At 42.1% G+C, this 127915-nt stretch overlaps 4 protein-coding genes across 19 annotated transcripts; 2 read left to right on the top strand and 2 right to left on the bottom strand.

Annotated features, from left to right (window-relative positions):
• The first annotated feature begins 20860 nt into the window (after nt 1-20860).
• LOC120957082 (D-beta-hydroxybutyrate dehydrogenase, mitochondrial) lies at nt 20861-64328 on the top strand. Of its 8 annotated transcripts, none has more exons than XM_040379065.2 (7): nt 20861-20979; nt 22073-22152; nt 23751-23978; nt 59779-59982; nt 63324-63477; nt 63569-63927; nt 63995-64328. In XM_040379065.2, exons 2-7 carry the CDS (start codon nt 22129-22131, stop codon nt 64151-64153), a joined length of 1128 nt encoding a protein of 375 aa, XP_040234999.1. In that variant the 5' UTR covers nt 20861-20979; nt 22073-22128; the 3' UTR covers nt 64154-64328. The 8 variants fall into 8 exon arrangements, with proteins under 8 accessions (XP_040234999.1, XP_040234995.1, XP_040234992.1 ...); XM_040379061.2 differs by having other exon boundaries at nt 20869-21036; XM_040379058.2 differs by having other exon boundaries at nt 20869-21036; nt 22055-22152.
• Nucleotides 26282-49250, bottom strand: LOC120957083 (elongation of very long chain fatty acids protein). Of its 4 annotated transcripts, none has more exons than XM_040379067.2 (8): nt 49009-49250; nt 31532-31760; nt 31224-31414; nt 29927-30007; nt 29680-29842; nt 27727-27815; nt 27605-27652; nt 26282-27400 (listed from the first exon to the last, which is right to left on the bottom strand). In XM_040379067.2, the coding sequence occupies exons 2-8, from the start codon at nt 31605-31607 to the stop codon at nt 27116-27118; spliced, it is 933 nt and encodes a 310-aa protein (XP_040235001.1). In that variant the 5' UTR covers nt 31608-31760; nt 49009-49250; the 3' UTR covers nt 26282-27115. The 4 variants fall into 4 exon arrangements, with proteins under 4 accessions (XP_040235001.1, XP_040235002.1, XP_040235000.1 ...); XM_040379068.2 differs by lacking the exon at nt 49009-49250 and adding an exon at nt 32145-32238; XM_040379066.2 differs by lacking the exon at nt 49009-49250 and adding an exon at nt 31974-32083.
• A 1433-nt stretch (nt 64329-65761) lies between the features above and the next one.
• On the top strand, nt 65762-84881 carry LOC120957186 (dehydrogenase/reductase SDR family member on chromosome X). Of its 6 annotated transcripts, none has more exons than XM_040379247.2 (6): nt 65762-65886; nt 69248-69544; nt 82836-82943; nt 83033-83215; nt 83288-83495; nt 84300-84881. In XM_040379247.2, exons 2-6 carry the CDS (start codon nt 69364-69366, stop codon nt 84694-84696), a joined length of 1077 nt encoding a protein of 358 aa, XP_040235181.2. In that variant the 5' UTR covers nt 65762-65886; nt 69248-69363; the 3' UTR covers nt 84697-84881. The 6 variants fall into 6 exon arrangements, with proteins under 6 accessions (XP_040235181.2, XP_040235185.2, XP_049464476.1 ...); XM_040379251.2 differs by having other exon boundaries at nt 65762-65946; XM_049608519.1 differs by having other exon boundaries at nt 65762-65962.
• Nucleotides 84882-84986: 105 nt separating this feature from the next.
• On the bottom strand, nt 84987-122411 carry LOC120957185 (uncharacterized). The gene is made up of 6 exons (XM_040379245.2): nt 122306-122411; nt 109552-110771; nt 90360-90836; nt 89965-90255; nt 89433-89855; nt 84987-87163 (listed from the first exon to the last, which is right to left on the bottom strand). The coding sequence occupies exons 2-6, from the start codon at nt 109640-109642 to the stop codon at nt 87054-87056; spliced, it is 1392 nt and encodes a 463-aa protein (XP_040235179.2). The 5' UTR covers nt 109643-110771; nt 122306-122411; the 3' UTR covers nt 84987-87053.
• Between the last annotated feature and the right edge of the window lie 5504 nt (nt 122412-127915).

Below are 127915 nucleotides of genomic sequence, written 5' to 3'. Positions count from 1 at the left end.
CGATCCAGCGCAACATGCAAACGGGGTAGGACCAACGGAGGTTACCGGAGGACCTGTCCTTCCATTTCCCCTTTTTGAAGACCGTTTTTTATTAGGAGGGTTTAGGAGGGTGAGAGGGCCTTTTAGTTCGCTCCGGTAGACTGTTTGGAACTAGCTAAAAAGAAATTGCTGAGCGCTTTCCCCTTACCGTTCTAAAGCTCACGAAGTTTCCCGGCACGATGTGGGGAAAATTGTACGTGCTCACACGCTCTCTCACGGGGACGAAAAGCCTGGGTAGGATGATGGCAACCAACAAACACGTCTTGCATGGTGGGTTTGTTCTTTCGTTCTCTCTCTCGCTCCAGTTTTTCGTGCTCACGGTGTAGGCTGTTTGAGAATTTCCATCGCACACAGAGAGGGGGAAGAGCTTTCGCCACAGGACGCCTACGCAACGTTCTGAGGTGATCGCTGCTGCCGAACCATTCCCCAAGCTGACGTACGTTCTGACATCCGCAATCCCTCCTTCCTAATGTAACACACACAGAGATGCACACAGCTACAACAAGCACTGTACGTACGTAGAATCCTAAAACTTTCCACTCTCTTCCATGCATTCCCGAGCCGAGTAGAGAGCAAGATAGCAATAGCACGAGAAAGAGAATCCCGTCCCGAAACGAAGATGAACGAAGTTCGCGAGAATTGGACGCGGTCGGGTGGAATGGTTAGAATACATTTCGTAACACGACTGGTACTGTGGGAAGCTTTTTTGCTCGGGACGGGGAATGGCGAAACGTATCCCAGCACAAACGCATGAGTTTGCCGGTTTTTGCCCGTTTGACGTAAGCAAAAGCTCGCACACTTATGTTGTTTGTGTTTGCACGTTCGCACACGCTTCCGAGCACGCCAGGCCATTCGCGCGAGCAAACGGGTCCCCCTCCTAATATTTACAGCAATTGCGCTTTTCCCCGCCCCGACCTTCACTCGCACCTGCCCCACTTCAGTCACGCTCACTCGCCCACCCGGGCTGCTGATGTTTGTTGTTTTTTTTTTGTTCTTCTTCTCTTTTAGGCGCCATTGGAGTGAGAAAAGCAGCAAAAAGGAAGCTTCCACACTGGTTGCTTGCGCTCTGCCGACTTTTGATGGCGATCCTACCGAGGGCTCGAGTGAGTGTGCTTGCTTGTGTTGGCTGTGTATGGGCAGGGGTTTGGAGCTGTTGTTGTGTTATTCTTTTTTTCCTTCTTTCGTTTTCTTTCATTCCTTTTACCGTCAATGTAACGAATCATTAACTTGTTTCTGTAGTTGGTTTGCTTCGTTTTATACTCTCTCTTTTTTTTTAATTTATTGTTGGAGGAAATCGCGAAAAGCCTTCATCAGACTGTCAAAATTAGGTTGTCCCTGTGTTTCTTTTTGATTGTGTTGTGTTATGCATCCTCCTACTTCTTTTGAAAATATGAGAAAAAACTGTGTGCTCACGTGTGTGTGTGTCTGCGTGTGTGTGCTTGTGATGGTGATTTCATTCATGCGAAAGAACCAACCACCACCGACCCTCGATATGTAGGGCCGCAGGCAGTTTTTGGTTGACGGGAAATTGGTTACGTTTGCTTTCCCCTCTCCTTGCCATTGTGTGCGCTCGGCATTGTGAGTGTGTGTGTGTGAGTGGTAGGGTGTAGTTCCTTAGTTTAAAGACAACTCAACTGAGAATTTCATTTGATGACGAAATCTTGACGAAATGTTTCCTATTGTTTGCTTGTTTGCGTCGTTCGAGAGCGCCGAGGAGTTGAAGCATCGAGGAGGGGAGAGTGTCTGTTTGTGGTTTAATTATGTTTACTGCTCGTAAAATGAGTGTAGAACACCAAAGACTTTTAAACTTTTATTTTATTAATCACACAGGCCGATGACCTTCCTCTCAGATTTTGGTATAAATCAATGACATTCGTTGAGATGAAGCACAATACTCACGATAACTATTAAACCTTTTTTTTTCGTTTTGATTTCCAACGTTTATGGCAAGAAGGCATTATTCAATGATTGAGAGATGCTTTTCAACAACTCAGCTGTCACGAATGTATGACAATTGCTGAAAATCATCTCGCGATCGTTGAATAATGTTGTTGTTAAAATGCTCCTAAAATACCATAATGCTTTGGAAACTCACCGAATAAACAGTATATAAGACATTTTGCCTAAATTGTAAAGATGTTTTTAGCAAAATTGTACATACATGTTTATGTATGCCACATAACATGTATTATTTTTTGTTGTAAAAAAATATTGAAATTTAATAAATTTTTAAAACCTTTTTTCAATCCATTCTAATAAAAATAAATAAATAAATATTTAAATAAATATATGAATAAACAAATAAATAAAGAAATAAATAAAAAATAAATACATAAATAAATAAATAAATGAATAAAAAATAAACAAATTAATCAATCAATCAATCATTCTTCTTCTTCTTTTTTGGCACAACAACCGCTGTCGGTCAAGGCCTGCCAAGTACCCACTAGTGAAGTGAGGAGCTTGGCTTTCAGTGACTTATTGTTACCATTGCAGGATAGTCAGTCCTACGTATGGGGGCATGGTCTATTTATGACAGCAAAGCAAAATCCACGCATACACCGAAATCCATTACGTACAAAGGAGCAACAAGTGCCAACACTAATGAAATGTGCAATCTCTTCGCGGATCGCTTCGCAGATTGCTTTTCACCGGCCATGAATGATACCGATACCATTGATGCTGCTCTCGTCAACACTCCGGCTGGCGCAATTAACATGAGCACTCCTTTCATCGACAGTGAGATCGTTTTATCTGCCCTAGCGCAACTAAAGCCTTCCTTCGCTCCTGGACCCGACGGAATTCCTTCTACCGTGCTGAAACGCTGTCAAACGACAGTAGCACCTATCCTTGCAAAATTGTTCAATGCATCGCTAGCCAATGGCTACTTTCCCAAAACATGGAGGAAATCTTGGATGGTTCCTATTTACAAAAAGGGCGACAGGACAGATGCCATCAACTACCGGGGTATTACATCTTTGTGTGCCATTGCCAAGGTGTTCGAAGTAGTGATATACAAAAATCTGCCACATGCATGCCGCAGCTACCTAAGCCCGTATCAACATGGATTCGTGCCAAAAAAGTCGACTACCACGAACCTGGTTGAATTTGTAACCTATTGCACTAGTCAAATTGATGCCGGAGCTCAAGTCGATGCAATTTATACAGATCTGAAAGCAGCATTCGACTCTCTTCCGCACGCAATTCTTCTCGCTAAACTCGATAAGCTAGGACTTCCCAGCTCGCTCGTACAGTGGCTTAAGTCTTACCTAATTAATCGCACATGCATCGTGAAAATTGATAAGCACATGTCCAAAGAAATAGTCAGCAGCTCGGGTGTGCCACAAGGAAGCAATATTGGCCCGCTTCTCTTCATACTGTTCATCAACGATGTTACCCTCGCTCTACCTCCCGACAGTATCAGTCTGTTTGCCGACGATGCAAAAATGTTTGCGCCTATTCACAACACAGGTGATTGTACATTGCTGCAAGACTGCATCGAAATTTTCCGTTCGTGGTGCAAGCGTAATGGACTGACTATCTGCATCGAGAAATGCTACTGTGTGTCTTTTAGTCGATGCAGGAGCCCAGTCACTGGTACCTACTTCATAGACGGCACTGCAATTAATCGACAAAATCATGCCAAAGACCTGGGCGTTCTGCTTGACTCTAGTTTGAACTTTAAACAGCATATTGATGACGTTGTAGCTAGAGGAAATCAATTACTTGGCGTGGTTATCCGGACAACTAATGAATTCCGCAACCCCATGTGCATCAAAGCTGTCTACAACTGTATCGTTCGTTCGGTTCTGGAATATTCGTGCGTAGTCTGGAGCCCAACTACCGCTTCTTCAATTGCCCGACTTGAGGCGATTCAACGTAAACTCACGCGATATGCCCTACGCCTACTTCCCTGGCAGGATCGCAATAATCTTCCTCCGTATGCTGCGCGGTGCCGTCTTCTAGGCCTTGAACCTCTTTCGGTTAGAAGACGCAATGCACAGTGTTCTTTCATCGCTGGATTTCTAAATGGCTCTATCGACTCATCGCCTTTGTTGCATCAAGTCGATATCTAGAGAAACTCTACGGCTCGCTCAACCCCGTTCCAGTGCTGGTCGGTCTGACCCTATGTTCCGCATGTCGGCTGTCTTCAACACTGTCTCGGATTGCTTCGACTTCGACATCTCAACTCAGTGCTTCAAGGAACGTCTTCGGCTTTTGCCATGGCCGCAATGAATTGCGCTGCAAATCATGTTTTGTTATGTTTTTTTTTAATGAACTGTTACATCTTAATTAGGCCATAGGGCCCGTTGAAGATTAATAAATAAATAATAATAATAATAATAATAATGACTTGAACCCATGACGGGCATGTTGTTACGTCGTACGACTTGACGACTGCACCACCAGACCGGCCCAATCAATCATTAAACAACAAGAAATAAAGCAATTAATCAATAAGTAAATAAATAAATAAAGAAATAAATAAACTGTAAATTCAAGCATTCTGCAAATTCAATTCTATGATTAAATTTTGATTTTTGATTTTGATTTTGAAATTTTGATTTTTCTGATTGACATTGAAAGGAAACATTCCGCTGTAAATCAAACATTGTTACTTAGCTATCTATAAATTCAAAACAATCCCTAGAAACGCTGCTCACTTCACATAGCTGCATAACTCAAAGATGTTCCTACAAAACCCTTTGACAAACAACAAAACCCATCGCATTCATACACTCCAATGCTTGCCGGGAAGCGACACAAATCATGGCTAGACTTTGTGAAAGTATGCAACCTAGCATTATTCCGGAGAACATTTGCTTACAAAGCTCTTCACCGTTACAATGTCATTCCATTGCCCTTCGGTTTCCGATTCGATTAAAGGACAAAGTAAAAAAAAGACAAAGAAAAACACGGCTCTGCTGCAACATCGAAAACACATGTGTTTGGTAGCATGGTGTAGCAGGAAAATGTATCCACTTTCTCGGACATTTGATACGGTGCAGACGAATGCATCAAGCGGAACGGAATGGAACTTTGCATCTCCCGAAGGAACACAGTAGAGAGAGTTTCCCGGGACTTGTGGTTTTTCTTGGAACCGCTCGAAGAAAGCACTCAGTGAGCGTGCAGCAGCATTCCATTCGATCGCATTCCGTTCTCCATGCACAAGGTTTTCCATTCCGCGAGGTTGGTGGTACAGTTGCAGTTGCTGAGGTGCTTGGAAGAGGAGAAAATGGGGAAAAAAATGTAGAGCTATATTATTGTTCCCACTACAGGCATCAATTTGCGTGTAGGTTGAGAGTAAGCAAAAACCATCAAAACGGGATGATAGGTCAGGGGAGGGGCAAAGTGAAGGAAAATTAAATCAAATATTGCAAATCCATTTTCGATTGAAGAGTGCACTCCTTGTTTTTGGGGAATACTGGCAGACCGATTCGTGGAATAGTTGCTGTTGATCAGTAGAAAGTGCTTTATGGTGTTTGCTTTGTGCAGCAATGGGGAACAAACAGTTCTGGGTTTATAAGCTTTCGGGATGTTCTTTATCTTTGGGTCAAATTTTACCATTCAATGAAATAATTTGAACAATTTGCTGTGATGTTTGAATAAAGGAAAGAAAATCGAATAAAAACTCACACACTTACATTACTTAAGGGTTGGTTTTTAACAGTTACATGACATTGAGACGCACGTAAACTTCCTTTTAAGCCAATAGGAACACCAAGATACTATTTTAAATCATTACTTGGAATTGATACTGATCTCATACAAGTCTTGGAACGGATACAGAGTACATACCGGTTCTGAAACTGATGCTAAACCCACACTGAACTGATTATGTATCGTGTATCGTAGCACGAATCGTGAACCTGTCGCGGTTCTGTAATTGATACTGTGCAGTCACATGCATAGTAATAACGCGCTACAAAGTCTGATTTAGAATTAATCTGATCTGGATTTGATATCATGATACTCATGAATCATATCGCAGTCATACTAAGTCATAGCTCATACTAAGCCTACGCCGGAAACTGCATATTGACAGGTGTTTGCATATTGACAAGTTCAAACAGCTGATCTGGAGTAGATTTAGAACCAGACTACAATCCGACTCCGACAATTTCGGTACCAACTCCGGAAGGTACGTCCAGCTATCATTATCCGGAGTCGCTCAGAATCGTCAGGAGCCCTCCGGAATCGCCCGAAGTCGCGCGGAGTCCTTCTGAGACCCTGAATGACTCCGGACGACTCCGAACTACTCCAACTCTGCACGACTCTCGACAACTCCGGACGTCTCCCGACGACTGCAAATGACGCTGATTCCCGACAACTCCGACCGACTCAGACCCGGACGACTTCGGATGACTACGGACGACTCCCATGCTAGGTCGTCTTCCATTTTGCCGGAGTCGGAGTCAGGCTACCAATAATCGGAGTCAGATGGACGTCATGGATGTGCTTCATAGAGCCTTTTCCAATTGACATTTTCAACCTCGGAAATTGGGGTTTCGAGCTGTTTCCCTTAAACTGTCACCTTAAACTTCACTTAAACTGCACCAGTTTAAGGGACTTTTATCATCCGATGAAAGAAGATTATACACACGTACAAACGTAATTTTAGCGCTTTCAACACGGTTTATCACACACAAATCTACAATTTTTGGTATCTTGAGCACCATTCGAGCAGATCATGGTTAAACATTAAGAATAAATGTCACTTGGGCAATATCACTTGGGTTGTTTGGGTAAGGTTTCCGACTTATCTCGGCTTAGGAGCTGCATATTTACGAATCCAAACCCCGGAATTAACCTCACTCTTAAACCATTTTTCTTTGATCAAGCTTTCCATTCACCCTGTAAAATCTTTAGGATCTATTTTTTTTATTTTTGAAATTAATTATCAAAATATGGAACAAAATTACTTTTAAAACTAATAAGAAGTTATTTCTCATCCACTCACCAGTGTGCTAATAATATCTCACAATCACAAAATTCTATGCTTCACTACGATCGTTCAATCGCAGCACAGCACACTGAAGCATCATCCACTTCCAATTCCGTTGCACGAGCCTCTACAAAGTGACCTTTAACCTTTCCAAAAACCAACCGCACCACCCAAAACACTGCACGCTTAAGTGTGAAATACGGTGAGCGAACCACATGCGCCTCCGGCACTCGAATAAACTAGCCCACTGCCCACCACCGATGACGAAAGCGATAGATGGGCAATGGTTTCGCTGCTTCCGAGAACTCGGCGCGCGTTCATTAACGAAAATCACTCTACAGTTACGAGCTGCTGAGGCTCGCTTTCGCCGCAGCCAAAGTGTCCTCGTTAATATCTGCCGGCCGTCGAAATATGATTCCTGCTCACTGACACTGGCATTACAAAAAAAAAAAAGAACTCCCACACAATGTCACGCAGTCACACACAAACACACACACACACAAAGTCTGTCGCGTGTCCTGGCGACCGCCCTCCACCGAATAAAGTAAACCAAACGGACCATTTTCGGTCGCTCGGTAAATTTGCCTCTGCGTCACCTTTTGTCCACAACGGGGAAGGGAGGGACCTTTCAGCGTCGTGGGCAAACACACGGGGCTCTTAATGAAATTACACATTTTCCTGTAATATACCCTGCCCTGCACCCTGCCGCAACACAGGCACATGCACACACTCACGCAAATCCTTCCCTGGGAGAGGGGTCAGCCGTGCCTTTCGCCGGGTCGCACAAGGAAGAGTACAGAGTACAGAAAGAATAGATGGTTTGCGGTGCGTGTTAATAACGTTAAAACGCTCTCGTTGGTAATTATACACCGTGTCGAGATTTTAATGAACGTTCGCTTGCTAAATCAGCACCAGCCAGGGGATGTTCGCGGCGGTGGGCCGGTGATGAAAGGGCACACCAGTGTGCAGATAAGTGTTGGTGTGTCTGACTGTTTTATTTTTGGACCTCTGTCGCTCGGTCGCGGCAAAGCATGGTGCTGGGTGTATGCATTTGCTGCAGCGGATGAATATTAATTTTGACTGTATTTAACTCTACAAATTGCATCAAATCTATGGACAAAGCAACACTACAACTATTTCCACTCTTGCGCAATCTGTTGATGGAAAACCCCCTGCGATGGAAGCATTTTGGTTTCCACTTTTAGCTGTCAACGTCAACTTTGACATTTACCCAAGATATTTGGTTGGGAAATACCTAAGAATATGTTTCCTTTTTTGTTCGCTCTTCATAATGAAATACTTTTTTTCGGCAATTAAAGAAGGTAGGTGTGAAGGTGACGAAAGCGATTGGAAAATCCAATTACCAGGTACATTTGGTATCTTGGCCGTAATAAAAGCATACACATTAATGTGCCGGTTTTCCGCTCTTCCGTGACACGCAAAGCGAGAAGGGAAAAACTCATTTCCAGTAACTTCAGTTCCAGGTGTGGCACAGTAAATGCCGGAAAAACCGGCCCGTTGAGGTCAACCGTTCCATCAGCTGCGTGTAGGTTGGCTCGATATTAAACCGCTATAAAACCAGGTGAATTATGCTTTATGCTCTCGTTCTCGCTAACCCGAGCTACCCATTTTTGTACGGACAAGCGCACGTGGAATGCAAAGTCCCGTAAAGGCCGGGCTACATTGATCGTACTCGCAAGCGTAATTTCCATTTTCACTAGCGCATCTGGCGGCGGCTGACCGAAGCATTTTGATAAACAATGTGGAGCCGCTCCAGACAATATGTTATTTTTCCATGTTTTTACTTTAACTGGACTGGAAACGCTTTGTAATTGACAGATAAATATGTTGTGCAAGTATTTCAGCAGTTTTCACATCAAAAAACGGTGATAAAACTAATTAATTTTGAGATCCAACACGACCATTCCCCCGACGACCAAAAAAAGCTTCCACCAGCCGCCGCCAGATGCGCTAGTGAAAATCGAAATTACGCTTGCGAGTACGATCAATGTAGCCCGGGCTTAAGACTTTGCATTTTATTCAGCGTGAGTGTTGGTTTTTTTTCCACGCAGGACCAAATAACGATTCCTCAAGCTTTACTAGCCATCACGGCCGTAGCTCCCTCACATGGATCGTGCACCTGTACACAGTGCACGGGGCGAAAGGGTTAGTGTGTCTTGTCTGGGGTTTTATCTTGGATGGAAAACTTCCACGCGCGCTGGTCTTGGGCGGCTTGGGAAGCGTAAGATATATTGCGTGGCCACAATATAAACGGCAACCGTTACGGCTCCGACATGTGACCTTTGCCGGTACCTGCATACACACATGCTGCGAAGGCTGTTAATGTTGTGGGATGCCGGCTTTGCATCCTGAGGTGCATTAGTATGGGCACCGGCTGTGATGCTGCCACCGTGGCTGCTGTGTTCCATTAGCGCTCGAATGTTTGACTTTGGTGGGAGCAAGATGCATCCGCTGTACCGAATTTTATGCATCCACCAACGCACGGTACCTTGTTTTTTTTACTGGTGCAGCACGAGTTGGCGTTCGACCGTCCATACAGATCGTGCGTAGGATAAAGGTAGAAGGTTGTAGAGAAAGCACTGGACGGCGGATCGGTTTCGTGCAGGACTCGTAGGGCTTATGCAGCAGCAACAAGAATAAACTTTCAATGTCAAGATCAATTTACAGTCACTTCATGCTGTTGAGCGTGGGCCGCTTTCCCAAGAATGTAAATGGTTTCCGTAGACAAAGAGCTTCACGTATTTCAAAAACCATGCTAGCTCAAACAGCTACCGTTTCGAGAATATGTGTGTGTGTTTTTTTTTTTTTGTAAGTCTATGACTAAAGTTTATCCGTTTAGCTCCTTATAACGTCATTTCTTGGTCAACAAACAAACAATAGTACAGTCATACCTTCAAATTGCTGTATGGCAAGAATAAAAGAAATTCAATGAACATCGTTTGGTCTTCACAAACATGTTTTAAAAAATTGGCATTATTTATTTACACTGCAATGCAAGTGTAGGAGTTTTTAGCAAATCAGATACACTTTGGCACACTGTTTTGAATTCCTTTGACTTCGTTGCATCGTCTAAATCCCTTGCAAAACAATCATTTTTGTAAGTCATCTCTAAGTCTCTCTTAGAAATGTTATTTAAATATTTTATATATGTTGAACTCTTTAACAACGGCTATGCCTAAGTTTTAAGAAAGGTAGCAAAAGCAGAAAATCAACATTAATTATAAGAGCGTAATGGATAAATTATTACGGCCGAGGGTCATTGTCCGTCCTCGCTAGTGTAAATTTGATTGTCACTAGCGCATCTAACGGCGGCTGACTGAAGCATTTTGCCAAACATTTTGGAGTCGGTTCAGAAAATACGTTATTTTTTCATGTTTTTGGCTTTAACTGGACTTTAAAAGCTTTGTAAATGATAGATAAATATGTTGTGCAAGTATTTCAGCCGTTTTCGCATAAAAAAAACAGTGAAAAAACTACTTAAATTGGAGATCCGGCACGATCATTCTCTCGATGACCAAAAAAGCTTCCACTAGCCGCCGCAAGATGCGCTGATGAAAATCGAAATGACACTAAAGGCCGGGCTACATTGATCGTACTCTCTGGTGTAATTTTGATTGTCACTAGCGCATCTAACGGCGGCTGACTGAACCATTTTGCCAAACATTTTGGAGCCGGTTCAGAAAATTCGTTATTTTTTCATGTTTTTTGCTTTAACTGTACTTTAAAAGCTTTGTAAATGATAGATAAATATGTTGTGCAGGTATTTCAGCCGTTTTCGCATCAAAAAACAGTGAAAAAACTACTTAAATTGGAGATCCGGCACGATCATTCTCTCGATGACCAAAAAAGCTTCCACTAGCCGCCGCCAGATGCGCTGATGAAAATCGAAATGACACTAACGAGTACGGACAATGTCCCTCGGCCTTAATACAATTTAAAGCGGAGACAAAAGCTTCTCAGGGTAATGTTCATCATGTTTCTCCATTTATACAAATAGAACTGCAGATTGAAAAACAAACTCTTCTTAAGATTTAAACCCTTAATTCATATCTGTTTCCATTGCAATATCTGTATTCTTTACGCATTTGATCAATCTGGCATACAGAAACAAAGATTTTTTTTATATTATTTTAATGCAGTTCCACCATCCTTCTTTTATTTCGTCATATCAAATTTAAATATGCTTAATTACAGCTTGAAAAAGAAAAACCCCACCCCAATACACACAGATTTTTGTTACGGCAAAACAAAGATAGGCAGTGTGCCGTTAATCGCTTCCCAGCGGTCCCGTTTTTAATTCCAGTTTCGTTAAAAAATAATCGTTTAATTTAATGTTAAATTACCGCTTTTAATTTCAACCCTCCGTCACCCACATGGTTCGCATGATCCGTTCCCGTCCATCAGCTGTGCAGCTAACACGTGAAGATAACGGGTGTAATAGGTGCCAACAACGAACAAAAAAAATGCTCAGCTCCAGTCGAGAAATTGGACGCATGCAACCGATCGTCCGTCCGTCCGTCCGTGCATCCCAGTCACGGCAATCATGTTGTCACGTAGGTTCGGCTCGGTAGCTTATGCAACCTTGAAGCGTGTGTGTGCGCTTTGCAGCTGCATGTCACACCGAGCAGCTCTGATGGTCACCATCACCACCATCACCATCGTCATCAGCATCATCAGCACCATCATCATCGTCAGCGTGCAGGAATCGGGAAAGCGAACACAAAGTATAGGCGTCAGCGTGGGCTCCAACCCTGGAGGCCGTTGGTTCTGGGAAAAGAGAAGCGAGCACACACACAGACACATACACACACAAAAAAGCAGCAGCAGTCTTGTTTCCATCTATTTTATGCAACCTTGCAACTTGGTCGCAAACACTTCGACCGCCGCACGAAAGCCGAGAAGCAGCATTAGCCTAGTGGGCAGTGGGTGAAAGATTGTGAACATAAATCTCACCTCCTCATCCGCACCTTACCTTACCGCTCAGCTCGAACAGGTTGGTGTGTGGTTCCAGTTTGGTTTTTATTTTGGGTGATTCGCGTTTCTTTTTGCTGCCACGGTTATGGCCCATATCCATGTCCAGGTAAACATTCCTCCATGCCTAGCCCTGTCGTATGCTGCAGTAATGCCCGGACCGAAAGGATACTGGCCGGGCGTTAATGTGCACCACCCACCTAGTGCACGACAATAGGCGCCTAGATGCATGCTCTTGCGCTGGGCCTCGGTGCACAGGGCAGGTAACGTGCAGAGCGAAGTGAACGTGGGTTTTGGTATTGTGTATTGGTACCAGGACGCCATTAGCTACATGGCGTAGAATTTTATTTACCTATGACACATAACCATTCAGACATGCTTAATTATATTTGTTTATAAAATTTACCATTGTCAATCATATTCCATACATGTTATGTTTCTTCAAGATGAATATCTCCCTAAGGCGAATATTCTCTAAGTGGCATATGCAATTAGGCAGCCTAAATTCTCTAAGATGTATTTCGAAAGACAGTTGGACAAACATATTCTTCGAAGGATGCAAGGTTTTTCGTCGTGGTTTCTTGAATACTTCATAGCAACACCTCAAATAGGTGAATGAGGCCAATTGGCTCAAAGTCTATATAAAAAAAGCTACACTTCATAAGTTTTCCTCAACATGAATATCTCTCTAAGCTGACCTTGGGGAGATTTCACTGTAATTTTAAACACATCGGATTTTGACCAAAAGTAATGTATTATTCACTCTTTGGACAATAATAGGATGTTAGATAGTGTAAGACACATGAGCCTAAGATAAAAGCTTTTAAATTGGGCAATCCTTTATAAGCCATTAACAAAGTTTCGATAGTGAATTGTTGCAAACGATTAGGGGTATTTTACAAGCATACTGTGAATCATCAGACTATATAATTCATATGCCATTATGTGATTCAATATATTCTATTACATGATTCATAGCCCTGTGTTTATTTTAACTTATTAATTGCGAAAATCCATGCTACAGAGGTTACAGAGGAGGTTTTATTTGGAGTAAGAGCTAGATAAGAGTTAATTCGACAACCAAACAAACATTCCACCTGCAACCCAGTTCACAGAATGTTTCTTGATCCTCCCCAAAATGTTCTTTGTGCGAAACCCGTTCTATTTTTCATTCGAAAACGAATGAAGCCGAAAGCCGCGCAGTATCATCAAAAGCCCATCATCATCTACCGCTGTTCTACGAAACTCACCCTACGCCCGTGGCTGCTTGATCTGTTTCGAATGAGGTGCAATATGAGCTCGTACGCTCACGCCACCGTGTGGCCAGCAGTAGCTCCGGGGTAAGACGGGGTGATAGGAGCCTATCCCGCGAGAAAAACTAGTCCACATTTTCTCCACCCCTTTGCACCAGTGCGGCGAAGGTGGCTAGGCACAGAGTTTGCTAGGCACAGTAAATGCGCCAAAGCTTAAAACCCACCTTTGCAGCTGGCGTAATCAGTTCTGCTAATGAAGAGTAATGTGATCGCCGGATGAAGTTTTGAGTAAAACGTTACTGTTTTATGGCTTGTTGCTTTTATGGTGCAGAAAAGTAGAGAAAAGCGAATGTACCACAGCCTCGCACCACACTGCTGCGCTGTGGTAAAGTGATTCCAGCTCATAGAGAACTTATTCGAACGAGATATGCCTTTTTTCGTTGGTTCACTCGTTGCAACTAGCGGCTTGCAATGGGCCAACGAGTTTGAATCATTGTTTGTTTTGCCTTGCACAAGCGGTGGACATAGCTATACACAGTTATACACAGTCCGTAAACCGACAAAAAAAATGGGAAAACGGAAACCTAAAACCCATTACTTGGTATGGCTTTAAACGACCCGCTTTTGTTCGCTCGGTGGCTTCATTCCCTCCCCTAGAGCGGTCAGCTGTGGTTCTAATATTTTGTGCCTGCCCCGCCATGCAGTGCTTGTGCGGTAGTGTGTGTACTTTTTGTCCCATTTTTGCAAACGATTGCTATCTTCTCCGACCCCCGGGTTTCGCTTTAAGGGCTAGTTCGGCGGAAACGGAAGTCGTTTGCATAAAAATGCATTAGAAATGACCATTCACAGTGTGCAAGGTTCGGGGCGAGCGCCATTAGCTTGGAGGACAAATTAACGCAGCATAAGGGCAGAGAAAGAAGGAAGAGATCGTGCTGGCTTCTGGTGCGGAAAAACGTACCTTATGCCGCGGAGCCTTGTTTGCAACAATTAAGTACGCCTCGCTTCCGTGACTCTTGGCCTCCGTTCCCTTTGCCGCATTGAGTAAGCATTATTGCTTTCGAGTCCGCGGGCTTTTATGTGTGTGTGTGTGTGTGCGCTTTGTGTGCCTGTGTGTCTGTCCGTTCATTCTCATTTTCCATTATTGCTTTGCTTTCCCGGTTTTATACGCCGCATCGGTGGTGCTGCACTTGAAAAATCAGCTGGTTTGCACAGCCCGGCACAGCACCGTGTTGCCGGGGCCATCGCATGCACCGAGCATCGAGCTCATAAATATGCTCAATTTCAAGGTTGCAGCCCCGGTTTTTTCGCCCCAAACGCACACCGACCTACCAACCGAGCTCGACTCGGCTTCTGCATTCTGGTCTGGTGGCGATCGGGGATGGCAACCCGGGAGCCGTAGCGACGACGCGGGGCTCTGAGTGACTGTGGCCGCTGGGGAATGGTATCCATTTGCTGGTTCATCCGTCCTGCTGTTGCATCCAAGGACCATGCTTGCCCGTCGATGACGTCATTATGCTGCTGCTGCTGGGTGGTGCGTTCGTCGCTTCGGTGACGCGTCTCCCTGTGTTGCGGGATGTATTGGTTTCGCACTGCTACAGATGCAGATTTGCTGCCCTGCGCGGATGCTGGGGACAGCTTGAAAAAGAAAAAAAGGCACAAGAAAAAGCAAGCACAAAACTCGATGACACTATCGTGCGAGATTTCGGTTCGGTTGCTGCTGGGCGGAGAGTGCGGTTGTTTTGCACCGTTCCGGTACACTTTGCACTTTTGTGTCACATTGTAAAAAGGGCACACGAACGCGGGGAAGATGCTCGCTGAAGAGCGCCCTATCAACGGTTGCTGACCATTTTCGCCCAAGCACTTAAGCCAGAGGATGCAACAGCACTAATGGAAACAATGCTGTGGAGTTCAATAATTGCTTAAGGGTTAGAGCGGCAGGAATTGACACTTTACGAAAACGTACATGCATGATGCAGGGAGAGCTTTCAGAGTTTGTTTATTAAATATGTGATTCTGTAGGAATGGAATGCATTACTTAAACACATCCTTTGGTTAGTTGGGTAGAATGTATAAGAATACGTGTTTTTATGAATTAAACTTTTATTTAAATCTGCTAATCGTCCGTCTTGTGTTGTGTAAGACCGTAAGCGTTGTTCAATTCAATATTGTATATATAATAATAATAATAATAATAATAATAATAATAATAATTATAATAATAATAATAATAATAATAATAATAATAATAATAATAATAATAATAATAATAATAATAATAATAATAATAATAATAATAATAATAATAATAATAATAATAATAATAATAATAATAATAATAATAATAATAATAATAATAATAATAATAATAATAATAATGATAATAATAATAATAATAATAATAATAATAATAATAATAATAATAATAATAATAATAATAATAAAAATACTCTTTGCCGAATCAGTAACCGATACCTCTCTCTATTAGAGGCTTATTAAGTAAGTAAGTAACTTCCCTGGCGCTACAACCACTTTGCGGTCTTGGCATGCCTCAGGATTTTATGAAATCGCTTACGCCTCCACGCCATCTTACCACCTCAATTTGGGCCTACCACGCCTCCTCTGTGCTTGTAGCACACGGACTACGATTGTTGCGCCAATTTTATAGATGATATTGTAGGGACATAGTTGTTTTGTTTTGAATTATTTTAATTATACAATGAAGGAGGAGAGATACAGATGAGATAGCACCTTAAATAACGCTGCAAATGTTTTAGATGGCACAGATGAATGTTTTATTACAATGAATCTCTAGAATGATTGCGGAATACACATAACTAATGTGAAGAATGTACCGTGCTGTCATTTAGCTACATATTTAGGGTCGATTAGCAATGAAATTACTACGAACAAATAACAAAATAGAATAGAATTACTTTAAGAGCAATACAAACAATTTAGACAAATGCGAACCTCTCCTCGCTTATTGATATAGCTTGCAAAACTGTAACGCCCAACAACTTACTTAAATCCTGCATTACTTGCAGTAACAGCCACGGGCCAGTTGTTTCAAACAACAATCACAACACCACTAGCTACCCTTTGTTGCCTGCTGCTGTCCTATCCCACTATACATCGATCCCATTTTGCTCTTCTAGCAGCACACCATACCAAGAAAGCTCTCCAAAAAGGAAAGCAACGGTGGAAAGCGCATCACAGCCTTGTAACCGTTACACGAGCAGGCGCCCAAAAACCGAAATCAACCAAACAAACCCTAGAAGACTGCACATCTACAAGGCGACCTTCAACCTTTCGGTGCTGCCAAACCGACCAAACAGCGATGCCAAACTGCTTGCTTGTTGCAGCCAGCCCGCGGTGCGTACGGAGCAATGGAGCCAGGCTGCCCCGGTACGGCGCAAAAATCGGGGTCGCAATGGGAAGCTGTTTGAGGCGCAGTTACTGCCCGCCGGAGGTAGAGCGACTATGACGTTTGGGTTTGTAATTTACAACCTTCGAAAAAGCGCAAAGGAGAGGACTGGTTACTGCTAGCAGCGCAAGAAGTGTAGTCAAGGTTTGGTTTGTTTTCTCGCTCGTGCAAAACCGCCAACGGATGATCGGACGGATGATTTATTGAGATGCAAAGGAATGGCGATTTTTTTGTCGTTTTTCGTTTTTGCTCTTTTAGTACGCACACAGTGGATAACGCCAGCCAAAAGGGGTTCTAATGGCAGTCACAGTTGAAAAAAAAAGGCAGAGACAAACATTGCCTTTCTCTTTCGCTACCCAACAAATACAAATCATTCGCAAATGTCAGTCGTAGGCGAAACGACTCCCCATTCGCTCGAGAAAAAAGGTTCTCGAACATTTTCGCTCGCTAAGTAATTGTCGGAATCTAGCGTCGTCTGACGCGTTCTCGGCGCTTGCAACACTGATTTTAAAGGCATCCGCGTGATCGCTGAAGAATCGCTTCCAGCAAAGGAGAGGCGCAAGAAGGGAACTAATTTCATTATATACATTTCGCGGGCACCGATTCGGGAAGGGGGGAGGAGCAAGGGGTTTTCCCTCCGGGGTGCAGATCAATTCCACTCTACAGTAATGGCACGTCCGCTCCTGGCGGATCATCCTTAAGCTCCGTCAACAACTTTCGTCATTATTCGGCTCGCGGAAACCTCGACGTATCATGTATCCTAATCACGAGCGCGCGCGCTCACAAAACCCACCGCTCTGCGGTTGTGCGATAGGCGAATTTGACAGAAAACTTCGCTACTGCCTTCCTCCGTAGAAGAAATCCCCCCCGGGGGCGCTCCACGGACGGAAAGTTTTTGTGCGCTCGCGGCAGCGCGTGGCCGATTATAAAAAAGGCGCTTCAAGCAACGCCAGACTCCTGCATGGAAAACCGAATACAACACAAAAGAGTTTGTGTGTGTGTGTGTGTGAGAGAGAGAGAGAGAGAGAGAAAGAGAGAGAGGAGAGAAAGAGTTTATGCTTTTTCGTGGGATTAGCCTGCCACCGATATGCGTTGTCCTCAATTAGGTGAAATCTGTTTACGCCTTTGCCTACCGCACCTGATTCCGAGAAGTGGCAGCCATTCATTTTCCAGCTGACGTCGCCCTTGCTGCCTCTTGGGGGAAAGCTAACCGTGTGTGTATGTGTGTGTGTGGTTGGAAGAGTCGTTTGAAGCAGTCCGTGGGAGTGGAATTGACAGTGAAATGGCAATCTCAGCCTCAGTCTAGTGCGTCATCGTGATGCGTGATTGCCTTTTCGAGACAATGGTTAATGGTCACTCGAGAGGCGGTACAGTGATTCCATACTACCAACGGGACCAACCCCGGGGAGGCCAGCTGATAATCAACAAAGAAAACAAAAACAACGGTACTTCTAATTGCAGACCAGCAGCCAAGGTCCTTCTACCTCGCTCCATTACGTCGGCTAAAGAGAAATGGCTGCAGTCGGGTGCTTTTTTCGGTGGCATTGCGACGGTGGCACCACTTGTGGCAGCTAAACAATCGCTGCGCTTAACGACACAAATAGCTGCCGGCGGAATGACGTCAGGTGCTCGAAAGTTTGACTGTTTGTTGGTGGTTCGGTGGGCTGGTTGGGGACGCAAATCTCGCTCATCATCGATAATGAAGGGTGAAAATAAAGACCGTCCCGAACGGTCTTGGCAAGTCTAATGAGTTTTAATTGGTAAGTTATTGGAGTGCTCTCGACGCTGATAATCATCCATCAATTAGGCGAGTTTGGGGCTGGGTGTACTGTTACCTGGGAGCCGGCTAGCTAAACACTTCTATTTTAACCAATTTGATTAGGTGTGGCCAAGAAAAAGAGAGAGTGTGAGTTTCGGACGCAATGGTGGCCAAAATGCGGTTTGCAAAGTAATGGATCGTGGTTAGTGATTGGACAGCAAAGCGATGGTTTGCTTATTCCTTAATGGAACGTCTTCGTAAATTTTTTTTTAAATACGCTTTCATCAAATTTAAAAATAACAAGCATCTTTTCCTTGTATCAATTATTACTGATAGTCCGCGAGATACGCACTACTTCTTACACGCGGATTTGACAGTTGCTTCTTTCAAGAATGGTTAAACTTGTAATCTTCAATCAGAATTATATCGCAAAACTTATTGACAGACTTAAACCCAGCACTTCAAGCGATAGTGTTGGGTACAATCAGGAGTATTTTAACTGGAAAGTGTGCAAATCAACTTACGCGGACAACTGAGATACACGGTTTCTTCTCGGTCCGCATTTAACGCATATCTCGGGATCAACCTGTATTAATATTGCAGACGATTGTTACCTTTAGTTTCGCGTAACAATTTTTTGTGAGAATTGAAGGATAACAAGGAGCATTGAAGGATACGTATGATTGAAGGATAACAAAAGAGAAAATTTACCATGAAACATATTTCGCAACCAAAGCGCTTTAGCGATCATTCGTGTGCATTTATGTCTGCTTATCGTATATTTTAAAATTATTTGTAGGACTCGTAACTAAAGTACTTTCTAAGCAGATAAACTGTAGAAAGGTTTTTACAGATTTTCTTCGGAATCGTGTAACAATAAGAACATCCTATCCGTTTGTGTTTCTTCATAGAGGTAGTCCTCGAGATGCACGGTACCTTTTGCACACGGATTCGAAGATTCGCAGTTTTCTAAGTTTTGAAAATTTGGAAAAATTGTACTAATTTGATGCATCAATTGTTAAATGAAAAATAACTTTCCTTTTATCCAACGTTGAAAACCATTTCAAAAGGTTTAAACTGTTATAATTAGTCAGAATCACGTCAAATAAATAATTAAGTGGCTAAAACCACCCTTCACTTGCAAAATTCTACGAAAATTAGTGATTTTTTGGCTGGAAGACACGAGATTTGACTTAGGCAGTAATTCCAGATACGCAGTATTTTGCGACTGTTACATCTCGGAGACCGTCTGTATTTAATTATTATTCGTTGTGTAACCTTTTGAGTTAAAGTCTCACGACAAGCATGGCCCTTATTGGAATCTACTACGTAATGATGACTATTTTTTAATTTAATTAATTATTACTTCAGTGCTGCAAAATAATGTAAGAGCTGGTAAGACCATGACAAAAACGATTCTAGAAGCATTAATCAGGCACTGTTGCATAGAATCCCATGCCATTTAATTTAGATAAATAGCTACGCACTCCATATAACGGACGATGCACTGATGTGGCAACTGAAAGCTGAGCCGCATTACCAAAAAGTGGAGTGTATTGTATGCTAAGCTTGTGCAGCAGTTAATCTAGTCCGTCAGTCCGCAGTCCGTGAGTTAATCATCTAGCTGTTAATCTAGTGCTCTGTGGATCGTAATATATGAAGTACAAGAGATGCTGTCTAAACCACCCTTGTTTGCTTCAATGGTACAATAATCAAACAATAACAAATACGAAATACTCTATGTAGTAGTAATTATCTAAAATCTTCTGAAGCATTTGAAGCATCAACAAAATAGCAGTAAAGAAAAAACCAATAACAGTAAACTGAAAATCTAATAGTAGCAACAAACACAGAACAAGTACTATGGTAAATATGTCTTTATTTGGTTGCTTTTTCCACTGCTTTATTTTGCATCTATTATCCTCAAAATGGAGACAAATTTCATACGCGTTAAACCATTTCAAACACCAACCCAGAGCCACTTCTTGGCAGAGAAAACGGGAACGCACCTTCCCTGTCCGTACACCGACTTATGACCGCCGCTGTCAGAAGTCCGATACAACAATTTACGCACACTTGACTCTATATTTGGATAACTCACACGACCGAGCGTCAGCTGTTTCGAGATGGATGTTTATGGAAAAGCAAAACAAAACAGTAAAACATCACTGCAGCCGCCGCCGCCGCTGCTACGGCCGGCCACTGCCACTGTCAGTCAGTCAAGTCGGACTCGGATGCGCAACTGCGTATCCGCGCAACCGTGTCCGCGCAGAAGGGCACTTCTACGGCGAGGGCAAAATGCAACGGACGTCATCGCGATCGGAACGGATCGCCTCTGTACTGACCCGCCGCTTGATCTCCGTTGGAGGGGTAGAGGGAGCGAGGTGTACGCATCATATACTGGTGGCCGGTAGTATTTTTGGGTACACACGACGGGTATGAAATGCGAAATGCGAGAAATTCTTCTCGCGCTCGTGCAACACAGTCCGGCGGCGCAATCGTCCGGTTAAGCAGTGCGTGTCTAGCGCGCAGGCAAACGTTTGCTGTGGAGTTTTGCTTCGCAAGAGTGAGCGGAAAGATTCAGCTGTGGTGTAGTGGAGCCAATTTTCCAGCCATTTAAACAGTGCGATAGAAGTAAATAAACGTAATTTTGATCAGTTTAAACAAACTGTAGTGTGACGCAAATAAGCAGGGAGCGAGAGAGATTGTGCGTACTATTATGCAATTGTTATCTAACGACAAACACGGAAACACAGTGCGTATGAAAGTGAATGCATCGTTTTGCATTGTGCCGGACGTTTCAGTGTATTTTCATATCAAAGATTGGTTTGATTTTTTAAATGGAAAACATCCTCTCGAAGTGCAAAAATCGACCAATTTGAACGCTTCAAAAATGAAAACTCGTTCCTCTTGGTGATCGTTAAAATATATTCATCGCTTCCAAAATGCATATTGCTGGTTCAAATTTAATAGCACAGCACTCGCCCGTCTTGGATCTATTTTTGTTCGCCTTACTTTCACGCTGGCTAAAAGCTTTAAGTGATATCTCATCCCGTTCCCAGTCGCATTGGAAACGGCAGTAATTTTCAATCTGCGCACTTGCGTTTCTGTAACCAGCATCCACAAACCCTCCCTGATTCCTTTTTCCTCCTATCTATTCCCCCTTTTACGGTCTGCTCGCAAAACGCTTTGATTCTATTTCCATCATCATCATCATCATCATCCGCATCAACCGCAACATTCCACTCCACTCTGACAGACGGGTGAAACGGAAAGCCGCGCGAAAGGCATCTTTCCACATCCGTTTTGTGGTTGACACTTCCGCTGTTTGTGTGTGTATTGGTGTAGACAAGACAGTAGCAAGAACAAGTGTTGGAACAGCAGTAGCACATCCTTTGAAAAGGAAAAGAAAGAAACATTTTTCATGGCCACCAACAAGTTTTAATTGAGTGCAAGTTTGGGGCTGCTTTTTTTGTCTAAATTGCTCGATTGTTCACGTGCTTTCGGTAGTTGCTCAGAAGGTCAAATTGCTAACCTGTTAAATCGGCTGGCGACACAGTGGAAGCAAAAGATTGACTGCGGAAAGCACAACACTAGCGAGGGGAACACATTTTTGGAACATAAAAGTGTATACATTACAGCTAGCATTATTTCAGCAGTTTAGTTGGTTTCGGTGCATTTAAACTATCGATACAGTTCCCGACCTGACATTGCCATGCAGCCCAACCTAGGGAACAGGGTAAGTACCGGGAGGGGAAACATTAACACATATGAACGGGGAGTTGGTTGATGGGCTTATTAATAATTTAGCCACTTATGGCTATCTTTCAAACGAATGTTACTAACAATCTTGGTTCTGATTGTGAAATTAAAGTTTTCTGTTTTTTTTTATATTAGCAATGTCCAAATCCAAATAATGTTTGAGGCTATAACGAAATATAACCAAACAGATTTCTGTAAAAATTAAACGCAAAATATATGGGTAAAAGTCTTAAATTGTAGAACATTCTTCAATAAAACTGAAATGGTGTTTCTCAATTGAAGAATGTCATTCTTTTAAAAGTTTTAAATTACATGTTACATGCTTTAAATTAAATTAAAAAAAGTGGTTTGGAATACTGACATCGAAATCATTTAAAAAATCAATCAATTAGGGTAAAAGTACCTATACTGTTGGTAGTATCAATATTGGTGGGTTTGTACTAAAGTGCGCTCCATACTATAGTTTAAGTAATTAAATTATTTATTTCAGTATGAAATGTTCTCTGGTCTTTTACAAAGGTATTAAATGTCAAATGAGGTCATTTCGAAAAATCCATGATTATGTGAAAAATGTCAAAATTTTCTAAAATCTTTAGGATTTCATGACAAAAATCATATTTTTGATAACGCTGTAAATTACCGCCTAACGACGCAATTGTTATTTTTAAACATAACTTTTATGTTAATAATGCTGTTATGTTGTTATTCATTCGACTATAGTTTTGTATTTTAAAATGTTTTTTTTTAAGCAAAGAGCCATTATAGGTACATAAAACATGCACGGTCCGATAGGGGTTATAGTTATAGGTAATTTCCAGTAAAAATTGACTTTAAATCTAGCACACCCTTCAAGGTGTAGGTTTACTATAGTCGTAATACAGTAGATTAGTCAATATTTTCACCATTAAAATTTTTACATTTTTTCATTCAAATTATGTAAAAATTCAATATTATGGCAGTAATCCTCGCAAATCGTATGAAAACAGCTTCAAAACTAAGTTTCATTTATATTGCACAAAGTATCTTTGACTACCACCTCTAAAGGAACACAATGCGACGACTATAGGAACCTTTCAACCATTATAGATAAAACAAATCAGTCACCAAAATATTCATTTGTTCTTTTTTTATGGTTAAAAGGGTTGTGATTCCAAAGATAAAATATATTCCAATTGCCATGTATTAATATATTTTTATGTTTACTTTCCTGACACTTCAAACTCATCAAAACACATTTGTACCACTTTAATCACTATTGGTGCATTTACCCAATGTTTAGAAAATTAAATGGTTTTAAATTTATAACATTTTGAGTACTTCTACTGACTCAGTTTTGTCAATGCATTGAAATGATCATATTCAAATTTCAATTATTTCACCCAAAAAATCAAAACAGTGTTACAAATACAAGCATTCCAACCAAGCGATGGTAGTTCTGGAAAATTTATTTTCCTATTTATTTAACATTAATGACAACGCACTTCCATGTTCTGTTTGATTTTAATTTCACTGTGTTTTCCCTTCCCCATACCAACACTATATTACACTCTTTTCGTGTACTGTTTTTTTCCCCAGCGTCTGTCCATCTGTGGATGGAAAAAGAGTGGCAGCGACAAATCAAAGCTGATGCCATGGGATCTGATCGATCGGATGGTCGGACCGATTATTTGCTGCCACGCTGCGGCAATCCTCCTTTCCGGTGCGCTGAACCTGCTGCGAATTTCCCAAGTGTCCGCGCTCGTCCTGTTCATTCTGTTCACCATCCTGACGGTCAGCGGTGTGCTGTTCTACCACAGCCTCACGGTAAGTGTGCGCACGACCTGCAGCAACAAATACAATTTCTCGCCACCGGCCCGTGGGGGGTGCACACGAGTTTCTGCTTGCCCGAGCATGCGTTTGGGAGTTTAACCGCGCGGTGCAACCGGACTCAGAGTGGCCTTGCTGCATAGCGCAATCAGTAGCAACCTCGTACAGGGCAGGGTACCCAAATGGGACGGGGAAGAAACCGAGAGAATTGTAGCAGAAAACAAAGTCATGCATAAATCGCAAACTTACAAACTTGCTGCTCGGTGCAGCAGCGGCACCTCCGCGAAGTTGCGCAGGGCTCCATCTTCTCGATGTCTGTCAGTGTGAGCCGACAAACACCAGAAGAAAGCAAGAACACGCAACCGGTGCAGCAACAGTGCTTCGTTACATCAAAGCGGGCAATCGTGTTTGCTTTCCTTTCCAGAGAAATTTAACCCAGTTCGGTGAAACCTTCCCAACACTCCCAACAGGGGTACGGACGCCCCACGGGGCCGCACCGTACGCTTTCCCGCTGCTTTGTGGTATTAAAACAAAACTGTTTGTGCTGGGTTGAATGGGCACGCCGGTGCCCATTAAAAGAATGTATGCTTTCTTAAACTTTATTCACCCGAGTTTCTTCGGCAAAAACAAAAGGATGCATCAAGTTGTGGGCGCTGAATCGTGGCTGAGAGGGCGTTGCAGTTGTTCGCTGTTTTCTTTAGCTACTGCCACACTTGTTCCTTTGTCTTGTTTGACACTTGTTTGCAAAGATTCTTAAAAAGAGCCTTGAGGAGTGGGGCTTTTTTTTTGTTCTATTGACGTCAGATTTTCTTTGTTTTTGTTACATGCACATGGTAGAAGTTTAGAAAAAGGCTACGGGCGTGTAGAGCATGGTTTGCATTGTACTAGTTAATGGGTGTAATAGTTTACATTTCAAATTTACATAATTGTATGTTAAATGTAAAGTATGAACAAATAGTTTAGATATTTTTTAAATATTATAAAATAATCAGGCTCAATTTGGCGGTAGATGAATGATGGATGTATGAGGGCTTATTTGAAGCTGTCATCTACATCGAAAAAAAGCGTATCACAGCTTGTAACTTCTACTTCACAATAAGCCTCAATTGTGACGTTTGATGTATTAAACCAAGGGCCTCAAAGCATTTCAATTTGCGGACCGCATTGCCTAACAAATAACGTTGTTGAGGGCCATTTGGACGTCACCTTTAACTAGTGAACGAACGTTAAAATCTCCTTTGAATGAGAAAATACCGACTGAATGTTTCGAAATTGTGCAGCTAATTATTATTGAAGCTTTATGTTACACTTAAAAAGTAAACATTGATATTTTGATTAAAATAATCAAAATAACTAACTGTTTATTTTAGTGTTTACAAAGCTACCGCGGTCCGTAGTACAGGCCTCTCAAGAGCCATTATTAGACAGTAGACATAAATGTTTCCAAATTGATACTCAGGAGTTATAGTCAAATTATTCTCTTTTAACACATTTGATCATTCTTGCGATTTTGCTTCGATCATAAAGGGAATTGAAAAAAAGAATCTGAAGAAATTTGATTTGATAATAAATGAGCTGAGAGTGATAGTCTTAATCATTGTTTAAAAACATGGTCTCAATCATTGTTTAAAGTGATGCGTCCGATAAATTCCACCATAGCAAACAATACTAGATTCGTACGTGTTTTATCCAGATATCCATTTAAGTCGATCGTCAGGTGGTAAGGTGATTCCAGACCTAATACATCATGAGCGCAAAAAGGTATGAATGTTTTCAAATCCTTCACTTAAATAACACCCATACGAATCGCTTCAGTGTCGAGGCGCTACGAATCATTCCCGTTGGATGTCAAACCCTGCAATCCAGCGGTTGGCGTTCAGCGTGTTGCATACTTTTAGGCTGATTTTATCCATCTTACGCAGAGTATGGCAGCTGACACGCTTAGTGATCGACGAAAAACGTCGAATGAGTATGCAAGCAGAAAAGCGCAATGAAATTTTAATGTCATTAAAAAAAGTTTTGATAAAAATGCTACAAATTTTCTCATCTTGTTTCCTTCTATTTGGCACAACAATCTTTTTGGTCTACGGTTGGCTGTCAATGATTCTGTTGATTTTACCCAAAGTAGGATAATCACTCCATTTGCAGATGCAGTCTCTACAGTCATGTTGCTAAGACGTGTTATGATAACACTACGTTCACCTGCAACCATTTTGGGAGGATTGTATTTTGCATATTTATTTGTATTTGCCCATTACACTTCGGATGCTACCAAATTGAAAAGCCAAAACCAACACATGTAATCGGTACCGTTTCTCATTTCCGTGTTTAAATTAAATAATCTAGGCAAAAAAATGTACATCTCGCACGCGTCGGCTTCAGCTAAACATAGTATACGACAAAAAAAAAAAACAATACACTGCTCCCGGAAGGACTAAACTTCGGTTTGGAATGGAGGCTTCGAGGCAAGCAAAAACACAACCAGTTACCCAAGGACACACGCACACACACGCACGCACACACGCATACACACTGTATCGGAGGTATCAGAAGCTGCCCATATGTGTTGCAGATGCTCGCGAAAGCTCGAGATCACTTTCTCCCAGCTCTCTCCAAACGTCTGCCCCAAAACGTCGTCGAGGGATGTTACATCAAGCATCTTGAGATCACGAAAGGCACGGACTGCGGGGATTTGTGGAGTGGAATGTGTTTTGTATGAGCACGATGTTGTTGTTCACTTTGCGATGTAGTTTCGCGCAACAGATATTCTGCCGATGATCATCCAAGGCATTCATTTTGTCTTTCTTCTTCCTCTTCTTCTTCTTTTTTTATCCTACACTCTAACAAACTCCGGCGAGCTTTACGGAGCTTGCCGAATTAGGAGCTGTTGCGGGTTGAACGTGCATCTTGTTAAGCATTCACAACTCCCACACCTCCTTTCTCCCATTCATTTCTTTGGATCCCTTCCGTGTACCGCCGACTGTTGTTCCGGGTTGTTCCGCCAGCTCTGCTCCACCGTGCGCCCTGCCCTGGTGTATGCTTGCACCCTTGCCTCCGAACAGTACAAGCAGGTTACTCTCGCGCGCGCACGCACACGCAAGACGAAGAGAGATTATTATACGTATTGTGCTAGCCTACAGCGCCTTCTTAGCCTCGACGGCTGGCCGCGTGTTCGCCTCGACGGCGTCCTTTGGTTTGCATTCCAACTGGTTGTTGTTTTCCTCGCCCGCCTTGCCGGCGGTGCGCTGCGGTGCCGCACCGTTCGACTTGCGGATGTACGAGTGCACGTAGAACGAGCTGAACATGTAGATGAACAGGCCGGCGTTCAGCGTCAGCAGGGCGGCGATCGATTTCGGGTAGCCGCAGGTCGGCTGGAACTGCACCTGCACCGTGTGGAAGAACACAATGATGAACTGCACCTGGAGGAGGGAAAATGGTGAAATGCAGAACATTAGCGTTAGAAAGTTATACGCAATGTACCGGTTTTACAAAGAACTTGTTCCGTAGAAAGTACAAGACCTTCAAACAACTTGTAAAGTCGTTTGAAAGTTTGTCTCTAATTGCTAACCCAACCATGGAACAGGTTCTTGCGAATCCCGCCCAAAACACCGTCGGCTACTTACGATCTGCATCACGGTCAGGTAACGCTTCCACCACAGGTACTTTTGAACCTACATAAGTGTAACAGGAAAAGACAGTTTGTGAGCAAGTTGTATATATTTTGTTGGTGAATTATCAAAATTACCTTCGGTCCCATCGCGGCCAGCATGTAGTACGCGTACATGCACACGTGGATGAACGAGTTGATGACGCCCAACAGCGTACCGTGACCTCCTGTGGATAGCAACAAAAAAAAAAAAAAAAACACAAAACCAAACATCAGAATGATTTAAAGTGTCCGTCAATGGGTAGAACTTTCGAGTTGATTAACGTTTCGGACAGCGCGCGTGTCTCTGCGCTACATCCGGGAAACGGGGTTGTTACTTTTGTTGTGTATGGATTCCTTTCGACTCTAAATGACGCTTAACATAGCATCAAGATTGTTTGTGTGTATGTGTGAGTTTGGTGCAAATTAAGAAGGGTTTGCGGAAGCATTAACAACCTTATTTTCATCATGGACTTCCCGAAACAGAACACAAAAACGTGCTCAAAAGAAAACGAATAACATATCATAAACAGTTACTAGAATGTTTCCGTCCCCAAACACTGCGGTTGTTTGTTTGTCAAGTTCCACGCTTCCGTCAGTGCCTAAAAGGTGATGCGTCAAATCATTGAATCATAAACAAGCGAGCGCTGGTGGGAGAGACACACTCACAGATCGATGTCGTAAGAGCAACGGCTAAAGCAAGTCTTAGTTTGTTGTTTTATTTTCCCCTCAAAAATCATCGCTTCAACGACGACGGTGATGGTGGTGGTGGTGATGGTGCGTCTGGTTTCACTGATCATTCATCCGCACACCTTAAGCATCGAGCGCGCACAACGCAAGGTTCCACCGATCGTTTGGGAGGACTTTTATTAGTGATTAGATCGCGAACGAGCCAATGTGTAAGCAGCGGTGTCAGATTTGCGATCGCGACTGCTGGTTTAGTTGTGCTTTGGCGATGTTTTAAACGTTAAGCAACGGATCGCTGATCCTGTCTGCTTGTGTGAAGCTATCGGACTCTTGTGCAAGAGACAAATGAGAAACTTTGTTGCTGTTGGAAGGTACAAAAACGCTTCACCGTTATCAGCTTTTATGTAAGATGATTGTTTTCTCATCGATTACTTTCACTGGCAGTTCGTTTCTTGGACATATTTGAGATAAGTAGCTGTTTGTCTCAAAGAAGCATTGCTCTTGAATCAAAAACAAAACGAAACTGGTGAACTAAAGCACCAAAGCAAAGTGATGCATACAAATGTCTCTGTTGGTATAACACAATGATGAGATCAATCGAGACACTTCGCTGTGAATCACGCTGAGTGACGCAAATCGACACAAATAAAACTGTAGCCACTTGTTAATGACAACTGACTGGGTCAGAGGTTGTGCCAACACCGTACCAGCGAATTATTGATTTTTGGACCCAAATCTTTTATTCATTTCCCAGCATTGTGGAGTGACCATTAGATAAGCAAGCGTTTCAATGTGACTTGCCACGATTCCAGACAAAAACGATTGTATATTTTTAGTTTTCAAGAATAGCAGTGCATTTTTGACGTCAACAGAGGTCATCCGAGAACCCAACAAACCGTACGTCGCAATGGCATTGAAAACACATAGTGTCAATATTTTCATGCATGAAGCTGTCCCGAATATTGTAACGTTTGGCATTTTCCTGATTAACAGCAAAAGAAGTCATTGCCATCAAGCGTGCGTTCCACTGGTCGTCCGGTCGAGGAGACAATAATTAGCACCACAACACACTGCCAACGCCTATCCAACTGCCCGAGCAACAGAAGGACACGACCTATCGGTGGTCCCAGCTGGGTTGGTGTTTGTGGGATCTCTAACCCAGACACTAAACACCGAGAGTTTGCGGAGTTTGTTACCGTTTCGCTACCGTTCTTTGCTTTTCACACCTTGGCGTGAAAAATGCAACCCAAAAAGGGGAAGGATGTAGCTGACACTGACCATCTACACTGACCTTGTGCCAGTGTCACCTCTTTGCGCATCTAGAGCGGTCTGCTGTGGACCGACGAAAAGCGGCCTCCCACTTACCGGCAAAGTACTTGACGCCAATGAAGCCACAGACCGGCATCAGGGTGTGGTGGTAGACGTGCAGGAACGAAACCTGGTTCTGTTTCTTCCGCAGTACAAAGAACACCGTGTCGAGCAGCTCCACGACCTTGCACATGTAGTACATCCAAACGGCACGAGCCATCTAGTAGAGGGGCGAGAAGGAAGACGAAACGATTTCAGAAGAGTGTCACGGGAAGATGGAGCAAGATGCTGCGGTGCTACTTACCCTCATTGCTACCGGGTTTCGGCTGTAGTCCACGGGTTGGCAGGAGTAGTTGTAGTGTTTCCTCCATCCGCCCTCAATTCCCTGATGAAAGTGAAATACATTTAGTAAAGGTGTTTTTATTGGGGGAAAAATGTAATTATTATTGTAGTTTCAATCACTATCGGAACCACTTATAGTGCCATCTTTATACTGTAAGCCCAGTTCTGCAAAAAGCAAGCAATGGCTCACTCCAAGTATGCGCAATAAATGTGGCCTCCAAGCCACTTTTCTCGCTTAAATTGTAAAGCAAACCAATCGACAAAGAAGCGGCGCCTGGCAATATATTTGCAGACGTTTAATTTGTGAAAGAGGAAAGGCTTTCCTGCAGTAAATCCACAAAAAAGTCAGCTTTTCATGGATGGTCGCTTATTGTTGACTTGTTGTGCCCTTGTTTCGTGCCATGGTCGGGTAATTTTACGAACATGGCATTACTTTATCGTACAGCAATGAAAATAAACCTTATAAAACGTCTGTTAGTTTTAACAGCTAAATAAATAAAATAAAACTTATAACCTGCAAATCGCTTGCAATAAAAAAGAGTTTCTGGCCACAAAATGGTCTCCATCGTGGAACATCACATTCCCATGCTTTCGTTTGCTAATTGAACGAAAACAGAATGCAAAATGCGCTGCTATCTGTATAAATCTGTTTAAATTTGCATAAAACGCTTAGTTGACCATTTGGCATTTGCTTTCGAGCGCGAAAGATTCTTCCCCGAAAGATGCTCCACAAGAATGAAATACACTTTGCGGAGAGGAAAATAATAATAAAACAAAACCACTGCAAAACCACACTTCCTGGTTGAGATGGTAGCGCCCGTGCCGTTTTGGCAGCCCGTTTAAAATTTAAGCTACATTTTAATCCACTCCGCTGTGTAGCACGCACATTTGGGCTGGTTGGACTGTTTGATTTGGTTAGATTAGGCTCGGATAGGAAAGGTAAGGCGGGCTCACAAAAAAACGAAGGCCACACTTTGAAGTAAAAAAAAACGGACTGACTAGGAATCGATGACGCCACGCACGGTGTGGTGAAACACGGTATCCAAGAGATTGGCCGCCGTTTCGACACAAGCACGCGGATTACATAAACCCGAAACTACTAAATCACTGTTTCTACAGAGTGAAAAGAGCACAGGCAAACCAGCAGCCAATCGTGTTGAGCTTGTTTTGGGATTGACGATCTAACGGCTATTGATTTTTCCCTTCATTTGTTAACGGTGGGCGACTAAAACTGCTTCACTTGTTTGGGTCACACTCACTTCATACACTAGCACGATGCTGAGCAGCACCTGTACCGCGTTGTACGCGATCAGCACACCCTCCAGCTTGAAGGGCTTCCGCTTGGCCATGTACCGGGGTCCAGCGTACAGGCAGAAGTACAGGTACGTGACGAGGATCATGATCAGCGGCGTGATGGAACCGGACAGGAACCACTCCTTCGTGCGCTCATCTACAAAATGGAGGGGACGAAAATACAGCGGATATAGATCGGTATAAAAACGGCAAAGGACAACCACACACACACACACACGAGCACACACATGCACAGCACACACACAACACGCACCTTGATTTTCTACGAAAAACTTCACCACCCTGTCCAGGATGCCGTTGCTCGGTTCACTTATGACGTCTGGACTCATTTTGGTAGGGCTGGTTCACTGTCTCTTTTACTGAAACTTTGCCTATTTGGTTGTTCACTGACACGTGATAGCGATTTATTGTACACGTTGAAACTTTTCTATGCACTAGATGCTCTTTTCAGCTGACAGAGCTTTTGATTCCACTGAGAAAATCTGCAAAACGAAAACAAATTATAGAAATTAGTAACTATTTGTTGGTTATTTAACTTCCAACAAAAACGCGAATTTTCATAAAAGAAATATCTATTCATCTAATACACTTGTTCACACTCTTCTGTACATTAACTGATTCAACATTTGTTTGTTTCAAACTAACATTCTAACGTTGCTCTTCCGAAAAAAGGTCAACTTCTTCTAATGTATTACCACTTAAAATCGCGTTAGGCGTAGCCGTAGCAGCAGCAGGTACTGAACCGAATCCTGCCGACACCGTTCCGTGCGACTGTCCAAATCGAACTGATCGACACTGGGCTCGACAATGGTCGGACAAAGCACGCGCTGCGCGATCCTAACAACCTAAAACCCCCCCGTACGTACCACCCGATGCCGGATCGGAACGCCCAAAACACTGTGTCTGCTGCTTGCGAACCGTCTGAAAAACTGGATGAGTTGGACTGCATCGCGTTCGGCCGCAACAGATCCGGGCCCGCTACACAGCGCCGTCCTTTTCCCCTACCCCTAACAACCGTGGTCGTTTTGCGTTTTGCTCAGATCGGATCTTCCTTCCCCTACCAAACCACTGTCCACAGACACACATACACACACACGCATACAGTTACGCGTATCGATACCAACACAAACTTAAGCTTAGCTTAAGAAAGGGAGGGGGGAGAGCATAGGAATTTTCGCGCCACCGAAAGCGAGACAGATTTCAACGAAACGTAGACAAAAGACCGCAACAGTGGCGCAAGCGACGAACCGGCAAAATCTCCAACCACTCCGAAAAGGCTCGGTCGCGGTGCCATTTGGTCGTGGCCGTTAATCAACATTGCTGTTGGGAAGGGAGAGATCTCTGTGTGTGTGTGTGTGTGTGTGTGTGTGTGTGTGTGTGTGTGTGTGTGTGTGTGTGTGTGTGTGTGTGTGTGTGTGTGTGTGTGTATATATGTGCCTTGGGAGGTTGTAGAGGGTGTATAGGGAAACGGTATGGCCGTTGTTTCGCTCGTTCGGTGATAAAAGCAGAGCGAAGTCACCCTGCCCACCCCTGAACGCTGCACCCCCTGTTATCTTATCATACCCTTGCGTTTGTAGGGCTTGCTTTTTAGTGGCCGAACGCATCATGTTGCGATCCAAAACAGTATGAACACGGTAGGAAAGAGGTCAACCTTCGTCATCTTCTGCTGCGCTATACTTGCATGAACCACCATGGGGATATTGACGAGGATAAGCAAGACAGTCAACCAAAGAAAGTATCTCTGTGTGTGTGTATTTATCTTGGCCATTACATAAGGCGTGACCCTCCTAGCAAGCTGCGACGACACGCTATAGGCGACACCAGTTTTTGAAGGTCGCGACCCGGTCCAAACAGGCCCACTTTTGCCGCAACGTGCTGAGGTCGTCTGCACACGTAGGTATGTGCGTGTGCGTATGTGTGTGGGTCAGGATAGGTCGCAGAAAATCCCAAACCCGTTCACGGTGCAACCCTCTTTCGCACACACCAACCGGAATGGTAACGATCGTGTGGCGTGAAGTTCAGCAGCAACTGGGCAGCAAAGCAAGGGCCTTGTGGCGCAGCCGCACTCATCAGCTGACAGACGGGTTTTCACTTTCTGCACACCCTTTATGCGTGGGGCCAGGTAAACTGGCGAGAATCGATCTTCAAATCGCTTCCAGAAACGAGGCACACACAATGTCAACTACATCTACCTTCTTCTAACTAATACACGCAAAACGCACTGCTTAGCTCAACCATCTTGTTACGCAAGGCCGCGGTTATCTGGTGACAGCTGTACGCCAATTTCTATTTCCAGCAGTGCGAATGGTTGACTAGCACACTGTGTGACAAGACACACTTTAACCTCCAAACCAGTCCCGAAAGACGTTAGTGGCTCGAAAGCTCGACCTCAGGCTGACAATCAGAACGATGATAAGCCGGCTGGCTCGCTACGCACAGACTGATTAGCGTTCAGTAGAACTGGTTTTTCTTTTTGCGATGGAATGGATTGATTTTTCGGTGTTGTTGTTTTATTTTGTCCGTTTCCCTGCCCCCTTTCGGTCGAAGCGTTTCTGCCTCGGAAGTGTAAATTAGATCTCAAAATCAATTCTCTTTTGCCTCTTTCAATGCTATCCACATGGTGTGCGTGTTTGTCGGTTGAAACCGTCGTCAACAAAACCATAAGGCAGAAGGCATATTTATTCATCGTTTCGGGCCACACTGCCACCCGCTTGGAAGGTTAGGTGGCGTTTTCGATCAGGCGCGTGTGCTATCATCGGCACTTATGTGTTTCCATAAAACACAAAACATTGGACTAAGAATGATGTTTTCGAGCTTTTGTGAAACTGAAAATATCTATTAAGTGTGAAATGATCTATTGTTTCCTACAGATCAAAACAAAAAGGACAAACCATACAGCCCACAATCGTTTGCTAAACCGTATTGCAAAATAAGACTTTTGAAAAGGTAACTGATTTGCTTACAATGGATTAAAACGACGTTCATCAACCATAAAACAGCTGAATTAAAATGATTTTGATGGACCACTGGTAGGAATAAGACGAAATTGTTTAGTACTTTATATAAGTTTCTATATATCAGCAGCTATATAAGCTAATAAGGGCTAACGAGAACCAAAACAAACGACGAACCATGTCATTCATCGTGACGTGTATTAATTGTTTGATATTCTTAACCATTCCTACACATATTCTGGTGTTCTGGTTGAAATCTTTTTCTACTATTGACTCAAATGTTAAGCCAAAACACTCCAACTGTTGCTCAGATATGTTAAAACAACTTCTTCTTTTTCTTCTTTGGCTCAACAACCGTTGTCGGTCAAGGCCTGCCTTTACCTCTTGTGGGTTTGGCTTTCAGTGACTAATTGATTTCCCCCCATAGCAGGATAGTCAGTCCAACGTATGGCGGCACGGTCTATTTGGGGCTTGAACCCATGACGGGCATGTTGTTAAGTCGTACGAGTTGACGACTGTACTACGAGACCGGCCTAGTTAAAACAACAAACCTGTTTTTTTTTCAAACATTCGGATAAATCACCCATCTCTATTCTTCGTGATCGTTCTTCGACTGTTAATTTTATTGACCGTGTTCTTTAAATAGCTTATTTAAATATTATTATCTCTTCCATAATCTATTTTTGGATGTTTTTCACAATTTTTAAAACCAATGAACCAATAATACCACAATCGGTACCGATGCGTCCAAGGTATTCTGCCTTCTGGAAGGTTATGCAAAATACCAAGTCTCCTCTGCTAAATACTGTCTGCCAAATAAACAAATAAACACCACCGATACGGTTATGATACGGTTGGCCTCGATCGTCCACCACCGTCAAACAAACGCACCAGGCCACCCGGTTCAATAACCCACACTGACTGACCCTTGTGCTACCCGGTTGTGACGAAAGTGCATTCGATGCATGCTGCCGAGTGGTGCGACTCGGCTGCAAAGTTCACGCGCCAGTCCGTCCCAAAACGATGCTGATTTGCCCCCGATTCTACGCCACTAATACAACAAAAAATAAGCAGCAGTAAGTGTGGGTCGCTTAAGCGAACAGCACAGCGATGCATCTAAAGGCAGAGGATGACTCGAAGACATTACAAGACAGCATCACCAACTGCAGCGTAAGGCCATCGAGAGGGTGGAGTTGTGTTTAGATCCTCAGCCTGCAAATGTTGTCTTGCAGACGGCAGACGGCTTGCACGTCTCTCCGAACAAAACATTAGATGTTCAAGGTTTCTTGTACCGAACACGCAAGGTGTGGTAGACCGGGAGGAGGAGGAGTTAATATTTTATTTTATTACAACACCTATCAACACTGGCTGTGAAGGATTTTAGGTTGCGAAATGGCCGTCCGCCCGCAGCCCCAGCGAAGGAACAGAACGTACTGCGCAGTGTTTTTGTTTTCGAGTTTCTTTCCAATACCACCGATTAATGATCAACCTGTCGGTGGTTGCAGCTTACCCTTACCACACAACAAAGAATGAAACCGGGGTGACGATGGCGCGTCTCGGTGTAATAACAATTTCACGCTTCATGCTGCCTCATGCAAAGCGCAAGGGTACGGTTCGGTTGCTCATTACCCTGCATATCTCGTTCGATCGTGCGGCTACGGGTTCAATAGATCGCTTGTGGGGGTTTTTGTGTGTATGCCAGAACGTTGGGTGAGTCCAGTGTTTGGGGTAGGTCAGTTACAACCCCTCATTCTACTGTAATGGATCGATTATTCCACCAAGGAAGCAGTTTCATCATGAGCTAGGATATCGATCAATCCAGCCACAAAGGGGCAAACCGACACGTGTTTCTCATTTATTTTTCTTATGTAACCTAGTTTTAGATCGCGTGTGCCACAGCCAACGCATGAGATGTGTCATTTACCTTTGAAATGCTTAAATAAAAAAAAGAAGAGCGTTCACGAATCAAACCGGTTGAGATAACTCTAGTAGCTGTAAATGCAGCACACTCCCAATTCGGCACAAAGGATCATCATGGCAACATGGTTTCGCACAACCCAATTTGAAACGTGTTTTATTGGGATGAACGTGGATCGTATGCTTTTTTAATCGAACAGGCAGACGTATGCAGATGCGCACGGCGATTTCCTAATACCCTCATGATGCAACCAGTTCGCACGGCCATAAATAGTAATATTGTTATGCTCGCAAACTAAGCTGCTGTGTGTGCTGTAGTAAGTAGGACTAACCCTTCTTCACGCATCGTAACAAGTTGCAGTAGAAAATTATCGATACAATGTGATATGATTGCTGCATTAATATAATCATTTGACAAAATTGTCCATGATGGATACTAATACATATCGGTATGCTCCATTCACAAAACAACGAATGGGAGGTTTTGCGATACTTCTTCTTCTTCTTATTTTTCATGGGCACAAGAACCGTTGTCGGATAAGACCTGCCTGTAACACTAATGGGCATGGCTTTCAGTGACTTATTGATTTACCCATAGCAGGATATTCAGTCCTATGAATGAAGGTACGGTCCATCCGGGACTTGAACCCATTAAAAGCATGTTGTTAATTAGTGCGAGTTGACGACAGTACCACGAGACCGGCCAAAACTATACAATATTTGCGTTACTATACTATCCATTGTGTTATATGGAGTTTGACAGCTGGCGACTGAACTCATATGAACATTCCATACAAAACCTACAACTAGCCGTAGAATTTTAGCTAGATTATTGACCTGATAAATATGTAACCAATCGCCGATTCTTCGCAGGTTCCATCAAGTTCAATAGCTCATGAAAGATAGTATTTTTTCTTTCTTCTTGAAGCATACATATTGTGTATTGAACAATATTGTTCCACTGGCTACAGATATCTCAGGAGTTTATGATGATGCTAGTACTTGGGTTGTTTATGCTTGTTTTAATAATGATGACCTACAATTGCATCATCCAAAGTGTGTTTAACACAACGTGTATTAACAAATAAACAGCAACAATTTACTCCTGACAAAAAAGTGTATATTAAACTTTTACAGCGTTTTCCAGTTCACTTTCGAATGTAAACATTGTTATTCACCGCATGCAACACGTTAGTCCACATCAATCTGATATTTCATTTCCATCACAATAATTTTTAATTTCTTCAGCATGATTTTCAACACGACTCAAGCTGGATTAAGTTTGACAGTTCTTTGTCATGTGTTGAAAATTCTTGGATTCTTGGATGAATAACTATGTGCACATTCGAAACTAGTCACTTTCTAACCCTTTATTTTCTAATATTACATCTCGATTATAGAATATTACTTCCTTTTTCTCGAACGACGACTTTAGAATAATGACATGAAACAAGTTGAAAATTGCTGGTAAATATGAAAGAATATATGTTTAAAGGTCTAAGCTATGCTTAAAATTGAGAAACAAACGGTCAGAAATGATTTAAAATTACAAAGCTTGATGATTTAATGTCTCAACTGCAATTGAAAACATTGACATGGCTCACGATAAAAGGCAATCAACAAATACAAATTTAATTCAAAGACTCAGAATAATCATGCAGTATTAATTTATAGTTTGGTAGTGTACATAAATATCTAATTTCCTCACAATCTCATGATATGTCGTTGCTAGTACATGAAACAATGGAACTAATTTAAGCATTCAGCTTGACCTTATATTTGTTCCAATTATTATGAAAAAAAAACTTTTAAAAATTCCGATTAAATTTATTACTTGAATTTATAAATCCTTCTTATCACAACAGCCCATAACCTCACGCGGCTCGGTTGCGCATCCCTTTATCCGTACAGATATATCCAATTCATCACCGCGCCGAGATGCACAACTCACAAGGGCTGAATTCATTTGCCCCGGCCGACCTTGCGAAGGCTCTGTACATGTGCCGTGACTTACTCGAGCTCAACAGAAATGTAAGAACGAGGGAGAGAGCGATAGCAACCCACACACGCAGCTTCCACAACAAACAACCACGACTCATTGTACCGACGGACAGTCAGTACGGTACGAAAATTAATTTCTACCCACTTATTCATGCCAGCACGAGCGAGCTGCTTGGTGCCAGTTTCCCACTTACTGCGAGCTGTTGTCATTCAACCCTTCAACCCTTTTCGGGTGTAGCATTTCTTCAGAACTCCCTTCCTTCTTCATTTGCTACAATTGCCATTTGGTGGTGGTTAGCGGTGAGAAGCATAGCAATAAAATACGCCAAAGGGGCGGGAGGGCGAAACTAATTAATAAGCTTTGCGTAAGCTTTGCTGCGGCTGGGAGTGTGAACAGTCGTATCCGCCGCACGTTACGCGTACGCGATCACTGAAGCACGCGATCGGACCAAGCTGCAGAGCGTTGAGCGAGCGGAATGGAGGGAGAGGAAGGGGCCAAAAAATAACTTAAAAAAAACAAGAAAAAACTGTCTCTCGAAACGATACTTTCTAAACCAAATCTCTATTGACTCGTGGACCTTTTTGATAGACAATTCACCAGCACTCTCGTGGTAGTGAAAGAGTCCCATAGCTGGGTGGTCAGCCGTGGTAAGCACGCGCCGCAAGCCGCAGATGAGAGTGAAATTAAAACAACAGCACATCGCGCGCCACCACCGATTGCGGCTGGCGCAAGACGGAATGTTTTAAAGGGGTAGTTTTTTTTTTGTTTTTGGCCAGCGTGTTACTGGGCCACAGTTAAGCAGATACGGTTGGCGGTAGTAGCCGAAATGAATTCATTTCGTGTAAAATAACCATTTTTCTTACCGCATCTTGTGGTGGGTCGTTGCACAATTGTCGCTCGGTTAAAAAGCTTCCCAAAACAAACGGCCTGCTTTGTTTGTTCTAAAAAAACTTTTGATGTTTAGACGTTGTTTTTATGATAGTTATCCATGAGTCGGGACACTTTCAGTGGCGTTACTAAATCAAGGTCTTTTGTTGATAACAAGAATTACGCAATACGTTTTTGAGGTTAGACTAAGTTACATTAAATTATATTTTTCATCTTGAAGTAGACAACTAACTCTTGTTTCTTTATTAAATAATTAAGATTTATAGTAAGATCCTATTGATCATAGCGATCTCCAGAATTAATCGAATGATTCAGTATGTGCATTGTAAACAAATTAAATTACGCCTTAATTGTGCCTTGATGATCGTACTCGATGAGATTGCGGAAGTAAGCATAGAATGGTTTGTCACTCCACTGTCATAGGCGCTTCGATAGAAGACGGTTCGCTCGTGCTGGTCGTGACGCCGTGCAAACCGTCTTTCCTTTCGCACACGCGGCCACAAATCGCAATTCAAGTTCAGCGCACACATTTGATATGCGCATAAGCGCGCATTGCATACCCTCTGAGAACGGGACGCCCTTCAGGCAGACGAGCCAACGGGCTCGCACCCCCCAAGGCGTTACGCATTCGATAATAAATATTTCCATCACTCGCTTTGTAATGTAACCCGCCGCTCGAACGCGACTCAATGTGGCATTTGTTTGACGTCATTGTAGGCTTCAAGTTACCGTGCACCAAAGTTCCAGAACGGTTCTGCCAAACTCAGCCCGTATCTCAGGCGGTGTTAATGTCAAGCAAATGTCTCGAGAGTTGTTACATTATTTACATAACGTCTACGCAGCGTACACTCGAGCGCAACACCAGCAATCATTGCGATTATAAGGTTTGCTCTCGATCGATACCGAACACTCCCAGCGCAACGACCGCGTCAAACGCGTCTAGTTCGATCTCTACAGCGTAGCGACGCTAAGCGACGAACCTGCAATTGCTCGACCAATTGTTTGGCGACCTTCAACCGGTGGAAAAAAAAGTAAACCTTGTACCAAGGTCATACGCCAACCAACCGTGCAGGCTCGCCAACTACGCCTCCTCCTGTGTGTACTTGATTTTCATGTACACCACAACGAGTTCCCGCATGCTCCACATCTTCGGCAGTTGATTGGAGTCTTTCCGGGGGGGAGCATCTCATTTCACTCTCTGCCAACTTTCACACACCGCTATACGCACCAACACCAACGCCAGCGGTGCCTGTGCAGCGTGATATTATGCGCGTGTGCCCATTTGGTAGACCCAGACCGACTACGCGCTTCATCTCGCCCGTGCATGATGTAACGAGCCAGGCCTTTTCGGTCACGAGAGTGACTCCGCCAGCGAAGCATCACACAGACACACACGCGCACACACTCAAGACACCCAGTTTCCCGTCTTGCGAACCCGTCTGGCCTGGTCTGCGCGCTAGATTACGGAATCGCAGCTCCCATTCCATTGCAGCGTGGCGTTCGTCCGCTGGTGTAGCGTTACTTTCACACACTGGTGTTTATCGCTTGCGCTGGGGGAAGGCTTGAAATCCCCTGCAAGCGAAAGGAGTAACAAAAATACAGCCCACTGGGCAGGTGTGTTTGCTTCGGGTAGTAAAGGGGGTAATGCCCTCAAATGTCCACAATCGAAAAACCGTGCCCCCTTCGATCGTGACTGCGTGGTGCGTACGGTTCGGATGGAGACGTCACCTTGGCTTTGGCTGCAATTACCCGATCATAGCAATTTGGATATTTTCGGCAAACCCTCGCTTGCACTTGGAGGATGTACGTTCATGGTCAATACTGATTAAACGGAACATTGCGCCAGTGTGATCGCAGTGAGATCGCAGCCTAGGAAGGTCCCGTGACCTGCGCGATGGAAACCTTCATAAGTAAGGTTGATGAAACTGGTTTGCCGCTTGGATAGGGTTGGGGACCGGTTTTCCGGTCCCCACGTTCTGTCCTTTCCGGCGAAGCAGTTGACAGAGCCAAACACAGCGAAAGAAAGAGCAAGAGTTGATCTGTGGATGAGTGAAGAAGGGAAGATCATTTAAGTTCTCCTCCTACGCGTAACTGTGTGGAAGAGATATGAATAGGATCCGATATCGTTCGAAGATCGTTTGATCTCAGGTGGCTCGATCAATACGGATGTTTGCTGCAGCCGAATCAACTGACCATTGGACTGTATTTGAGCGGTTCGTTAGAGCTTGCGTCATTCCGCCCTGTTGCCGTGCTAAATAAGTGACTTTTGGGGGATTTTATTTGAACAGAGTGTACGAAAATTTGGAGAAAATATCTTTTTCAGGTTGAACAACCTGTCGTACGGGTTATCAAGTTCTGTTTCAATATTGAAAATCGCTTAAAATAGAAGCAAATAAGAGTTATCAAGCATTGAGCATAAAATTATTGGGATAAAATCTTCTCTAACTCAATCCTCACAATACGTTGTGGCGCGATTCTTCGTTTTTATGATTTATATTTTTGCCAAAAAACCTCAAACCTTCTGCTTCATCAATCCGTAATGCACACTCTGCACCTAATCTGCTCAAATCAGACTTCCAAATGAGTCGCTTGCATCGGTTAGCACCTTCATTTTCCTCCTTCCCATCATTAGTTCCGCGTGAAAAGCTTCCAAATTTGATCTTCTTGCGCCATACCTCGGATAGTTTTGCATTTGTTGAAGCTAGAACTCTCGGCGCGCGCGGCACGGGTTCAAAGTTAATGAGCTCAAACGTTTGAGGCGTATTGTGGCGTACCTACCAATTAGCTTCTGCCAGTGGAGTGACGCAAATTTTTGTGGCGATTACATTTATTTCACTATCAAGGAAAACATCCGGCAAGCCGTAGTAATAACGCAGAAGCGCCCAATAAGCGCATGCGCTCACAGTAGTCAAACAAATCAAATAGCTTAATTGAAATTGGCACATTGTGGGTAAATACAAGGCGAACATGATCCGGGATTGAACTGGAAAGCAAAATCGTTTAATCAATCACCGTGAGTTGGCTGATTTGGGGGCGAGAATTTATTGATTCAATGTTGTTGATTCGATCGTGAATGTGCAAATATGGGTTTCCTAATTCTTTTTGGAGGCTGTTTCTGGGCTCTGGTGAGCGATTCTGGTTAATGGGCGTAGGATTGGGGCAGGGGAAATCAAAACGAATTAATGATTAATTAAATCAATACTCCCGAAGAGTTCGAGATGCCAAAGAATTCGCCAACAACTGCATAATTGATATCGCTGATTGTTTTTTAAGCAATATTAACGTTTATATTTATTTGATCCATAATCGTTCATCACTCTCTTTGTAGTGTTTTTGAACAGATTTAGCTAATAATTAAACACTTTATTTGCTTTTCTAATTATGCTTCTGAGCGCCATTCCTACTAGCCTAATAGATATGTCTTCGTGTGCCTAAATAGGCACCAATTTGTCTTACATCAATAATGCTCACGGCTACAATACACCCGTTACCTGGCGAGACAAATACAAAACCGTTCAAACACCATTATCAACGGGAACGTTTAAACTGCCGACAAAACCTTTCAATTACACACCGCACTACACATGTCGTACGCGCTACCGCGCTCGTGCGCAACAACAAAAAAGGTCTAATCCAACCTCGCGCGCTTGCGCCGCAATTATCCGCGCAGAGGTGGTTGTGGTGCGTAAAGTCGCGTGGGAAGTACAGGCGCAAGTGGCCCGTACCCACTAACACCTTCCGTCGGCAGTAATTGAGAGTGGAGAGAAAAATTGCCCCAAAAAAAAAACAGCAACTACAAAAGCTGGGGGGAAAACACGACCAAACAATCGGTGCGGTGTGTGTGTCCGCGGTGGCAATAAAAAGTGTAAACAAACAATAAACGCAAACCGTAAGGAACGAAGCGTACACCGTGCTTCTTTAGGCGCACACTTGCTTTGTTGATGGGCCGTACACGTTTGTGAGTGAGTGGTATTTTTTTTACAATCATTTATCATCATTGATTAGCGCTCTTTTGACGGTTCAATGGCCCCTAAAGATGGTAAAAATACAAACATAAAACGCTGGGAAATTTTAATCAGCTGCGTTTTTTCCAGTGCGCTCCGAACGTGTCACTCGGCATGAGTGAGGGCACTTTGCATGAATAGAAATACTTGCTCCGTGCACACAGGGACAGTTGTCTGAGTAAAGTAATAGTTTCCATTACGCGAAATGCCATACCCATTACCCGGCTTCCACCTTCCTTCCACAATCCGGCTGGAAAGATTTGCATTGATTTCCGGTCAGCTTATGCTGGACTTCGAACGTTCGGTAGTGGAAGCGAGGTTTTATGTCACTTTAAATTCATTCTTCCGTACAGCCCTCCTGTGTTTCTGAGCTTGTCCGGGAGTCGCAATCCAGTGCAAAAAAAAAGCGAACACGCACAGCAACAAGACGCTCCTTTTACTCTGCGAACCAGGGTCAACCAGTTGAACGGGTACGATGCACCGCGTCGACTATTCGAATCCCAAACGGCGCCCAAATCACACCACAGCGCGGTCGCTCGACGGTATCTTCCCTTGATTGAAGGTCGGGCCCCGAGTCGGGCAACGTTCCCGAATTGATTCCGAAAGTAGTGCAGACGAATGCAGACGGGCTGCTTCCAGGGTTTGGAATGCAACCCCGGAAACGTTGATGACCCTGACAGACGCACTGTGCGAAGCTGGCGCATTTGGAAAAAAGGAAAAGTATTAGCCGCTGTACCCACTGCAGCGCATTTAGAACAGGTTTCCCTTAATCACTGTCGGTGTTGGTGTAGGACGCCATTATAAATTGGGAACGAATGTCTGAAGAGGTCGTGCGTACGGGATTATAAGATTTGCTTTTAATTTCACAATCTCATTGTTCATTATGTTCTTCTACTTGTGCGTGTGTGCGGTTGCATTGGTCAAGGGTATTTTGAAGCGAAGCTTTGTTTTTGCCATATATTCCACGTCTTCTTTTAATGGATTATTAAACCATATGCTTTAGAGCTCAAAGCTACAATTCACGTTTTCTTACATCAAAGCAGTATCTAAGCTGAAGTATTTGTATAAAATGTTTAAATGATTCCAATATTTAATATTCGCACACCCGGTTTGCGCCTTATGAATGTTACTTTCCTGGAAGATCGCAATTAGCACCTCGCTATGATCAACATCCTACCAATAACGTTACAATCGTTTGACGCCTGATCGCTTAATGTGCTATCGAAATGGAACCGATCAACTATGGAGCTTAGTTGATTATAATTCTTCTTTTAAACCATACTTAATGGAACTACACTAACCAATTGTATTATAATTCATATGAAAAGCAGCCTAACGACCATGCAATAGATTTAAAGCTAGATTCCTTTCAACACTCATTAAGATATGCATGCACCCTCTTCGATAAGCACCTGATTTAACGTCCATGCCCGCAATCGCAATAGCATGTTGAGACACACGGCATCGCTCTCGATTAAATCTTGCATCAACTCCCAACAGGTCAATCTAATTAACCTCTTCTTTCGGAAGGTTCGAAGATCCGACCAAGTGACCTTCACTTTTCCTACGACGCCCTTTTCTCCAAAGTGCCGCCCTGAACAATTAACCCTGATCTTAAACGTAATCATTAGCACCAATATCGTTCGAACGGAGTTGCTTCAGTTTGCAAACAAGATAAAAAAAGACAACACTCGTAAAGATGTTAGCTACTTTTGGCTTATCGATCGAGCCATTAGTTCACGTTCCCAGCAAACGCGAGACGGAATGGTGCAAGAAAAATACTTTCAACGGGAATGGGAAACAACATCCCGCATCAGTTTAAACCATCCAATCCACACAATCCAGCACTTCCTTCCTCCATCGCCCGGCACCGCAACAGGCGAGCCTCTCTTGACGAAATTGACGAATCTATAAAATCGCTTACCTAATACCAACGCGCATACTATCGCGGCACATTTCTCCCATGCGCACCTTACCGTGGAGATGAATGCAACAAGTCCGATCCCCGGTCGGCCGGGTGTTACATAAGCCCCAGCCCAGCCTAAATGCTTTGGCGTTAGTCAGTGGCCCGCTTTTTAGTGGGTTTCCTAGTTCGTATCTGCTCGGTGCACAAGCACGAGCGCGTGTCTCTGTGGGCTCATTGCAAAATACATTAGCCAAACAGTTTTTCGGCACCCTTTCAGCCGTATCTGTTTCTCATCATTTGTGGGTCATGATGAAAAGATGCTACCAGGCGGTTGACTGTTGGTTGGATTACTTTTTTTCTTTGATATAGGGTTTTTTTGTTTGCTGAAGACGCCGTGAGAGTGTTTCGATTCAGGAATGATCGCAATTTAATCGTTTCCTTCAAGGATGTTGCTGCTTAACCGCGAGGACACTCAGTGTGAAAGTTTGTCCAGATGTTTGTGTGTGTCTTGTTTTGGGGTTTTGTATGACATTGGTATCGTGATAGTAGGCTCTTGCAAAGTGGCAAACAGTGGATTTAGTTTTCATCATACAAGCGAATACATAAATATAAGTCTTATCTTTGATTATATTTATAAAAAGAAGAATTTCTACGATACATTTTGTTGTCACCACAGGCTTAGAAATCGTTCCGCTTTCGCGAATGTTAAAAAAAAACTCGTTTAATTTGAATCATATTAAAAGCTATCTAGCATTGACATTGACCAAAGAGAAACTCACAATATCTTTTCTGGTATGGTAATGGGGTGTTGGATGACGGAAATGAATTCAGTTCTCATTTTACTTATTTTTGTGTCTTGCTTTTCACAATGCTAACAAAAACTGCTCCGTGGTTTAAAGAATAGCATCACTGAAATCAAAAATCAATGTTTAAATATTTCAAAAATAACGGTAAGATCACCGAAACGAAAGCGCACAGGGAACTCCATTTAGCGACGCTCTCTATAACTAAACTCTCTTCAACAACAACAACAACAACAACAACAACACGAAATTTATTCAGATTCTAAACCGGTTTAAACATAAAAAACATCCAATTAGACATAAAACACACGTGGATGGGATGGCATGCATGAATTAGCTTCGCATGATCCCGTGAAACGAATCCTGGGGATCATTGAACGGAGCGAAAGTTTTGTAGCCGACTTCGGTAAGGTTGTGGGTCGAAACAAACTTTTGCGATTAACATCACATCGTTGTCTGCTGCTAATTCACGATGTAAATTTTTGGCTAGAGGGTAGGTTTGCATATTTATTTGCGTTGAGAAGGGGAGTTTTTTTTGCGGGGAGAGCGATCTTTATTGATGGTCCATAAATTGTCCGAAATCGAGACCCTTAAGCATTAAGCGCACACCGATTGGTGTGGAATGGACACAAGCTGTGGGATCTTTTTAAGGGCTGGCATATTTTTCATCAACGTTTACAACAGTTTAAGCCGTAATTCTTTTTATTACACCAGCAAGCATTATCTTGCCGATCGCATTCCACACGATAGCTCAATTACAAAACGAGCAGAAGCTGCACACTAAACCTACGAGCATGACTTTCATTTTGTATGCCAGTTTTCATGTGAAAATCTATCAGAAATCAATAACGACTGTGCCTACACACCTTCAGGCGTTGCAGATGGCGTCGCCAAATGCCAAACCTGCACCTTTCTACCGGTTTTAAATTCCGGTATTTCCAACGTTTTCTAACAGCTTTATCGGACACTGGATCGTGACACGGCAGCTTTCGGGCCGGTTTTACGCCAAATTTTCCGGATTTTGCATGGCGATCGTTCACATTTTGAAACGAGAACGCTGTATAATGCAAAGCCCATGCCTCCATGTTGTCTGGTGTTTCTTTTTTGCGGCAGTAGAATCTTTTCGTTCTGCATCGAAACATCGCAGGAAGAGAAGAAATGGATCTATCTTTAGAAGCTCAACAATCGGAAGCGTGATCGTTCAATCGTTAAGGGGTTATTCACCCGTTTCCCATGAACACGGTATGACGCGTCCCGAACGCGTCGCCGATCTACTTTGAAGGTCTTCCAGCGGGCACGACACGTTCCGCTCAAGGTCACGAGCAGCAGTATTGGATTTTCCGAGCGAGGTTTTAAGTACACGCGATCGATCGCGAGGCTTGTACGATCGCGGTGCAATACCGAACTGCCGTACTGCTGCACTACCCGTTGATGATAGGAATTAGGTATCCAGCCCATATGTGCGTGTGTGTCATCAACTGCACACCATCAACTGCACAAAGCTTGAAGGGTAGCTGATGACGATGACGCCATGCCCGGGGAGGCGCCCTTCTGAAAGCTCGGTGCATCATTCCACCATTGTCGATCTGGCCGACTAACGCTGCCAACCGTTTAAAGGGCACCGGTACGAAGGAAAAGGTAAACAACGAAAACCACCCACCCTTTGGTGGGAAAAATACAAACAACAGCATCTTCATCCAGGCCACACGAGACCCGTGATTACCTGACGACAGTTCCGTTCCGTTGGTAATTATTGGTTTGGTGATTATGGTGCTTTGCTTACGTGTTCTCCCTGGGTGCAAGAATGTGTTGGCACGCGGTTGAATATCGCTTCTTTGTACCGAAATGCGCATGGGTGACGTAGCGTGGGCCGGTAACGGAACTGCCGTAGGGTCGAGAAGTTTCAACCCGTATTGAAGAGGCAAGTGTCGGTGCTTTAAGTCGTTTGAGATGCAAACAATTTGATTGGAGGAGAAAACATCACAGAATAAAAGGGAAATTCCTGTGCACTGTCAACAGTGAAACGATCTTTAGTCGGAATTAAATCCGTGTCGTTGATATTGCAGTACAAGGGTACGGTATAAAATGGACAACAATTGTGTCGTTTCTACAGCTCTAGGACACACCCAAAAGCTTATAATGCATAGATTGCAATCACGCTATATTTGGAATAATTCAAAATAGAAAGACTTTGATTTTTTTGTATAAGAAATTTTTTAATTAAGATGATGTTCAGAGATATAAAAAAATTATATTCGATCTTGCAGCAAATTAATCATATTTATAGTGGTTTCTTAGGCATTTTGTTAATTTAAGACATTACCAAGAATTCATTTACAAACATTTAAACATCCTTCAAATCATACCATACTTCTGATATCATATTATATTTTATATTACATTTATTTGTAATTTTTTGGAATTTCATTCTACGAAATGATCTAGAATTTAAAGAATTTTTATCCAAGATCAACTAAATGCTCTAATTGGAGCGATATGCGCAAACAAATTAACACAATTAATTTTGATAGAATGCTGTCCAGAATCCAGTCAAAAGGTTATTTAATAAAATTATATTTAGATAGCTTATGATCTAAAACTATAATTTCACAACTTAAAATTTGATTAACAGTTTTATGATATACATGTATTAACCACAGGACGCGGTAGGAAAAATGACTTCTAAACATCATTTTTGGAGAATTCTACTATTTGGCCACACATTTTTATAGAAATTGCAAAGGTAAAGGATTGTTTCCTCGAATTTTAATCAGCATTCGTTAATAGACATTATTTTCATTAATTGTCCATAAATATTTCACAATTTTACAATCAAAAAACTGAATGCATATTGCAAATTGCGTTTTTCTTCATCGAGTGCTCTCCACAGCATTGTTCCTATAACTTCACTGCACTACTACGGAATACGGAGCACAGCGCTCAATAAAACTTAAACTTTACACACTGTGTCCACCAAGTGGCAGCTTCATTTAAATAAAGCCAGTCCATTTTTAATATCCGACAAGCAGAACTCCAACTTCCGATGCGTTGGACTGTATCGTTGGACCGGGTGCACTTGAATTAATGCCATCAGCTTTGGAGGTGCGACACGGTGACAGTTTGAGAGTTATCGTGTTCGTTTAAACCGAAATGAATATTCCATAATACAAGATCCATTGCTACGAGGTACGACTTCACCACACATCAGAATTACATGATTTAGCTATTACAAAACAACAATCAATACTTGCATTACCGGGCGTAGAATATTCCCCGTCCGATCGCCACTCAAATACACGCTCGACACAATAGTTTCACACGGCGGATACACTTTTCTGCGTGACTTGTGTCACCCCAAAAGGTTGCCCGAATCCGTGCGGTACGACTTGGCGAATCGTTCTACTAGGCGATAAGCGACTAAACGGCCACACTAGTGTCGAAACACTCTGCAGTCAGTCTGTTCTGCTGGACAGTTGGGTGCTAACTAACTCGGTGCGATCAACACAATCCGCGAACGAAACCCTTCCACGCGGCCGGTACGCAGCACCGCCTGCACTACCACGACAATTTTGCAAGTACCAGTAACCACCACGACACCTTCCGTTCACCGGGAATCTCGGTTGAAGGTTGAGCGAGGTGTTCCGTTCATGAGCGAGAGTCAAGGGAAAATTGAAAGCTGATGAACTGCTTTTTTATTTCGAATCTCTTTATGTCGCAAACTACATCATCCTTGCCCTTCGGATGGACTCTTCAAGGTCGGTGAAGGTGTGCCGAGGTTGCAAATGCAAATAAAACATCAGACCGATCGCAACCGACTGATCTGGAGCTTCCTGGATGGTGGAGTTCCTAGGAAAAAGGAAGGTTTAAAAGTAGATCAAAACAGCATTCAACATTCACTTGATTTATATGAAATAAATTAATTTCTTTTGTCCAGCATCTCGAAGGACGAAAAAGTAATGTCAGAGGTGGCCACCTGCAGTGTCATTGGGGTATGAGCATGCAGGTGACCTCACCCCATTCAGAGCAACGCATTCTGGTGCGCTGTTAAAGGATTTAATCATTTTCTACTATCAGAAAGCTTTATAACCATGTCTGCCGTAAGGGCCCTTCAGTTCCACTATGTGTTGCATTAATTACACGTCAAATCTTATTTACATACAATTCTTTCCCGCTTTTGTTTGCCTTCCCATGGTTCAACATCGCTACAATCGTCATCCGTTCCACACATCAAGAAAGGGATTCCCCTTTGTTGTCGCATGTACAACAAATGCTACGTTCAATTTGGATTCATGAGATAGCGTAATTTGTAGTGCGTAGAATAGGGAGAAAAAATCATATTAAACACAATGTCTAAATCGTCAATCAAAGCTCATCCTACAACCTGTGCCAATTTCGCTCTTCACTGAGCTCCGCCTGCGTCGAGGACTCTTGACGCGTGTAGTGTGTGTTCCCGGAGCGATCCACCGGATCAGCATTTTAGCCTGTCGCCTGTTTCCCCCTTTTGCCATGACGTCACGGCCAGCAATCAGGTCAAATCTGATTGACATTCGCTTCTCTCGAAAAGTTTTTATTTCGAACGGGCCAACCGCTCACAAGTGCTTTTGCTCTTGACAATTTTGCTCAACACGATTTGAAGACGGATGTTAAGATACCTCCAGGAACCATTTAAGGTTTGGTAGGGAAAAAAGGGCAAACCTTGTGTAGCGTGAACGTTTTACTGAAGTAGCTGTTTATTGCAGTTTGAAGCGAGCAGCGCCTAAAGGTATGCAATTAGCTGAGCATATACATTCATGCGGAAAGGAACCGGTAGAAGCGCACATTTGGAATTTTGTTTTTAGTTTTACAGACCTGGATACTTGGTAATTGAAATTCCAGGAAACAATGTATTATAACGAAACTTTAACATTCAAGTACAGTGTAAAATTTTATTATGATTCATTTTGGTTTTTAACTCAAGTTCTTTTATTGTCAATGTATTTGTTAATTTAAGGTATTAGTGCCCGTAAACTAATTTTTATTTGTATACTTTTGGCCCTGGCACTGATTTTTGTTTACAGGGTTTACCTAGCCAATTCGACATCGTTAAAGTTGATTTTTATTCGGGGCTTGTAAAGAATGAATCGGGCATAGTAAACAATGAAAGCGGTCTACCCTGGATTTTCTTGATTTGCAGCTGAAATACAAAGCTTTTAGCATGTAATTGAACTGATATGTAAGAAATTTTTATATTTTTAAGTAAACTAAACATAATTCAATTTTTCGACCAAGTGTTTTGCGATGAAGATCTTTGCAACCAAGAATATTGCGACAAATGATTTTGGGACCAAGAGTTTTGCGACCAAAATTTTAATTTAAAAAAAGTTTGTTCGTTAATTTAAACAATTTACGGTTTTTTTTTCCTATAACTAACCTCCTCTATTCTCATCAAATTTTAAAACAAAGTTTCCGAGCTAATTTTGGCATAATATTCTTCTTCTTGTTCACTACGCTATGTTAATATGGTTGTAACCGTTCACACTTGATTCATTGCATTTACATATCTGATGGTGCGTTCATAATGGAAAGTGCCGCAAAACATGAATGATGAGCAGTTCTGGCAGGCTACACTGAAGCCCACAACCACCCGATGGCAGCTGACAACAGAGTGTTCAGCAGAAAGAAAACAAAAGGAATGATTTTCCATCCCCGTACTCCCACGTGCTCGCAAGCGCTCCGAAAACTAAGAAACCCACCCTTCTTCCGGCCTCATACCAACCAAACGGCACCGAATGTCCCAGAAGTGTGGGTGTGAACTCTGCCCGAAATGATTGGCAAATAGTGGTAGCCAGACTTTCGATCCATTTCAGACGACCGTGCGGAGCAAAAGGACAGAAAAGAGATCCTTTTTTTTGGAAGGGGGGGGGGGGGGGGGGGGGGCGGCCAGATGAAAAAAGGACGAAAAGTTTAAGCGAGACAACCGCTCTTCCATTGTCTGCCTGCCGTCTGTATCGACCGATCCGCTGAGTCATTGGGTGTCCTCTGCCGATTCGCTAAAAGCATGTCGCAATTAGTATCAGCGAAAAGGAAAGAGCCGTTTCTTTTTGTTCTGGCAATAGTTTCGCTTCCCACACTGTTCGGGAATTGCTCACTGCGCATCAAGCACGCGGTAGTTTGTTTCATATGCACATACATTGCGTACTAAAGCGTGTCGAACGTGTCCCAAGATATGAGTCCAGGACGTGCGTCAGTTTCACACGTCGTAAAGTGTGCCCGTTGTATTGCACACAATCGCTGCCCCATTTTGCTAAGCTAACAGACAACAAACAACAGCATTGGAGAAGGGCAACAGTGTAATGTATCGTACAGGCACAGCCGACTGTGCTTCCTTCTCGTGCTGTACAGGCTGTAATCTAGTAGATTCTAAATCCCGGTCACATTCCGTCACGCAGAGTGCAACATTCCCAACAACAATCCTTTTCTTTCGTTCACCCCTCTCCTGCATGCTACGACACAGCAACCCACACGCTTTGCGGGCGAAACTTTGATTTTTCATTCCCTGAGAACAGAGGGAGAGAGATAGAGAGCGTGGGAAATCTGTGAATACTGATTGGCATCAGGCCGCCTGTACCATCTTACCCCGTGTGTTTGCTTTTCGCCTACTTGCGAAACCCTTGCTCGTCTCGAAAGCTCCGCTTCAGGCCGCATTGCAAACAGCAACCGCCCCGCGGCGTAGGATGTTCGTAGATATTAAAATTGAGCCATCTTGTCGATCAGTTTTGTGGCCCCGCAAGGGCAAGCTTTCTCGCTACTCGCTTGCATTAAGCTTTTTTAGCTAGAATGTATCAACAACAAGAACAACAACAACGGCACATTGGTTACCATCGATGTAAAGGTTACTATCACACCCTAGCCAGCAGCCACCAACCATCGTGTTGTACTGTGGATGACTCACCGATTTTCTATTCCTTTTTTGTTTTGTTTTTTTTTCGGAGGACTCACTCTCATTGTCATTCATTGATGCGACTCGACTCGCGTTGTTTTTCCCACGGACGCGCACAACTTTTCATTCATTCATTCGCTGGCCGCAACGACGCCACGGTATAAGAACAAGAGCACCAAAGAAGCGCTAGAACCTACCATTTCGAGCGTTTGCTCCAGGGACGGACGGATAGTTATGCCAGCCGGCCAGTGGTGTGATTTTTATTCAATGAAATAGTGATGCCTGGCTTCGAACGAGGCTTCTGGCACAAAAATGAGCCCAACTGCTGGGGGGAAAAGGGGAACGATGGAAGGATCCGAGATACCGGGGTAGGCGGAAGTCTGCTAAACCCACGTACGAAATCCGGTCTTCCGGGGTCCGGATATGAATGCTAGACAAGGACTCAAGACGTCAAGAACCGAGCCACTAACGTCTCTTCCTCTCTCTCTATCTTATAGGGTGATAAGACAGGGTTTTGTTATACAGGGTTTCCCGCGATTTATTGGTCAGTTCCCATGATTTTTTGGTGGGTTCCCATCAATTTTTGGTGGGTTCCCATAGATTTTTAGTTTTTTCCCATAATTTATTGGTATCTTCCGATTGGATATCAATACAATTGGACCAAAAAATTCTGGGAGACGGCCAAAAAATCGTGGGAACGCACCAAAAAAATATGGGAACCCACCAAAAATTGCTGGGAACCAACCAATAAATCGTGGGAAACCCTGTAATCCTACGTGACGGCATTTGTTGCGGTAGTGGTGGGGCGAACTTCCGCGTCCGCGTGATCCGGTATCGCCGGAAAGATGGCGTCTGTTACCGCACGCAATCTCATCGAAATCTTTCTCGAGCCACTCGGTACACGGTACATCTCACTTTCAACCGACTCCCCCCCCCCCCCCCCTTCTCCCCCTTGTGAACGCACATGGCGTGAGCAGACAAGAATCATTGCAAGGCAAAGTCCAAAGATGTCCAATGCACAGTGGGTAAAATTTGTGTATTCCATTCTTCTAACGCAATGGCCCAACTTGTGCCTAAAAATCTGCGACCGACTATTACTTGAAACTTTACTCAGACCCCTTGTTCCACTCTGTTTGGGTGTATTGGTCGAAGTTCGTTTGCTTTGGAGTAAGGTCATTTTTATTGTTGCATAGACTTTTTACTCTTATCATAATCTCAATCACCGTCTTTGCTCTTGTTCCATTCGACGGGCTCTAAGAGAAGTAATGTTAGATAAGGTTCTGATCAGAATAAATGTCCTTCTATCTTTTTCTGCCCAATCCAACTCCTTTTTTCTCTTTCCTTACAGGGAGAAAACAGTAATGCAAACATACAGAAAAATGATATTTAAACTATGATAAAAAGAAATAGAAGAACATAAACTACAAGAAAAAGCGATCGTCGCAGAGAATAGAAGAGGACAACATAAAAGTAAAAAATGAAAATAGAAAGGAAAAAAAAGAAAAGAATAGAGCTGAGAAGAAAAGGAGACAGAACGCGAAAAGAAAATAAATAAAAAGAAGAACATAAAAATAGAAAAGGAAGAAGAAGAAGAAGAAGAAGAAGAAGAAGAAGAAGAAGAAGAAGAAGAAGAAGAAGAAGAAGAAGATAAGGAAGAAAAGAATAAAATAATAAAGCCAAAGTGACAGAAACACAGCACGTTTGCAAGTTTTACCATATGTTGTAGCTTTTTGAACTTTTGCTCGAATGAACCCATAGTGAAATGTTGTGACGTTCCAATAGACAACCAACAGTCACTTCTAAAGAGAGATAAAAATAAAGACACACACATACACGCACACGCACACCAAAAAAAAAGAAGACATGATCAAAGGGAAGCATCAGACGAAAGGATACACCAAAGGACGTACTGAGATCAAGGAACAGCAAGAGAAAGAAAGAACGCTAAAATTGATTTGCCTGTTTCCACGATTATACCCCATGGCTCTCTCTCTCACACACACATAACTCTATGTGTGTCTCTCTCTCGCTATATGTGAGTGTGCGTTATTTTTATTGCACATCTCAATACAGCGCGAAATAAAAATGAACTCAACTACGGGGGAAGGGAGGGAGCGCTGGGTGGGACGGGGGTTCTAGGAGCAGCAAAGAAAATTCGTTTTCATTCGAAGAAGACAAGAGCGGCGGCTGCGAAGAAAGGCAGAACTAAAACGCGCGTATCATAAAACGCAATGTGGGAAGATTTGTGTAATGGCTTTCTGGTCGATGAAGCGCCTGAATGTATGTGACGCATTCGCTGTGCAGAAGGCAAGCATGGTCGCCCGTTGTCGTCGAGGTTCTAAAGTTTGTTCGTGTTGGCGTTTTTGTTTTATTTTTATTTTTATTCCCTTTTCGATCCTCGTGAAAACACGGTTCTCTATGATTCATCTTCAGCTTCCATCGAAACGGTCACTTTCTTTCGAGCGTTGGCGTGAGAAAACTGTGTTTGCTGCACATCCTGAGTTGAGTCGCGCTGAGGATGAGTCAAACAGGAGGCCACGACAGCACACGCATACAGATGCTTGCAATTCATTGCAAACTACAGCACACGGATATTAATTTCGTCACTTCAATAGTATGATTCATTTTGCTCAAGAAAGTACCGGTGCTTCGAGAAAGGTGACCTTTTGCGTTTTTTGTTTGCCTCCCAAGACGAAGCTGTCGTCAGAATCATCTTTTCCCTCTTGGGCAGAAGGATGGTTTTGCTCGAGCAGCACATGGAGACGCCCTTTCGTTCACTGCCTGGCCTTTTTTTCGGCTCTCTTTCTGCCTTCTCTCGGTTGGCAGCGCTTCAAACGTTCCCTCCAAGTATGGTGGGCTGCGAGAGTTGCATGAATTATGCTTCCACTTCTACCACCATTATCAAGGTTACGGAACATTGTGCCCATGATAATCACAATAAATTATCCTGCTTGCAAAAGGGTATCTATCGACGTAGTGTGTATGTGTGTGTGTGTGTGTCTGTGTCAATGTTTGCTAGCAGCCTCGTCTCGTTTGGCAAGAATTGACTCCAAAAGCGGCTATTATCAGACATATTGAATGGGCCGGTGGGCCGGGAGTCTTCATCGTTTTTTTTTTGCGACGTAGATCTCATCCGATCCGTATCGTCTCGTCTCGTGCTTTAATGCGACTCATTTCACTTAACCTTAACCGTGAATGATGCGAACCACTCAGGAGTCTGGTTCCTTTTTTTTTTTGGGTGCGGAAAGTATTTTTAAAATCAGCAGTGAATTGTGCCTCAATTTTTTGCCCTGAAATCTACATCGCGAATAACAGCTTTTTACACTATATTTAGCATCAAGGCCGGCGACATTCACGACATGACTGGCCGCGCTAACGAATCGTAAAAAACGAATTCAGAGCACACGACAAAAGCAAAGTCAATGATCTTGGTGTGTTCTATAAATCAAAGGATGATTTAAAAAATACTGCAGAAGGCAGTATCACGGCCACAACTTTGATTGAACCTGAAACGGAGTTGTTCTCGAACGTATTTCATATAGAGCTGCGATCTTTAATCTATCATCAGATTCAGTTAAGCACAATTTGTTCGTTTATTGTCTTGATTACCTTGTTGCCATTAGTTCACTTAAAAGTTGACATACATAGTGTAAAGTGTATGTCGTTGGAAGAATTTCTGACTAAATCTAAGGCATTAAATATATAAAAAGCTATAATAAAATATTAAGAAGAACGATATGAAGCAAAACTTCACATTTTTGCTCATTAGTAGGGGTTTGATTTGGTTTTTTAGGGAAAATATAAATAATACGCATATTCTTTCCTCACCACCTATAACCGTATCACTTGATATTGATTTAGTTGTCTGAATACTACGAAAAAGAACAGAAGGAACAGAGAGAATTGAGAGGATCAACAAAGCTCTCACCCATGCTACCTTTAGCTACCGAGGAAATGTCAATGTCGTTAATGTTACAATCCTTGAACTGTTAAACATCTGATGGAAGAGAATTTATGCAACTGACGCTTCCAAAAAGAGCCAAAATTTACTTTCCTGCTACGCGTTTTAGATTTTGAGAGTGATTCCTATCTAGAGATAACTTTCGTGATTGAGCCAGGGTTTGCTAAATGACTCTATCGACTCATCGCCTTTGTTGCATCGCATCGACTACAGCTGTGACGGTTTATTTAAACCCCGAAACCGTCCTAAGACCATCTGAAGCATTTTTATATATTTTTTTAACAAATAGTACACCCACCTGCAGCCATGTAGACAAGTACACTCAAACGCAAAGTTCGACATGTTTGCTGTACTGTATCGTAATGAGAAATTATTAGACATCGTCCTTCGAGACTGGCATGCCAACTTGCAGCCACCACTCGTAGGCAATGGGCCGATCACTCGGCACAACATCAAATGCTTCAATTTGCACACTGCCACAGCCGATCCATTGCTCAGGGGAGGAGGAAAACGTTCTGTTTACTTTGGGCCTCCTCGCCAACGAAGCCACCCTAAACTAAACGATGTAAGCAAAATTTCTCCCGAAAGCAACAAAAAAACCCTCCCAACAGGGGCATCACATCGTCAGAATTTGCTCAACTTTTGCAGCCAAATATCCGGCACACGCCGTCTGATCTTCATCGCTCATCGTCTCGCAACCGCTTGCGCTATGCTCTAGCTCGAGGGAAGGAAAATTTGCAAAAGATAATAATAGCATTGAATAAAATATGAAACACCGTCACCGTTGCCGTGCAACAGCGCACAAAGCACAAAGAGCGAATGTCTTTTGGCGTGTATAGCTTCCAGCGAGAAGCTCCTGCCCACCTCCCTGACTTTGCATATGTCTCCGCAAAGCTTCATAAAGGCAGCACGTTCCCACTTTAAGGATCGCACTTTTGCTGTGTTTTGTTCCTCTCGGTGTCGGACTACTTAATCGGCATTTTGCGCCGTTACAAAGTCAAAGTAGGAGGCAGATTTTTCGTATGCACGGCACAAAGCACTTGCCAATTATCTCTGCAGCGGATGTCGTTGCTGTATGTGTATGTGTGGGTATGTGTACTGTTGGAGTAACATCAATGCGCTGTGGGCTGTTCTTGCGACGATGTAGACTACATAAATTAAATGGTAACATCAAACGACACCCATCGAATACTACCAGATTTCCTTTGCCAATTCTTCTGTTTATTTTTATACTTAATTGAGTTGTGCTGTAATTTTCTCAAAATTTAACAAAAATCTTAAAAATTATAAGTATGAAATTTGACACATCTGGTGCATTGCCGATTTTGCAAAATAGACTTTGATTCCTATCAATTGGTTTATTCGTTAGCTTTCATTTTTTTGGTTGATCTCTTTATTTTGATACTATACGTGTCCCAAAATACTTTTACCGAAAAGTTATACGTTTTATTTTCAATATAACAATGATTTTGTCTCTAATTATTTTCATTGGATTATATGGAATTGTCATTCTTTACGAGACATTAAATTGACTCGATTGAATTGACTCTATACCTAGTTGGTTTAGTTTACTGGTAAAATCACAAGGCTTTTTAATAATTTGCTTGATCGCTTTCACCTCTATATATCTTTATTGTCTGTTGTCTTACTTTCTTAGATAATTTGTCTTAATATTCATTGTTTATTTTGATTGGTTTATCTTTTATTTTGATTGGTTTATTGGTTAGCTTTTAGTGCCTTTTTTCCTTTTTTTTCTTTTCATTGTTAAATTGCTCAATGTTAACGTATCGATCAACTTTAATTGTTGGAATATTGCACCAACGGTATTCAACTACTTGTCATAAACGGGGGGTTAAAACGATCACAGGAGTAAAACACGAAGCTAAACGAAAGATAAGCATTAAAAAGAGCCGCAAGATAGGATAAAGCGTTTCGTTCCTACCAACAGTGGAAACTCGAAAGACTTTTTAAAACATTCTATTTTAATATCTCGTTTTTGGTAGTTGACTTTAGTTCCCAACATTAGTCTTTAATTTCGGGTTCTAGGGCGTTCAGATTATTTTAAATTTTTTAGGCTATTCATTCTAATTCATAGAGAACAATCCTAAATAAAGGGTAATTGAGTCAATCAGTTAGGCAAAAACAAATAAAGGCAACAAACCTAAAATCAAAATCAGTTACTAAATTTTCACCAATATTTAAAATTTTGACCCATGCTATCAATTGCGTTTTCCAACCGTACTGTATTTGTTAATTATCGCCCTTCTCCTATGATTTACTCATACTAACAAGAATCTCACAAGCGAAAATGCAATAAAAACCACCAAATTTTTCATAGCTCAAACCCTGCCTCGCGACAAGAATTAACTAGCAAGTCATAAAATGTTTATCGTACCGCATTCAACTGACGTGTTTATTTTCACAAATGAGTAAATTCCAACCGAACCGAACGATTCTTCTGTAATAGGAGCTTCTTATGGGGAAATAACTTTTTCTCCTTCTGCTTATAGGAAAACCTCGTTAACGGTACCATCTCGATGTGTATTGTGCGCAAGCTAGCGAGAAGTGCTTTCATGGAATGAACCCGCCACAGTAGTCACAGTATGAAAGGATGCCTTTCAGTGACGGTGTCGCACGGTGTCTTTACGATTGATGAAGATAGATCGGTCTAAAAAGATCGGCACACACCTGTCCGCGTTTACTTCTGTAGAGCGTTTTTTGCTTTTCCTATTAATTAAAAAAGAAACCAATTCGATCCAGATGCCACAGCAGCTTCTTGGTAGCTGGATGGATGTTTTTGACACCTCGAAACACTTGCTCACCTTTCACGTGATTTTCCAGCACGGCTCAGGTTCATCAACCCGATGACATTTATCGAATACCTCTCCAGATTGAAGTGTAAGAAGAAAAAAGCCCAACCCAAACCCATTTCTTGACCTTTCTTTGTGCTGTTTTGGCTCCCTTGCCTTTTCTTATCGACAATCAAGCACCCTCAAGGCGATTGCAATCGAACCTGGTATTAATTATTGCACCAAAGTGTAGCAAAACTAACGCAAAGTTTAAACCAGTTAAAGTCCTGCCAGCGGGAAATTGATATTGCTTTTAATTCTTACTTTCACCTCGGGCAAACCTTTCTCTCGTTGCAGATTTCACCGCTCGGCAAGGCTGTGCTCATTACCGGCTGTGAGTCACCGCTGGCCCGTGCCCTTGCCAAATATCTGGACGACCTTGGCTTTACCGTGTTCGGCGCGTTCAAGAAGCTGCAGGACAACGACGATGCGACCGCACTGAAGGAGTCCTCCTCCGGGCGTCTCAAGCTGCTCCAGCTGAACGTGACCAGCGAGGTGGAGGTAAGTGCCGGTGGTGGAACGGATACTACTGCGAGAACCATTTTTGCGCTGCACTTTGCAAATGCACGTGTATAGGTCGTATTGCTGGGCGCTGCTGATTTGAATATGATAATGAAAGACGCTTTCGAAAAGGGAGAAGCCGAAAGCCCGGAGCGAATGATAACTGCTGTTTGGCGCGGTTCACTTGCTTTCCGTTTTCGCTAGAAGTGAAAAGTGCAGAGGAAAAGAAAAACGAACCCCGTGCTACCCGTGGCCTGTGGTGCTGGCAATGCAAATGAGTTTCATTTTCAAATGACGCTCCAATACGGACTGCTGGATGCTGAATGGTTTAAAATGTCAAAACATCGCTTTCTTGCCCGCCCATCCGCCAATCTTCCGTCACGATCGTTTTGGAAAATGGAATTATGATAAATAAAGTTACATCGCTCGATCCGCCACATACACCTTGCAGCAGCTCCGAAGCAGCGTTGTAAGCTACGGAAAAAGGCAAATTACCGAAACCAAACCGAACCATTGGGTTTGGTGGGTGAACTTTCGTTTCCACCAAAAAAGGTCCCGGGTGTCTTCTCCCATTTCCCGCTTTTTACTTTTTTGTCACAAACCGTCCCTGATGAGATCAAAACCTTCCGAAAACCCACTTCCAACGAATCGACGGAACGAACTCGTTCGCCAGAAATTTGCTTTAAATTCCTCCCCAACTTCCAGCTGACCGGATCTCACTGTTTCAGCGTCCTGCTTATCATTCTGCGCTATTTCGATGTAGCATGTTCCCACATCCCGATTCCGCGAAAATCCATCCCACTGACCCCGCTCGTTATCGTTTCCACACTGATTCTTACACTCGTGTCAAACGTCTTCCCTGGCTAGCTGACCTAGATCCAGCTCCGATTCGACCCTTTTTCGGATGCTCGATTCTCTCCTACTGCCGTAATCCAAACGCCAGCGAGTGGGTCATTTTTCAATTCCTCCACCACTGCCGCTTTAAAGTCCCCCGCCACGCCAATAGAAGTCAAACAGGATGAAAGTTGCGTAGGTGAGAATGGTTTATACTCAAGCAATTTCAGTTTGTTTCCAATTAAATTATGATATATCCTTTCGAACGGAAGGATACCTTGCCTTCAGCGTTCAATCTTCGCCCTCCATCGTCGCTGTCCTAAGGGAAGGAGAGCAAGGAAGGATGTTATTGAAAGGAATCGGTAAGGAAAAGTCATCATCTAGCACATTTCCAACCCACACACTGGACGAGCGTTGGAACATTGCTTTCATGCTTCAAGCAACCCGCAAACCGTAGCGGTATCCACCTTCGCTAGAGCGTGCTACAGCGCTTTGGGAAATATATCCTCTTTTAGTGTCCCTATTTTTCCTTTACAGCTTATGCAGTTTGTTTGAGTATCCATAAAGCATCCATTGCCGGTGCAGGGTTGCATTTTCTCACGGGCTTTTACCGCATTCCACACTGTTACCTAAATTCGTGTCACAAATGGTCACAACACCCACACTTGTTGACCGCATTGCCTTCGCGTTGCTTCCCCTTGGTTCTATGAAAAGTTGATATTTTTGTTGGATGCAACCGAGCCCGAAAGCGTGGCGAGGAAGTGTATTTCTTCGAATTTCGGAAGCTGTCCAGCACAAGAACGTTTGACATTTGACGTTATGGAAATGTGTGCGTTTTTCACGGTCACACGGTGCTTGCATGGTGCCATTTTTCCTGGAAAGTGGCACACAGTACGAAATTATCAAATTTGAAAGCATTGTCATAAACGAACAATGAGCACTAGGTCAGTGGACCGCAATTGTTTCGTTCAGAAGCAATTCATCATTATTGTGTTTACTTGCATGTGTTTACTTGCATTTAGATTGCTTTGTTATTAAGTGAATTAAGTACATTGTATTACCAACTCACACGACAATTCTTATACCTCAAATATATTTTCTTTTTCGTGTTTCAAGTAACAACCGCACTACAGGACCGTACTACGTGCCTCTAAATAACACCCACTCGAGTTACGACGATCCGCAAATGCGACAATTTGGTTTTTGACAGTTAAAAGTTGTCATTTTGCAGAATTTTATAGATTTTTTTAAATCTATCACTAATAATCCATACTTTCTCTTTTATTAAAATTCGTTAAAAACCCAGTACTTTAATATTTTTATAGTGTAAACGACTTTTGAAATAAAATTAGTCAAAATTAGTAACGATACACGATAATTTAGATTTTGACTCATCAACTTCAATTATAAACTATATATTAACAGATAATCGACATATGACTATTTTGACTTACACCTTGCTTTGAGACTTTCCTTCGGTCCTAAATACACTTGTTTCTTAGGGGTCTCCAGTACTGCTGAAGCTACTTACAGGGTTTCGCGGTGGTACTGACAGGATTGCCACTTTTATAAAGTATTTTGATGATTTTAGTCATTAGTTTTATTCATCAAATAATATTTTTTTTATATCCTTGTAAACCTTGAATTCCTAAAAAATAAAAATAAAATGAAAATAGAGTGAACGAAATGGACGTTTGAATCAACTAAGGAAACATTAAATGATATCAAACAACTCGTAAACATTTTCTTACAAAACTCACAGAAAATGAACAGAAATGACAATATATTATTATTATTATTATTATTATTATTATTATTATTATTTTTATTTTTATTATTATTATTATTATTATTATTATTATGATTATTATTATTATTATTATTATTATTATTAATATTATTATTATTATTATTATCATTATTATTATTATTATTATTATTATTATTATTATTATTATTATTATTATTATTATTATTATTATTATTATTATTATTATTATTATTATTATTATTCGGCAAAAGGAGTACGAAGTTTTAACATTTCTTTTCATTAAACGCTATACATATGCACACCAGCTTTTTACTAAAAATTTATTATTAACCTTTGCCTCAAAATTGTGTCCCACTGGTTTGCCGAACCCTGCCGGCCGCTGATATGGTTCATAACGCTCACGGCTCAAACTACGCGTCTTGTCGCAAAAACCGTTTGAACGGACCAGGCCATCATTCCCGGTATGCATATTTTTGGCTGTTCAACTTCTCTTAATGGACCCGGGCGTCATACTCGGCTCGGCATGGGGCACAAGTTCCGGCGAACGGTTGTTTTGTTTCGTCCAAGGTGCATGTTTACCGTCCCGTCCTATTAGTGCCGATGGCTGCGCGATGGCAGTTGGTCGCATTTCTGGGAAGAAGCAAAACTTCCACTGCACCGACACGGGACCAAAAACAAAATCCCACTGCAATGCCTCCAATCATGCTCAATTGTTTTCCCTCCATTTGCCTGACAGATGCTGGAAGCCTCGCTGTACGTCGCCCAGCATCTACCCGCGGGCGAAACGGGCCTGTGGGCACTGGTACACTGCGATCTGTGGAATGCCCTCGGCGAGCTGGAGTGGGTTCCGTTCCCGGTGCTGCGGAAATCGTTCGACGTTAACGTGCTCGGTAAGTGATCCATCGTGCGTGGTGTGGTGCGAATTCCCTACCAAATCAACCATCTTGCTTGCTCTTTTCGTGTGTTTTTTTCCGGTTACAGGTGCCTCACGCTTGACACAGATCATGCTGCCGCTGATTCGCAGTGGTAAGGGAAGAATCGTGTTCCTCTCCTCGGCACTGGCCCACTTGCCTTCTCCGGTGCGCGGTGTGCTGTGTGCGACTCAGGCCGCCATCGAAGGATTGGCCGTGTGTCTGCGCAAGGAGCTGGCCAACCGTCAGGTCGGTGTGTCGATCGTTTGCGCCAGCGAGCTGACGGCGGGCGATGCTTGGCTGAACGATGAGGATATGCGCGAACAGGCCAAAACGATGTGGTCGCTGTTGAGCGACGAGCAGAAGAACACGTACGGTGAGGATTACTTCGAGCAGGCCATCCGTTCGCTGGAACCTTTCTGCTACGGGGTAAGCGGTCATTGCGTTGGATTTAACTTCTGTCGAAAATAAACGTTCTACATGTTCTCCCTACCAGGATGGAGACTTCCAGGCGACGGTTCGTTCGTTGTCCGACGCAATCGTGCGCACCTTTCCCGTATTTCGCTACACCCCACTAACGTTCAAGGAAAAGTTTCAAATCATCGCCGCGGAGTATATGCCCACCCTGCTGTACGAGATCTTTTACAAAGCTTAGCCACGGACGACTGTGCCATAAGTGTCGAAATGTGTGTCCCTTCGTTTTCATAGCGATTTGATGTTCTGTTTTAGGATATGTTGTAGTGTTGCTTAGTTAACTAGTAAACCTCTGTGTAATAAAGCAATATTGCTTTGGTTTTGATTAGAAAAATAGATGACACATACATGTTAAACATGTTGAGGTTTTGTTTCATTCTTAAAAGACAATTTTCATGCATCTTTACGAATTTATCTGCCAACCGGAAAAAAAACAAATGTAGCTATCCTGCGCTAAAATCCACAGAACAAAGTTTCCTATGCAACACATTCGTTACATCTTCGTGAAAGCTCTTTTACAATTTGATGTTGTGGAAGCTTCGACTTTATGGGAAAAGCTAAAAGCTCGATCGATCGTCGAATAAGCTCGAATGATTTCGGAAAAATCATTCATTTTTTTTCAACATTACGGCGAAGAATGTTATAATGCCTACGTTCCTTTTTAATGCAGGTTTTATACATTTGCATGACTATTTGAGTCGTATAGGGTATAACGAATAGAGTGAAAATCACTTTTTGTTATTAGCAAATCCCCCACCCCACCATATCTTTCTCTCTCTCTCTCTCTCTCTCTCTCTCTCTCTCACTTGCTCTCTCTATCTCCATCTCCTTCTATCTCTCTATCTCCCTCTCTCTCTGTATCTCTCTCTTGTTGGCCTGCTCACGCTAGAGCACGTCGATCTGACGTTCTCCGTTCTCCAAATCGTTCCTCAGGATGCTCGGTGAAAGCAATGGCTGAGTTTTAGATTTGACCGTAGCATAATATATCACTGGAAAAAACAAAAATACCCTTATAACATTTACTATGTATAACTAAGCATTGTATCTATTAGTTTCGATACATTTGCCTTTATGAAAACCTGTTTATAAATAGTGCTAAGAGTTTTTTTACAATAAATAAACTTTTTTATTACATGTTTCAAATTTTACAATACATTGGAAATTTAAGCACGTCTCATGGACGTAGATGACATAGTCAAATATTGTTTTTTTTTATGATATCAAAGATTTTACGTGGCTATTTTATTTTCGGCGTATCTCATATAACGGTAAATCAATCGTTTAAAGGTGGACTGTTGTTAAGAGAAGATTCAACATAACACACTATTTAATAAAATAAAAAAGGTTAAAATAAACAAGTTTATGCTTTACTATGTGTTGAAAATGTTAATGCGTCTCCTGAATTTTATAAGTGCTTTAATAAGGCTCAAATAACTTATGTAGCTAAACCGATAACGAAATTTTGTTGGCTGGGTTTACCTGAACAAGCGCCATCTATCGGATTATACAAGACGCAAACCTTTCTCAATCCATAAATTTTAACGAAACTTGATACAGCAATTTATTTGATTAACTTTCAAAATAGCTATTTTTGTACAAGTAGTTTGTACTCATATCTGAATTAGAATTGATTCATTCTATATCTTACAGAATCTAACAAACATTCAAATTTTAAATGCAATCTTTCACTGCCCTTAGTTTCGTTCAAACCTAGCGTCCGTTTTGACGTTTGTTTCGTTAAATAATTTTGCTTTCACTTTCTCCCTCTTTTTCTTCCACTACGAAACAGCTGGTTTTGTTTGTGTTGCAGCGATGAGCAGTTGTTGTTTGATCCGGTGCCGGGTAACAGTGAAGAAAAAAAACTTCCAATTGTACATTTCCGCCGTCATATCAGTGTGTGAAGAAGCATAAACGGTACGGTTAAAAGTGTTTACCAAAAACTACAGAAATTAAGATGGTTGAAGCTGCATTTCGGTAAATGCGATTCCAGGTGATAATGGTTCAGTGCAGAGAGATTGCAGTGCTAAATCAGAAGTCATGAGGAATTGTATACAGTGCAATTGTGCAGCTGCCACGTGGCTTTGTTATCAGCAAGGGTGCAACGAAAGCGTTTAGAATGCTTAGGAAGGTGCTTCTTTATTCGAACACCACAGACATAGTAGAATACTCATCATCTTTGTGTTTTCCTTATCATGGTTTCAACAACAACAACAACAAAACTCATTTCAATCTTCGGCAAGATTATCGTCCATTCAAAATGATGACGCTCAACAACAAGCGCCCATTTTACGCAAGAATCGAACCGTAGAGAAGAATTCTTGCAACGTCACTGTGCAATCGCATCTTCAAAGTTCTAGCGATTGGATAAAACCCGAACTGCCTACTGCGCCACGCCACAACCGCAGCGTGTCTGGGTCTGGTCCGTTGAGCACACGTTGAACGTGCGGAAGGGAACCGTTTGGAAATGAGCTTTTTATGTCAGTGCGCACATTACAGCGAACCACGGAAGGGAGGAAAAAAGCCAGCACGGTAGGCACAGCGTAAAGTTAAACCACCGTGATCACAACAACTGCAACTGCTTAAGAAAAAGCGCTTCCCCTTTCCCCAACGCCGCTATTAGCGTCCTCCTGGAGGGGAGGAACAAGACGCGAATAGAACGGAAACTTAATCCATTGGTAATGTATCACCGTCATCCATCTTCATGTGCGCGATTCCACGCCTTAGGAAGTGATTTCGGTACACGTAATTGGCTTTCCGCCGTTTGGACACTGCAGACTGGCTGACTGACTGGCGGTCGTTGCGTTTTAAACAGGGGAACAAAAAAACAAATCCGTCCCCATAAATCCAATTAATTGTGTCTTGCTTGCCCACTTGCCTCCTGGTGGCGTCGGTGGCGTCTGCCCAACTTTGACGTCAAACACCGTTTCCAAAGATGTTTGCCAACAGTTTGCTGCCCATTCTTGCCATAATGATGAGGATGATGACGATGAAATAGGTGGTACAAAAGGAAATTACACATCGATGCGGGTTATCCTTTTATCACACAGCAGTGTTTGCAACATTGTTATCATGATGATTTCTTGTTATCATGATGTCTTTCTTGCATCATGGTGCAGTGGAAGGCTTAATCTTCCCGCGGGCTCGATTCGATAAAGACTGACTACATTTTAAGAGATAAAAGACAAGAAATATAAATACAAATAAAAATAATCTAAAATACAATTCAATTAGCAATTCGAATTTATAATTGTAAGTTACATCTTTTCCGTTGTTGAAAGTTAACATTCGTTACATCAACGACAAATGTATTCCAAACTCTCTGCTTCTCCGTAACTGCTTCCCTCGTTGTGTTATCGCACACTTTTAGTCTCTTATCTGCCTTTTTTTTTAACAAATTTGAACCGAAAATCCTTCACCGAGGCGAGAGAGTGCGTGTGAAGATCACGGTCCGTCACCAATCCGGTCTGGTCGAAGTTCGATTACATAAGCACACCCTCAAAACGGGAGATGAATTTTAGTTTGGGTTTTTGTTTATCAGCTCCCCGGTAAACAGGTTTGGCGGAAGGTGCAATGTCCACCCTTCGGAACCTAAACACAACCAAAGACGGTTAAAAGCGTTTGGAAAGGTTTTGCTCTAACGATGTAAAGCTTGCTTGAAGCGTTTTGAGCGATCCGCGCGCGAAGCATTGGCATTGGAAGATGACGCTACAAATAAGTCGATACTTGCGTCGATAACATCGCAAACACGATCGGGCTAGAAGCTAGAGAAGAAGCACTACAAACAAATGGGAGAGATAGAGAGAGAGAGAGAGAGCAATGAGAGGAAAAAAGAGCACCCGTCTCGTCTTGCTAATGACTTTAACCTTCACGCGGCCATGCGTGTTGTACCTGAAAATCTCCAGCCCCACGGCAATAATTGTTCAATTGTACCCGAGTGGTGGCGAGATTTCGTTTTGCAGCTAACGGAGAGCACAAGCAAGAACACACAATGCCTCATCTTGCGACTTTGAGGAGAAGAGTCTTGGGAGTCTTGGCAGGCATGGGTAGGCAAGCAATCGTTCGCTTCTCATTTCGCACGTGAAGTGGTCTGCTGAAGCAATAATAAAGCATTTTCGGGGCCGGTGCGGTGAGGCTGTGGCGGCAATGATCTTGCAATGAGGCTGGGTGTGAAACATGATCTGCACAACGCTGTTGATGATGCCTTTGCTAGCTTAAATTGTTATGCAAAAGCTCTTTTTTCGATGGTTTCAGCTGGCACCCTATAGTTCAAGGTTGCTGCAGAAGAGGTTGCCGAATTTTCTTTTCATGGTAACGTGACTGTAAAGCATATTACGAAAGCAAAATTTTTCTTCATTTACTGAAATTAAAAAAAAAATAATAAATTGTTCAATACCCTTAAGCAAAATAATGCCTGCTATCTTTGAACAAATCACAATCACGGTAAACACTCAGCCTCAACCTCCCCTCCAACTTCAAACGCTCTTTCCCTGGTTCTTGCTCAGTTCGTTTCCTGTTTGTCCAGCTTGTCAAACAGAAAACTCTTAGCGCACGATCCTCACAACAATACGCAAAAAAAGTCCAAAGCTTATTTTTCACCTCTTGCTGCAAGCGGACATCCCAGTGGATGGTGAGTTTTTGTGTCGTTTGCTTTTTTTCTCTCTCTCTCTCTCTCTCTCTCTCTCTCTCTCGCTCTCACCGCTCCCATTGTCTACCGCACCGCGCTTACGATCGGGTTCGTCGTTTGCGTCACGTTCAAGTCACCGTGGACGGGGAAAATATTCAACGTGCAAACCTCCAAAACCGACCCCATCGGCGAGCCGAAAAATCGAATTTATTCATCCCCACTCCACACGCGTGCGGTAACGACGACGGTTTCTGGTCGGTGCGCTTGTGCGCAAACCCCGTGTGCAGCGTACGGTCGCGCGATCATATGACGTTGAATCTTCGACCGGGACGGTGCTCATGTTCCCGTGGCTTTCCAGTTGAGGTTGTGCGGGCGTGTGCGTGCTAGGGTAGCGAACCATTTCTTGCTGCACGTGTTCTTCGTGGCCGTCGGGTAGCGGAAGATTGTGCGTGTATGTGGGTGTGTGTGTGCCCCGAATTTGTGATTTGTGACAAGGGTGGGAGCGAAAGTTATCCAGCAGTGAAGAATTCCAAAATTCCTCAGACCCTTGATCGCGGTCATCCAGCTGCATAACGGGAGTCGTGAAATTTTTCGAACCGAAAGCAGGCTGTGTGTTACTCTTCTTTTTTTCTCTCTTACTCGATATTCAAGTGGCCGAGTTTTGGTGCGCAATTTTGATTGCAGTGTGCTTCAGTGGTTCAGTGCGTCCAACCAGTGTTTGTGAATCCCAGTGAGAGCTAAAATCAAATTGAATTCCAACTCACAAGATGGGTCTGGTACTGTTCATCGGACTGCCCGTCGGGCTACTGTTGGCCATCTTTTTCTTCACGAAATCATCGAAAGAGATGCCGAAGAACTGGGCCCAGTTTGTGTGCGAGGTGCGGATGCAGATCTGTGGCTTCCAGGGCCTTCTGGACGATTTCATCATGCGACCGCGGAATAAAGTCGGTAAGTAGTCGGTAGGTTTTGGGGCGGGGAGATCGAAAGATTCTCGCTTGCTAAGCCCATTTCCATGGGGGGAGGTCTACGCTTTGCGGGAATGGCCGGTAACAGGTTTCCGTTAGATTTGGGGGGCTTATGCGATGTCGTGTGTGTGCTTATGGTGTGTGTTGTGTGGCAATCGGTTCGATACCTCGAAACTTCCACGAAAAGTAGTAGACGCGTGCTGCCAAGGCTGCCCAAACGAACGGTAGACAATTGTACAACTGGCGAGAGATCGTGTGCTCTGTAAGAGTATTTGGAGATCGAAATTTGAAATTATGTATGTAGGCACCGGACACTGTAGCCATTACTCCCTTGGACGGAGGAATTGGAGACGAAAGAAAAGTGAAAGGATTGTCGTGGTCAGAGGTTGTCCAGTGTCAGCCTGTTTTTTTCTTTCTTTCTTTCTTTACACCATCCCCCAATATGATCATGAATTACGATTATTTTCGATTGACCCTGATGCTGCTAGGGGTAGTGCTCGGCAGTAAGTACTTCATACGTTGTTATGGCTTGTTTTGATTGTGTTTATTGGCTTCACTACTCTTTATTGAACTTTAACAGTGCTGTAATGTTAATGGTTCTGTTTGTGGGGTCTTATTTATTGTTTTATTGCCTAATGAAAGGTCAATATAAAATGATTGATGGATGGGTTTTGTTTTTTTTTTAATTTTTATTGATAAATAAATATTAAATCTCATTTTTTTAGAGGTTATTGTTAAACTGTTGTACGCAAATGTTAATTAAACGAAGGTCAAAGTCATACAGAAACGCAGGCTCATTGGTGCGCATCGTTCGAATTAGCATCGCTTGTCATTTCTACCAAGGTTTGATTTAATGTTTTGTATTTATTGTATTTATTTATTCAATGTAAAAAGCCTTTTCATGTCAAGCTGCGTTGGTCGGTTGGTTGTATCAATCTGACATTGAAAATGGTTTGTTATCTACACAATAAATTAAAATAAATAAATAAAAAAGTATTATCGTCTACATATAGTCATGAATGCTACCAATGAAAGCACTATTGATGAACAACTCTATAAATTTACAACAGCATATTCTAGCATTGTAATAAACAATTGTTATCATCATATTAGCATCAGACATAAATTGGTTTACCTTAAATACGTTAAATAACGTTTTGCAAAACGGCAGCTGCAAGATTCGCTCCATCCAAAAGTAGTGGTCGACAATTGGCACTAATGAATGCTGACAAAATTTCTATTCACATGGTATTAACCGTCATCGTCTTGTTCATCTAAAAAATCCTTAATAAAACATTTTTTTTTTTGTTGGAACTTTTCAAAGAAAACAATGGACAACATTTAGGTCCATAAATTTTCTGTCAAATTATTGTTATGAAAAAAAAAACAGTTTAAACTGCTCGAATGGGCAAATAAATAAAAGGCTGTCATGCTGGGCAACTGCAAAATGCAGCCCATTTTGCAGCCCACTAAACGGTAGGAACCCTAGCGAGGTTTTAGGAGATTGTCTTTCAACAAATTTATATGATTAAACCAAAATATATTTTTTGTGCTTAACAAATAGTACAGTCTTCAACTTGCAAGACTTAACAACATGCTCGCAATGGTTTCTAGACCCGAATGGACCGTGCTCTCATACATACTATCCTGCTATGGTGATTAAGAAGTCACTGAAAACCAAGTCCATTAATTTGTGGAACAGGCCGGCTTTGACCAACAACGGTTGCTGTGCCAAAGAAGAAGATGAAGAAGGGGTCATTATGGATAAAGAGAGCTTTTAGCAAAACTAATATGTAACCTTAATTATGTGAGTGCCAAATAAAACCACAAAAGAAGAGAAATGTGAGAAGATCTAATTGATATGCTTAATCCATTGTTTGACAAAACTGCGGCTTTTACTTTGCAACAACTTTGCAGTAGTTAGAGTTATTGGGTGGTCTTTATCGTACAAAATGTGCGTAATGGTATGGTGTTTGCTAGTCTGATACCTAATTAAATTTTTATGCATTTAATTAGGGATATTAGTGCTTATTTACATCTAATGGACCAAACATAACAGTAATTATCACAATGCATCGAGTGGCTTTAAAAGGCATTTACTTTGAGTTGGCAAAAATGCCACAACTCAATTACTGTTCATTTTCCAACGCCGGTAGCTACATTAAACTACAGTGTGAAAGCGTTTATAGATTTAATTTCTGGAAGCGTTTTCCAACCAAAACGCCACTGCTTTTTGTGGTTTTGTTCCAGGCAGTGGTTAGGTAGGTGACGAACAATCTATCAATACCAATCAACCCTTTTACAACGCACAGGTTGTGGCTATCAAAACAGGGGCAAAAGGTAACAGATCCCGCGCTCATCCCAGTGTGCAGATAATTCGATGAACAATCGTGATTCTCTTCCCGGGCCGAAGAGTTCACAATCAACATAAATTACCCCAGTGGGCAACCGCACGGGCGTGGTACAACAACAATCAGCAAGAGCATAACGATCGGGCTCTCTTCCGCTCTTTCCCACCCGGCTATTGCGTTCTGGAGCACGTCCACGCGTCGTCACCGAGTGAATTGTTGCTGCTAACTACCGGTTGCGATTGCATTTTCTGATTGTGGGCTTGCTAATGTCAGCTAAAGGGGACACGCATTTCAGTTACATGCGCGTTACGGCGTGATGATACAGATGCATTAGTTGGCCGTGGGCGCGTGTTTGCATCACGAACCGTTGACATACGTACCACGTACCAGTAAAGCCCAGCGTCCATCGGGCAGCTAGTGTTAATAGCTTTTTAATTAGCTCCACTGTTCGACGCGCAAGCTGGGTTTCCCGGCATCCCAATCTACGCTCAAATGCGTTGAAAGCCATGTCCCTGCCTTATAACGCATCATCCTCCACAAGTGTGGCCCCGTCGGGAATGCTTTTAGTGTGGGCATTTTGTGTGCCACCATTTAGTGCCGGTAATGGTTAAAGCTGTGCCCCGTTAGTGCCAGTATAAAGTGATCCGGGGTTTGCACCTAATCGAATGCCTCAATCAGAGCTGCATCCGGTGTGTACGGGCGGCCAAATCGCTGCATTCTCCCCCACGTGAGTTGGGTTGAGTTGATGCATTACGAATGCTGCAGGAAGGATGCACATTTGCAAAAGTCAGCCAGTGTGGACGTAATCAACGAAGATGCAGACGCTGCAAACCCTTTGCCAAACGGTCACATTGTTCAGGTTTCAGGGGGATGCGATCGGAAAGGTAGTGTTACACGATGGGATGGGTTCGCTGCTGAGTGCATTCTTGTTTGCCGTCGGTCAATAAGTATAGACCCCGTGTGTGTATGTGTGTGTGTGTGTATTTGCCGTTCGAAGATGCACAAACAATCCATCCATTACCGATGGCCGAACCGGAACCCTTGACACCCTGCTGGCCGGCGGGGATGCATACATGGCCAGATTGCACGTATGTGTTTGTATATGAGAGCGATGCGTTATACAAACGAGTGGTAAATAGCCATCGGGCTCAAACAGTGTCCGGATTCCTCTGCGAACGTCAATCGGTACCGTGTACCAATCGCTCTAATCTAATACGTTCAAATGCATTACCGTGCTGTTCGTGATTTGTGTTCGGTACACACTTTAGTGAGATTGTATTCTGCTACGATGGTTGTCCAAAGACTCTTTCTCAGAAAAAGGAAGAGGATTTCTCGGATAAGAGGACTTACAAAGTAATGAAATATACTAGCTGCTTTATTGTTTTGCAATAATCAAACATTAAACAATTACAGGTGCCACATAAAAGGCATTTTCAAACCGTTCAGACAATCATGGAAATTTAGAGATAGAGAAATTTCCTTTACAGTAAACATTGGAGATAGAGGACTTACCTTGGATTTGCGCAAGGAATCATTTTGAGAAGGCAGAGCGATTAAAAAAGTAGTCTTAAAACAGGCTTAAAGAGTTGAAGGTTCATAGCCCGGATATCAAATCTACGCAAGGTTCAGAATTTGTCTTACTCATCTTTCGAAGAGTCAACAAGTTATTCAACTAAGCGGTCTACACCAGCATATACAAGCTTACTGAACTTTTTACTGACTACTGTACTCAGGACTAGTGCAATTCAGTCATTCCGACGGGATAAGTGATTGTTTAAGGTCCTGCTATCTTTACATGAATCGAACTTTTTACCAGGTTGCCACGCATAGTCTAATGATGCACCAGAATAATAACATTCTCAAATTTGACTCAAATTTATCTTGAGTTAGTGTAAAACGTGACCTTGGAGTTTTGATGACGACAAACTTACTGTAATGCTACACTATGACAACCTTATCAACAGCGCTAACAAAACATTATGCTTATTCTTGAAATCAACAAGGGAATTAAACGACCTGCATTGTTTCAAATCTTTATGTAATGTTCGTTGGTCTGACTCTAATGTTAGAATATGGTTCAATGGTAACATGTCCGCACATGGCCGTAATAAACAATAATGAGATGGTCCAGGAAAAACACACGATTCGCTTTCAGGAAATTAGGTTTGACAGTCGCATCCTCGTTAACCTGCTTCAATCAACACTGATGCTAGGAACAATTTAAATGAGAAACAGGAACAATTTAAATGAGAAACAGGAACAATTTAAATGAAAAACAATAGTTTCAATAGCAAAAAATCGCTACATTTCACCACCACAACACGGATAATTGTAAACCAACGTTAGTAAAACATATCTAATCAGCTTCCGAAACCTCATTTAACCTTAACACCTTCCATACACTCCATTTTCAGCTGCATCTATTTATCATTGAATAGAAAACAATCAGAACACATAGATTCAATCGCCCCATATTGCATATCTGCACCATAATCAAGTATATCCGCAAGCAATTGCGAACGTTTATCAGCAGCTGGCCGGTGTGTTGGTCAAACAATTTAGCTCCCTCACTCCCTCGCTGCCATTCCCAGGGGTTGGTTAATTCCAGGGATGGGTTGACCCCAACTACTCCCCTCCCGTAACACCATTCATCCTCCGCACCACCGCCAATCCGATCGGGGTGAAATCTTCAGATACGGGTGCGAATCTCACCCCTTTATTGAGCCCATTATTGGGTGCCGATAGGCTGGATAAACAGTGAAGGGAAACAATTTCCCGGCTCAACGATATGGTTGAGCCGACAGAAGGGTCTTGCATAAGTAGCGTCGATCCCTTCCTCCCCTGTACACCCTCTTTTCACCACCAGCATTGCAAAACCAGCTCCAGGACTCCTGGCACAGTCGGTGCGCATTCTGAATTATGACCGGCGCAACCAACAAACCCGTCAATGGTGGCAAAAGAGCGTGATTTATCATTTTCCCGGCCATACGGGTGGCTCCTGCTTTTGGGTGGGATGGGAGAGTTGGATCAAGGTTGGAGGGCGAACACCCTTATCGGCGACGCAATCGACACGGTTATGCTAAATTGGGTTTTGCAAATGAGGTTAAGTCCATCGAAACGATGCGTTACGGCGCAATTGGGTGGAAAAACGTCGGTGGAGGCAGCCACACATACATACTGTGAGACCATACACACACTCCCTCACACACATACGTCAAAGAATCAGCCGAAAAAGCAGCCGGAGAAGGGTTGTCGATATGTTGCCAGTGCGCCTCGTTCTAGCCGAGTGTGCATATCGTCGAAATGCAATTTGCGGAATGTTTTAGCATCGGTGGTTTTTGGCGGAAAACGCTCACCGATACCTGCTACCTTGCTCGTAGGTGCCTGTGTAGGTGAGGCTGTGTGCAGTCAAGCGGTCAAAAAACCCATCTCGCCACTTCAATTGGCAGCAGCAAAAAGCGCAACGAGCATACGGGATTTCCACCGCCCCCACCCCCAGAAGACCAATACGTTGTGTTTTCAACTTTTAGCTTGGGCCGAAATTTCTCTCCACCACCATCCAAGGCGGTGAAACATTTGCATTCAGACGTTTTAGCTTTTTTTCCTGCCCTTCCCCACCGGTTCTGCGTGGTATTCTAAATCCCTGGCCCGTGTGGGAGATAGCGTATCGGTTAAATTGAAAAACTGCAAACGATTTATATGCAGTGGGGGAAAACTGTTCGCTCTGAACGGTTTGCAGGGCAGGATTTTGGTTGATTTTTAAGGAACATTGTGGGCTTCTAACAACCCTCGTTGTTCGTCTCGGTTATACCAAAACAATCGCATTGAAATCAAAGTGGCGCGATGGTTTCAGGTAGTGAAAGGATTTTGCTTGCTTATTTAGTACATGCAATGGGTGTATCTTGCTTAGCTTACCCTTTCTATACGGTGTCATACGCAAATATAAGACTAAAAATATAAATAATAACGTCTACCAACTAAAAGCTGTGAATTTTAGATTATGTTTTGAGGTTCGTAGAATTTTGTGATCGAAGCTGTTGTTAAAGATGGGAGAAAAAAATAAACTCTTCTCGAAAAAAAAACAGAGGAGGATGGGGCGAAATTGACACCCTATGCATTATTTGACATGAAGGATAAATTCCAATGCACAAGTTGTGTTGTGGTTAGAAGTGTTTTATTAATAGCATGTAAGTCTGTAATTAAACAAGAAACAAGAAAAATACCAATTAAGATTTAATAGCAAATTGATGGATTTTTACACTTGGAAAATCTTCTTCTTCTTCTTTGGCTCAACAACCGATGTCGGTCAAGGCCTGCCTGTACCCACTTGTGGGCTTGGCTTCCAGTGACTAATTGATTCCCCCCATAGCAGGATAGTCAGTCCTACGTATGGCGGCGCGGTCTATTTGGGGTTTGAACCCATGACGGGCATGTTGTTAAGTCGTACGAGTTGACGACTGTACTACGAGACCGGCTCACACTTGGAAAATAGGCTGTATATAATATCGCAGGGATGTGTGGAATATTTAAATGGCTTCTTCTTTTGGCTCAACAACCGTTGTCGGTCAGGTCAAGAGGCCTGCCTGTAGCACTACTTGGGGGCTTGGCTTTCAGTTACTTATTGATCCCCCCATAGCAGGATAGTCATAGGGGGCATAGTTTACATGGTATAAAAAATATATGGCATTTCTATATAATCTATCTGACCGTTCAGTTAGACATACAGCGACAACGTCGAAAAATAGCTCTAAATTTCACTTTGTGTAGATCAAAGTAGCTCATTTGACTCAGTCAACCAACTTGTTTTATATTTGAAAACACACAAAAATAGGTTGAAATGTGTTCAAATCTAATTTTTTGTGTTTGGCATTAATCTGGCTTGTAAAAAAACTAGATAATTCGATTATTTCGGATGAAGCAAAATTGTCCCGCGCCACGAGTAGCTCTGTTTGCAAAATTGAGCTACTTTTGTTCGCGCGCGACGTCTTCGCGCGCGACGTTGTCGCTGTATGTCTATTTGGACGGTGACGAAAGAAAAGAAATTTAATGCATCCTTTTATTAATAAAGCAAAAAATGTATAAAAATTATTCACGTGGGGCAAAACTTGATAAAAAGCGTTTGATAAGGCTACGGTGGTGTATTTGTCCATCTTTGGAAAAATTGGAAGGTTTTGTCGATAGTTTTCATTCATATATAAAGAGTAAAATCATAGAATGCTGTAAGAAATAATTGTGTAACTAAGACAACTCAAAATAATATTCAATAACCTGCTTAACAAGTCCGTTTAGCCCTGTTTTCCCCTCAATATATTTTCTTTAGCATGTTGGTAGCCTTATTTTTGGCATGATTAATGGGTAATTTCAGTTATATTTACATCTAGAACAAACAAATAATGAGCTGTAGGGGAACGTGAATCAAAATAGTTGGATGAAGCCAAATGGTCACCTGCTTTACTGGCAAACGAACACGTTTAAAATAACTTCTAATGAATGAAAAACATAAAATACAGTGTTTCATAATCTAAGATTTGTAAAGTTTCTAAAGCGAATTCAATATAATGGTTTAATGCAATGTAAATAAAAAAAACTGGAAATTCAAAATATTTCGAATCAAGTGCTATATCCAAATACACACTAAATAATGTCAACTACTAAACAATTTGCATAACTTCTATGCAAAAGACTTTTTTCATAGCAAAATAAACAACACCCAATCGTTTGCCATCTTTTGTGCCCTAGCAAACGTTACCCTCTCCACTATCAAAGATTTGTGCATCGGGTAATTGTATACTTTTTAATCGAACCGTTCTGTAACAGCGCAATACAGAAAAGAAAACTCGCCTTATCCATTAGCGTGCGGAGAGCTAGAGCAAAGCTAAAAGAAAGCACACAAAGGGATGAACGTAGCGCAGATTTAATTATTCGATAGCAGTGGATGGGGAGAGCCTTGCCTGCAGGACAAGCATTCATTCCAATGCACGATTTGTTTAGTGCTTCAGGCTATATTCTCACAAGAGTGTATTTGTAATTCCACCTTTTTCCGATCCATCGGAACTGCTACAACGACTAGAATGCATTTTGCAGGCTGCTGCATTTGCATGCACTAAAAGTACCCTCTCTTTCTCGGGGCTGTTTGTATTTGCAGGAACGAGGTGGATGCCGGTGGCATCGGCAATGAAGTCCGTTCGTCCCAGTCATTAAGGTTTATTGTGATGCCAAAAAGCTGCTCGATGCTGGAATGCTTTTGTACACATTTTAACTCACTCATTTGCAAAAGCGGAAATACCTTTCCACTTTTGTAAAACCCGCAAACAACAACCAACGCTCATTTATCGTGTCGTCGGGCGCTTGGAATGCTGTTGCTCGATGCATTTGCTTGGGCTGGTTTCCCCGCTGGCGGTGTGTGGTGCTATCGAAGTGATTGGAATTCTTTTTCGATTACCGTGAACAAATTGCCCCCCACAACCCGCCTCCAAACCCGCGGTGGCGCCTACGCCCCTACGAGCATAATTGATTGAATCAATTTTTCATCTCCATGTGCCTGGTCGGGACTCTTTTAGCGCTGCACGTGTTGCCATGACAAACGCAACAACAAAAAAAGCATGACGTCAGCACACACACACACACACACACAAAAAGAATTGCGCCACGAGAGTCCCGAAATAATGACCAAACCTCAGTGTAAATCAGTTCCGTTGCTCCCTACGGGACATTCGAAACACGATCCATTTTCCGATTGGCGCGTATCCGATCGGTGTGTGAGACATGAATTTCAATGATTAAACAATCATTTGGGACCGGCAAGCCCCGACAGTGCCTTTGTGAGCTTTTGTAGATGAGGGTATGTGTGTGTGTGTCACCAACGTTAAATGCAAAATTAATTGCACAATTTTCTCCCGGTGGTGTTCGTCGTATCGTTCGTAGCGCTTTTTTTGTGTTGCTTTGGTTTCGTTTCATTTCGTTCAAATTTGACACCGGAACACGGAACTGACTTTTGCCTCTTCGGCTGTCGCCCGGTTGGCGATGTTGGCGCATGTTTCAACATGCCTGCAAGAGTGTGTGAGAGAGAGAGAGAGAGAAAGAGCACCCGTGAATGCTCTGGTTCATTAAGAGACGAGGTCACAAAGCTCACACATACACACAATCACCTGGCACACAGGCAGGCAGACAGGAAGATTGAGCCAATTCCCCCAACGCGCACGACACACAGCTCGAGGGCACATACCGGAAGCGAAGCGAACAGGAACCACGACCATTACCGACCGCTTTTGGGAGGGGGGGGGGGGTTGTGGTGGATACAGGAAGGGTGCAGCTTTCCCCGGGTTTTTCCACTTTCCACCGGAAACCGATGAAATGATCCTCCAACGGAACCACACAATACCACACAATCCCATGGCAATTGGCATGGGGCAACGGTTGCACCGATTTGCCCGGGAACGCTCCCCTCACACTCGGTCAGATGGGATGGGATGGGTTGAAGGGTGGGGACCATCTCCACCGTGCCTGATAGCAGGAATATTATATGTATCGCTGGCAGGCAGGCAGCACTTCTAAAGCAAATTAAAGCCAGTGGCCAGCCGGTGACTTTCTCTGCTGGCTCGCTCGCTCCTCGCTGGTCGCAACATGGACATGGACACAATTTGCCTCTTTTAAATACTCGCAGTGAGTGTATGTATATGTGTTTGTGTGAGCGTTTTTTACAAGCATTGGGGACATGCAAGCTTCTCGCATTTACGGTACCGGCTTATCTGCCTCTTTTTTATTCTTATTTCATTGCTGCTGCTGCTGCTAGACCACTTTGCGCTCGGATGCAATTTCCGGATGCTGCATCAAAGACCGAGGGTATTACTTTTTGCATCCCAGGGCCTCCCGGTAGGCTCGGTAATGTGCTGCAATCGTGCCGCGTGCCCGACCAGGGATTTGGTGGTGGCTTCGGCAACGGCTAATCTTAATCGAGAAGTAATTAGGGAATTCTTTGGACATCATTTAAATCGAATGCAAGCTTATGGTTTGCTGGGGGTTTTCTGTTTGCCTTGTACAGTTTCAATGCGGTCGCTGTAGTTTGTGGTGACTGCAAAATGGGGCCTTTGTACGAAGGGGGCTTAGCTTTTCAGCAGGAAAATGCATTTCAGTCGCGTGAATGTTTTAGAAGGATTTTCTATTCCTGTACGCTGATGGATTATGGGGAGATCATTAAGTGTGGAATTGTTGCAGATCTGAGCGCCGTTAGATAAAGCGTGTAGCTAAATTGGTACATTCTAGGCGATGATTGAATTGCATTGTGGGAGAAAATACCAGTGTGATGAGAAATGATGGAATGACGCTTTTGCCTGCTATTGAATAGAGTATTGTATTGATTCAGCAAGAGTTCAGCGTAGCTGGGAATTTGTTCAGTCTACCTATGTACATTATTGTATTGGTTAAAAATAAACAGAAAAAAGCTCTCATATGGCATCGTTCATCAATCTTTCGTACGTTGTTTAATGTGCTTATGTTCATCATTCGGTAACGTTACAAGATAAAAGCTAGAAAAGTAGATGTTGCGGATTTAAAAGTAAATTTAGTTGCAAATAGTCTAATCTCCCGAGTCATCGCTTTTGCTGCATCGCATATCTATATGGTGCATAGGTCTAGAGAGGATCTACGGGTTGTTCAGCATCGCTCCATGTCAGCTGAATTCAACACTGTTTCAGATTGCTTTGAGTTTATTCTTTCAACTCAGTGCTTCAAAGAACGGCCGGGTTTCTGCCGTGGCCGGAGTGAACTGTTATAAAAGGCTTGATTTTGCTATGTAATAGTTTTACCCATCTTTATTAGACCGTATGATCCGTTGAAGATTAATTAATAAATAATAGTGACATCAATAATTATCTAACAGTGTCACAAGAACATGAGCAATCTATTTTCTGCTCTGATTTCACAAATGAGATTTAGTGAGACACAAATTTGCCTGATATGCCTCATCTAAAACTAAAACCTTGTGTTCGAACTATGTTCTTCTAATGTTAAATAATTAATTCCATGTTTTAATCTGCCAAATGAGCCTAATTGATCAAGCACAATGAATAAAGAACAGAAGAGCTTAAGTAGCATCATAAAAAGCATAAGCATTTAAGAGTAGAATGTAAAATTAGTTAAATACATAACTTTGACGTTTTAATTGTCAACCAAACCGTATCTTTCCTTCGCACATTATTTTTGAGTGCACTGAAAAAAGGTGTTAATACACTTGCATTAAAAAAATCTTCAAATATTCCTTCCTCCCATCCACGCGAAAGTTCATAAACAACGCATTAAATTCATACGGTATAGCAGTACATTTTCATCGTACGCCGTATAATCCACAAACTTTTGTTAGTCCATTTCTCCCCCAAAAACCTCATTGAAATGCATCGATGTAGACAGACAAAAAGAAGATTATTAAAACTATACAACCCAGTGCCGCCGTGGAACGCGCATCGAACGCGCATCATCGACACCAAATTGAGACTTATTTCCTACCGCCCCATCGGGAAAGCAAAAAACACAAGCATTGTGCGAAATTGGCACTGTTGTCCATTGCCATTTTTTGTTGTTGTGGGGAAAGTGGAAAAAGAAAATGCCAAAACCTTAAAGCCAGTCAACAAAACGTCCATAAAAAAACACAAAATGGAAATGAATGTTGCATTTTAGGCTTCGAGAGGCTGCTCAATAGAAAGGCACAGAATAGTTTTCACCTGTACCAAAGAAAAAACAAAGAAAGACGAAATAAGTGAAACCATCATGCTGCGGTATTTAATACCATCCGATCTGTTTCCGCCAGAAATCATCCCAATAGTGACTATTGCAATATTCCTGCGCTGCTGCTGCTGCTGCGGCTGTTAATCCCTTACTCATCATTGCATTTGCAAAAGCGTGGCCGGTACCTCGAGGTCGGTATCTTTAATTTTTCACAAAAATTAAGCTCCGTTCGGCACACGCGCTCGCAACACACGTCTCTGCACCTATCCCTCAATTATTTGGTTCAATTACCATTGCTCAAGTAAAACGGCCTACAAAAAAGCACACAGACACACACATACCCACTTTCGATGCAATACTGTCACCCGGTTTTGGCGCCCTTCATTTGCACGTGTGGCACACCGTGTCGCTGATGCCATCGTGATCACCGTTTCGCCTCTCCTCTTCGTAGTGTGGAATTAAAATTTTAATTTTCCACGCTTCACAATATTGATCAGAGCTTTCCTTCTTTTTTCCAAAGCGCTGCGTGTGGGTGTACGAGGCGCTCACACGATAAAGCATCGGGTGATAACAAACAACCCGAAAAAAGGGAGGAAAAAATCGAACAAAAAAAAGAAAAATCCATCACTCCATTTGCGCCAACGCCGGGGAGTTCGAATTTTTGTTAGGGCGAATGAGAGGGAATTTATTTGGATTCAATTATAAAACCGGTATAACCAGAAGGGAGGTTGTCGCATCAGGCATTTCTAGCACCATCTGGTGGGCCCGGGGCTTGTTTTGTGGTTGCGTGTCAATGCTGCCGGTGTCGGAGGATTCCAACAGGCCGCGCGAGCGCACCGAGGGCACAAGCTGGCGACGAACCATTGCTATTTTTAATCAGTGCCAGCAGCTGTTGCTGCCATACCTGCTACACCCTTTTTGATTTCACCTGGATGGGGTGCATAAAAAATACAAAAAAGGAGACAAAGAAACTGCGCAACCCAGGGCAACCTGGCGGGGAAGCATAAAGACATTCAGAATGATATTAAACGCGCCTCAGTCGTGTTGTTCGTTCTTCGTGAAGCCTGAAAGATAGTGTGGAATGTGTGATGAAACATTTGAAGCTTTGCGTTGCCGGCCAATATCAAACACTTCCAAGACAGTCTGGTAGTCAAATTTATCATTTGATTCATTTTTTCCCCTCTCTCTCTCTCCTATTCGCAGAACTGTACAAGCAGCCGGGAAAGATTGCGCTCATCACCGGTGGCAATCGTGGCATCGGGCTGCGCATCGTCAAGAAGCTGGTCGAGTGTGAAATCGAAGTCATCCTTGGTATGTGTAGCGAAAACGGCACCACAACAAGCTTTCTTCAAATGATTCCTTTTGCTTTATTCTTTTCTTTTTGGCATGCTGCTGTGCAGGTGTACGCAATCCAGTCGATTCCCGGAAAGCGGTAGAGGCATACCTGGAGCATGCCAAAATCCCGGTCAGCAGCTGCAAGCTGCACTACGAGCAGCTCGACATCGGCAACATGAAGTCGGTGCGCGAGTTTGCCACCAAGATTAGGGCCAAGTTTGATAAAATTCATCTGCTCATCAACAATGGTAAGTGTGGTCTTGGCTAAACCCAACAGTGAACCGCACTTTTAAAGTTCTGCTTTTATTTACCCCCGTCAGCCGGTGTTATGAGCGTGCCGTTTAAGCTGACCGACGAAGGCTACGAATCGCACATGGCCATCAACTATTACGGCCACTTTCTGCTGACGCATCTGCTGCTGCCCCAGCTGCGGGCCGCCGGTACGGCTGAGTGTAAGGCGCGCGTCGTCAATGTGTCGTCCTGTGTGCACAAGATTGGCGAAATTGATTACAACGACATTAACAAGGTGTAAGTCCAACATTTATGTGCTATTCTTTGGGTTTTCGACTCTTAGGTTTGGTCCAACTCCAGGAAAATCGGAATCACTAGTTCCGTCTGGAGTCGGCTGGAGTAAGAATCGCCTGAAGTCGAGGTCGTCCAGAGTTGGATTCATCTGATGTCGTAGTTATCCGATATAAGAGTCGTCCGGAGTCGGTCAGAATCAGACTCAAACTAGATACGGAGTCGCCTTGAGTCGATCAATGTCTGGCTGGTATTTAATTATGCTAAGTTTTTTCGTCTTTTGTTTTGCGCATGCACTGCATAAACAGGCCAATTCCCGCCGATTTCGGATTCCAACTCCGGATGACTCCGATTCCAGTTGACTCATGTTTTGGCCGATCGCAACACCGGACGGCTCCGATTCTGGATAACTCCGACTTTGATTTTGTCTTCAAATGACCTCGACTCCGGACGACTCTGACTCAGAGCAATTTTGACTTCGACTTCGACTCCGGACATATCCGACTCCGGACGAATCTGACTCTGGATGACTTCCACTTCAATTTTAACTCCGGCTCCGGACGACTTGGATTTCGTACGACTTTGACTCCGATTCCAATTCCAGACGATTCCGGACGATTTCGAGCGGCTCCGGATAATGCTGTTCGGAGCTACCTTCCGGAGTCTGTTCTGAAATTTTCGGATTCGAATCAGAGTCAACTCTGAATTTTTATCAACTCTACCCATCGCTATTCCACACAGTATTTAATTTTTATTTTTAAACGCTCACAATTATAATATCATTATTTAATTACTCTTCCTTGCGTGCAGTAAAAACTACTACCCAGCGGACGCGTACAACCAGAGCAAGCTCGCCCAGGTCCTGTTCGCCAAGTACACGAACCTGATGTTCGAGGAGGAGGGCATGCCGGTACTGTCCTACTCGCTGCACCCGGGCGTCGTCAACACGGACCTGTTCGAGCACTCCAGCACCAACTACATCCCGTGGGTGCGGGCGCTGCTGTTCAAAAACCCGGAGGAAGGCTCCCGTACCGTGGTGTACGCGGCGATCGCACCGAAGCTGGAGACGCGCGGTGGCTGCTACCTGAGCAACTGCCGGGAGGCGGGCAGCCACCGGTACTGGAACAACTCCGTCCAGTGTGAGAAGCTGTTCAACTTCACTTGTGATACGCTCGGCATCGATGATTTCTTCTACAAGGGGAAATAACATCCCCGCAGGGTTGCTAACGGGTACATTCCCTTATTTTTGCGATTCCTTCCACTGGTAACATCATGTATTACCTTACATCACGAAAAAGCTGGCGGGAAAGATTATTTTTGTTTTGTTTTTTCTACATCTTTCTTTTTGAAAAACAAAAATGAAAACTCAAGAAACGTTTCTGTAAGAAGTAAGTAATGTTTACAAGTTTTTCTGTTTTGTTATTATTATGATAACATAAGTAATATCCGATTTTAAAGCCACGAAGACAACATGTCTTCTATGGGTAGATAAAGCAATTACAGCTAATTAGAATTTTAAAACGCAAGAAGGAACTAATTTTATGGTAAAGCTTCTCCGGGACTCCTTCTTCACCTACTTCACCAACCCACAGCAAAAAAAACAGGGATACAAAGCAACAAGGCATGCGAGCAAAATGGGCAGCGCCAACCAATATTTGGCTTTCGCATTAAAGGGGTTTGATTTTCTTTCCGAGCCCGAGCAATTTCCTGGAAGCGAGTCCCTCGTCCTGGTCGTGGCCGTTTAAAGCTCATCGCTACCTCACCGCCGCAGGCACACCTGTTTAACGTGTTTGCATAGGACGTGTTCGGATTAGGGTTGGAGGGAGGGGTTTTTTGTTGTTCTGGAATTGCCCATCGCACAAAACCCCCTTGGTTACCTTACCTTGCAACGTAGCATTTCCTTGGGGATCGTTTTTTCGGTTCAGTTCTTTCCGAGAATCAAGGCCAACACTGGAAAACTGATTTCGAGTTCAGTTCATATTCGTTATATTTTAACATCATCAGCATTCGGTATTATTATCAGTTTTTGTGTTCTGCCGTTCCGTGTATATGTGTTTAGTTTACAAGCGCACAATTGTAGTGTGTTTATGTGTGTCTGTGTGTATGTGTAATATTCTTATGTGACACACTGTTGTGTGTGTGTCACACTGGTTTGGCATGCTGTTTTTTAGTTACGTTTAGTTCAGTATAGCTTATTTTCTTTATTTACAATCTTTTTTTTGTTCTTGCCGCAACATTAGAAAAAATAACGTACTTCCTCCAATGATGCAAGAGAAAGCGAATGTAAGGGAGAAGAGAAGAGATGTGAGAACTAAGCAAGGGAGCAGGATAATATCACAAATAACACAAAGTTAGGGAACGTTTCAATGTAGCGAACTGCTCGCCCTTCTCGCACTACCGTGAAGCGGATCATACAACGTGTGTGCGTTTTTATCGTGTGTATCGTGTGTTGATTAGCTTTAGCTTTTTGATTCCGAAACAACACCGTATTGTCCTTTAGTTCGCACAGTCTAACAACAATAGTAACCACCTAAAACCGGTAAATCGATGCCTCATTGAATAGGATAGGTCTTAACGCACGCACCAAACTCTCGCTTTACTCGGCAAACGCCAGCTCGAATTGATTTCTATCTATTTGTGCGCCTTTGTGTGTTTATTTTACTGTTGTTTTCTTTAGAGCAGCATATAACATTCACTTTTGTCCAATATTAACATGCGTACCGCTTTCTTCATGTTCAGAGGTTGTGCCTATCCCTGCACGTCCCCTTTTGTAGTGGCACACACATTTGGCAAAATAGAGATCCGGGTCCAATGGGTTCCTGTGCCTGTGTCTTCTTAGTGCTGTTTTAGTTCGAATGTAATCTTATCCTTTCTCTTTTCTGACTAAACACACCTTTCTATCCTCAGCTAGCATATCGGTTTTTTTTCTTCTTGTTCCTCATCTTGGTTCATTTTGCAATGTCAGTAACAAAAATCGTTCACATTCTTCGATACCACCGTCCCTGCCGCAGGGTTGAAAGGGGATGGAACGGGTTGTAAGCACCTGCTGGGTTGTCCCACCCGAACCCTCCCTGAATTTTCTCTGGCATCCGATTAAGACCGCTTGTTGAGCGTAACAAGATAGAAAGGGAGATAGAGAAACGAGAAACAGAGCGAGAGTGGAAGATACTAAGCTACAGGAATGGGAACGAAATGGGGGCGACCATCGTTTCTATGCTCCTAACGTCATCCAGCGGTCGGAGTATTCTTGCAGTCCTTTGCAATAATACACCACAGGACAGGGGTTTTGTTTTTGCTTTTTTTTTGTTTCTTTCCTTTTTAGAGTATATTTTCCCAACGGCAACCATCGGACTTCATTTGGTGTGTCTCCTCTCTGTTGGCTGAATGAAGTGACGCTCCGGTGGTAATAAAGAAGCGGTTCCTGTTTCCGGTTGTTGCGTGTAGCGCTACGATCTTCATCTACTTCCCTCTCATGTTAGTTGCTAGGCCGTCGTCTTTTCTAGAGTGTGTTTGTGTGCGTGTGATAGTGGTCGAACGAACTTCTGCTCCTTCAGCTGAACAGGATTACGAGCCATGCATCTGCCATCGGCGTAGCGTTACCAGCAGTAGCTGGCCGATGTGGAGCAACGGTATGCTGCTGCCAGCCCAAACCACAAACCGCAACCGGTGAAGTTCTGAAAGAAAGCAAAGCAGTGGGATGCGTGCTTATGTTAGAAGTAAAGGTGACGACGGAACGAAACACAATACTCGCGCGGCCTCCTGATGAAGCAATGGAGGCGGCGGGCGCATTATGTTACCCAGGGACAGGGAACGCTTCGCAATGAAGTGCGGAAGACTTTATTGGAACGGCACAGTAGTAGTAGCAGTAGTAGTTCGGCAGCTTGCCTCCCGTTGGCGGTCGTTGTGGTGTACGATGCGTCGTACCGCACAAGCTGGGTTAATATTGTGTAACCTGAACCAGATGCAGAGTTTGGGTGGGATGATGGGTAGGGAGCCGCAGCTGATAGTAAATTGAACAAAATGGCTTACTACTTGCGGTGGTCGTAGTGCGTCATGGTTCGTTTGTAGGACTTTTTGCTGTTACTTCAGGTTGAAGCTGGTGCTAATTTCTTGGTTTTAATTTCCTGTCGAGCCATGCTGAAAGGGGATTTGCTAGAGCGATAGAGCGATCCTTTGTTTATTTCGAACTGTAAATCAACACTTCTTGAACGACAGATTGAATTTGTTCTTCGTTTGCTAGAAGCTATTCATGATAGAGGATAAAATCTACAGTACATGTCAATCAAATCGGATATTTGAAGAGATTTTCATATACACTTCGTAAAGTCCACAGTTATACCAATAGCAATTAAATTATGGAAATAAAATAAAGAAAATTGATTTGGAGGGAGCTTTCAATTCCAGTCACACGGATGATAGCAAATTTAAAGAAAAGCGTGTTAAATCAATTTGAAACATTCCCAGTACATAATGCATCAACTCGGAGTTTTGAAAGCTAAACGCAAATTCAGGTGATTTCATAACTTATAGATTTGCCAATCAAAAGTGGATTATTATGCAGCTGAAATACTTTGCAGGTTTTCTAAACTGAAAAGCAAATCCTCTGTTTTTAGTAACTCGCCTTAAGTTTATTAGTTTCTGACTAGTAGATACTGTATCGGTTACTGGAACGACACAGGATTACGATTTGATCTTTGCTTAAGGCAGATTCAGGATAAATTCTGGAATTGGAGTAAACTGAAGATCAGCTTTTGCAACGATGTGGGTTCAGGATTAGTTCCAGATATCGTATGCGATCAACATCAGCTCAAGTACTGGTATCGGTTATGTATAAGCTCTTGGACTGACAGAGCCTCAGGGTATCAAGAGTCCTAAGCGGTGCGAAGAGTGGAGGTCCTAAGAGCATGGTTAAATTGCATGGAGGGTGGCAGCTCAGGGTTCCTTATCATAGGGCCATCAAAAACACAGGGCCCCTTGCAGTCGTCCAGTCCGACGGATTTGATCCCTCTTTTTTCATAGAGACTTTGAGCCAATTGGCCTCAATTGCCTCTACATTTAACCCCTCTGAGGACCTGAAGATATGTGTTCGATTTCAGTTCGAGAATATTTATTGGTTCTGCTAAACCTCTAGAACAAATATGGATACAGGATCAGTTGCTGAGCTGGTATTGATTGAGAATTAATTTTCTCTTGACATATCCCTTACACTTAAGGGACACCTGAGGAACACGTTGCCAAGCCTTATAATCGGACCAAACTAGTCGTTCATAAAAGCAAATCCTTGCATTGTGTACATTACAACCATTCCTTCACAACCGCTTTGTTGATGCATCTTTCAGTAACTACAAATTAGCACATGATCAATTTTTCAACCACTCTCTGTGTCATCCACCTCTACCCAGCAAGAAACTTGTCAAAAACCGCACAAACCCCGGGAGATAGACAGCACGATTCAATCAATTATTACCACCAAGACTGCCGGGGTCGTGAGCTTTTGCAACAACATTGGCAATTGCATAACCAGCAAAGTGTGCGTGTGTTTGTGAGTGTCAAGGGAATAACAGGGAAATATCGACAGTCCCTCCAGACGGTGCCCTTTAACCTGAAGAGGGCAATTAGCTCGATTGCTGTGCAATTACCGCTGCTTCCTACCTTGCAAATGGATTGCGTTCTTTGTACGTCCCAGCGGACAGCCAGACATGGGGAAGCGATTGATTCCTGGGGCTTATCAACTTTATGACGCTGGTTTCATCCAGTGGGGTGTGGGGGACAGTGACTGAGCCCAAGTGACACAAGTAGCGGTTTAATAATTCACCAGAGAATCGTAAAGCTCCGGGCTAAAAACTGTGACCTATCAAGGAATCAATCGTTCCCTGCCCCTGGAGGCTCGTTCTCAATCGGGTTTCAATATTTGATCGCCAAACGACAGCGGTGCGTGCTTACCTAACCGGGCGGTGCCACTGTTGTAGAGCAGGTTCTCGTTCAGCAGCTCCTTGAAGTCTAACACATTCATTATCTCGTCCGAGTCGACCGCGTTCGACTGCTGCACCGTCAGCACCCGGGTCGAGCTGGCCGTCGGTCGCAAACGGATGACGGACGGTATCTGGGGCCGGACCGTATCCTTCGAGCTGGCCGTACCGGCCACGGCCGACGAGCTCGGCTGTTGGCCAGCAGTCGTCGTCACCGTCGTCGTCACCTTCACGCTCGTAGCCTCCGGTGTTGTCACCGGAACCGTCACGGACGGTGTGCTGCTGGTGGACACTTTCACCGTACTGCTGCTGCTGCTGGTACTGCTGCTGGTGTAGGCAACCGTGCCGAACGGATCCAGGATGGAGTTTGACTCCCCGAACGGTCTGCTATTTACATCTACGCGCGCACACACACACGGGCACACCAAAGAAAAGATGAAAAATCGATATTAGCTCATTAAATTCCTGTGTTTTTAACCAAACGGTCGCGGCGAGAGCACACGCACCTACGAACACGGTTTCCTTCGCCCGGCGGTACTCGGTCCCGGGCACGGCCAGCATACATTTGATCACATCGTCCGGCTGCAGCGACTCGTACAGCACGAGCTGAACGCTGACCGAGCTATCGTACAGCCCGTCGGCCACCGGGATCTCGTAGACGGTGCCGTTCTCCAGCCGATAGTCGTTGATCCACAGCGACAGCTCGGGCGCTGGGAAAATGCCGTACACGCTGCAGACGACCGTCACCAGGTCGTTCAGGTTGCGATGGTACTTCAGCACAAACCCGGACTCGGGCACTGCAAAAACCAACACGACAAAGAACGACACACTCGTTTAATGGATAAATTGTCCGAGACCCAAGCGGGCTGGGCGGCAGGTCGCAGGCCGGAGGTCACCTTACCAATGATGAACAGATCGGCGGACTTGATGTCGAACGATTGGTACGTATGGACGGAGCAGCTGTACTTGCCGGCAAAGTCCTGGCTCGGGTGCATCAGGGCCAGCGCCCGGTGCTTGTGCATCGCCTCGTTCCCCACGGTGAACGTCCGGTTGACGTGGTCCCGCATCCGGTTCAGGCTGGACGGGCTGCGATGGGGCGGTATCCACTGGTAGATCGGCACATCGTTGTGCAGCCACTTCAGCACGAACCCGGTCTCGTGCGGCTCGATAACGTACTCGCAGTCCAGCACGAGATGTTCGGCCGGGTCGGGCGCACGGAGCAGCGGTTCCGCCGGATCGAACGGTATGTCCGGATCGTCCCGGGCGCTCACCTGGCCCGGCGCGTAGTACTGATGGTGCTGGTGCCGCTGGCGATGGTAATTATCTAGCACGTACACACGCGGCACCGACAGACGCGTTATGTGCACGGAGTCGACCGCTGGAAATACGTGGAAGCGTAAGAAAGGAGGTGATAGCAAGTTTTTGATGGTGCGCAATCAGGTGGACATAATTTTAATCGATTCGTCCGTGTGCGGTATGAAGGAAAAAGGGGAAAGATATGTTTCTTTTGTGTATTTTTAGGTACTTTCGACTCAGAATGGCAATCCTTTTTAATAGATTTTTGTGTCTCAGTGTTGTCCAATTTTTTAAACTAGTTTGTTCTTGTTTTGTGAAGCCTTTTCTTCCTATTTTTTATGTTATAAAGTGTTATGTTTATCTATTTCAGCATTTGTTTTGCTTTCTTTTAGTAATATTTGTTATTGTTATATTCTAAAATTAATAAAACTTAATAACAAGATTATTAGCATCGTATCAGAAGATAAAGAATCATTAAGACAATCAAACCAAGTCAAAATGAATAAACACAACACTTCATAAATAAACCTGCATATAATTCGAAAGTTGAAGAATTTTTTAGAATACTTTAATCACATAAACACCATATCAAATAGTTGACAAAAAAACATAACAAAAAACATCATATCGCGTTTAACACACCAGTTCCAAATACCATTTCAATTACTTAAAACGTTCTTTCTTATTCCCTTGTTTCCCCCGCGCGCTACTAATCCATTGAGAAAGTGCTTCCATTTCAAATGATGAATGGCGCGGAAAGAAATTCCAACGAGATCGGCGCGCAAATGAAGATCGTATTAACAACTCAACGAAAAGTGCACAGCGGGGGAAACCTTATGGCGGTGAAATCATAATTCAATATAAAACTCCTACTGAACCGGGAACCTCCTCCTCTGCCCAACGTGCCACACCAGAGACACACATAATTCAATCGACTCCGGTCGTAACCTGGTAACAGGTGAGTTTTATTATACCTTCATGTCTCATTCTTTTTCGTCGCCGCATGTTGTGAAAGTCACACCAAATTAAAGAAAAAGCGAGAGCAACAACAACAAAAAATAATACTCTGACTAACGATTACATTACACACACACAGGGAAAGGCAGCATTACCCGGGCCCGGTGCCCACATCACATGAGGCACCGGCACTCGCTTAACGACTTTCTCAACTGCCGCAGTCGTCCTGTTGGTACATGTTTGTGGCATCCCCACTGGAGGGACATCATCATGAGGGGGAGCAGGTACCCACCCACCCCAAATACCCGCCAGGTAGGCGCAGGATGAGTGTTAAAATACAAACTCGACAAATTTTCACTTTCGTTACGGTCGTAATTTTTTTAATCACCTTCCGTTTTTACTTTCAATTTTGCCCGCCTCCACCGACGTTCCGCAGTAGAGTAGGTTCAAGGCTCAAGATCGGGGCCTCGCTTTGTCGGCAGTGTAAGCATTAGATTCATGCTTGTGCAAAATGAATAAAGCCACAAAACCGCCCCGGAACCGATGGGACACAAAAGGTTCTGGGGTGGAAAGCGACGGGCATGTTTTCCTGTTTATTGGTTACTTCTGTCACGCTGGGTGTGAGAAGCAACACAGGGCACAAACACGAGCATCGGAACGAAAACAGCATCGTACTATACAGCATCCGCCGGGGCGAGGCGTTATGAGGCCGGAACAGGCAACTTTGAACTACGGATTGCTTCCATTCCATCGTCGAGCAGGACGGAAAACATGATGCAAACAAGCATTTGGGACCATTTCAAACGTTTATTGCACGACATATTTTCGTGTTCGTACGACGATTGTTCGATCGGTTGCACTGATACAAATCAATCGAATGGAAATTATGAAACACATTTTTAAACAAGGGACACTGTTTATTGTTTGTTTGGAGATCCTTTTTGATGGACGCCCCAAAAATACCGAATGTACCCGAGCAATGTATGTTTGAGGCTCTTTTTCTTCTGCTGATTGATGCATTATGTATTTTGAAGGCTATATTTATTAATATCATTCGATTAGTTGCCTCAAAAAAGCTGAAGCTGCTACCGTGTATGATGTATGCATTATCTAGCCAATCGCGTATGCTTCTGGGAAAACGTTGTGCTTGTCTAAATCGTACGATAACTCCCACTGAAACCAAAGTTTCGGAAGACAGATTCGCAGAAGGCACATTGGGCAGAAAACAGGCAAACAGGGAGCGTGATTATTAAGGGACAGTCGAGCAAGAGGCTGGACTGTGAAGGATTCTGGGGAATTGTGCCGCAAGCCTAGATGATGAAGAAGAATATTTCATCTTTTTGAAATATTGTGAAATGTTAAACTCGTAAACATTAGCGACATTTGGTAAAGGTCTAAATCCTAGTACAAGAAATAACTAAATCAAACAATAAATTAATGAACAACTTAAACATTACAATAACACAAACAAAGAGCCACACGAGAGTGACAGAAATCTGGCAAAAATGTCAAATCAAGAGCTTTTTCAAGGGACTATCTTCAATTTCGCAAAAAAGTCACAAAACACCATTTGTGTACTTCCAACGCACATCCGACATTTCCAATATCCGTGACATCACCATGGACTGTTTCAATTATACCGTGTCCAATTTAATTGTATTGATTCCACCAAACCTGTCCGCACGTTCGACGTGTTGGTCAGCAACAAATTGATATTCAACCCAAATTAACCACCGCAAATGGTAACAATCTGCTGCTAACGAGATCAACCCCCCAATGGGGCAAAAGCAAAGCAAAGCCGCGACGAAGGAGTCCCCGAATCTTATTGGCAAGTATTGGCAATCATGACGCAGCCAGCGGGCACACATTATTGGCACCACATTTTTACACCATCATTAGCAAAGCCGGCCTGCGCCACACCGGCGGCTGGTAATAGTAAATAAAGTAACACAACAAACGGGGCCAAACCGTCCAGCCGAACTATACCCAAACCTTCCCACTCGGGCGCGGCGGCATCATTAGCGCGGGCAGTACACAACAACTCACTTTCTTGCGACAATAAGAACAAAAAAACAACGAGAAAAAAAGGAAATTGCTTCCTCCTTATGCTTTCGATAATTGCCAACAAGTGAAAAAGGGACGTTTCGGAGGAAAGAGGCAATGTTTATGTGACGTTATAAGAAGCAAAGGCAAAACTGGCGCTTAATTTATGAAGCGCGCTTGCAAGTAATGACAAAAAGTTGTTTCCACTTTTCGGTTCAAATTTTATTCAGCTTTTGTTGTTTGTTTCCCTCCCCGTACTACGTTCAATCACAACGAACGATTGGTAAAAAATGCTAAAAATAAGCAAAGTTATTGGCTTTACATCGTACTCGTGGCAGTTTGAGCACGTACTGGGATGCTGGCGCCTTTCAATCGGCAAAGGCAAAAAATAATCATTTCCTCATCGCTGCTGGTGGGAATAAATCTTATTAAAGTTTGAGCCAAACTTCCAAGATCGCACACGGGTGCGTGACGGCAGCACCGGCGACCTTTGACCGGCACTGGTGGGAAATACAGTGATGAAATTACAATTTTTGCTTCAACTTTTCTCAGCCTTCAGGCCTCCTACTCAGAGCTCATTTGGGATTTTGAGGCAATCGGCCCTAGGCTGGCCCGAAAAACTGTATACGGCAACTGTATTGTTTAAAGTTTCCTCGAGAGAGGAACTTATGTTTTCCATCTGGTTGGCGATTGATTATTACGGTGCAAATTGATTTTTGTTTTTGCTCCCTCCCTCGATACATTTGCATAAAAGGTAAAATTGAATCCTCAAACTGCAACGAAATACGCTTAAAGTTTTCGAATCAGAACGAAGCAAAGTTTTAAGCTGCCCAAAACATTGTGTTACAAATGGGCGGAACGGAAAGGGAGAAAAAAGCAAAATATGATACCAACCGTGACCACTATTTCCAGTACCAGATGCGTTGAGAAGCGAGTGGTCAATCGGGCCAAAAGGCATCCCCAAAAAATCAAAACTCAATTTCCTGCACTATTGAATCCATACACACGCGCGCGCAGACATCACGCCAGCCAGCGAACAAACTGCAATCGGGCGAAAAGTTCGTTCGCTTTTTGCGAAAAGCTAATGTTTCGAAAAATTGCACCCCATTCAGAGCGGCATTTCGGGACGACCGGGTGACCACCAACGCTGCTGCTGTCGTCGTTGTCGTCATCAAACGCATCCAAAAAGAAGGGTTAGGACGAAATTTGGTGCTCGAATGTGGTGTATGTTTGTCTGTGTGGAAAGTTTGCTGATTTAGTTAATGGAGAAACTTTGCTAACAGATGAAGAAGGGACGAGGAAACACTACACCCAAAAATGAAAGGAATTTGTCGAACGAAAAGAGTTAGTGGGTCCATAGCCTCAACATAAAGGTAAAAAAGAGGACTTTGTTTGCAAAGCCCATTTCTACCTGTCCGATCGCTGGGATTAATGATAGTGTCATTATTAGCTGGCTTTGCGAAAGGTTGCTAAATTGCTTGCTAAATCGATGAAGAAATTGCACCATTTCTTTCATGTCTTTGTGAAGATAATCCTTGCATGAACAAGGATTTGTTAAGCAATTACATCATTTTAATGGATTTCCATAATAAAACAATTATCCATCAGTAGGATACGTGCGATAAGTCGTGTATAAGTCCCACCTTGCACCTTTCGATTGGACTGCAAACATGTTGCATGTTGCATCTCGAGACGCTTCCCGATCGATCGGATGCACCAATTTTGCAAAAGAAATCGCTTTCAAGTTGGGATTAGAATTAATTGAATCGCTTCAAGTTTAGTAGTGCATGAAATTAAACATTCTCGGTACTCTTCCGCTCTTTATGGGTGCGAGAGAGTGTGGTTGGGTGCGTTTTGGGGTGTGTTGTCATTAGGGATTATTTGGTGTTAGTATGTGTCAGAAAGATGGTATTCTTTGCGATAGGGTTAAGTGTGTGAAAGAAGCTTTGTATTTCTATTGCCAATGCGTACTGAGTGAGGAGTCCAAGAGTATTAATATACAGGAAAATATGGTTGAAAAGATTAGGAATAAAGGATGTTTGGAAAGTGTAGTGAACCATATCTACATCAGAGGTTTTGTTTAAATATAAGAGGTATTGTAATTTTGTTACATATTGGTTTATTTAAAACACTATTTTATATATTTTATACAAGGAAAACCTTGTAAATTTATATTTTATAATACTGTCTACTGTTGTGGTATAATCCAACATGGTAGTAAATTCAGCTTTACACAACATGCATGAAAAGCATCCACAGCATGTTCTACATATGGCTCAAACATTTCAAATCATTATGCATGAATGAATCGACCTTTCTACAATATTCCTACTTTTTTTCATTTCTTCAAACGGGATCATGTTGTGCAACATATTTCAGGAGAAATAAAAGCTCCTTATCGTTGAAATACGATCGCTAACGATAAGCCGCCCAAAGTTGTTAGATCTATTGCCTCTTTTTCACTCTTTCTCTCCTGTCACAGGTTAACCCGCTCTATAAACTGGTTCCTGGTAACAAAAAATATGCTTATCATCATACACTTCATGGACGGCCATGTACGAGATAATCTTTTTCACATGCTTGTACAAGTCCAGAATGAGCCAGCACGGATGATGCAGTGAAATGCAAACCCTCCCGGCAAACGCCAAGGTCCGAGCTGTGTGTGGGTTGTGAGGAAAACTGCAACATTGCTCTGATGTTGCCGTCAGTAGGTGGTACACCTTATCTATCTTTTCTCGAGGATACAACTAACCAATTTGATGTCGGAAATTGGAGCAAATAGATGGTTTCATTTCTAAAAAAGTGCTTAAAGTGTGCACCCAGGGAACCTTGAAAGTGTATGCATATACTTCGTTTAAGCGTCGCTGCAAAGTGTAGGGTGTAGTGTAATTTGTTGCTTTAACGAAACCCAGAATAGAGAATAACAATAGAATTTTTATGGTCAAGAGTAGGTCCTTTTTTACTTTTCCTCAATGCATTTATGATCCACAGAAGCTCATTTAAAGTTTCGCCATCTTTTGCGCTATAATTAATGTTAATCAGTGCACCTAACCATTTCGACCGCATGCAGCGACGTAAATCAGGTAAATTAATTACTTAAAAGCTCATCCGCACCGATTGCATTCTCCCAACCATAAGGCATTAAGTGAAAGTTTTTGCGATGATTTCATCCGAAACGTCTCACCACTTACTTTACTAGCGACTTCGGTAAAGCTCCTGACGGTCCAGCAGCCTCAAACTGTAGCCACATTGTACAATTCATCCTACCCATGTGCCCCATCTTTGCGAAGCTTAATGTTTCGTGTTTCGTAAGTTTTGGGCGAATGTTTGCCAACAAGTTAAACCATCATCATCATGGGCGCCCTTTTGCAACGGAAACTTACGACATAATTCTTGATAATCCTTTTTCTCCACCACTGAGGTGTGGTGCGCGGCAACAGAAGCACTGGTTTCTTATCAAACCCCACACAGCAGCGAGAGGGATGGTCCTTTTGCGGTACGCAAGCTTCGTGTGACTTGATTCATAATGGATGTACAATCTGCTTGTGTGATTTATCAAAAACTATGCACTCTACAACCAATCAAACTTTCATGAAACATGTTCACTTGGGTGGGAAGTAGTTGGTAGCGTAATGAAACTTGTGAGGCTGAAGCGTTGAGGTTAATTTAATGCAACAATGGTCCAGAGCTTATTACACAGTGCGTTGATTGGAATGGAGAGAAACCACCATAAGGGCTAATGAAAATGAGTTTTTCGTAATAAAGATGTTACGATCTTAAACTATTACAGGGTTTCCCACATTTTAATGGTTTGTTCCACTAAGTTTTTGGGCCGGTCGCATGATTTATTCATCATTTCCCTTAAATGTTTAGTTCGTTCCCACAAAACTACTCTCTACTCCTTTATTCTTCTCTGGGTGAGTTGATATTTGTTGTCAATTTTTTTTCTGAATACAGTGAAAACATTCATATTCTCCATTGTAGCACTTCGTACTTGGCTAGTTCTGTACTGGAATTGACTTTAATGGTCTGGATCAGGTTAGTTCTTGGATTTGGGCTCTCATACATCATTATTTTACCTGCGATCGTATGTTTTATTATTTATCTATTTTTAGTAATTTGCATCGCCTCTTATGTGGCCTAACTATCCTACACTGTCAATAAACTATTGGCCTATCAAAAACTGTAGTTAAGATGATTAAACTGTGCTATTAGGTGTTTTTACACAAATAAATTGGAATGATTCAATTCAATATACACATGCTTGCTGGCATGGGCAACAAGGGTTCATTATAGCTATACATTCACCTTTCGTTATTTCTAATACTTAAAATGACTGGAAAATTACGCACCCCATAAAACGTGTCGTATCGCTTAATCCAAATTTAAGACAACATTACTCTTCGCAAAGTAAGGGTAAAACTTACGACCTTCTATATCTATTACGCCACATGTTTTGCCCAATTTATTTGACTCAGGATATTAATTTCTCCACCACCATACACGCACACCAACCAACCAAAGTCATCCATTCAATGAAAGCTTTACGATAGTCGAAATAAAGATAACACGCTCTTTTTTCCTTGCGGCTGGTATGGCCTGATGATAAGTTTCGTACCTTTCGACGGTATGCCTTTGCCTCACGAACCAACGATAAAGTCAGATTTTATCGTCCTCAGTTTCGCTTCTCACCTGGCCTGGGGGAGTGAGAGTATTACACATAGAACACTGGGAGCGTGCTTTTTACCACTCCTTTCCTAGCACGGATGCGATAGAAGAGGGAGAGAAAAAACCGGTGGCTAATGGAAGAAAATTCTGCACGACTCGACTACTAATGCCCCACAGTGAGTGCTCTTCAGCGAGCTAGAACTAAAACAGAAAAGTACGATTGGCTGGGCTTTCATCGTCTACCAATAATAATCCCCCCCGAAGCTCACGCCACCAGTAGGACCCACTTTCACTATCGCTTGCCGGTGGCTTTGCGCTGTTCACACCGATCCCGAGACCCGAGCGCAACCCGGCACTTCAAGAGCTGCTAATTGTGTGGCAGCGCTAACCTCCGGCTCTCCTGCTTAAAACGAAGCTCGTAAATCACGACCACTTGGGGACGGGTGTTCCGCAGGCAGAGACAGTACAGTGGAGCGATAAACGGAGGCAGGTGAATTAGCCGACCGGAAAGCCTTCCAATTGGCCTGCTTGCCTGCGGACAATCGACTGCGGGCCGCTTCTTGTGCGCTCAAGTGGGTTGGGAATAGGCAATAATATTTTTCTACACATGTGTTGAGTGTGTTTATTGCGCATGAGAAGGTTGGAGTGGTAAATCATTTTAGTATTTATTATTTTTATGGTAGATGAAGCTAGCGATAAATTGCGAACAAAGTAACTGTATTGTGATTGGTGAGCGTTGAGAGAATGATGTATAATTTGTTATTATTATGAAACAACCTGTTTTTTGTTTATATTATTTTTTGAATGCATTTGTTATTATAGCAAACAAATATGAATCTCTATTGAGCGCTTTTCAAACAAGCTTTGACACCTTTCTGTCGAAAATGGGATAGTATCGTTGGGTTAAATTCTTTTTAATTGTTTTCTGTTACTTATTACTTATACTATTACTTACTTTTTGGTAAATTTCGCATCGAAATGAGCTCGGCTCTTTAGGTACTGGCCATGGATTGGTCATTTTCTATTTAGTAATTGGATCAACTAATTCATGCTCCATCGACGGGAACAGACCGTAATCCCAAAAATCATTGTCTAGGCATTACAGTGGAGCAGATTGTGGTGTCGTAGGAACAGTTCCTCACAACTGGACAAACGGCGTTCGTCAACTCCCGGCTTCAGTTCACATTGGACCCCCGATTCCACACTCTTCCGATGATTTCCGTTGCATCTAAATTGCTGATAAATTACTTGTTAAGATACTCTAAATGCCTGTCTGAAGTCTTGATGGGTTTGTTCTGGATATTCATCGAGCATCTAGAGCAAGTCTAGTTGTTTATTCTTCAATTTTGGCATCACTCTAAAGCGTTAATTTGTCTTTCAATCAAAATGTCCAATTTTACAAAAGCTTCAATTTTTGAAGCTTATAAAAGCATTGCGACATGCAAAATGGCAGACATTGAAAAAAATTCTTCTAAGCAAAAGTGTTTCCTGATTAAAATTGAGACTTGTAATAAACCGTGGCGACGTGTGACACCTTCTAATTCTTCTTTGTGGAAGATCATACCACGGTTAGGCAAAGGAAAACGTCTAACTTTAAACTTTATTTATTGATATTCCTTTGATGTTTTGGCTTTACGAACTGTTTATTTTAAAGGATTATTTGCTATGTTTTATAGTTATTTTAAAATCAATGATTTAGTTACATTATATCATTCAAGTATTAAATGATTGTCGATTGTTTGTAACAGATCTTGAGTAACATGATTATTCAAGTTTATTTTAGTTTTAGTTATTACATTGTTTCCCATCATTTTTTGGGTTGTGTCCTGGTATTTTTTGGATTTACTGATTGTTTCTCACATATTTTTGAATCGTTTCTACGATACATTGGAAGTGCTTCAGCATTTTTGAACCAAATATACAAAAGAATTTTAAGAAATGCTTAATAATCCTTGAGATGACTACAACGCAATTGGACAGCATCCAAAATTGCTCATGAAACAACCAAATAATCATTCAAAACCTTGTAAAATGTTGTTTTGTAAAATCTAGTTCTAGAAAACAATTTCTTAACGCAACTCGAGTAAATTTGCATTCGCAAATTTCTAAGAAGTTACCATTATTTAAGCAATTTCAATGAACGAACAAAGAAAACAGTATGCAATAGACTTAATGCATCCGGGCTTTACAACAAGAGGCGCTATTCCAAATAATTGGTCGTCTTGGTCTCAAACTTTTCCTCCTCTATGAATGCGACGTTTCTTAGAGTCAGACTAATAACAAAAATCCCAGTGACCCAAACAACCGATACGCAACACCGACACCAAGACAAACAGCGAACTGCTTTTCATACGCTCAATCACACTCCGATGACTCGGTTCATCCGGGAGGGTCTTGTTTTCGACTCCAGATAATCGACTCCCCACCTCGATATGCCACTGTAAAAGCTGCCACCACCCAATCTGCACAATGAGCCACAGCCCAGCATCATCCAGCATCCCGGTTTGTGATGAAAACAAGCAAAATCAACGACAAAACACGCCGATTACAAGATGGCACCGGCGGCATTCTGACGCTTGCTGTCCCGTTTTGCATCCCTTGCCTCCCTGCCACCTTGCCCCGTTCCGTTCCCCTCCAGCTAAAATGCAATTTGCGAAAATGGACATTCAGGGAAAACCAACAAAACATCCGACTAAATCATCATCACCGTCTTCGCCGCGGTGTGATCATGGCACTGCGAGACAGGAAGACGAACCTGGCCGACCTGGCCAAAGCGCACCGGGTCTGAAGCACCGTCTTCCGACTGCCGACGGGTAAGAGCAATCGAGTTAAGTGGTTGTGTGTGCGTTTGGGTGTGCTTTTGAGGACTCTGCACGGCAACTCGACAACAATTCCCGTCAAAAAGGAAAAGATAAGAAGCAGCACCTTTCGCAGCACATGTGTGTGTGTGAGTGTGTGTGTGTCAGAGGAGACCATCGCCATCACCCGAAAAGGGTCCGATGGGCTTGGCAAACGATGATATGCAAATCGTTCATGGCAGGTGGTATTTGATGATGGAAAACGGGCACCGGCAGCCCACAGAAGAGGGAAAAGAAACAAGTGAGAGAAAAAAAGGGAAAAAAGTAAAGACACACCAAACCCCTTCACGTCGTGTAAAATAGCAGTAAGAGTTAGTAGTCGAACAAAAAAAATGGATCTCACGATGGAAGGGTTTGTATCGTTTTTTCTCACTACCTTTCCTCCATTTGTGTATTTGTGAGCGTGTGTGTGACGAGGGCAATAGAGAAAACATTTCTCACCCAACCGTAATGTGCCACTTAGGATCAGCCGGCACAGTTTCGTACGATGCGATCTTCAAAGGCGGGCGAAGCAGTAATAATACTCGAGCTGATTGATAATTCCACCCTCCGAAATGGGGGGTGAAGAAAATTCCCATTGTGCGTTTGTTCGAATGAACATGTTTAACGGACAATCAAGTGAAGGTGGTGCACCGCACAGTAAATGCTCCTTTCGGGTGGGTTAACTGAGCAAGAATGGTATTACCCTTGTAGCAGTTGTGTTCCACAAATGCCACTTAACAATTGTTACGGTTTTTTGAGAAGGGTTTCTTTGCATTGTTATTCTAGAGGTCGTGGAACTCTTATGAGCCATTCTACCAAATGCTCTTCATTTCGGTAACATAGGAAGGGCCTTAATTTTAGTTGAATTGTACGTTGCATTCTAGCTCGTGCTGGTGTTTTTTTACGCCTGAGACTCTGATTCTTTCATCCTTTCAACTTCTCATTCTATGCTTGAAACATATTTGTGCAGTGAAATGCAAGTGTAACCCACTCCCAACAATACCTTCCGGGAAGTGGGGATCCCCATAACCAAGACCGTATTTGTGCCCTGCTTACATAATCTCGGCCGTAGTTAGAGTTGAGCGTAATCAAGAGCATTGCCGCACACATACACACACACACAAAGATGCATTGAGATCCGTGATTCGCGCTAGTTTTTTTTTTCTTACAGAACACATCAACATGAGCATGAAAGCAAAACATCAAATGAAAGCGTATTTTGCATATTCCATCTTGTCGTCAATTTCGGCCTATCTCTGGCTGGTTTGCCAGCATCGCGTCTTCCTTAATCCAACAAAATGTATTCAACGCTGTAACTGGTTAACGTTAAAGGTTGCTTAACCAAAAAAATATAATGAGGAGGTATACTTTTCCCCTTTCAATTCTAAAAAAAACAAAACTGGCTCACCAAATGTCTTGAGGGTATGTTAAGGAACGCTCACAATGTGTACGCAGCATACAAACAGCGTGGTGTAGCAACATTAGCTACAAACGGTTTGTACCTTGCTCAACAGCAAGAAGAAGAACATCGGAATGGAACATCCATTTCAACAACTTATCCCATTCTGTGGGTACCAGTTTGACAGCTTGGTAAAATTAATTAGCTCCTGCCGGTTCAGTTGAGCGGGCGAGGAAATTGTTTGCAAAAATTGCGACGCATGTAAAGCGCACACCAGGCAAACCAGGGTAACAAGGCATCAAAACCATCGGATTAAAAAGGCACAGACTAGCGGCTAGAGAGGAAATAATTGGATATTTCCCTGTGTTACTATTAAAATATTCTTCATAGAGCAATTGATTGAAGTTTTTGATCATGTTTAAATACATGATCAATTCGTTTGGAGTGCATATAATAATTTGGACTTTAAAAACAAAACACTGAAAAATATGCGTTTCGACTGTTAACAAAAACCACAGAATAGAAGTGCGATAATCAGGTTATAAACTCAAAAATAAATTAATTAAAAATCTAAATTTTGTATTGTTTTAAAATAAAATAAATTATTTTTGGAAGCTAAGATAAGCGCGGAGTCAGTTGTCTTCCATTTATAGGAACGTGATCGGAAGTTGATCACTCCTTTTTTACTGTTACAGGGGCCAATTACTGTTGACACACTTTCTAAACTATTTTTTTAATTGGGCCAATTCTATTGGCGTACTGTCATATTTATGAAATGCCAACAGCTCGCCAAAAGTGGTAATTTACGTTGAAACAAGTTGACAAAAGTGTATGAAAAGGTTTAACAATCGTATGAAAATCCCTGTAGAATCTTACATGTGTTAATGCCTTTGGAATCCATTTTTCATGTATTTATGTTTTATATAAAAATATTTAAAAAAAAAAAACAACTAAAATGCATCCAAATGAAAACAATTTGCAAACTAACCAGTTTGTTCTGTAGCGAAAAACGATTCTCCAATACTAAAGCAAAACCACCACATGTGTTTGGCAACATTGCCGAAGCAAAAAGTAAAGCCAAACCCCAAATCCGCAAGCATTGATATGAATAAATTTGGGGAGGCAAACTTTTTTTCACGTTCGCAAAGTTGCAGCTCAGATTGCTCAGAAACGAAGCTACAAGACACACAGCCACACAAAAACTCCCAAAATTTGTTATTCGGCTGTCTTCCATTTGGTGCGCCCAGCATTCCCTTTTTTTGCAGTTCTCTCCTTTTCTTTTCAACATTTTCAACGGAGAGTCTGGTGCATGGGGAGCAGTTTTTTCTCTTACCCTTTTCTGCACCGAAACCAGCATGAGCAGCGGTACGGTTCGGCCACGACATCTGGTATGACGACAACAATCTTGATCAAGATTTCCGCGCCGACGATACCTTCGTTCTACCGGTACATGAGATGGGTGAAGAAGGGTAGGGTCGGGCCGGGTAAGGGCACATGAAACTTTCATAGATATTTAAGTTTTGATAAATAAAATTTTCCTTTTCCAGTCGACGTGTTTCCGCGTTGCACAAATTTGTTGGAGGGAGCTTAAAAAAAATACAAACCTACAACAGTAACTATCCGGTAAAAAGTTGTAAGGTAAAAAAGGACGCCAGGAGGAGAAACGAGGCCTCGTGTCCGTCAGCAGCTCCAACCATATTGCCGGCCCGCTTTCGTTATTGGTTTGGCACCGGGAAAACTTCGTTTTTCAATAGAGGAAAACCCAATAATGTTGCATTTAACTTTTAACCGAGCCAAAAGCAGCACAAACATTATCAAACAAGCGTAAAGCTAACAATTTGCCCTTGCAACGTGAACGTAAATAGTTTTGATTCCAGCATAGTTTTGAAAAGCGCACATTTGGGAAACATCCAGCCAGCAATACTTTGCATGAATCATTATGGACGCATTGCACATATGAGCTTCACCAGCACGCCAAACTGTCTGACGCTGTCGAGAGCGGCTCCAAAACGCCGCGAGATGTTAGCCAACGTTTCAGCCAGACCCATTCGAAAAAAAAGCCCATTGTCCTACAAATACACCCAATTGGAAGCTGTGAAACTGTGTTGGACAGAATCCAGGTCACTATGGCAGCAGCATAACTCAGCATAATTTCCTCATTCCAATTGGATCTACAGTGCGTGAGAGCAGTACTGCGGCCTACTGTGGGGTGATTAAATGTATCATTGTACTAAGAAAAAGGAAACTTCTAACAAACACACACAAGTTTAACTGGCTTTCTTATTGTCTGGCTCCGCAGGCCACAGATACAATGCCGCGGCATCAATAAACATTCCCGGCGCCAGGATGGCACCGACCGGGCGGTACTGTCATGCCGTCATGCGTCTAGAAATGTGGTGTGCATGATTCGCTGTGCCATGTGCCGGTTCGGAAGAGATTTCTTGAGCTTTTTCACAACCCCCTTGCCCTCCCTCTTTCCTCATCCTTTATTGCGCCCAAAGCGAAATTATGGCAAAACCCAGAACCAGACAGTCAGCATGGCGCCGTCGCGCGCTGACAGTGGCGAAGGCCTCGTAAAAGCATCAGCACGAGACAACTATCGTCGTTTTGCTGACAATTTGCGAATGAGATGGCATAAATTAGGATTTGCTATCCGGGCGAGCGGTTTAGTTCGGTTTTGGCGACGCGCTAGATTAGCTTATGCATTCGCCCTAAAGCACATTATCCAATCTCGGGGCGTCGTTTTTTCTTCATTTCTCTCCAAAACCTTTTCATAATCTGAGCTCATTTGTCTGCTTTTTGTAGGGTTGAAGATTGACAGCATGGTGGGAAGGGAGGAGATGGGGGAAACGGATGAACTTGGAAAACCATTTGCTGGCGCCAAATGGGAAGATGAATGATGCGGTATGTATTGTTTATTGCTTGCATGGTTGATTGGCCCGGGAAACAATCGGGCTAAATACTAGACTTACGTGGTTTTTCAGGGCTTCTCATGCTTGCGGGATACTTTCATGACTCTTACTAACACGAAATGAACTTTTACGAGCAAGTAATTGGACTCTATAGTACCCTTTTCGGACAAAACTAATAGGAATTTCCAATAAATCCATCCAAAAAGGATGCCATAGAGGATCCATTTCCCATAAGTTAAGAAAGAGTCAAGAAAGTATCCCACAACTCAAGAGAACCCATGAAATGTAGTTTTCCAAGGCTTCAATTTTTGACATAATGCATCAAGTTTTGTCACTGAGACATCAGTTTTTGAATGTATGTCAATTGTTTTGTTTATAAAGTTTGAATGTTTTAATTTAACTGATAGAAATTAAAATATAACAACTGTTATGACAAGTTTAGAGCTTAATGGAATGAAAAAAACATTTCTTTCCAGGGAAAACAATCAGTTTAAAATTTCATACAATTTAATTAGATTTTTCACTAATCAAAACCAAATTACTTGCTTTTTGTAGTGTTTTTGTACTGAAAAATTATAGTTATTATAAATTTGCTCAACAAATTTGTACATTAATCATGATTCTTGCAAGAGCAAAAGGAAAAATTTGACAAGATCTCAAGAAATTTATTCAAAATGGTATGCTTCAGAGTAAAATATTGATGGACACTGTCGAAAATGGATTCTTTAGAGTCACAATGTACCGGCAACGAATGTAATGTTTCATCTAAATTAATTAATGTTTATTACAACTTTACATTCTGGAATTTTACTGTAATTATGCAATGTTGTACAGTTCTTGAAATTAACTCTAGCAAAAGACTAGATTCGTCATGTACATATAGGTGCGGAAATCATTCCAATAAGAGCCTAATATTTCTATTTTTAAGATTAAAAACCACCAAAAAAGCTATTTAAACCACAACCGAGCAGTTTCCGAGAGCTCATACAAATGCCCTCCATTCCGAAACGTTAAAATTTACAAAACCCATTGAACGGATAACATCTTACCCGATACCAAACGCTACAGTGCAACCTGATAGCCTAAGAAACCCCGCAGGATAAGCGTTAAAAGAGGAATCAATTTCAAAATGAAACGACCAAAACCAAAGCCAAAACAAAGCCACCGCCGGTGGGAAGCAAGGTACACAAGCGAAACGAACAATTTATTTCCTATATCGTGCGTGTATGTGTGTACAGTATCGTGCAGTAGACAGTTTCTCATACGGGAAAATGATTCACTGTCTGGTGAACCGGAAACACGCTCCCCTTTCCCTTTCATCTAGTCAAAACCCAGATTTCCCACCGGAGCTTACCGTACAGCGGGAAGGAGGGCTGAACCTGCTCTGAACCCCTGCTTCCCCTTCAACAATCCTAACTCCTGCGACAAACAACACACGACCGTGCGGGGATAGCGGGAATGGGAAATACTGTTTTCAAATAACATGTCCCATTGAAGTAATCCCGCGGGGATATGTGTGTGTGATTGTGCGTATTCGCTATTGTTTTGCGTTAACTGCACGTGAAAAAACCGAAACCAGATCTATCTTTTGATGATATATCTGATCTGTTTTTTTTTGTTGTTGCTCTTCTTGTTCCGCCGCTCTATTTTCTGCAGCCCTTGTCCTCCGTAACACCGCTGGGAAGCAGAACAAACAGACGACAACAATGGCACGGGTAAGCGAATGAGGTCATGCAGAAAACAACAACCGGCAGCAGGGAATGTTTAATAACTACAGCCACATGTGTGTGCAGGGTTTTGTTGTCGGTTAGGAATGTATTGTCGTTTGTTCGTATTCCACTGCCAAAAAGAGGAATGGTACTTTCACGGCACGCCACGGTACGATGGAATTCATTGATTACAATTGAGATTTAACTTTGATTCGTTTTTTTTGTGCCTTTTGTATGGGGATTATGTAAATGTGTTTCACGTGTTAATGATTTCATTTGTTTGCACGTGTTTGTTGCTGTGCCTAACTTCAAGTGATTCTTAGTACAGGGTCTCACAGCAGTACAGTAAAGTTCTAGCAAAACGATCCGTTTGAAATTTGCACCCATGACAGCGATTGACAAAAATATTACAACGGTAATCAACTATTAATTCAATTCGATTGATCACGATGCCATAGTCACACTGTACATCTTAGAAGGTTTAAATTGTCTTATGAAATTCTGTAAATTGCCCCATAGCACCACAATTTGACAACAACCGCGTGGCGATAGGCGGTTATCCGCTTTCACAAATTGAAGGCAAAATCAAATTATATTCCTATTAAGTACATTGCTATGATTTTTGCAGCGGCTTTCTTATTGGGTCGTGTGGTTGGGTGAATCTTTTTAAGCAATAAACGTATTTTTTCCTCGAATTTTCTCAATGTTTGAAAATTATTTAAAAATTATATAACTCTAATTTTCAATTGTTGATTAAAAAAACAAAAAAACATATAATTTAACTCAAATGTCAATAAACTCTCTACCATGCCCTTATTACAACGCCTTCCTCCCCTAACCATACCTCACTTCTTAAAACGCAAACAAAGATTGATTGTCATAAATGGCATAAAATTGACTTTTAGTGTAATTTAACCCAGACCTAACTCTGCCTCTGCCCATTGCATCACCCACCACCATCGCTCACAAAGTTTTAAAATTTAATTTATCTCCGCGCTGCAAGCTGCTAACGAATTCCGCTTGTCAACCCGCCCGTTTGGATGAAATTAATTTCGGCAAACGAGTAACAAATGAGCTATCAATCGATGCCTACGCTACCAAAAATCGAATCACCCGACCATGCCCTACATCCCACTGTGCCGTTCATGTGCCGTTGCGTGTAAAACAACCGAACGAAAGCGAGCGCCAGCGAAAATAGCTTCCCCCCCGTGTGTGATAAGATCAACCTCCCAAACCTGTGGGGGGTGAAGAACGCCGCCCGAAAACGTGCAAAGAATATATCGTGCGCCACCTTCCCAAGCACATGCGTCTTTTAAAATCGATCCATCACCCCAACCTTTACACCCCGTTACACACCGGTTATCGAGCGCGGTTTTCTTTACCATTCCAGAACCATTCCATCCATGCTCGCCGGTGTAGGCTGATACTGTGCGATGATACCACCTCGAAGATGAAGGGGCTTCGGAGCGAAAGTTTGCAAAAGTTAAATTATTTTGCAATTCTAATTTCCGTGCCATGGAGAAGGAAAAATGAGAATGAGCTTTATCTCTTTGATGAGGGGGGTAACAGGGGGGGGGGAGGCTTTCTGCCGCAAGGAAAATTGGAAGGAAAAATATTAATCAATGCACGGTTATTGAAAGTTAAGATCGATTGTTCGATTAATGTTATCAGATCAACGTTTTATACATTGTATCAAACGATATTTAGGCAAAGCGTTTGTGCTATTTAAGCTTTGAAAACATTTCTACCCAAAAAATGTCTGAAAAAAGATTATATTTAACAAAACTAAAAAAAAAAACATAATCTTCCAGCAAACGACAACTCAGACATACTGTCAATAAATAGGAGCACGTTTGCCAGCTGCGCTCGAAACGGTACTCTCGGTATTTTTATGTTCACACTTTAAATCCAGATTGATGGGTGCCGCGCTGATTCCGTTGAGCCTCCCGGTACAATATATCACGATTAATTGGTTCTCGCAATCTGTCCGTGTATCTGTGTCACACCAATCGTTCGCTTTTCAATTTCAAACCGACAGACGAATGAAGAAGCGCAACAAAAAAGACGCAAAGCATTAAAACCTGATTTGTATTGATTGAGGTATTTGGTAAAAGTCGATTGCGATTTATAAAATAAAATAAATTAAAATTCATTAGAAGTCTGTAAGTAATTACTCTGAAACTCAAAGAAACCTGTATCATTTATACACTAGAAATATTGATGATCATTAACCTCATAAAAACTATTTCTGGAACCTTCAGCTACAAACCTTTGACTATCAGCATTACGAGCATCACTGTAATCGTAGCTCCACTCATGCTTCGCCGCGCGTACATTGTAGCAGCTTGCCGTATCTCCATCGAGAATGGTTTGCTCTTTTGCTTTGCTTCACTCCAAACCAAACGATCACACTTTTCTAAATCACTCTCTTACACACCTCATTTACACACACGTACCACGGTAGAAGCCCTCTCCCCAGCACCGACCAGAGCTGCCGGCGGTATGATCTCGTTCTGGGCAAAGCATTCCACATCCACAAACACACTCACACATAAACACACATATACACTACCACCCTGCTTAGTGATTAACCTGTTTTCATCCATCCATCCATCCAGCCGGTGGCACTTTCCATTCGAACAACGGTTTGGCCTTTTGTCGCGTAAAATATTTAAACGCACTCTACCCGAATCTTTCCGTAATCTATTTTTCACACATTATTCTCATCAGCACCATCATCACCGGGGACCTGTGTTGGCAACGGCACATTTAGAAGCATGCGGCGAGGTTAAGCTAATGGAGACGAGCAAATGCTGGGTTTAAGTTTACTCATTCTCCTTACTCGAACACTGGCGCTTATTTGGCACAAGAATTACTTGTTTTCAATGCGGTAGTTTTTTTTCTCAGGGTTTTAAATGCTTGTTTTCACCACTTCACGACGATTTGCTTCACACATTTATGTCACAGGCGACCGTGCTTACACGTTCCAACACGAACACCACCATCCGTTCGGGATGAGCTCCTGACTAGAACTGGTTGTGGACGCGTTCACACTCTCTCCAGCAACACTCGCGCACGACACTAATCAGCTATTCGTGTCGCCGAACGGCCGAACGCCGACCGAGCTTGCCCGAGCAGTCCGTGTGCTACACCAGACCGATGTGGTTCGGGAAATTCGTGGCGCGTTTTTGGGAATGTCCCATCATGAATGAATGTCCTTAACCTATTTGTTTGTAACACACACACAAAAATAGAACAACAGTCCTTCGATGTGTGCGCACACCGAGTGTGGGGGTTCACGAGGTTGGCACGACGTTTATGTTACGCCGTTATCTATGTTACTCGCATGCTATGCATTTCCGGTATGATTCTGCATCCGTTTTTCGTCGAGCAAAAACTGGTGCAAAACGTATGCGAGAAATGTAATATGAAATGTGTAGTTTTATCTACAGTTTGCTTCCAGGGATAGCATGCATTTGGTGTACCGATCTGGAATGGGAAAAATGGCAAAAATGTAATTAGAAATCGTTTGCTTGAGCGGGTTTTAAAGAGCAAATAGTCGCAACTTCTGACTGTTAAAAGAAGCAACAGTTTTTTGAACGGAAAAACTGTGTTGAAGTTTTAGAAAGAATTTCAAATATTGAAAGCTAATTTAACGAAGTTAGAAAAGTTATTCATTTCATTTTATTTTTTTTTTATTGTACATATGACTGCATTTTTGCACTTTTTTTAATGAAATTATCTCAAGTAACGTATCAAACCCAAACATTATTTTGTTGATACAGGCTATCCGACGTTGAATGCATTTGTTCGAGAAGTACCGGGCGTCTCCATCAGTATTTGTTCATTTTACTCCTTGGTCGAATATAATCTGGCTGAAGGCAGAGCTTTATGTAATCAAAAACTAGTAGTAAAAGTCCATCCGACTTTAATGTAAATAAAAGTACAAATTATTCGTAATCAATAGATACAGGAATGCTTGTAAATAATTACATTAATTAGATATCGACTCGCTCTATAGGAAATTTAGAGCAGAGTGCACTGCACCGACAACAATACAATGCTACAGCAGTGCATCTCTCTATGCAACAAAACAGTAAACTTAACAGTAGGACGTTTCATAGTTTTTTTTTCAGAGCCTTTGATCACCGGTTCAAAGTGCATCAACAGAATGAACCCTGACTGTAATAAATTAAGCGTAACAATTTAATACGAATCAGTACAACCAACCTCACATTTTCCGAACCTTCACTCTCGTTAATTATGCTGTGACTAATGAAGTTTGTTTTCCATGCCTACCATTTACGGTAGTGTTTGGCAAATACAAACCCAATACCAAACATTTGCCTATTAATTATGAAAATCAAAGACTAACTTACGAAACAAAAAACCAAACAATAAATCCCAACTCAGATACAGCCAACTCATCAAATGTCAAAGGGAAAACTTAGCAACAATCTAACCACCGAACCACAGTTAAACACCTCGGCTCACTCACTGACTTTTCCCAGAACTGCCGTGAGCCGGGGATGAGTGCCAGCTTACACAACGAACAAAGCGATGACAAAGTCGACTGCTTTGCGGTTTCGGAACAACAAAAAACTGTTGCTTCCATATCACATGTGCATACCTTCGGGACACCCACACACATACACATACACATACAAGCATATGAGAAGAGGGGTGAAAGTTTCAAGGCAACAGGCACAAGAAGAACAGTCTGAGGGAAACTCCTCGTGAAAAACCACTGCTCGACAACAGGATTGTTTTTGTTACTGGTTTCGGTCGGACGATATTTTACTAGCTTGCTTTTCTATTCAACTATTCTCTTTCTCATCTTCCTCTTCATCTTTTGTTGATTGTAATTGTAAGCATGATCCGCTGCGTTGTTTTCCGCAGTGAAGGCAAAAGTTTGGAATGACAAAACTCTGCCAGCAAAACGAGACTGAGGCAAACGTGCTGCACCACAACACTCGGATGTTGCCGGAAATTCCACACACACACAAACACACCGGAAGGAAATTTTACGTCACACCAGCCATGAAATGTTACGGTGTTTAACGAGTTCCTACTGGAATGTCACAGGTTGCAAGGCAAACTTTCACTAGTGAAGTTGATAAACAAAGCACGAAATTATGAGCAAAGAGAAACAGAAACGGCATTGCTTGCATTGTGGAAACCCTGGGTCAACCAGATAATTATTATGACAGAATGTATTATTGAAAGCTTTCATACAAGATTAATACATTGTTGTTGTTTATGAATACAATCAAGATAACTGTCTCTTATCTCACGCAGTGAGACGACCTCAATCTAATTCGAACACAATAAACCCACGAAAGCACGTTTTAAATCTCAAACCACAACGATGCTACAACGAGAAGCTTGTGAACGAGTTGAATCCATTCTGTCATTTTCATCTTGTTTTTGAATACCTTCTACCTAGCCCTCACCTGGTGTGTGTGTGTGATGTAGTTTTAATGAGTTTGGCTTTCAAAATGTCTTCCGTGACAAACGGGGAAAGCTTTGAGAATGACGACTTGAATTATAACACACCCGTGCCGTGGTTCCTATTTATAAACGAAACCTTTAACACACACACACATACACACTCTCTCGCACACAGAAGCTAACACATTGTGGGCTGCGCCACAGCACGAGAACGGTTTTTCGTGTAGATTAAATTAAACAAATGTGAGTGTAATGTTTGTTTTTGTGCGAGTCGATGTTGGTTGGCACAACACTAAACATAAGATATCGATTAGCAATGCTTTTAGAGAACGGCACGATCGCAAATGCAGCCTCGGCTGGCTGACCGACCTTAATCTATCCTGCCCTACATCTGGCATTGCGGGATGATGGCAATGTTCCAACAATGGCAACACGGTGCGAAGCAGATTAGAATGGATGTTGGTAAGAAAATGCAACGGCACCGACACCGGGTAAGGGTAGGGATAAGCTTCTGCTAAAGCCATCCCAGCTGAGGTCGAATAATGAATGTTGTTTTGCATATCAGGAGGCCAGAGTGGTCGGAGTTTGCAATTTTATGCTGTTACGAAAGCCTGCACAACATTGTTTTCTGTCTTGTTGAGTGTGATATATGGAAACTAATGAATTTAGAATTGGTTTCAGTGCCAGTACGTGAAGCTGCTGTATAGTATTCTTTAAGAATTCAGGAGCATGAACTTTTTTAAAAATATTTTTGAAAAAATCTACACGTCAACCACTCTATGTTCAAATCATCAATAATATTGATACAGATATAAAAAATTCAATTTTAATTTGTATGATTCTCTATGTCAAAAAGAAACTAATATTTAATTTAATGTGTCTAATGCTGGTGGTAATTCAAATGAAAAGCGTATAATTTCTTCGAAAGCTGGTGGGATTACTAATATAAATATGCCAAAAATTAACCTTCGAGAAGAAAGCCCACGGTTTGGAATAAACAAACCGTTAGTTCCTATTTCAAAGGCGACAAACTATGTGAAAGCTCCCAGACAAATTTCCCTCAACATTCCTTCTAGCACGTAGCAATACCAAAGACGTGTAAAATGATGTCCTCGCGGATGTGATCTTCATAAATACAGCACGACTGCTGTTCCCACCCCGTCCAAACCTCATCAAACAAACTGGTTGCATCGCACCTAACCCTAACCGCAACCGACATCACGACGTTTATTCCGATGCCGATGGCACGTATACGAATTTATTTTCAATTGTTTTGCATTTACCGGTACGTAGTGCCACGGGGTTTTTTTTACACGCGACACAACACATTTTCACTCCAGTGCACACTTACACTTACACTGCCACGCGGGAACCTATTATGTGCAAGCACTATGCCACGCTTTCCTCAGCCACGGGGCACAAATTTCCTTACGCGACCGTTAGAGACGGGGCGCGAAGTTTGTTGAAAATGAATCGATGTCATTTTTTATTCCATTCAACACTCGCCAACCCCCGGTGGAATGGTACGTGCACTGAATGCAGCTGCAGCACAATCATTAATGGCCTGTGCACCCGTGGCCCTGAAGAAAAATACGAAGCATTTCATGCTAAAGCAACAGCAAACCACAATCCACTTGTGGACATAGAGCTCAGAGTGGAGTGCAGTCTTTCAACAGCTCCACGCTGACAGTGTTTTGTTGGTGACGGGTACAACAATGTGTAGGGTAAAATGTGATTTTTTGAGGAATTTGTTTTGTATTTCCGGCACTAAATGATAAAAGAACAGTTATGTAGTAATTTCATTATAACTTCACATCAACATCAAATTATTACACCTGTGTTTATCGTTTCAAAGCTTTTGATGAAACCAATTGCGCCTTTTTTGTAATTTAATTAATTCACTCCTGTTGGAAGCTTTCCTTCGCTAGCATAACACAAACACTTTTATTTATTTTTAGAAAACATCAACCCATGTGTCCAACACATCATCAGGTGAACGCTGGTAACAGCCAGCGGAATGTGTTGGTGACAGTTAGGCGACACAACATACAGCATTAGGTTGAATGTTTGCTTTTAATTAAATGGCTTGTTATTAATGAAGCAACAATGTGGCGACCATTGCCCAATTGGTGCTTGTCCAACCTCCCCACGGCTAATTAACGAATTCTCTAATTAACGCTGCGCTTTTCTCGGAAACCATATTTAGCGACGATGGGAGCGATTTATTTTTATGTGTTCTGATTTGAAGGGAGTTGTTACACTTGGTGAATAATTTAAATCTAAATTGAGATCATAATAAAACAAGGGATGTATATTATTTAAAAAAAAACTTTATGAAAAGAGACTAAACAAAAAAAAATAATATATTGTGATTTCTGCCGTTCCCACTCTTCCGCCTTCTCTCTGCAGAACTACACTTTTAAAACTTTAAAATCCATTTTTTTATTTCATTTGCAGTATGACAGAATTCATGAAAAAATCATTTGCAGTGTAACTGATTTCTCATTCTCCAATAATGAAAAATTGCGCAATGCTAATGGAAAGTGGGTGTAAATCCACTTACTTCAAACAAACAATACAAGCTTTATTAACACCTTCTAATTAGGGCCAACTGTAGTTGATCGTGCAGTTAGTGCCACACACAAAATCCAATTTGTGTGTGGGGTTTTACTGGTTTATTTATTCTTTTTTCTGCTGCTGGCCATACACTTTGTGCGGTCATAAATCACAACCTCTCCATTTGGGAGCAAAATGCCGGCACAATGGATTTAAAATGCAAAATGAATGACGCATGACAAATGCATCGCACATAAATGAAAAATGTTTTTTTGTGTTCGTTATAAAGCTTCAGGCACTTTAATGTAAAAGGGAACACGGGACAAAATGGACCTGTGAAAAATGTTGCTTTAGACTTCCTTGATTAAATAACTTAAAACGTAAACTAAAAGTACATTATTTGGTTTCATCTTCAACACGTTAATAACAGCAATGTTGCAATTTTATTTCATTATTTGTTAAGAGTTATTCGGTTGTAAAGCGTCATGGTGTTCATCACACATTGTATTTGATGCTTTTCGACAGTTCAAAGTCACCTTACATTTATTAATAATGCACGTGACCATTTTCGCCCCACCTTACCATTTTTACACCGCGTTTCTCTACTACCCCATTAATAATTAACAGGATTATTAATGTATTTGATAAAAAAAAACTAGTAAGCTTTTTTGTTAAATGAACAGATCATCTGGATATATTAAGGCATTAAGAGATCATTTAGAATGTTATTAACCCTTTGACGTCCGTCGACATCACAGCACACTGCAGTGGTGTGCAACGCAAGCTATCGCTTCGCTGCAATGATCACTGCAGGAACGTTCTTCGGCGTGCCTTGCTATCTGCTAATAATTAATTCTGTTTACAACAATTACGTTTATTGCATTTTTAATTCTAGACCTGAACATCTTACTCTCGTATGCTGAAAAAAGTAACTACTAGCAAGGCGAGTCAAACGAGGCGATTCGTGCGGTTAGTAAATCATTGTTAATATTCCAATTAGAAAAGTTGGTAGCAGAACATTTATCTGATAAAAAAAACATCCTTCAACAATTAATATATTATCGTTTAATGATCCAATCATTATGATATTCTGCTAATTTGTATTTTTGTAATTAGTCTTTTTGGTACAATTTTATTCACAATAGACCCATCATGATAATTCTATCACATTATGTATTCAAAATTCGTTCCGTGCTTTTTTTAGCACATATCTAAATTAACAGTCATTTATCGGGCCACTGGATTTACATAATTGATTACGGTATCGATTAAGGCACTGGGGGGCGACACTCCGAGCCGAGAACCACACGCAATTAGTTGGAGCAATTTTGTCACTCGTCTTTGCCGGACTCGAAACAGATTAACATGCAATCAATTTTGAACCAACGGTTTTGCATACCAATGAATGGCTTCAGTTTTCGACGTACTTTTTATTCAAAATAATGTGAAAAATGCAGTTAAAAATAATAAAATTGTTTTTTTTTATCTAAATCTCGATAGTCCCTCGGCTAAGTATTCTAGATTCTGACAGGTTTTGAGTCATACTTCATACACGTTTTTGCAGCTATTATTTCATTTATTTTAAGACAGGCCTAAACCAATTGCGAGTATTATGCCAAATTATAAAAAAAATGAAATAATAAGAACTATGTAATCACAATCTTAATTCAAACACCTACTACTAGCCTCAAATTACAACCTTCAAATGTTTCTGACTGTTCAAATGTTCTGAATATCTAACGATTCACCGTAACGAACACCTTGCAAAGCACTCTGTTGCTTTCAATTCAAACAGACGCATGCTGCATTGAGCAAAAACGAGTGGTATAACTAACATAATTTACAACAAACAAAGTAAACAACCCACGGGCCAAGTGTATTCGTGATAGTTGTGAATGTTTGCCAGCAGCGTCGTGCGAAATAATGGCAGCCTTGGGATAATGAGGGAAGTAACCCAGGAGAAATGCTCGCTGTTAACCAAAAGCATGCTGGTTCAAGGGAGCGCAAAACAACATCGCCCTTATAGAACGATCTGAATAAGATTTGTAAAGTTCACAAAAACGCAAAAACCTACAAACAAGCGTAAAGACATCAAGGAAACTGAAAGAAATACTGCAATCGTTTGAAATAAACACCAGCGTTGTGGACGCAAAATTGGAAGCAGGACGTGTATTGCGTTACGAAAAATATCACCTCCAACAACGACAAAAGTCTATGAAAGTCGCACGACGAAGACGGTTTGAAAGTCTTCACTTAGGCTGGAGATATCTCTTTTTTTTTTGTTAACTTAACAGGAATTTTCCTTACAAAAAAGCATTGCTCATTTCTAATGCAAAAATGTATTTAAAATCACACATCATTTGGCATAATGGTATTCCGCGTAAATACAACACGTACATGGCATAAGTCAGCTTTTATCTAACGCCAGTAAATTGCAGTTGTATAAGTGCATTTTGTGAGTTAAAAATGATAACCCTTCAAGAAACTACACCACACAATATTCATCATGTCAGCAGCACCTAACCACTACGACCGCAGCAGCAACATAAAAAAAATGAGCATGAACACGAATTTCATTACCCAAGTGCACTCTGCACACCCAGACCAGGCCACCACAACCTGTTGCCATGTGGATGAGTCGGATACATCTTCATCACTGGCATCTTTTTTTATCTCTCACCACCTCATTTTCATCACCATCGGTGTTGCCCACCATCGATCGGCCATGTTCTCTCCTGGGCCATTTTCCCACCTGGTGGTTGGTGATTGGTCGTTGCGAATAGTTGCGTCATCAAACGTTCAAAGCTATTTTTCATCCAGGTGGCTTACACGTACTTTTTTTTACTTCGTTCATATTCAGGCCTTTGTCGTGTGGAAGGAATATCAGTACACTTTTCATGACTATCAATATTTAAGTAATACAGATATGGATAGCACGAAATTCCCATTCAGACGGGTTTTAATTGCCAATAATCCATGCAACTCTTATCGAAAAGAGATTTTTTTTTAATTTGCGTTTCAAAGCTTCCTTCATCGGTCCTTTTTGAAAGCAAAAGAAACCAACTAGAATAAAATAACAAGAGGATATTGATGCCGTAAACTTCCAGTAGAAACATGAAAGCAAAAGGTACAGAGTGATTCTGAGCTCATGGCTATTTCCAAGTACTCTTCTCAAACGTTCATTTTATGATTTCTTTTTCGTCACATTTCGCTTAGCTGGATCGATCCCTGATCTAGCCAATCAATTCATGAAGTGGCAGTTGACCATGACCTTATTAGAAGGATGACTGCTAGGAATTGTTTGAAACCCGTCGTGATGGAAGCAACATGTAGATAATTATTTATATTTAACATAATACTCTCCATGATAGTATACGTACAAAATCTTCTTGAAACTCCCATAAACTTGATGTCTATTGATTCTGTTTACTCTACTACGTTACAGCGAGAGCTGGTTTAAACTGGCAAAACAAAAGCTTTAATGCTTTTGATTCAGAAAGATCTAGCTAATTTAATTTTCCTTCGTACGCTTTACTCCATTCATCCTGCTTACTAACTCTCAAGATTCGTTATAATTTTGCCTGCTCAAAGCGTCCATAGCACGAATCACCGCCTCCAACCGTCCTTAGCAGACTATCACCTACCTCAAAAGACTATCGATGCTACTAGCAGCTAGCAACGGGCCAAAACATCCCCAGCAACTTATCTCATTTCGTGGGCAACAGTTTGACAGCTTGGTAAAATTAATTAGTTCCTACCGAAAGTACTACAGCATCCGGTTCAGCACAGCGGCAGGCAAAAGTGTAAGTCATTTGCAAACTACACAAAAAGCTCACCGCAACGACCGGCGGCGTGTAGCGCGGGAAATGAATATGCTCACCTTTTCGGCTTGAGAGAGCGTGTTGAGACCGTGGGGTGGCCGTGTTGACTACACGCCAAATATTGTAGCACAGCACTGCAGGGAGAGGCTCAGCAAGGCTCGAAAGTAAATAAATCGGTAAGCAAAATTACTTTCACTTCGTTCGTCTGTTTTTTTTTTTGTTTTTTTTTTGTTTTGTTTTTAAAGGTTGAAGAATTTCAGATACTATCTTTGCTCATTTGTTGAAATTTAAAGGAAGGGTAATACTATTGAAATGTTTTGCCCTAATGGAGAAGATTTTCATATTTGGGATTTTTTTTATATTATTATGAAAGACAATTAATGTAGTTAATAAAACTTTAAGCTTTATTTAATGTTAAACTATGTGATGTATTAATCATGAATTAATTATGTAGTTCTATAAAACCAAAAAAAAGTTAAATTAATATTTTCTTCTATACTATGCTAGATATTTGTCAAACAATCAAAGTACGATTGTATTATCGTTTTGTTTCTACACATGAAAATCATACATCTGTCACAATCATTTAATTTGCAGGAGCGCTTAAAAACACAGAAACATCATGATAGGAAAGGAAAAACAAGCTAACCAACTTCCGGGCACATCTGTCGTTGACAATTACCAGCCAAATAAAAACAATACTTTTAATTTTCCCGGTTTCTTTTAGCATTTTTCTGTTTTTGTTCCTGCTTTAAATCACATTCCGTTTAACTCCGAGCAAACTCGTCACAAAGTCATACAAAATATGAGTTCTATTGTAATACAAATTATTGTTTATGTCATGGTTAATGAACACTAGACATAAATAGTAGAATCTCAAAAGTGTAGCAACATTAGTACATGTTTTAGCACAATGATTAATCTGATTTTCAATTCCAACAGATGGTGCAAAATGGATAATTATGGAGTACAAAAGTACAAAAATGCATTCCTTCCATAAAAACAGGCATGATTTATCATTTCATTATATTCCACTTATTGTCATGTTTCTTGCTGTCAACTACAGCTGCTTCATTTAGCATGTATTTTACCTCTCTCCCTCAATCATAAATAATACAAACTGGTCGAACTTCTGACCACACATACCATAGAGCTATAGCACAATTCCGAATGTAATTTGATATTTTGTTCTGCTAGTCAATCGATTTGTTGATTGGTTTGGTTGTATATTTGTTATGGCACCTAACACTTGCATACAATATAATGTATCTATAGTAAGCATAATTCTATAATATTTCACATTTCATTTCCCACTTGAATACTCGAATAAGTTGCATGAATCTTTTGTTTTCGAAATCAGTCCTAAAGATGATATCCATTTAAAATATACGGTCCTTCCTTGGCCGGTGCGAATATGTCTTTGGATGCTGTAAATATTTCCATGGCGCCAGACAGTTGTATGTAGGCCGTCGAGATAAACCCAACACTGAACTTTGTCCTACTTTAAATGCGATGGATATTGTTCGCTTTGGCCATGGTCCAAATGATGACATCAGCCTACTCATGTTTTATGCCTCTAATAAAAACCAGCACATTCACATACTTCCATTTTTGGATTTAATAAAAACACATCCATACAGTGACTCTTATATCTTTTGACGTACATTTAAATTGTTCACTTCAAAAAGTATACTTTGATATGTTTGCATTGCAGAGACAATTGTGCTGATGGTTTGCAAATTGTGATTCTTTCTCCTGATAACATGCTTTATCATTCCGATAGATTCAGGAAATAAAAGCCATCATCATCATTTTATAAACATCCTCATCAATGATTTTTTTTTGTTTTGCTATGAAAAGATTGAATTACATTGAACACTGCAGAAGCTTAATTACATGTTAAAAGTGTCTTTGTGTTTACAGCCATACAAATCGTGCTTGCTCATACCCATCAACGGCTGTATAGCATTACCAACGTTAAATGGTACACTACATATGTGTATGCCTTTTTGTTCATTCCACACCTTCCATGATTGAAATCCCGTTAACATTGTTCTGTAAAAGTTGTGAAACGGGAAATAAATCAATGTGCCTTGTGCAAAAAAAACAAACACACTCACACACCCATCCAATACTATCAGGTAGGTTGATAATGAAGGTGTAAAAATAGAGCAGATAATATGCAAATAGCCGTCCACCGGATGCAACCTAACCGCCATTGAATTATTATGCAGAACCAGTAAATAAACGATTTTTAATCTGAAGAGCTACACTTAATTGCTGTACACGGATTGTGGTTTACTGTACAAAGTGTGTACTGCAGCAAACCGAGGGAGAAGGGATAAAAAAACAATAGTAAAAATGGGCACAAAAACAACCGCTCGGCGGTTATGTTTCGCATCGCTTGATTGATTAAATTCCATTTTTCTATGGCTTTTTCAAGGGAAATATAAAATTTAAATGTCTAACAATAAAGCTATGGTGTATTGGGCCATGTAATTCATACATTACCATTTCAATGTTTGCTCGTAGTGTTTATTGTTATAAAAATGTAATCAATCATGGGAAAATCTGTTTTTGCTGTATGATTTGAATTCATTCTTATTTTTTAGTAAATTATAGCTTTACATTTCACATCAACGTGTGGGATTTCCTGGTAAAATTTCAACTTTAACTGAAACAGAACAAACTCATATATCAGGGACACAAAGTGGTATTTATTCTATCAAACCTTTTCCACTGACTGGAGCAACAGCAAAAATCAAACAATAATACACTCTCATGTAAAAACCATAAATCAACCACGCATAAATCAACCCCCCAAAAACCGGATCGGTCTATCAATGGGTGCCTTCCGTGCTCTATCAACCGTCCCAAAAGTTAGCTTTGATGTATCCGTAAATTCCTTCCCTTGCTTACGAAAAATGGATGGCATATTTACCTCCCGTGCCCCAATCGATGAATAATTTGTGATCAATTTTGATTCATTCGATCCATTTAATCATCAATCCCTCCCACCTCCCTCCTCCACTAAGGGTCCCACCCTGCTCAAAATAAACACATTTCATTGGGCATTACAGGCGGCTGAAGATGGATGAAAAGATGGATGCTTCAGCAGTAGTGTGCCACCCGATGACAAATAGGAGGCTGTATTTAATTTACAAAGACATTATAAATAACCCCATCATTTCTTACCTTGCGAAAGGATGCCGACAACGTTATATGCTACGATATTGAATAGATGTAACCTTCTAAGGGAAGGAATTGAGAAATTTATGCTTAATGTTGACGTAGGTAACAGTTCAAATTCACATTTCCCTCAGCTCATTCCCTTCCAATTGCAATCGATTGGATTGTGTCGTAAAACATCCAATAACCGGTTTTGCCGTTATAACAGACGTACTATGCTGATATCATACCAAGAGAGTGATGCCGCAATTAAATAGCACTTTTGTATTGTTGCGAAAGCAACTCAACTTGCAACCGATATTGTTTTCTTCGCTTTTATAAATAGCGTGTTATGTAAATCAGCTTTCATGTAATGAACAAACACGACTGTCACATTTCATATCGATTCTTCTTCCATCTGAAATACAGCAAACAACACCACATTTAAAGTCAGCGATACCAAAAGAAACCTTTTCCATAACCTAAGATGGAAAATATTCTCTTAAATGCACTAACTAAGCCTATGCAATGTTATCTCCGTCTACCACTTAACTTTCCGCACATGTTGTCGGGCGGAAAACGCGTCTACAACTGACAAAACAAAAACACTCAAATTCATCCGAGCTCCTTCATTGATCAGCTGTTCGTGGATAAGCGCTTCGGAGTGTATTCATCGGTCGGCGTTCGGGAATAAGCTCGACCGTTGCTCGGAAGCTTTCCCTATCGAATGAACAGCTCTCGATCGAACAGTACCGTGGAGATGTAGGTTGATTATTTGCTACCGCTTCATGCATTAAAATGATATGACATGATTTATCGCACCATATCGTAAGCTCACAAGCTCAACACTCGCTGATTAATTATTGAATGCTGCATGGCAAATCTATACATTTATTTAAAAAACATAACAAGCTACGAAATTCAAACCAGTTTGATATTCAAAACCTTTGCTATTTGTACTGCATCAGCAACTTATCTTTATTTTGAAATGGTGTTTTTTGTGAACTGGAACCCCCTTTCGAAGTAGATACGAATGAGTGATATTAAAGCATCTGGCGTCCACTTTAAGCCTCCTACTTCTATGCTCCATGGTTCCAGGGTTCTTCAGTACTAAAGAATCTTAAAAATGCCATGAACAAAATGAAGGCGTTTACACTATTGCTTCGTGATTACTTCATACTTCTTGTCATACTACTGTCCGTTCGATCGACGAAGCTAACAAATTGCATGCAGCTATTCGTACCCTACTCAAACCGAATGTCAGATTATACCATCAAAAATCTGTCACCCTTGCAGGCTGTTGCTACTAAAATTCAAGCGGAACATGTTCGTAACAAGCTATTTGTTTGTATTTCAACAAATAACACACCAAATTATGAATTTTAGATATGCGGCATATCGTGCATATATGTACGAATGCATATATTATCATTACGCAAGCCAGCGAACAAACTCTGAAGTTGGAACGCTTTCCTTGCGTAAAATGTGCCACCGCGAAACAGGGGTTAGTTTTCAACGACAAACTTGTGATGTGCTATACTCCGCATAGGATTGGACTCATAGGACTCTTCAGCAGCCGGTACCGTAAGAATTGAGGCTCGAGATAAGTTTGAAACAGCTTCCTTACGAAAGGCCACTACCACCACAGGATGTCGTGTGCAGCCGGAAATTCATTTCGAAAACTTGCTCGTGTGTAGCGCCTTCTACAATGCGATAGAGAGAGAGAGAGAGAGCCGGCGAGCTCCAATATGATCCAATTTGTCCCGTAACGTGCACATCCGAGCGCTAAACTTTTGCCAAAGATACTTTGCATCAACCTCCTGCAATCACACTCACCGGTACCATACACACAAAGATTCACATCCGACCAAAATATGCTTGCGAATCACAGCATTGGGTATGGTACATTATTGTTTCACACCAGCGTGCACATGCAAATGGGTGACAACAGGTTGGGACACCGTTATGCAAACCAGTTCGGTCGGCATAATGCAAACAACCAAACAACGAAAACAGGCTATATTGAACACTGGCACTGAAATTAGAGTGAGAATTCTTTGCCCGTGTAATCGTGCGAACATTTTAAGCGTGGTGAATGATGTGAAAGAGCTGTTTTTTCGCTGTTTCATTTTATTATTTTATAATTCAAAAAAATAAATAAATATAACTCGTTGCCAAGAGGCAACAATGAATCAAAGTCATATAAAACAGTGGTTTCCCACCTGTGGTCCGTGGCGTTAACAGACATGGTCCGCGAAAAAAAAATTGTTTGAAAAAGGAAAGCTTATTACTATACATAGTGCACTTTATTCCCCACAATCAGTTTCACAAATTTTCAACAGGCATGTCAAGAATGATATTTAAAAATATTTTGATCAAAAAGTTTGAGCTAAGTCTACACAATGTATGCCCTCAATGGATGTAGGCCGCGGCAAATGATTTTTTAAAGCCAAGTGGTCCGCGATTCTAAAAAGGTTGGAGAGTATTGATCTAAATAATCTATCAGATTTTGATCGATCTGTGCGATGCAAATTTACTCTTCTGCATGATGCAATAATAGGTTTAAAACATAAAATAACTTAATTACTACTAGATTACTAGATTAATTAATAACTAGATTACTACATATTGGATGTAAATGTATCTTTTTCTTGATTGCTCAAAAGATATCTTATGCTCTATATATACTTATGCTGCAATAAACAATCAACTAAAGGTAATGAATAAGACAGCTAGCTTGAAGAGTTATTCCTTGACTCTCTTTCCCTCTTACCTATTAAGCTGTCAATATCTGTTTGTAAATGGCAGCAACAAACAATAAGATGCAATTTCAAATGCACTGTGCCGAATGTTCAAGTGTACTGTAATGAAATTACATCTTGATATGCATATGATTTCCAACATTCACAGCCAATTATTCCACAAGTTATGGGCACTTTCCGATTTCATATTGCTTTTTTGAGAGCCTTTGAATGTTAAGGATTCGGCAAAATAACAATCACACGCAATGACACACTACAATCTTTACCAGGATGAGGAGGATGAAAGAGATGATTAAAATATTCAAAAGCTGGCTTCAATGCGTCAATTTGGAAAAAATAAAAGAGGTCAGAGCTTTTTCTTGATTTAAAATAATCAAATATTTCAAACGGTTGCAAACTAAAATCTACCTAATTATCTCTGAAATTATTACCAAATGACAAAAGCTTCAGGAATTCGCATCTCCGCAAAAACTTTGAAACACAGTGCATTCTCAACTAAAGCAACCCTTAGCAATGCATAATGCCGCAAACTTCTCCATGTTGTGCATCTTTCTATAAAATTCAATTATTATCACCCACTTGATGAAAATTGGAAACCAGACACCTTTTTCAACTTAGTTTAGCAAGGGAAAGTGTCTGGTGATGCCAGGAAATGTTGTTCATGCTTCATCAGCAACAACACCAAACAGGGCGTGAGATGGTTTTACTGGCTGCATTGCAAATTATAACCTGACGACGTCATCAGCAAAGGTGATACCAAGAAAAGGTGCTTGTATATCAGTTTCTTGCAACCTACCGCAAGGAAACACAATTCACAGCAATGCCAACGAAACGGTAATATAACTCTACTTTCTGGATGCTTCATCTAAAAGGTGGATAAACTTTATTTAATTGTAATTAAACCAACTTTAATAAGTGAAGTAATACGGTCTTTTTAGATCGTTTCGCGTTTAGCTTTCTCTTAATGCAAAGCGAGGCATCAGGTTTGTTGTGATGGATGAAACTTTTGGTATTGTATTGAATCAAGAAATATTTAAGCAGCATAGATCAAATGCTATAAAATGTGCGATAGCGGATGGTTCTTATGGACTTCTTCAACAAAAGCAACTTTTGGATTCATCATGCATGGTTTCCACTCGCATTCTTATTATTTCAATTCCTTAAAAACTTAAGAGAAGTATAATTGTTTTCTCGTATCAAATGGTAATGGAAAACATACATAATCAACCCATAATCATCATAATCATCATAATCATAATCATCACAATCAATCATAATCATCATCCCATAATCAACAACTGATTATAGGTTCACGTCCTTCATCCACTTTAATCGTCACATTGTTTATTTTTACCTGTATGTTATATTCATTTGTGCGTCCTTTTCATGCCTCTCTTAAATATGGCACAATAACCATTAGCATCGCTCGCATTTCATCGCTGGTATGAAACGCGCTCGATTAGCACATACAAGCTACATGCACCAGCCAGACTGCAGTTGGCGATGCAGTGGAATGCAAATGCGGCAAACCCCGGCATCCTCAACGCCTGTATGATGAAGCATTTCCATCCATGAAATCTACAGACGTGAACTATCTTGCTCTGCCCGGCCAGTTTTTCACTAACCGTTCGCAAACCAGAGAAAGCGACCACACAGCAACACACCAACTTCATCACGGTAATGTACGGAGGCGCAGCTGGTCAAACGTGACGTCCTTTACGGTGTGAATATATGTGTGGCCATCTATTTTTTTTACCGTCGTAGCTCTCGGTTTCGATTCGATAGATGGAGCAATTTCACGAAACGGTTTACGCTCTGGTATTGTTCGTGGTTGGTAGTAAATTTCCCGGTTGACAAAAACTAACTGGCTCAAACGAGTCGTTGCATCAATTAAAGCGATGGTACCAATGCTTCGATTGTCACGTAACTAATCAACAAACAACCACGATGGAACGAATTGATTGAGCGTATGTTTTTTTTATTGTGCGAATGCACCTTCGAAAAAGCAATTTTTGATGTAAACTTTGCGAAGGGATGTGTTAAAAATGGCAGGTATCCATTATTTTGCAATTTATTTTTAATAGTCTGTATACCGATTGATGCACAGAAAAACACGTGGTGCGAGAATCATGCTACATAAGAAATTTTCACATGTTTAGCATCACAATGACGTTTCAACTGTTCCACAATATCCACGAACTGTTGCTATATAACCCCAAAAGAGGTAATAAAACGTTCCTAATAATAGCATGCGTACATCTCATGTTATCCTTTTCATCCGAAACAGCAAAGATTTGATCACTGTTCACTGACTAGTAGACTCTTGACCGCCGTGCAATTAGCTCCCCTACCTGAGCGCCACTGAAGCAACCATTGCCAAGTGTCATTATTCAACAAACCGTTGTGTGGTCAGTTACATTCAACTACCTGACAGCAACAGAACAATGTATCAATTCATGGCATAGAAACAATGACAGTGGCCCAAATGAAACGGACACTCGCGGCTTGCCAAATCCAGTGAGCAGTGATGCGGCTTTTGTGACAGCAGCCGAGTGGTGTAAGCGTTGATGCAATTTTCCACCCAAATGCACCGTGATTCCGATTCAGTCGGACAGATGTTGCGCTTATTTCGTGGAAATGTTATATGTGCATGTGTGCCATGTTCCAGTAGCGACAAACGAATACATTTCCATGGTACGGTTGAGCGTCGCCAATTATCCTGAATTACCGGAACAATTATCCTGTTTCTTGTACGACCGAAATCAGTCAAAAACAATTTTATGTTCTAAATTTTATAAATTAAATGTTTGTTCATATAATGCTCGAAAAATTTAATCCAATTTCTATGTAATTCCTCAAAATCCTTACTGGATAC

The sequence above is a fragment of the Anopheles coluzzii genome, chromosome 3, assembly GCF_943734685.1.
Source record: "Anopheles coluzzii chromosome 3, AcolN3, whole genome shotgun sequence".
Taxonomy (NCBI): Eukaryota; Metazoa; Arthropoda; class Insecta; order Diptera; family Culicidae; genus Anopheles; species Anopheles coluzzii.
The sequence above is the reverse complement of the archived record's forward strand: the minus strand, read 5'-3'. Positions and strand labels throughout refer to the sequence as shown.

Excerpts from the sequence above, each read along its gene's own strand:
- LOC120957082 (XM_040379065.2), top strand. The coding sequence starts at position 22,129 with ATGCAGCCCAACCTAGGGAACAGG. Across the intron at positions 22,153-23,750 it reads AGCCCAACCTAGGGAACAGG|CGTCTGTCCATCTGTGGATG; the intron begins GTAAGTACCGGG and ends TTTTTTCCCCAG. Across the intron at positions 23,979-59,778 it reads TGTTCTACCACAGCCTCACG|ATTTCACCGCTCGGCAAGGC; the intron begins GTAAGTGTGCGC and ends CTCTCGTTGCAG.
- LOC120957083 (XM_040379067.2), bottom strand. The coding sequence starts at position 31,607 with ATGAGTCCAGACGTCATAAGTGAACCGAGCAACGGCATCCTGGACAGG. Across the intron at positions 29,843-29,926 it reads GAAACCCGGTAGCAATGAGG|ATGGCTCGTGCCGTTTGGAT; the intron begins GTAAGTAGCACC and ends CCCCTCTACTAG. Across the intron at positions 27,816-29,679 it reads TGGCGTCAAGTACTTTGCCG|GAGGTCACGGTACGCTGTTG; the intron begins GTAAGTGGGAGG and ends TGCTATCCACAG.
- LOC120957186 (XM_040379247.2), top strand. The coding sequence starts at position 69,364 with ATGGGTCTGGTACTGTTCATCGGACTGCCCGTCGGGCTACTGTTGGCC. Across the intron at positions 82,944-83,032 it reads TGAAATCGAAGTCATCCTTG|GTGTACGCAATCCAGTCGAT; the intron begins GTATGTGTAGCG and ends GCTGCTGTGCAG. Across the intron at positions 83,496-84,299 it reads TACAACGACATTAACAAGGT|TAAAAACTACTACCCAGCGG; the intron begins GTAAGTCCAACA and ends CCTTGCGTGCAG.
- LOC120957185 (XM_040379245.2), bottom strand. The coding sequence starts at position 109,642 with ATGGAGATACGGCAAGCTGCTACAATGTACGCGCGGCGAAGCATGAGT. Across the intron at positions 90,256-90,359 it reads CGCCGATCTGTTCATCATTG|TGCCCGAGTCCGGGTTTGTG; the intron begins GTAAGGTGACCT and ends TGGTTTTTGCAG. Across the intron at positions 89,856-89,964 it reads GAAGGAAACCGTGTTCGTAG|ATGTAAATAGCAGACCGTTC; the intron begins GTGCGTGTGCTC and ends GTGCGCGCGTAG.